This window comes from Perna viridis, chromosome 2 (genome assembly GCF_037379345.1).
Source record: "Perna viridis isolate PV_CMFRI_1.1 ecotype Kerala chromosome 2, ASM3737934v1, whole genome shotgun sequence".
NCBI classification, from domain to species: domain Eukaryota; kingdom Metazoa; phylum Mollusca; class Bivalvia; order Mytilida; family Mytilidae; genus Perna; species Perna viridis.
In genome coordinates this window covers 59,471,669-59,592,760 of record NC_142446.1, presented here as the reverse complement: position 1 = coordinate 59,592,760, position 121,092 = coordinate 59,471,669, and the positions used below count along the sequence as shown (strand labels likewise).

General features: G+C 32.5%; 1 protein-coding gene and 1 long non-coding RNA gene across 4 annotated transcripts; one reads left to right on the top strand and one right to left on the bottom strand.

Moving 5' to 3' along the window:
- Positions 1–481: 481 nt before the first annotated feature.
- LOC148626283 (dynein axonemal heavy chain 2-like) lies at positions 482–118,259 on the top strand. 3 transcript variants are annotated; one of them, XM_088570163.1, is made up of 79 exons: positions 482–564; positions 4,672–4,876; positions 8,666–8,763; positions 9,912–10,260; positions 11,671–11,835; positions 12,385–12,623; positions 12,816–13,007; positions 14,295–14,432; positions 18,333–18,440; positions 21,003–21,208; positions 22,820–22,949; positions 24,077–24,259; positions 25,066–25,200; positions 26,802–26,881; positions 27,751–27,897; positions 31,259–31,550; positions 31,815–31,919; positions 32,919–33,089; positions 34,555–34,683; positions 36,054–36,265; positions 38,480–38,680; positions 41,116–41,272; positions 44,081–44,419; positions 47,514–47,675; positions 49,504–49,626; positions 49,937–50,074; positions 50,762–50,844; positions 51,780–51,960; positions 52,590–52,728; positions 54,373–54,593; positions 56,178–56,270; positions 57,474–57,704; positions 59,002–59,190; positions 60,330–60,626; positions 61,342–61,522; positions 63,433–63,713; positions 64,304–64,429; positions 64,929–65,147; positions 66,194–66,311; positions 66,621–66,901; positions 67,431–67,840; positions 68,847–69,045; positions 69,510–69,734; positions 70,233–70,337; positions 77,844–78,032; positions 78,365–78,450; positions 79,035–79,165; positions 79,802–79,951; positions 82,519–82,686; positions 82,869–83,029; positions 84,683–84,822; positions 86,489–86,621; positions 87,784–87,929; positions 88,317–88,527; positions 89,921–90,037; positions 90,345–90,486; positions 91,946–92,235; positions 92,447–92,611; positions 93,049–93,174; positions 93,427–93,642; positions 95,177–95,327; positions 96,016–96,165; positions 96,346–96,478; positions 97,529–97,673; positions 99,062–99,261; positions 100,409–100,535; positions 100,894–101,080; positions 104,237–104,442; positions 105,084–105,209; positions 105,474–105,671; positions 106,711–106,902; positions 108,158–108,342; positions 108,637–108,862; positions 110,257–110,373; positions 111,461–111,610; positions 112,823–112,999; positions 113,655–113,729; positions 114,842–114,992; positions 116,738–118,259. In XM_088570163.1, exons 2-79 carry the CDS (start codon positions 4,690–4,692, stop codon positions 116,890–116,892), a joined length of 13,587 nt encoding a protein of 4,528 aa, XP_088426289.1. In that variant the 5' UTR covers positions 482–564; positions 4,672–4,689; the 3' UTR covers positions 116,893–118,259. The 3 variants fall into 3 exon arrangements, with proteins under 3 accessions (XP_088426289.1, XP_088426292.1, XP_088426291.1); XM_088570165.1 differs by having other exon boundaries at positions 558–626; XM_088570166.1 differs by lacking the exons at positions 111,461–111,610; positions 112,823–112,999; positions 113,655–113,729; positions 114,842–114,992; positions 116,738–118,259 and adding an exon at positions 110,881–111,436.
- On the bottom strand, positions 109,609–112,164 carry LOC148626284 (uncharacterized). The gene is made up of 3 exons (XR_015920017.1): positions 112,135–112,164; positions 110,871–110,965; positions 109,609–109,777 (listed from the first exon to the last, which is right to left on the bottom strand). It is a non-coding gene; the product is annotated as an uncharacterized LOC148626284 (long non-coding RNA).
- Positions 118,260–121,092: the final 2,833 nt, after the last annotated feature.

Sequence of the window (121,092 nt, the reverse complement as noted above, 5' to 3'; positions counted from 1 at the left end):
TCCCAAATTATAATGTAATTATTTACAACCACTTTTTTTCTGTGATGTCTATTTGCACTTCATTTGTCACCTCTCGCATATTCTTACTATGCTTTTTTTTGCGCAGTTGACTCACCACAGCGCAAGTTCCTACGTTAATCAAACTTTATATCTGACTTTCTTTTTTTGTTGTTGTCAGAAATTACATACTTTGTTTCTATTATTTGTGTTATGACCATTTAATGTAAATGTGTTAGAACAAATAAAAATATTGGATTGAATATTTTGAATATTGTATTATATTATGTATATATCTTTGGTTATTGTGTACGTATATTATCCACACCACTACGTACGTTATACCAGTATTATGACGTGTAAAAAATCTTCACTTCAGACTTATTTCAAACTGTAAAAATATTTTCCTTTATTTGTCTTAATCACGGATTAACGGTTAAATTGTCATGAAAGCTTTATGAACAAAGCCATGCAGCGAAAAGAAAGCACTTGAAGTAATTCAATATGTCACTAGGTTTGTCTAGTTTTAGTTATAGCCAGGTTAAACACCACATTGTTCACGGGAAAGTAAGTTATCTACTTCATATTATTTTTCCACATTCTCCGAACCGCGTGTTTGTACCATACAGGTAATAATTTTCTGAATATAAAAATAAGTATATACATGTAGTTATCTCTTAGATATAGAACAGTTTAGTTATAGGTGTCTTTGGACATTATTTCTGCTTTTAGATCTTCGCTTTAATTATATTTGGTCAATTTGTACATTTGATAAAATTTAATATCAATTAATGAAATGTTCCTTTTCAGTTTTCTCTGATCTGATTTTGCCGAAGCCATGTGAGCTATTGTCATCATTTGGCGTCCGTCGTCGTCGTCATTAACAATTTTTCATAACTCTTCTCTTCTGAAACTACTTAACCAATTAGAACGAAATTTGGTTTGAATGTTCCTTAGGGTATTCAGCATAGAAATGAATTGGGGATTTTTTATCTGTCGAATAACATGGCCGCTGTTACTAAACATAGAACACAGGGATCAGACAGAAGTTTTTCCCATATATCTCCATGTACATTTGTTAAGTCATGTTGAAGTTATTGCACTATTTCGATGTTTGTTTTTTTTGCTACTTTTAACGTTATTATTGTAAAAAATCTTTTCCTCTGAAATTACTTAACCAATTTAAACCAAACGTGGTACAAATGTTCCTTATGGTATTCTGCATAGAACTGATGTGGGGATTTTTAATCTGTCGAAAAACATGACCGCTGTTACAAAAAATAGAACATAGGGGTAAGGCAGAAGTATTTCTCATATATCTTCAAAACTGTTAGGTTTACACAAATTATTTCAATTGCGAAAGCGATCCTTATTATAAGGCCTACAAAAGTATGCATTGGATCGAAGTTGTCGGACGACTCTCTTTAGAGTATTGCCCTTGAAAAGTGGAAAATGACGATTTTTTTTAGTTTTCAACCATTACCTTGAATCTATTATAGATAGCAACTTTAAATTGATGAAATTATTCTTATGATAAGTCCTACCAAAGCCTTTTTGAGTCAAATTTTGGACAACTCCTTGTTTGAGGAATTGCCCATGAACGGCAAAAATTTAACCAGATGAGCAATTCAGGCTCGTGTGAGCCTCTTGTTTATTTTCGGTGTTATTTTTATTTTTTATTGTATTTCATATGAAAATCCCAGCCTAAATGCAAGAGCTTAAAAATGTTCAACTGGCTGCGGTCGATTTATGTTGCGCTCGGCCAATCTTTTTATCACATTTAATTCATAGTTCTAGACCCCTTTGTTGTATAGGGAAAGTAGAGTGATACATTGTATATATTAAATTGTTTGTTTTAACCAGTCTTGCTATTCTAAAATTACGTCTTTTGTGTCAGAAACTGTCCAGGGGTATGGCAATTTAGAACACAACTTTATCACGACCCAGGACAATTGCTGTAAGAATCGTTCAGGAAATAGGGCAAAGTGTGTCCAGTCCTAGGACAGTTTCTGTCAGACTCGTCAGGATCTATCAGGATTTCTGTTCTATCTGCTGTCCTAGCATAGTTTCCCTGACAGACTCTGACAGAATTTAAGAGAAGTCAGAAATCATCGCAACTGTATTATCAAGGGAGATTGAAGAGTCTGTTTAGATTGGGAGTAAAGACAATCATAAATCTTTCAGTTTACAATGCTTAACACTGTTAAAATTGGATTGTCCTTGTTAGCTGGGTCTGCCTTTGTTGACATATTTTGAGCAAAAACCAAGGTCATGCAATATTAATATTATAACTAAATTATACGGCTGAAAATTAAGCATTTACAAAATATGAACATTTTGGAAAAAGCCAGACAAATTGATAATCAATCCAGGTATACACGTATTCAGCAATTTGAAGATAAACTTATTCAACATTTTTTCTCAAATCATTGAATTTCACTTAATCGTATGTAGCAGCTTTAATATATTAAGCTTTTACTGTAAAACTTTGAAATATACATGTAACGAAGAACTTGGTCATTTTCAAAGCATTTATTGTCTTTTGCATGAGCATGTTGTCATTTCTTGGAGATGATTAATTCCGAAACAACAAGTAAAATTAATAGTAAAAAAATCAAAAATAAAATAATGTAACTAAATACGTATGGAGAAAAAAATGTAAATACAGATGGCACAGAATGAGAACTACATGAACTTTCACTGGTCGAGAATTTAATAAAAGCAAAAAAGTAATTGTTTCGTCGTATTTGAGATTAAGCCTAATAATTATTTGTTTGTTGTATTATTAACAAAATATAATGTACGTTACGATGCGTATGAAATCTTGGTATTCTTCAATTCAGACAGTGCGTTAACGGTTGGATTGTTATGGAAGCTATACGAACAAAGACATGCAGTCAAACTGGAATTTAATACATCGCTTTGTTTTAGCTATAGCTAGGGTAAACATGGCATTGTTGTTCCCGTCCTATATTCCGTGTTCACGTTGATTGTGCCATACAAGCGTTAAATGACTTAAAATGAGTGCGGCGAAACATCGAGTTAACTTTCGTGCAAGAGTTCGAGTTAAACTTTGTGTCGAGTTCGAGTTAGAGTAAGGGTTCTAGTAAAGAGTTCATTGGAGTTCTGGTTGTTTTTACGAGTTGCACTTCGAGTTAATTGATCTTCCACTTCGAGTAAGAGTTAGAGTTAAATTTTGAGTTGAACTTCGAGTTTAATTTTAACTTCGAAATCTTATTATTTATTTAGCCATTTAGGTTGAATTAGCTATCACTTGGCTATAGGGAACGATATCGACTGATCCTGTATTCACTGCGTTTGCATTCTATTTGAACGCAATTGCTATCGGGATCTAGCAATTTTATTAGAGTTTTGCTATTTTGTTGGTATTATTTCAGACTTTCTATCTTATTCTAAAAGTTTTTGAAAAAGCTCGTGAAAAAGAAAAGATTTATAGTTATTGCTGTATGGCCACACAAACACTTGGATATATGGTTAACGTTTGTGATTGGGTGTACGAATGATGAAATTATTGATTCGAAATATTTTACCAAAGAAATATGTTATACCACCCCAAAAATCGTCCATTGACATTTCACACTCGGACAATTACTTGAGTATATATGTATAATATTTTTTTTATGAAGTTACACTACAAGGTGCCATAGAACAATTCATCTCCTTAACGAAGCAATGTTTTCCTATTTCATACCCGTTACTCAATATTTGACTTAATATATCCAATCAATTGAAAAATGGCATCAAGGAGAAACTTGTCACAGCGCACAATGTTTCGTTAAAAAAAGATAGCTGACGCAGTAAAATTGTGTACCTCTTACTTCTAAGTTTCTACATTTCCTTCAAGAAAATAACACATGGCACGACATGTCAAATTTTCTGTACAGTTTTATTTCGAACGCCGTTATTAGTTATCAGTATTTGGCCAATAGGGAAACACAGAATTGCAGTCAGGTGACTTGCGTTTCCACAGAAGAGTGTCCTTAAAAGCGAAACTATACCGACTGCGTCGGAAAAAAAGTAAATCTGAACTAAAAATACTGTGAGCAAAGCCCACTATACAGAAACTATCATAAATGATCAAAATATGAAGAAAAAAAAAACATACAAGAAGTTAACTGTACATCCTAATCAATTAAAAAAAGCTAATTCGAACTCGACAGATGACTCGATGCATGTTTCGGCCCAGTTAAATAGATCAGTATGATACGGATTCATTTTGAATGATATGGCAGTTAACTTAGTCTTTTAGGATAGGTACCATACGTACTAACTAGTATACAAGTAAATCATTGGAAGTTTACCAGACTGTGTAACCTGATGAAATACCCTGGGTCCAATATGATGTCATATTCATTATGATATCATTCGTATTTTAAAGCGTTCAGAATAAATTTTTAATCTATGCCAAACTTACCAGAATGTACGAAATATACATGTTGTAGATAAATTTGTATCTACACAACAAGATTGCACACTTTCGTCCCTACAGTGTGATACTGCGGTAAAATATTTTTGAGGTATTTAAAAATTTGTGTTTTCCTGTGCATAACCCCCACGTTTGTTTGTTTGTTTGTTTTTCGTTGTTTTGTCTTTGCCGTTTGTTCGTTTTGGTTATTTGTTTCATTTTATTGTCTATCTGTTATCATATTTTAGGAGCTGTGATGTTTTGAAATGGACACAGAGGTAAAAGACACCAAAGAAGTAGAGAAGGGAGACAAAGGAATTTCCAGCAAGGCATCTTCAAGAGCGGGCTCCCGACGAGGATCTAAGAAAGGAAGTTCAAAATCAAAGAAGAGAATTACTTCGCCGAATATAAAATCACCAAAAAGTGCAGGAAATGATATTCAAAATGGGTCAAGTTAGTTATCTATTTAAAATAATGATATAGTAATTGTCAGAAATATTATGACGGGGAGGGGGGTGCTGGTTGGTAGAGTGTTTTATTTTGTTTCCGTGAGAGTGTAGAGGAAAGCTCACGCCGTCACAATATGGACTCAACCTGTCTGGTACCTCTTAATTATAAGCAACTGTTAATCCTAGGCGACTAAAATAACAATACGTCAGTGTAGTTGGTACCAGACTTTATTTTTAAATTCATAAATACGTGTGAAATTCAATAGTAAATATTTGAAAAAAGAATTCATATTTAAACATAACAATTATTAAACTAAAAATATCATAATTTATAGACATAAGACATAAATTCAATAATATAGTATCATAGAATAAATCAAGTACTTTTTAAAAAATAAATAGAATTAAATTATCCAGTTTTCTCAAAATAGAATACCTTAATACAAAATTGATAACAAAAATAATACTTTACCTAAAATAACGACACGTCAGCGTAGTTGGTGCCAGACGCCCGATACGGCCAACGTAGCCCATTACATAGGGGCTTGATGTTGAACCTGCCGTTCCGAATTGTCCAGTAAGACCAACCCACTGTTCATACACAATGAGCAGCACAAAAGAAAGAGGCCCACATAAATAATAAGAGTTCAATAAAAGAATTTTTTTTTAATTTTTATTTTTTTTAATTTCACATATATATAGTCTTCGTTCGAAACACAAATATTTGCCCAAAGCATGTGATCCACTTAATTAATTTTGAATTCCGAAACAAGTAATTTTAAATCATCTTTATTAATAGATTTCCTTATGTAACCCTTAGTTCTTAAGTACAAACATATTAATAAAACTATGGCAAAGTAATGCCTTAATTCAGTCGTTGACCTATCTAGGTCATGGTGGTCGTTTCATTTAATTAATATTGTATCATGTAACTTAGAATGATGGCATTAATTATATATATTTCAACTTAGTTATGGAAATTTATTATAACAGAGTATTATAATGTTTGTAATAAAAAACATTTTTCTCTCGACGCTAAAAATAGGTGGTACTAATTCAGCTTGAGATGTATTTAATGCCATCATATAAATTATTAAACCAATCCTCATCTTGATTTATTTCAAAAGAATGACTAATATGATAAAACAAGTAATGAAAGTGCTCGACCTTGTTTTTCTGACCTACTTAAATATGGTATTTTTGTAAAGTACAGAAAAGCTAAATTTTGTATCACAGTAGAAATGCTTGAGCTGAAGTGTATGGCAAGCCGTTGAGGAAAAAAGTTTAAATCACGGAGTGTGTATAAATGGCTATTGTCCTTCCATTGACCAGTATCAGTGGCCGTTCATGTCAAAATAGGGATATTTCTATCGGCTTACATATTTCAATCGGCTTACTTTCAACAAGTACCGGCTTACTTTTCAAAAGTATCGGCTTACTTGTCAAAAGTATCGGCATACTTATCAAAAGTATCGGCATACTTTTCAAAAGTAAGCCGATACAAAAACTTTATGCATAGTGAAAAAAGTAACGGCATACTTTTCAAAAGTAAGCCGTTACTTTTGAAAAGTATGCCGATACTTTTAACAAGTAAGCCGATACTTTTGAAAAGTAAGCCGGTACTTGTTAAAAGTAAGCCGATAGAAATATCCCTATTTTGACATGAACGGCCACCGATAGACCAGCATGTCAGCGTGTCTGAATAGAGTTTACCTTTAATAAATAGGGAACATCTCAAAACATTATTCCGACTTAGTTCATTTTCATTTCAGTTTATAGTAATTTGACCTGTGTATATGTATACCGTTTGACCAGTGTATTTGTGTATCTTTTGAGCAGTGTATGTGTGTGTCCTTTGACCACTATATATGTGTGTCCTTTGATCAGTGTATACATGTAGTACTTTGATCAGTATATACATATAGTACTTTGACCACTGTATATTTGTCCTTTAACCAGTGTATATATGTGTCCTTTAACCAGTGTATACATATAGTACTTTGACCGGTGTATACATATAGTACTTTGACCACTGTATAGTTGTGTCATTTAACCAGTGTATATGTGTATATCATATGTGTATCTTCTAACAGTGTAGCCCCGTGCAGGTCCGTGTGTTAAAAGAATAGGCCTGCAGCAGCGCTAAGCTTGTTGTAAAAGGTGACTAAATAGTGCTCAGAACCCTAGTCGGGGGCTAGGGCGCTCTGCCCACAGAGCAACTGGGATGTGTGCCCCAGGTGGTGGAATGGGGTACCCTTGGCGTGTTACATGCTGGGGTTGTCAGGCTATAATACGGAAAACCTGACCGCAAACCTTAGTGGTGCACCGTGTTGGGAAAGATGCCACGTTCCTTGCACGTTAAAAAACACTACTGTGGTATTCTCCGGGAGTAGGAACCATAGGGCTCCACCACAGGAGGCTAAATTGCCCGACCCTACCCACCTCTCCCTATTTCCAGTGGTAATCAAAATTTGTCAACCCCATTGTCCTTGTGTCCCTTCCCTTTTTTCATTTCATCATCATTTCATGTTCATTTTATCATCCATTTCATATTCATTGTCTGAATATAGCTGAAATATTGCTGCTTGGACGTTAAACCCCAACAAACAAACAAACAATCTAACAGTGTATATGTGTGTACTTTGACCAGTGTATATGTGTGTCCTTTAACCAGTGTATACATACAGTACTTTGACCAGTGTATATGTGTCCTGTGACCAGTGTATATGTGTGTCCTTTGACCAAAGTATATGTGTGCCATTTGACCAGTGTATATGTGTGTCCTTTGACCAGAGTATATGTGTGCCATTTGACCAGTGTATATGTGTGTCCTTTAACCAGTGTATACATACAGTACTTTGACCAGTGTATATGTGTCCTGTGACCAGTGTATATGTGTGTCGTTTGACCAGTGTATATGTGTCCTTTGACCAGAGTATATGTGTGCCATTTGACCAGTGTATATGTGTGTCCTTTGACCAGTGTATATGTAAGACATAATACTATCTGGATGAAATCTTATCCTGTGGAAATAATTTCACATTATTTTTTTTCTGGAGGATACCAGTATATTATTTCCGTATGAAAAACTTTCCACACCTATAAAATTGTTTCCACTACTTGAATAATAATCGATATTTACAATAATTTATTATGAAAAAGCTAGAGGTATCCCTAATTGTACACAGGATGTTATTTCATTTACAGTATTAAATAATATCCTGAAAATTGTTCACATAGAGTGAACAGAATTCATAATTGTACACATTATATTATTTCATTCTACAGTACTAAATGATATCCTTAATATAGTTCACATATAGTGAACAGAATTCATACTTTTGATAAAATGGATAATATATATCAGTTTAAAAATATCCTGGATGAAAAACTATGTGTAAAAACATCCCATAAAATAACATCCAGGATATACACTTATTAATATGTGAAAACATTTCACATCAAAAACTATCCAAATTGTGAACTCCTAACGCTGTAAACTCTATTTACCCCACAAAAAAAAAAAAAACAAGCCCCACTGTTTTATAATGTCCCTAAAGAAAACTCTTTCAGATACTTGTATTAATCATGATAAGGTTGAGAATGGAAACAATTTAATAGGCATGGAAAACATTTAACTATTGTAAAATATCCCCGGATTAAATTTGATATTAATTTTTTCCAGTGGAAAGTATTTCACACAGGATACTATTGGATATTGCATATATATGTGTGTCCTTTGACCAGTGTATATGTTTGCCCTTTAACCACTTACAGTAATATTTTTTTTCAGATTGTACATACAGTCCAGAGGAAACTGATGATGTACTCTCAGAACCCAAAGAACATGTTGAAACACTGACACCAGAAAAGCCTCACAAACCTCGGGTAGTAAGTATTTCATAGTAACCAGAATTGCTTTATGTACATATAGACTTATCACTGTTGTAAATTTATTTAATGAAGCAAAGGAGTTTTGGTGAGTGACCAAATTTTACAAACTTCTATGTGATGTTTAAGATAGCAAACGTATATTTGTAAAGGAAAACTATTGACCAAACTTTACGACAAACATGAAGATTTTTCATTCAGAAATGTCAACTTTCCTTTCATTTGTAGCAACATCCCTTCGGCACCTGCGTATGGAGTATTCATATTACAACTCATACGTTATTGCAGAGCTTGCCAAAACTACACAGACTTTTTGTATCATGCTAGAACTCTAACAAATAGGCATCTGGAACAGGGTAATGTTGCTACAAGATTAAAGTCATCACTACAGAAGTTTTATGGTCGTCATTATGAACTCGTGGATCGTTATGGTTTATCCATCTGCACTATGAAAACTGATTTATTGAACGGGTCATAGTATTCCTGTCCTCGTTTGTCTACCCCGGACTTGACTTTTTATGAACAACTCCGTGGGTGTTTCTAGAAAAGCAGAGGACGCTTACCCTACCATTGCACCTGGTCCATGCTCCCAGTTTTTAGTGGAGCCTGAGTTGCTCATTTGCTTTTGTTGCATTTTTGTATGATTTTAGTTACTTTATGTTCTTTGTTGTGTATGTCTGTTTTCCATGTCTGGTCTTTGCCCCTGGATTACATTCTTTTGATTACCGCTATAACCATGGTTCCCTTGATTACTCTTTAAATGTTTGCTGTAATTAACTAAATTGAAGATTCTTTATTAGAATTCATACAGAAGCACTATGCTCATTATTCTGTGTCAAATAGATTATGCATGGACATAGTGACAATGCTTGTCCACATTACCAGTATGCAGTGTTGGACATTTGCAATTGTGCTATACAGGGTGCTGTAAGTCTGTTTCTAATATTGTATAAATATTAGAGGAGGTAGTCAATGTAGTACTTGATGGAAAAGAGCTTGGCTTATTTTTATTGCTGGCTCCTCTGTGAATATTTAAAATTTATATTAAACTAGTCTCAATGGTATGGTATGTGTTACTGGTAAAACTAATGGCAGTTAAATCAATATTCTGAAGTGACTATAGATGATAACCTTTTATATATATATAGCTGAAGATGCTGAAAGACAGAATCATAGTTTCAAACTTTAAACCATCTATGTGGAAAGAAGAACATGATTATGCTATCATGAAGTTTATAGAAGATCCATCGTTAAGGCTGATGATAGCATTTTTAGACCAGTATAAAGGATTTGTCATTGAGTTTGCATTGCCTGCTTATCCAGTTGGTCAGATGTGTTATTTCGTCAAGAGTGACTTTGTGCGAAATCTTACTCCAGAAAACATTCATAGAAGTATTCAGTATGGTTCTATCAATGGACCTCACATAAACAGCTTACTTATACTTGTTGGTGAAATATTTGCTCCTGCATTTTTTGAGAACCACACATGGCCTGATAGTATCCTTTTAACTTAGAGCAAATGAATTCTATTAATAGTCATTGATTACATTAACCTTCATATGGCCAGGCAGAATTAATATCTTTGTATGAGAGGAAAAGATGAAAAAAGTCACAAATTAAAAGAATTCCTGAATTTTAGTTAACTACATGCAATTATCTTGTACTTTTTCAGTAAAATTTCAAATCTGAATTGTTCAAGCAAAAATGACACAGGAACACACAGGGCCTACAAAATAATAGTCAAGATATTTAATATTTATTCAGAATAAAAAGATATGGACCATGTGCATTGGAAGGGTTTGCACCCTCTACTTTCAAATAGAAGTAAGCATATCGTTGTATTAATAACCGGTATACGAAACTTTTCTTTCATGTTTAAAAAACCATGCGTATACCCTTCTTAACATTATAAGAATACCTCCTGCAATAAAAGAAAAACAGTACCTGACAAATATTCAATGTTAAGAGCATAAATGAAAAAAAAAAAAAAAAACAGATAAAGGGGACTGATATTGATATAATAATTGAAAAAGGAAAAGAAAATAGGCCATATTGCACTAAAAGGGAAAGAAAAAAGCTGCACACAAACAAAAATTGTAATACATGAGCTGAGATACCCACCCATACACCCCCACTCATCAACCAAAATATTAGTTTCATGTACCCTTATACCTATGCATTTTCGAATTTGGAAAAAAAACTAACTGAAGCATTTTAGTATTTTTTGACAACTCTATACCTCTTTGAGGCAAAAATCAAATTTTTGAAGCTTTTTTTATTTTTTCAACCTATACTTTCTACAAAATATCTCAGCTTTCTAATGGTACCAAGAAAGTTGCAGTAACTCTTATGGTTTGTGAGTTAAATGCAAAATGTAACCCCTACACCACTGAAAACTTGCTTTTCAATGTCTAAACCCTAGAGTATTTATGCTTCAGTAAAAAATGGCTTATTTTGGTATTTTCTGTTTGGTACTATTACAATTAATACCTTTCTAATGATAGTCAAATTTGACCAAAAATTGCAAAACAATTGGATTTTCAATTTTCCCATAAAAAGTTGCATAAATTCCACTGTACAAATTATTGCTAATTTGTAGAGTGGAATTTGGTATCATTCGATAGATAATTTAATATTCTACATAATAATGGTACATAAAACTAATTTTCATGAAAGAATTTTACAAAAAAAATTTAAAATATTACCCTTATCCCTAGATATTTGTGTCTTAGTATCAAACAAAATTATCGTACTCGGTTTACAGTAAAACAAAAGTAGAATGCACCATTATAAATACTATCCTGCCAAAAAGGCATGGCAAAAAGGCATAGTCATTCATATTACATAGTAATATTCTAACACATGTCAGATATTTTATACATTACTTTGTTCCCTAACAAGATGTAGGTATCCAGAATGACTTTGCAGGACACATGCATAAATTTCTTGGTAAGTTAACAGACACCAGATGGAAACTTGCTGATAAGACTGTACTGTATATACCTAGAGAAGGTCTGAAACAGCAGTCACAAGAAGCAGCCAGAAATACTGAATATGTACAGAGATTGGAAAGTAAGTGAAAAGAATATTCAATTATCATGCCACCACATTAAAGTGGCATTAGTTTTCTCAGCAGTCTGTATGTGTGAAAGTTTAATATCCTGTTTGAGCTTATTTGTTTGGTATGCAGATTTAACTTAGTAGCTTGTACTGCATAGTGTGTCAACTTTTCAGCTCTGTACAAACTTTCTGTTTTCCCTACATTTTCGGAGATTGTACAGAGTGTGACTCAGATCTATTCAACTTGGTCATGCATCAATTTCTTGTTTGCAGAAATATTTTTCTTTATATTTCTATGGGTTTGTAATTTTTTGTAACAAGAAGACTCAGTGCCAGTCACCCTTAAGCTTCTTGGTGCACAGCTTCAGCTTGGTGGGTTAATGGTATGTGTAACAACATAAAACTCCACCAGAATCTTTCTCCTCATTAAGATTGATGAAACTATGTCTACTTTAACTTAAGAAGTTACTGGTGAAATTAAAAACTATCGAGCTTTGGTCACACTAGTAAAAAAAAAAAAAAAGAAAGTTATTAAAAAATCTTTTCTCTCCTTTATTACAGCTGCTTTGATTCACTGGATTAGGCAGATTAAGGATGTTTTAGCAACCCAGGATGTTTATGAGATAGGAGAAAACACCAGTCCTCTACAAGAAATAGAGTTTTGGAATAAACGCTGCAACAACTTGATGAGCATCAGTAATCAACTTGACAAGCCTGGAATAATAAAGATAACTGAAATCCTCTCATTTGCCAAATCTTCCTACATAGATGCTTTTCAGAGAGTTTCACAGCAAATAAAGGTTCCTTATTCCATAAAATGAAACTTTAAAATAGTGCATTATCTGTTTTAAGGTCTTTTCAAATTACATGTTTAACCATTTTGAAACTTATTGGAGTAATCATGAGATTTTATCTTACTGGCATATTTTGCTTGTGAATTTATTTAATTCAAGAAGAACTGTTTTTATATCTTCACCTTTTTATTTCTTAAGGATGAATCAAAACAGGCTGAGAGTAATTTGAAGTTTTTGTTGATGCTGAAAGATCCATGCTATGAGTTGTCGCAGGCCTCACCAGTAGAGATACCCAAAATGTTACCTAGAATAATAAACTATATCCGGATTATCTGGGTGAATTCACCATATTACAAATCTAGAGAGAGGCTGACATCCTTGTTTAAAAAGGTATCTTGAACTTATAGAAACTTTGAATTTCTACACCACAACAAACTGGCCGATATATAATGGATATATTTATTGTCATGACTCTTTATCGAAGTAGTTTACTACAACTTTAACTGTTTATACTGTACACACATAGACACCTTATTTATATATAAAATATAGGTTACACTTACACTCATTCAAAAACTAGTAGTGAAAAATCTTTTTTAAATGTATGGATCTATTATGAAATTAAAGCACTATGTACCATACTACAAAGAGAGGATAGGGATGGTTTTGTGGTTGTGAGATTGTGACTTGAACTTAAAAGTAAAACAACCATAATTAGAACAGGGAGGACATGATCAATGGGCAATGATTAAACTATGACCTAGAAAACCATCAAAACAAGCACTAAAACACACAAAAATTGCCAAAAATAATATGCACAAAAACTTAAGAAATTAATTAGCAGCATAGACTCTGGAAACTTGGGAAAATGGACAGGGTACACCTGCAAGGGTAAAAACCCTCTACACACAACATCTGCTGAGTTGCTCATATGTTGTATAACACATTCTCATTGTGGAGATGGCCACACCACATCAATTAACAAGTTCATGATGTCAACTGTAAAACTATTAAAGTGATGGCTTTATTCTTGAGGTAACATAATCTTGGTGCTTTGTAAGAAGCTATCCATGGTAGCTTCAGCAGGCTCTGGCATGAAGTATAGAATTGGGGTCCAAGATTTTTTTCTGGTGCACTGGTAGGATAAACATTGCCTGCTTTAAAAAATTCTAGAAACATTGCTGAATTTGCTCATATGATTTAAATGGAGGAGTGAGACTACTCAATTGTAAATGTACATACTAACTAGAATAAATGATTGGTAACATGTGCCTGAGGAGAACAATATAATATTCCTCTAAGGAATTTAAAAAAAAAAACACAATGCACATAAATCCTCATCACATATACTTTTCAAATCCCAAGGTCCAAGTTATCTGCATTCTGCTGAATATAATGTATCACACTTTTACATCAGTCCAAAATTAAATTTATGAGTTCAAGGAAAATGATTACTTTTTCCAGATTGACTTAGGCACATACAGTGGGCACAAGGTGATCCTCCCACCAAAATGTTGTGAGATATATCTAATGAAATTCTAATATTAAGTCATGCAAGCCTATGTTCACATTTTTGCATAATGTTACTTATACAAGTATAAAACTTGCATTGAAAATATACCAGCATCCTATTCATAACTGCATATCACATGGAATTTTATATGGATTGCTTTGTAGGTCAGTAATGAGATAATCAAACGGTGTAGAACTGCTATTAACCTTGAGAAGATATTTGATGGATATGTACAGTCAGGACTTACCACAGTACAGCAGTGTATTGACTGTTGTGAATTCTGGAAGGATCTCTATGATAGGGTAAGTAGTACTCATATTGTTTACAATTTGAAAGTAAAGCTGCATTAAAAAGGTTGTCAAAAGTAAGAAAATGCATGTTTTTTCTGGACAAAATGTTGGATGTATCAATGCGTATTTTAAGTTCATGTTATTGTCGTATGAATTTTAACATATTCCACTCGTGATCTTACACTGATATTGTGGGACAACCGATTGTACAGGTCATCCTATTTGTTGATCATATTGTAATGAGTTTCCATGTTTCTTTGTTAAATGATTCATAATTGTATGCCCATTTGTATTGAATGATTCAATTTTAACTATTCATACTAATACTATTTTTCACTATTCAAACTACATGTATAATATTTTTCGTAGCAGAATTAATCAAGACTGTAAAATTAGGCAAACAAATCTTAAAGATATGAAATTAACAAAGAAAAATGGAATTGATGAAACTGTGACAGATTCTTTACTGTGATGCCATTGTGCACCTCTTATTTTGTATTACCATCTGAATGACTTTTGTGGTTTCCTGGTGCAAAACATGGATTTTTCATGAGTCGACCAAGTGACTCTAATCCGTAACTCCTTTGAAACCGCTAATTGAAATTTGATTGAACTTTCTCAAATTCGATATTACATGATGCCATTGTGCACCTTATTTTTTGTTGTATCATTTGAATGACTTTAGATACAAAACATGGACTTTGTCATTTGGGCATCCAAGAAGGAACCTTTTGGGCAACCGATGAATGAAATTCAAAACATGGACTTTGTCTGGTGGACCATCTTCTAATCTGCAACTCCTCTGAAACCACTGAATGGAATTTGTTGAAACTTTCACTGATTCTTTATAACATAATGCCATTGAGCACCTTCTACTTTGTTTTTCCATCTGAATGACTTGGGTTTCCTGATGCAGAACATGGACTTTTTTATTGGTAGACCAGGGGGTGAAGTCTTCTAATCTGCAACTTGATCCTCTTAAATTTGATGAAACTTGATACATGTTCTAACCTCTCACAAAATTGTCATATGATAGATTTAGAACAGTTCTAGGACAGTTTTGGAGAACAATTTTCATGTCACAAATTCTTTATCACATGATGCCATTGTGTGCATTTTTTTTGTTTTTTCATCTTATGGGGTTTCTTATATGTTTTCTTTGGAGGGGGTGGGGTATCACCAAGTGAGCTTTGCTCACAGTTTTTCTAGTTTTGTCTATGTATCAGTTTGTTTGTTAGCATACTTTTGACATGAACAAACATTAATTAGTGCTAAAAACTGGAAATATCTTAAATTGTTCCTGGTACAACATGTGAAAGAGTGTAAAATTACCCACCAGTTGTTAAAAAAAATGTCCGACAAAGAGAAATATAGCTGCTTGATTAGCAATTCTTAGTGTCTCTTGATGACTGTCAACACTTTATTTTTCCTTGGAAAGCTCTACTTTAGGTGAAAGCTATAAAGTGAATGCAGTTAGACCTAGTTTGTTACTTTTTGTTATTTTTTGCTGCAATAACTCTACAATTGTTTGAAAACCTCAAACATGGAAATGAAAAGTAAATATTCACTGTTTTTTTTGTATGTATGAGTTTGTCAGCATATTTTTGACATATAAAACTATAATAAGTGCTAAAAACTGTGAAACTTCTTAAATTTTTTAAAGTATATGTGAAAATTAAAAAAAAAATCAAAGTATAAATGCACTTAATTAAAATTTAAATAATTATCAAAGAAATTGATGCAGTGCTGGTTCACAAACATTACAGATTATTGAGAGTATCCTTATTCCTCCCTCCCCAAATTTTAGAAATAAACTGTTACAGCTCTTAAATTAATAAGAATAAAGTAATTTAAAGCATCTAGTATAGCTAGCTCTAGAGAATACACTGTAGTATCATTTGAGCCAGCTCTACAAGAACTGTCAGAAGAACTGGCTCTACAAGAACTGTTAATGCCAGCTTTATGAGAACTGTCAGGGCTCTATGAGAACTGTTCTACTAGAACAGTTTTTAAACAAGCTCTATGAGCTGGCTTTGTTGGAACTGTCAGAACAGCTGGTGCTAAACTGTCCTATAACTGTTCTAAATCTATCATAAAACTTTTCTTCTGACAGTTCTATGATACTGTTTTGTGAGAAGTTAGAACAGATCTCATCAGTAATTGCCCCATTGGACTTCGATATTATGATAGTTTTGCCAGGAAGACCTGCTGGTATAACCAGTGTTGCTTAGGACTTTTGTATGACACATTGTATAGAGCTACAAAATCTATGTTTAAATCTATTGACATAAACATTGTTGCTTAGGACTTTTTGCAATTATGAGCTTTTCCATAGTTTTATTCACTAATGTTTGTTCAATCATAAAATAATGAAAGTTAGTTCATTGGATAAAAATGTTTATCAATATTATATATGTTTTGTAGGTCGTAGCTATGATGCATGTACATTCTTTTGAACTATAATGATATATTTTGGTCTTAGTTATTACAACTTGATAAAAAAATGATTCAGTCTTAATTTGTGAGCCTTTTTTCTACATCATAATATCTTCAGTTATCAGACAAGTAATGATAAGTTCTCCATAAAGCTCACTTTTTCTTAATTTATAAATAGTATTTTACTCACAACAGCCCAAGTTTTTTGTTTGATTAATCACTTTTGAGACAAAAATTGTACAGATTATGTATGAAATTAATTGACACTGTACAAGAGTTATAGTTCTTGATTTGGTTGATTTAAGGGGGAGATAGATGTATGATTTAAAAAAAAACCAGATTTGTATAAAAAAAAGTATATATACAATGTCCCATAAAAGTATCATTTGTTCAGTGTGTTTTTCATTGCCTTATATATCCTCTACTATTGGCAGTGTCTGAATTTTATATAGAATTATAGAGTGATACTTAGAGCTGCTTTAGCTGCCATTTTCATAAATTTTTGTTTCTGTTGTAATATGCCTTAATTTTGTATTATTTCTACTAAATTGTACTTTTCCTGTATAATTTCATTTTATATCCACAAATAAAATGCATTAAATACATGAAATAGGTGTCGATACACATATTGTCGACAGAAAGTCGACCTAGGTAAAATTTGTATGCATGTAACTTGTGGTGACCTTAATCCAAGCATGTGCTGTAGGGTTCGATTCTTTAAAAAAAAAATCTGATTTCAAAGTGAAAGTGGTTAATCAATGGCAAGGACGATCCGTTTCTTTGACAGAGAAAAGTTTGAATAATAACTTAAGGATCCTTTTGAAATTTACCAATATTGATATAACATGTCACAAATGTGGTCAGTAATTCTCATTATTTATTGGAAAACTAATCAAGAAATAGATTAAATGAAATGAATTGAAAACAAGACACATGCTTACCTGTGTATCTGTTATTGTTATTTTTAACCAAGGTGTAAGTATTTTTAACCCAGGTGAAAGTATTTTTAACCCAGGTGAATGTCCTGTTGGCAATCTTTGGAAGTAATGGTGAAAAATAATTAGATTAGAGCTATCAATCTCCAGCTTTAATTAAAAAAATGTTGTTTTCACAATATTTTGTAGGTATTATCGACATTTGTTGGTTATTATTACAAACATTTTATTGAATCAGCAAAACAGTGGGGGATCCAGGGCCTCCCCTTTAGAAAATTACAATTTGAAAAAAATTGTTGAAAAGTTGTTCAAGATACCCTCAGAATGCAGGATTTGAGGTATAATATTTTTAAATTTGTGATCCTCACCGGTGATCTTGTGAAGAATTTTGATTGCCCCCCCCCCTCCCCCTCTTACCTAAAACTCTTGATCCGCCACTGCAAAATAAGAAGAATCAAAACTGAACAAATTTGGCAGCTACTTTAAGCAGCTTGAAGATTGTTAAGATTTTGTTTAAAAGTGAAGATTATAATATTTTTAGGTATCCAAACTTCATCATCAGATGTCTTCTGTTCCTTGGGTTCTTGACAAAAGTAATATATTTGCACAGATTGATGCTTTTGTTCAGAGATGTAAAGACCTAAAGGAGGTAAGTGACTGGATATAGAAACATAATAGTATGTGCGAACTCTACCATCTGTATAGACAACTCAACCTTCTAACTTGCTAGTACATTACTGTGTAGGCATATAGCATGCACGGCTAGGATCAACAATAGAATATTGATGAGAGGCGGAATATACATATATCAAATTAATTCTAAACTTTATCCAAACTCTGAAATTTTGCGAGATTGCAAATTTATGATGCAAATTAGGTAGCTCAAACCCTCAGGAGGATTTGAACCCCTTATCTGCACTGACATCTATGACAACATCGCATATATATATATATATATATGCTTTGACATCTATGGCAACACCACCTGCATTAAGTCAAGTGCCCTGTACTGCTCAGCCAGCTAGGCTTTTAAAAATGTAGCTTTGGCTAGACTAGTTATTCCTCCTTGTAGGTTTAATCTAGGGTTGTAACTTGGTACAATCCAGTATGGTAATTCAGGGCAGCTTATGTGGATGTTATCATGTAGGATAGAGGATCAAATTGATGATACATGTCACTTAAAAAAAATGTCAAATACAGTTATCAAAATGTGACAACTCTATTCCCTACATGTAGCCAATTCAAAGTTCTAACATTTTCTAACAATTTTGGAAATTTTCAAACTTTTATAGAACTGTCAAATTTGACAATGTCATTGGTGAAAATAAATTATCTAAAAAAAAAACTGTCTGCATCTTTAAACATACAGCTAATCATGAGAATATGAAGAAAAGGAATTTAGTTCATCTAATTTAAATGTAAGGTTCAATTATTCATATTGTTTGGTTATGTTTAAAATTGTCATACATATCATTTTCTGGTATTTTATCATTTGAGTATATAAAACTGCTTGGCTTTTCTTGTATTTCAAAATTTCATCATACTGTAAAGGCTCTCCTTATGTCTATTGTCTGTCCGTCCATCTGTCCACATTCCTTGTAAGTGCAAATACTCCCAAACTGCTCTGGGGATATTGAACAAAAGTTGGGTGTCATATTTTGATGTGCATGAAGGAATATTATTACTGCTGGAGGAGTCCAAAGGGAGATAATCTATATTAAAGTTTTTGCATGGGATTAATCCTCGTAAGTGCAACTCCTCCTAAACTGTCAAAGGATTTTGATGAAATTTGATAGGAAGATTGGGTATCATATGTAGATGTGCATGAAGGAATATAATTAATGTTAGAGGAGTCCAAAGGGAGATTATCCATTTACATGTTAAAACCTTGTAGGTGCATTTCCTCCTAAACTGCTCAAGGAATTGTGATATTATTTAAAAGAAGGTTAGGTATCATATGTAGATGTGCATGACGGAGTATTATTACTGTTGGATGACTCCAAAGGGAGATAATTCAAATTAAAGGTTTTATATTTAAGTCCATTTGAAGTGGGAAGTATTATCTTTGTGAGCATGCTCACAGTATTTCTTGTTACTATCTACTTTCCCATTTAAATAACTTCTCCACGGTTTCAGCTAAAAAAAAGACCAACAACATTTATTTTTACATAGATTACCCATAATTTTTTTTTAAACGAGAATGCTTTGAATACTATGGAAATGTGAGAAGTGGACATATTATATCAGTGATGAAAAGTGCAAAATGTTCATTGTTATTGGTCAAAACAAAGAGAAAGTGAATCTTTGATTAATCTAAACAATTTGATAGATTGAAACTAGTTATGTGTCTATTTTTAAAAATACCTTTATTTTGGTTCGTCATGCTTTGTAAGAATTATGAACTGTCTGTTTTTTAACGAATATCCACATGAGCAAACCTTGTGGATGCATCTTCATTGAAACTGGTTGGTGATTTGCTTCTATATTTTGTATAATGCATTGTTTAAAGTGTAGATGTGCATCATTTTGTAGGAGTTATTAGACAACGGCAAATATAAAACTCATCATTAAAGTGTAGATGTACATCATTTTGTAGGAGTATTAGACAATGGCAAATGTAAAACTCATCAGTGTCAAGGCACAATTATGATAACAAGACATTTCCATTTATGAAAACAATGCAGGTGGAAATTTCATGTTTCCTAGATTAATTTTAATTGTTATATTTTGTGAAGTATTTTATCAACTGCCATAATTCTGTTGCTATGTGTTGTGTTACTGTAACATGAAAATAAGGATGTATCATTGACTATAGGTGATGAATTGTTTTAATTTGTTCTCAGTGATTTCTTGTTTTTGGTTGATAATGTTATTTTATTTCTCCTTATAGATTTGTGATGCTCATTGATATTTAAAAACAAGTATACTATCTTTAAAAAAAGATAACCGACACAGTATAATTTTGTTCCTTTTACTTCAAAGTTTCTACATGTCTGTCAAGACAGTAACACATATGGCACTTCATTTCAAATTTTCTATATAGTTTTTTCGAACGCCACTAAGTTATCAGTATTTGGCCAATTGGGAAACAGAACTGTGATCAGGTGACTTGTGTTTCCATAGTAGAGCGTCCTTAATGTCAAAGGGTAAAAAGTGAAACTATACCGACCGTGTCGGAAAAATTATGATAGTCAGATATTTCTTTATCAAGGTATGTAGTGCTCAGGTTCACTTTGCCAGGATGGAAGATGGTAATAAAAGTCCAATGCCACAGTTTGCTGGACAAAAAGGACCAGAGATTGCCAAGGGATTACTAGAGGTTGAAAAAACTTTTGACAGGACTTTGAAGAATTTAAGAGCAGTCAGGGAAAAGATTCTAGATGTAAAAATTACCAGTTGGCATGAAGACTTTAACAAGTATACCAACTTCTATATCAGAAAATGAATTATTGTTATTGTACATTTTTTACAGTGATTTTTTTTTCACAGATTCCAATAGATATCTCCATAGAAATTGAAATAAATCAGACACTGAACTTTCATGTTTGGTAACTTTTTGTTAAATCGTTTTGATATGACAAATAAATATGGAGGTGATGTCCATGGAGTTTCAAAAGTGGTTTGATTGAAGATAAAGTTGCTTGAAATCATTGATGACCATGCTACATCATTAGTTCTCAATTTTTCAAATACATTTGTGTAATTGCATGAATGCATATGTCTGCCAAATTATGAGACTGAATTTGATTAATTCCTAGATTGCTAGCTAATTTTCTCATTCAGCCATACCAATATGAACCCCTGCAAAAAATGGAATACTCTGTCAAAAAGAAATTTTTCTAAAGCAAAATTGAAACTAGTGACATTTTAAGATGGATTCATTTTTAGGGCATGTGTTCAATGTTTCAAAATGGAGGTGCACTTTAATATATGGTAGTGGGGTGTAAATTCCAGTTTTTACTTGTTCACATTGAATACTGATCACCATGAAAACACAAAAAAATTCTAATAACTTTATTTAGTGTTTACCTTGTGAGCATACATTCAAGATAATTGTAAATAAACACAGAAGGGTTTTATAATATATATAATATGAATACATATATTTATATGTACTGGTATACCGTTAAGTGAAAAGATAATTTGTAAGTCATGTTTCCTTTAAAATTGTGTTTCCATGGTATTCAAATTAGTTAACAGACACTTTGTGTTGGTAAATGAAAGTAATGATAGTTACATGATCTTTGTCATGGATTAATAATTAAGTACCATTCTGTGTAAGAATCAGGCAATGGGTGGCACATCATAATTTTCAATTTGGTCTTTCTTTGCCTTAAATATATTCAATACATCTATAAAATAACTGAAAAGCTATTTGAATTTATCCTGAACCATTGGTGACATTGATATTTTTTTACTGCTTATATAAGGAAAAACTGCTGGAAAATTTTATCGCCATATTTCCTTAGTGCATTTTAACTAAATTTTACCTAACAATATCTTAAAAAGGCAAATTTTTCAAACACTTTGATGGTTATTTCTGGAGGTTGTCAGGTATAAATACTTGGTTAATGCAATAAAATCTCTGTGTTTTTCCTTCTTGTGCCACACCTTATATACATTTTGCCTATTCTTAGACGGAGAAGAACTTAAATACTAAAAACAATTTAATGATTTGATAATGCAATAACAAAGTATGGTTCAGAGTTTCAAAATTGTTAAGTTTAAAGTAATCACTGTCACTTTCATTTAAATCCTTTCCCATATAGAGTAACCTCTAACAGGCTACCTTTGTAGTAACTTACTCTCGAAGACTAATTGGGTAAAGTGACTGATCAGCCTTCATATCTTAAGAAATTTTAAAGGCTGTTTTGAAGTTTCTTTATCCTGTACATAACTGAGTCTATAGATGAGAGCTTGTGTCCTAGAGCTAGTGATCATTAGTTAATAAAGCCAGTTTAATTGTACAACTATATTTCTCAAGCAGTCAAAATTGAACGAAAATTTCACAAATTACTTTTTTAACAGGTTTCGAGATAGCCTGAAGGATCTTGAAGTGATGATGCAAAATATGATAACATCAGCTTTTGATACAGTGAAAACAGTAGAAGGAGGAGTTGAATTATTGGACATATTTAGTCACCTTTCACCGAGGGAGGTTAGTCAGGATAAATTCACAATCAATAACTGAAATGTCATAAAAAATGTTCAACTTACTCTGCTTCCATGTGTCATAATTGCACAACTTTTTGATGTTGATTGAAATGCCCTACGAAATAATTTATTGGTTTAGATTTCAGCCAACTAGATTAGAGTTGAAAGTTCTTGAAAAGTATGAAAAATCTTTACATATTGCAGGTCCTACAACTCAGTTTTTTTTAATTTAAATCCTACATTTACATTTGTCACTTAATTTGTTAACTGTTTTTAACTTTTCTGAAAAGAACAAAGGAGAAAAAAAATAAGTAAACCAGTTCATAGTTTCTTTCTTTGATTTAATTTGCCATTCTAGCTAAACGGGTACCCATATTTTTTTGAGTAAAGTGATTTTCCTAATGAATAAAGTTATGGGACATTGTGCTTAAAATGCATGTTTTCATTTATTATTATACCCCTGGGAATTTCATGAAATGTCATATGAAGGTTTACCTGACATATAAAGTTATATAAGTAGGATTAATTTTTACCTGACATATGATCATGACTTTATTTTTACCTGACATATGATGTTATATTAGTGGGATTGATATTTACCTGACATGATTTTATATTAGTGGGATTTATGTTTCCCTGACATATGATGTTATATTAGTGGGATTGATATTTACCTGACATATGATGTTATATTAGTGGGATTGATATTTACCTGACTATGATGTTATATTAGTGGGATTGATATTTACCTGACATATGATGTTATATTAGTGGGATTGATATTTACCTGACATGATTTTATATTATTGGGATTTATGTTTCCCTGACATATGATGTTATATTAGTGGGATTGATATTTACCTGACATATGATGTTATATTAGTGGGATTGATATTTACCTGACATATGATGTTATATTAGTTGGATTGATATTTACCTGACATATGATGTTATATTAATGGGATTGATATTTACCTGACATGATTTTATATTATTGGGATTTATGTTTCCCTGACATATGATGTTATATTAGTGGGATTGATATTTACCTGACATATGATGTTATATTAGTGGGATTGATATTTACCTGACATATGATGTTATATTAGTGGGATCTATTTCTTATTGTAGGCAATGAAAAGAACCATTGATAAGAAAACAAAGGATGTCTTTTTGATGTTTAATGCTGAGCTGAATTCTGTCAAACAAGAGCTATCTCAGAAACCAGCATTGCAAATGTATTCCCATCCAAAATATGCAGGGATGGCTTTGTGGGCTAGACATTTGAAAAATAGGATTGTTAGAAATATGACAGTTAGTTCTGTTTGCATTGATACCTACCTCTACAAACACCTAGTTTGAGTTAAAGACTTGGAGAGAATTTTTTGCAAGACTAAAATGTTACACACTTTCGTACTGTGTGAAGACATGGCATGAAGGCATGACATACAAAATGTATTTAAAAACTTCAATAACTTTAGATACACACATGCAAATTTATTTATATATTTGTTTTATCGAAGGTTGAATAGTTAAAATCAGGATATAAAGTTTGAGGATACATAGGAATGATCCAGTCTGTAGTTTATCTGTCCAAAACAATTCCTCCTAATAAGGTTGAAGATTATCATGGAATTTTAGATAATTTATAGTCACTGTGTAGATATTCATAAAAGGACGATATTACTATCAGATGCCTAATAATAGAGAAAAACTTTATTGTTTCACATGTTACAATCTTGTAATATAACTCCTACCTATCCCCCCTAAATGGATTTCCATGAAATTTTATAGGTTGCTTTACATCATTTAAGATGTTTATAAATGAAGAAGATTACTGTCAGATGCATGCAAGGGGAAATAATCAGATATAAGAATTTTACTTGTTTAAATATCATTATTACATCTCCTGAATTGCTCAATTGTTCCACGGATTTTTATGAAGTTAATAAGAAGTTTAGGCATCATTTGTAGATGTTTTTGTAGGGATAATTCTACAATGGAAAATGTTTTACACCTAACAATTTAGTTTGAGTCCATCCAAAGTAGAGGTATTCTTTTTTTGAGCTTGTTCACAGTCTTTATAGTTTCATGTGTGTTGATATTATTTTTGATTTTAGATCCTAACCAAGGCCCATTTCCTACCTTTCACTGGTACTGGAGAGGAAGTAAGAGCAGCCTTCATACAACTCAATCAAGCTCTAGACGATTACATCAGAAAAGCATCACATGAGTGGATGCTCAGTCTGGAAAAGGTATATTCATGTATACTTTTGAATAAGTATGTCTTTTATTATACTCCTGCAAACAATATTCGTGAGTATATTGGAATTGCCCTGTATGTCTGTCCATTTTCCTATCCACATTTCTTGTAAACACAACTCCTCCTTAACAACTCAATGGAAAATTCATGGGAAAATAAGGCAATATGTCTAGATGTGCATGAAGAAATATAACTATTGTTGGAGAACTACAAAGGGAGATAATCAAACTTAAGTGTTTCACATGTTAAAACTTCTCCTAAACTGCTCAAGAGATTTTCATGAGATTGAATAGAAAAGTTAGGCATTATATCTAGATGAACAATTAGGAACATAATTATTTTTATGGCCTGTAAAAGGAGATAATTCAATTTAAAGGTTTTACACTTAACATTGATCTCCATTTGAAGTTCTTTGTGAGCTTTCTTACAGTATTTCTAATACTTTGGTAAAACTTAGATGTATGGTGTTAACTCAGGTGGTTGAAATATTAATCAAAACAACAATTGATGGACATGTTATGTTTCTATACATGTAGCCTGGATATTCTTTGATTAAATATTGAAAAAAATCATTAGGATTGTAAATGCTGACCTACTTAAGGAATTGATGAATGACAAAGGTCATCGGCCACCATTTTTGTTTTTCTTTAACCTGGTTCCACTGTAAAGGTGAAATTCCTGGTCATGTGTACATTTAATGATCCTCTAATGTTAGTGAGGAATGTCTCCTATGTACATAGCTGACCATTTATCAGTTTTGTTAATTAGTTGTAGGTTGAAAATCAGTATTGAAATATAAATCAAATTTTGAATGCATACACAGATTTTTAGGGTGAGCAATAAATCATGATGGCTAACTTATAGAAAGAATAATTTACCACATATAGAAAGTTCAGCTGATTTGAACATGTTAGTAAACATTTCTTGACTTGACCTTGATCACCTATGATCCACACACACAGACCCCTGTTCTATGTTACAAAACATCCAAATTTGTGATTGCATCGGATAAAGGTTACTCTGGAAACAGTTCATTAATTACAAGTTGAAGAAATGCATTTTATATTGTGGTGATGGTGATTACTGATAATCATAGAGTAAGTAGTACTCCAGCTAAGAATCATCCAAAATGTGATTTATGGTTGGATAGCCTACATATTTTTATTTTTGATATTTTGTTTAAAATGTTAAATGAAACAGAATTTAACATTTGGTTTTTCATAAAAACCCTGTTCATAAGAAATATGAATTATATGGAATGTATTTTTGAATTCAACTTAAAGGGAGATAACTCTGTAAATGACACCAAAATACTGTAGAAACCATTGGACTTTCGATGTGCATTATCTTCCAAGAGCAGACAGATTGGAATAAATGATTATACATTTCATCATATAGACCTATAAAGCAATTTAATAACAAAAATAAAAATATGTAGCTTTTTTTGGGGTGTATCACATATTACAGAATTTGCATGATTTTTACAAAGACTGCTACTTACATACACATTGAATTGGTAAAATGAGGAAAATGGTTGGAAATTTTCCTAATTTACAGTAGTATCCTTGTTATATGATGTTTTGTAATTTAAAGGAGCCAATGAAGTTACTAGACATACCACTTATGTGTAGAAGCACTCAGAGACCTCCAATGCTGGATATTAACTTTGACAGGTAAATTATAATTCTATTTTATTATATATATTGAGACTCAAATTTGATAATACACATAAATGTAGCAGTAGCAAGAAAAAGTGACGCACTATTAAAGTTATTGAATTTTTATTAAATATTCAAGTTTTTCTTTTTAAGTCTGTACTTCAAGCTGAAGTCTTCTAATTTTGAAGAACATATGTTCCACCAAACAGGCTGTAATGTTAGACTTAAATTATGTTATCAAAATTGTAAGCTAACTGAAAAACATTTATTACTAATGACTGTTTGATTGCTGGTCACTTGAATTAATTACTTAAGTATATCCATTCAGATCCTGAATGGAAGATTTTTTTATTATACCCCCTAAAAGGTATATAGTGATCATGGTGTCCATTTGTTGTTCCATTTGCAACTTTTCCATAAATGTTTCTCTGCAGCTACTTAATATCACAGCAACTATATATAATTATGCCATATGGTGGAATTCGACTACAGACTTATGCAAAATCAACCTCCTGTTTGACAGGCATTATTTTAATATTTCAACCACATGGTTTTGGGGCTGGGGGATGGGTAGCTTTTATTTCTTGTTATTATTATACTCTCATTCATATTGTAATCACCATGTCCATCTTTCTTCATTTTATCCGTCTATTCCTCATTCATCTGCTTCCTGTTAACTGATCACCTCAGTAATATTTTAGAATGTGTATAATGGAAATTTTCGTTACAGATTTCTCAGCTTCTATTACAGGGAATACTCAGATATTTGGTATATTGCTTTTGCATGATGACTTGAATCGTTGAGGGGGGGGGTATTAGCACGGCTGTGCAACATCTTGTTTTTAATTGCTGGAATATCTATTACTTTTCTAATCTTACTGTAGGAGATTGGACAAAATATTTCAAGAGGTACATTACTGGGAGAGAATAGGATTTGATATTCCACATTACATCAGGATGGCGGCTAGCAGATCTGAAGACCTTAGAAATCTAAAGGAACATGTACTCTTAGTAGTCAGGGACTACAATAGGTAAGCATTTCTAGAAGTATGCAAATGCAAATGTATTGGGAACAAATTGTTTATGACATCATATGCTTAGTCTTGGGTATACCAAAAACAAAAGCCTTAAGAATAAGTTTAAAAAGTAAGGCAGACAATGTTGTCAAAAATAGAAGAAAGGGAGAACTTTCCTATGACAACGTCAATTAACAATCTTTATAGATATATCTCTTAAATAGTTAGCTTTTATTTTACTATACTTGAAAATTTGATAAGATTTTTTTAAATCATTAGTTATCAACAAAACATATTACATTTTCAAAAAAGTAGGGATAATGTAATACTTTTGTCTATTCTTTGTTTACCCTTAACAACTTTGTCAACATTCCCAGGTCAGAAATGACAGGTGGTTGAGGTCATTCGTCAAGTTTGTCAGTATTCAGATACAAGTACAGTAGGTAGTCATCTTTGTCCTAGTATTATGCAAATACTACTGGTTATCTTGCCTGTCCCAATTATCATAAACTAGGTAGTCATTTCTGTTCAGTTAATCAGTATTAAAAGTAGATAGTCATTTCTGTTCAATTAATCAGTATCAACAGTAGGTAGTCATTTCTGTTCAATTAATCAGTATCAACAGTAGATAGTCATTTCTGTTCAATTAATCAGTATCAACAGTAGGTAGTCATTTCTGTTCAATTAATCAGTATCAACAGTAGGTAGTCATTTCTGTTCAATTAATCAGTATCAACAGTAGGTTGTGATTTCTGTTCAATTAGTCGGTGTTATCAGAAGGTAGTCATGTTTATCGATAAGTCAGTTATAACTGTAGGTAATTATTATGTAAAAGTACTTTTCATTCAGCGATGTTTTCTTAATCTGGTTAACCAAAGTATACTAGAGAAAACAAGATGTAAGTAGAGTTTTGTAATAGACTATAAACTTTTTACATTTCTTGCACTGGTACTTTGTTTAAATGATTTTGAAGGTAATCTTATGAGTAACTTTTCAGAAAATAGGCAGTGTTAGGTCTTTGGTTGATATCTACTCATAAGAACTTGTTGATCTATCTGAATGCCTTAAATGACTTATGGGGTCTCCTTTCTGGAGAGTGGAATGTTGGGTATCAACAATTGTTCACAGTTTTTCTAGTTTTAATTTTTGATAGAAAGGGGATTATTTAAAGTAAAATCATTCAAATTGATAGAACATGATTTGATATAAACACCTCATTAGATTGCAATAGAACAGACAGTAATTTACTAAATATGTTTTTTTATGGTGTTTATCTTAAATCTACTGTAAAAAATGTAGTAATCAAATGATAAAGAGTTGAAAGAATATCTAAAAAAATCTAAAGTTATTGCATAACAACACTATATTTTGTATTGACAGCATGTGCATTTGTCATACATAAAGGGACAAGTAATGAGCCTCTTAATCTTCCAAGGGTGAAGAAATAAATTCAAATTTTATAGATGTCCTCTCAATATCAACAAACAAGATAGATTTAAATATTTGTTCTTAGAACTGAAGTTTTTATTTATATAAATGAAATAAGGCTCTCTAAGTAATTAGTTTATTGTTTTATTTTTCTACTATAACTGAAATAAAGTATGTATTTGTCCTTAAAACCATACTGTAATCATATATTGAACCCATTGATTGCTATGGTTCTTGATTAAAAATAAAGATCAACTATGTGTTTAAATAGGTCAAGAATTATGGCTACCATGAATTATTATACATGTACAAAGTTTTGGTGTTTATAAAGGAATCACCCGGTCTATCTATCTATCTGTCCATTTGTCTGTCCACATCTCTTGTAAGTAACTCCTCCTAACCTGCTGAAGTAGTTTTAATGAAATTTTATAGGAAGGGTGGGCATGATTATAGATGTGCATGAAGAAATATAGTTACTGTCAGAGGAGTCAGAAGAAAGATAATCTATCAGACATTTTATAACATCATAAGTGCAACTCCTCCTAAAGTGCTAAAAGTATTTTGGTGAAATTTCATAGGAAGGCTGTGCATTGTATGCTCATGTGTATGAAGGAATATACTTATCGTCCATAGGGAGATAATCAAACTTAAGTATTTGACATTTTAAAACCTTGTAACCCTAAATCCTCTTACACCACTCAAGGGATTTTGATGAAATATAATAGGAAGATTGGACATTGTAAGTACATGCATTTAAAGGAATATAAGTAATGTTGGAAGATTCCGAATGGAGATAATTCAAGTTAATGGTTTTACATTTAACATTTAATTAACCCTCTTTAAAAAGAAGGGGTATTCTTCTCTTTGTGAGCTTACTCACAGTATTTCTAGTTTTTGTCAACTTAAGTTCATTCATTAAAACATATTTTTTTTAATTATGTTGTCCTGTTTCAAAACCAATACATAAAATTATGTGGTCCATTAACATCATTGTGATATAAGGTTTATGCTTTACTATGCTGTTAAACAACTGAAATGTTATAGGGCTGTTAATGTTATTTTTTTCGTTGTTACTTTTTGTCTGGAGACATTTGGTGTCTGCACAATAACTTGTTTTTGGGGTTAGCATTGAGTATTAGTTGAATTCACCAGATAAGTGGAGGATAAACATGTATCCCAAGTTGTTGGGTGTCAGCAGAGATTGAAGTTGAGGGTTTTCAAACACAAGATCTAATTAAATGCTTTGTAGATAAACATTTTTTCTAGAAATATTTTTACATAAGTTGAACTAGACTGAAGTAGAGGCTGACAACTTGATGAAAAACATATTGACTTCAAGTTGATATGAAGCATTGTTCTCCGCAGACCCTTTACAGAGCTATCGAGTTTGAGCACTGTGCTATTGCAGTACTGTGCTGTCTTGCTTAGAGCCTTCCTTTTATGGAATGGAAACTTGAGTAACTGTTCTTTAAGGAATTGGATCAGTTTGGTATAGGCAACTGAAACTCAAATTGATGGGTTTAAATATGACAGTAGGAAGGTTAGCTTATCATAAGGAGGTGATTGAAATATTGCAGCTGGAGTATTTCAGCATGAAAGAGTTTAAAATATCACACAAGGGGGTTGACTTATAATAAGAGGGAAATCAAATATGGCAACATGGGTTTAGGAAGAGTTAAAACATCATAACAGGAGGTAATCTGTCAAATGGGGCATTAAAACATTGCAGCTAGGGGGTTAGGTTATCATAAAGGGGGTTTAAATATAGCAACATTGCGTTAAATTATCATAATGGAAAGTTAAAATATGAGAGCCTGGGTTTAAATAATCATAAGGGGGAGGTTAAAATGTCACAGCAAATTCCATGCTAATTCTTTCAGTCTTGACAAGGCTTCTAAATTACAAAATGTTTTGTACATTACAGTACCTGTATGCCATATATTTTCAGAATCATTGCTGCTCTATCATTAGAGGAGAGGGGACTATTTAGAGAGAGAATCAGATTCCTAGATAAGAAAATCCACCCAGGTTTGTCCAAACTTACTTGGATGTCACGTGGTATATCAGAATACTTTGTAGCAGATTGTAGAAATAATGCCAGCAAAATTCAGCTGACTGTTGATGATTACAAAGGAGCAAATACTGATATAGCAGCTAAATGTGTTAGGATCAGTCAACTACTACTGCTGAAAATTGAACCTAAGAGAGTTTATGAGAAAATGGACTTTGATTCCTCTCAAGTTAGTAATTTATGTATAGTGAAACCTGTCTTAAACCAAAGCCTGATTGAACCAGAACCCTGTTTAAATCTCCTGATTTCTCTCTGTCAACTTCAATGTATTTACACAACACATTGCATATTTTTGAATTCTTGCGAGGGAAGAAAATCCTACTAGGATGCTATACCTTCAAATTCCAAGTTCTAAAACTATTCTTTTTGTTGGCTAAGTCACAGAAAAAAATTATTTTACTAAACATTTATCATTTATGATTCTTTGTTTTAGAGTAGACACAGAGAGAATGTGACAAGAAGACTTACAGACATACATGCAGACATTGTCCGAACCATGAGGAGAACTTATGATATATTTAAACTAGATGGAAGTGAGGTAATATTATACAATTATGGCAGCTCAGTGCAAGCAATATCATGTTTTATGGAGCACTTAAAAATAATGACCTTGGCCATATTGTAAGCCTTGGCTCTGAAAAGGTCAAATATTAATACAGTGAAACCTGTCTAAGAGAGACCTCTTTAGGACTCAGTTTCAATTATGGCAGCTCAGTGCATGCAATATCATGTTTTATGGAGCACTTAAAAATAATGACCTTGGCCATATTGTAAGCCTCGGCTCTGAAAAGGTCAAATACTAATACAGTGAAACCTGTCTAAGACAGACCTCTTTAGGACTCAGTTTCAAACTGATATGAAAGAAGTTCAAAAGAAGTCTGGTAAAGACAAATTTCCAGTTGTTTGGCCAATGTAGGAAGCATCAGAGAAGCTGTTTGTCCATCCATCCATAAAGTCTTGTGGATGCAACTCCTCTGAAACTGCTGGTCAGATTTCTTCCATATTTGCTAGCTTTTTATTGTTACCAAGTGTAGATGTGCATTTTAAACCACCAAATTTAAGACTATTTTTTACATTTCTTGATCTTAGAAGACCCTGTAAAAGCAACTTCTCTGAAATGACTGATTGTTGGATTTTGTTCTATTGCCATATTAATTTCACAATTTTTGTATGGGTTATGGGACTTAAAAACTGTTTTTTACATTTCTAAACCACAGAAGACCTGGTGAACGCAGACCTTGTGCATGCAACTTTTCTGAAACCTCTGGATCATTTTTTTTCTATATTTGGTAGGTTTTGTTGTTAGGATTTGCAGATGTGTCCACTACACCACCAATTTAAAAGAAACAAATTTTGTAGGAATATTGGAACATAAGCAAGTTCAAATCCTATCAATAGCAGCATGGGCATATGGCTACATATGACAATCTTGTTCGGGTTTCCCTGTATAATGCTGTCATTTATAGACTTCAATGGACATAGAAAGTTGGTTTGAATAAATGATAACTAGAACAATAATTGTGGATTATTTGAATAGGTTCAAGCCCATTGGCATCACTACACAGAAAAGATGGATCATATGGTAGAGGAAGCCTTCAGGCTGAATGTAAAATGGTCTCTCCAGGAACTCTGCAATGCTATTAAAGGAGATGGGAAAGCTGCACCAAATCCTCTCTTCAAGGTCAAAGTTGTTCTCAACAATGCCAAGGTCAGTCACATACAAAAAGTCAAAGCTACATATGGTCTTGCTGAAACTTTTATTTCACCTTCATTTACAATGTTATGTTCTTGTGCAGATGTTTTTTTTGGTCAAGCTTGAGTGTGCATATATCATTTAAAAAAGGAGTCTTTTGTTGGCATCTGTCAAATATAACAAAGGTCCAATAGTCTGAACTTCCAATATTCTGCAAGGTCAGTAGTGTACAGCTTTATAATCAGACACTCAAAAGTCTGAAGGTCCAATAGTCTGAAGGTCTAATATTCTGGAAACTCAATAGTTTGAATGATCAATAATCTGAAGGTCTGATAGTCTGAAGGTCTGATAGTCTGAAAGTCCAATAGTCTGAAGGCTCAATAGTCTGAAAGACCCAATACTCTGAAGTGAAGGTCTTATAGTTTGAAGGTCTGATATTCTGAAGGCTCAGTAGTCTGAAAGTTCCAATAGTATAAAGGTTGAATAGTCTAAAGGCTCAATGGCCTAGACATCCAATAGTCTGAAGGCTCAATAGTCTGAACTTCCAATATTCTGAGAGGTCAATAGTCTAAGGCTTTATAGTCTGACACTCAAAAGTCTGAAGGTGCAATAGTCTGAAGGTCTGATATTCTGGAAACTCAATAGTCTGAAGGCTCAATAGTCTGAATGATCAATAATCTGAAGGTCTGATAGTCTGAAGGCTCAATAGTCTGAAAGACCCAATGGTCTGAAGTGAAAGTCCTATAGTTTGAAGGTCTGATATTCTGAAGGCTCAGTAGTCTGAAAGATCCAATAGTCTAAAAGCTCAATGGTCTAAAGGTCCAATAATCTGAAGGCTCAATAGTCTGAACTTCCAATATTCTGAAGGGTCAACAGTCTAAAAAATCAATAGTCTGAAAGGCTCAATACTCTGAAGGTCTGAGAGTCTGAAGGTCTGATATTCTAAGTCCAATTGTTTGAGGATAAAAAATCTGAAGGTCTGATAGTCTGAAGGTTCATTATTCTAAAAGTCCAATAGTTTGAAGTCTCAGTAGTCTGAAAGATCCAATACTCTGAAGGTCTTATAGTTTGAAGGTCTGATATTTTGAAGGCTTAATAGTCTGAAAAGTCCAATAGTATAAAGGATGAATAGTCTAAAGGCTCAATGGTCTAAAGATCCAATAGTCTGAACTTCCAATATTCTGAAGGGTCAACAGTGTGAAAACTCAATAGTCTGACAGGCTCAATACTCTGAAGGTCCAACAGTCTGAAGGTTGGATATTCTTGAGGCTCAATGTAATTCAAGTTCTAGATACCAATAGAATCTTGAATTTTTTTCTCATTTGACCATGAAGAATAAATTCTGGTCAACAGATCAACAAAAACTTACTATTTTAATAAAAAAAACAAATCAGACTTCCTTTACTTACTTAAATCCCTTCCTCTTTGAACTATCAAAATCAGTATTATACTTCTTATTTTATGAATATTTATCTCATAGGTGGAATTTGAACCTTCCCTGAAACAGCTAGCAGAAGTAATCAGTAATCAGTTTGGGCATATCAGCAATGCATTATCATCAATTCAGAGGCTACCAGTGCTTCTGACTCCTAACAAAGCTCATATGGAGGTCAGTATTGTGAAATATTTTGTAGATGTATAGGGTATACAGTTTAAGATGAATGCAATCAATGATAGAAAAGAAATAGGATAAAGGCTGCATGCTACTCACATCCTCAAAATTTTTATTTACAAGCTATTGATTTAAATACTTCTTTTAAAAATGACATCCTGCAAAGGCTTTGAGATCACTGCTGTGGTATAAGGTGATAGGCATATAAATGAATTATGGGGTAATGACCCTTATATTTATGAAATTAGGGGCTAAATAGGGGCTAACTTCGAGCAATTTCAACATGTATAAATTTTAATTATTTTTTAGCAATATCAATGGTCTTCAATCTATATATGTATTTAGATTTTTATTTTGGGCATTTTTATTGAATTGGTCCATAAGGAGTTCCAAAGGATCTGACATGAACTTTGATTTTATGAAAAAAAAATTACTTGGGGTTCTTAGAAATGCAGCATCTTACCTTGTGTTTAGGTATTTTTTTTTTATTCATGCCCCCCCCACCCTTTTAAAGTTATTCCATGTGTTTTTTATTTGCTGAGTCTAATAGTGCATATATGATATTTGGCCATAGTAGGAGGTAAATATTACTTTCAAATTTTAAAGTTCTTTCCTCACTTTCATTCTATGTCTGAAAACCTACACTAATCGCATCCTCAATTCAGAGCTGTATCAAGATTGAATGCTGTACTGCTACTTGCCCAAAATGATTCAGGGTGCTTTTATAAAGCTGCACCCCTCAGAGCATTTATTCATTATTGAAATAATGAACATAGACTTCAAGCAACTGTTCAAAAGAGTTGTACTAATTTCCCAAATTTATCTGTGGATAATTCAACAGTAATGAAATCAATCTCATGATATCTAGCAATTGTCAGATTCTTGCATGGGAGATAAGCACAACTCCTTCTGAACCCTTTATAAAGAAAGGTAAGGCATCATATGTAGATTTGCATGAATGAAAATGATTATTGCTGAATCCCTGTGAGGGTAGATAACCCAGCTAAAGACCTACCAGTATATGTTTTCTTATCTCTAATGTACAACTCCTCCTTAACAGTATGTTGGGTTTTGGTGAAATTTATATGAAGGTTAGTTATCATATATTTATGTGAGTTATGTGCATGTATCCATAGTATCAGTAGACAATAATTGTTGGATCCCAGCAAGTGGAGATAATCATACTTAAAAGTTAAACATGTCTCAAATCCAAGTGACACAGGGATATTCTTCCTTACAATATTTAGTACTTGTAGTTTTGATTAAATATGTAGAATATACATAAGATATATTAATGATTCAGTTGCCTCACTGTACATCTGTTTTCTGCTTAATTTCTGTGTTCTTGTTTAATGATCTGATTTTAGCCAATTTATGAAGTCATTGCAAGGAACGAAGAAACAAGGAAGATTCATGGACAAATAAACAAAGAGATGCAGTCTAACGCTTCTTTAATGGAGAATTATTTGAAGACATGGGACGGATATACAGAAATATGGGAAATCAACAAAGATCTTTTTATACAGAGATACCAGAAACTTAAACCAGAAGTCTCAGCTTTTGATGCTGACATAGCTAGGTAATGAGGTCTTAAGATTTTTCAGAGTCTGACTTAAAAGGGAGATAAGTTCCTTAAAAATACAAGGATATGAGGTTGGCCACTGTTAAAGTGAAATAAAAAAATCTAAGGGACAAAGACAAAGAAAAAATGAACTGAAACAATAAACAAAAACTAAATGAAAACACATTGAAAGCTAACATTAAAATAGCAACTTGACCTAGTGCATTGGAAGGGTAAGCTTTCTCTGTTTTTCTATTAAAATTTGCTGAGTTGCTTATGTCATATTGAGTATAAATGGAAGAGCTAGGGAAGCTCTGACAAATGTGAAAATATCTATCACCAGTGTGGAGATGAAACTTAAGAAGTAATGAGTTTAAGCTTGAGGTAATGTAACTTTGTTTTAAAACTTATCCAACAAGTTTATAGAGGTACACAAAATCCTTGTTATTTTTGCAAACTCTACAATAATTTATTGCAATTATTGACACATATGAAAACTGTATAATATGTACATTTTCTTTACAGTGTTGTCATAAATTTTCCTCAAGTAGAAACAATAGGAATAATAGCTGAAAAAAAGATTGTTCAGTAAAAAAAATGAGATAAAATAATTTCATCAAATGTCAGTCTATTTTATAAACTAAATCTGCTGTAAGAGTGAAGAAATAGTTTGGGAATTTGTAGAGTACAGTTTGTTTTAATTTGAAATTTGATAAATTGTTGAAAAATATGCCCTCCACAGGTTTGTACATTTTTAATTGAAAGTATAAATAAACATAAGGGGTTGTGTTGTTTTAACAATATAAGTTTGTTTCTGATTTTATCTGTATTTTACCTGTTAAGTCTAATAACGAATTCTATGATTAACTATCAAATGAAGGGTATATGCATTTTTAAAAAGAGATTTTTTCTCCTCATCACCATCATTTCTTTATTTCCTCTAGAAACAGACTCACTGTAAGAATAGTACGAAAAGTACATACTGTGTACTAAAGAATTATAAATAATAATGATAGAAAAAAAAATTAAATAAATAAATGATAATAACAAATATGCATTAGATACGCAATATTTTACAGCAGTACTAGGCGGTAAGAAAAAAATATATAGCATCATGTCTTGCTGACAACTTCAATGCAAGCAGTTTATATAGTCTAAACATGTAGACTTGTAGTTCAAAATCATTAAGATCAAAGGTCTTTTCCCAGGAAGAATAAAGTATAGCAACTATGAGTCAAAATACCTAGTTCAACATGCAAATTATCTAGGAAAATGTTCCTTTGCCCAATTGTGAGACGGCACTCACATGACAAAAGCATCATTATCCTAGAAACCAAGTATGAAGTTTGAAGACAGTGGAAGGTCATTTCCATATATCATCAACAGTTATGCTAATGCAGGAAAGAAGTCACCATAAAAATACCAAAAAAATTGGGGTGGGAAATTTCAAAATCAGGGTTTTGTCAGTTTCTGGTATTGAGTTACTTTAACACAAAAATCTTTCATTTCTCAATGAATAAAATTATGTTTCTTCTCTGAAACTGTTGTAGCTATGGATTTAGAATATATCTATACTTAAGTAGCTAAAATTAGGCTAGCAAATATTTTAAAGAGTGATTAAATAAAAAAGAACTTTTTATGAAAATGAAATGTAAAAAGAATTAGTTAGCATGGAAGTCATTTAGTTAATTAAAATACTTATGTGTATTTAGAAAGGGGGCCACACCTACCAGAATATTTTGGAAGACAGGTAAAGAGACGAAATAAGAAAATTTTGTTTGGTAGCATTCTGTACAATTTTCCCAGTAAATACTGTATTAAGATATGCACTTCTTTTTTTCTACAATTTTATACATTACAAATTCAACACAGTGAAAGCAAGTATTGCTTACAAATATACACAGGAACATACATGTATGACACTTATATATTTGGAACAGTGTTTGTTTTTACTACTGATTGATAAATGGGGTTATTAGAAATCAAGCATTTGATATCTTCTTTGTAGTAATTTTCAGAGCAATTTTATAATTTTTTATTTTTTCCAAGAAATGGAAAACAACTACATTATGGTTGTGGTATTTTGCTCAGTATGTTACCTATTAAAATCCAGAGTTTGTTGCTCTGTTTTAGGCTTAAATACTTTTAGGACAATGTTGATATAAGGAGCATTATTATTGACACAATTTATCCGTTAACAAATATTTTATTAGGTATTTACTTTCTTTATAGATATGATGAAGTGGCTAACAATATTGAAGCTCATGAGACAATTGGTATTATACAGTTTATGATGTTGGATTGTGGTCCATTGAAATTTTCAATTCTGAGTCATTGCCAGGAATGGCAGCACAAATTCACTCAGCTGTTAAAGAAAATGGCAATAACAGGCTTATCTGATCTTCATTCATACCTTATTGAAAATGGGGACAGGTAAGTTCATATTTATATACCTTGCTATAAAAACTTTTTTAACACAGGTACAATGAGGTTGACCTAACAGTTAACTCGATTGAAACTACTCATCTTTACTGGTTGCACAGAAGAAAAATGTGCACTATGTGTAAGAATTTATCTGCATATTTTACATTCAACCAATTCTACTTATAGCTCATCTGGACGTAGGCCATGTGAGCTATTGCCATCATTTGGCATCTGTCGTCGTCGTTAACAGTTTCTTTAATCATCTTCTTCTCTGAAACTAATGTATGGATTTGGAGGAAACTTATAATGATAGTTCCTTAGTGTATCCTGCACAAAATGACCGTTTGGATTTATGATCTGTTAAAAACATGGCCAGCGTTACTAAAAATAGAAAATAGGGGTCCAACAGCAGTTTTTTTTTGCATTTATCTCCAAAACTGTTAGGTTAAACCAAACTCTGACATGGGTAAAAGTATTCAGCATGATGAGATGTATCTGTGATGTAATTTTGGTGAAAATCTGTTGACCCATGTTGGAGTTACTGTCTTTTTGGACGTTTTTTGCTGTATTTGATGTTATTACTTTCAAAAATCTTCTCCTCAGACACTACTATACAGAATTCAATGAAAGTTGGTATTACTGTTTTTAGGTTATCCTGAACAAAATGACCATATGGATTTTTGATTGGTGAAAAAACATGGCTGCTGTCACTAAGAATAGAACATAAGGGTCAGATAGCAGTTTTTTGTTTATATCTCCAAAACTGTTAGATTAAACCAAATTCTGACACAGGTAAAAATGTTCACTTTGATGAGATGTATCTGTGATGTAATTATGGTGAAAATCTGTTGACCCATTTTGGAGTTATTGCCCTATTTGGACGTTTTTTGCTGTTTTTGATGTTATTACTTTAAAAAATCTTCTCCTCAGAAACTACTATACAGAATTCATTGAAAGTTGGTATTACTGTTTTTTAAGGTATGATGAACAAAGTGACCATTTGGATTTCTGAATGGTGAAAAAAACATAGTGGCCGTCACTGAAAATAGAACCAATTGCAACAATATTTAATAAAAGTTGGCATAATTTTTTAGGGTTTCCTCCACAAAGTCACTCAGATCATTAAAAATTTTTCATCAGTCAAAAAACATGGCCGTCATTACTAAAAATAGAACCTAGGGTCAAAATACCTTGTTTGCTATTTTTTCCTCAACTATAGAAGAATAATGAAAATGAAAGCTACCCGTAAGATAAAAATGATATTCTGAGTTGACTGGCAGTATTGAAATTATTTTTTAGGCGGTCATTTTCAAAATAACTGCCATTATACGACCATTTTCACCAGATGCTCAGATTCCATCTCTATGAAACTAGGTGTTATAAGATGAATGGTGATGACAAAAGATCATTCTGGGCGACTATTTTCCCATTAATTTTTATACTTGCTTTGATTTCCACAAGAATTTATTTATGTAGTAAACATGGTCTCTTGACATGAATAGTGAAGACGAAAATTTTGAATAGCCACGGTTTAACATCATTTTATGTTCTTTTTCACCAAATGCATACTGGGCTAATGCCGTCTCAGACCAGGTGGAATAACAAATTTTTTCCAGAGATTCAACATTTTACAGTGCCTTAGATACTCATTTGAATATACAGCATTCATCAATATATAGTCTTTTACAGCAATTTTTTGTCAACATGGTAACAAAGTATGGTATTTGGAATCCCTTTTCAGAAAGGACTTAGTTAAAAAAAAGTATTGATTCATGCTTGACAGTTGAATAGCCCTCCATTTTCTTTACATACATCCTTCAAACTTGAATGGTCAATAACAATAAAAGCTTAGATTGGATTGATTTTCACAGGGGCCAATTAGATGGGTAAAGGGAATGAACTTTCCTGAATGTCTAAATCTGGGCACATGGGGTATTATCAATGACTTCACTAAGGTTCTTTAATTTTTTCATTTGAAATGGCCAAGTAGTTCTTGTTGCAGTGAAATTTCTTTGATGGTAAGAATGCTTCATTATCAACAAGTTATCCTTTTATTTATTATACAGCTTCCATAAGATGCCCATTATATACTGCTAAGCACTACTAAACTTTTGTACATATATAAATTCATTGATAGTTTCAAACATTTAACTTCTGATTGTACATTTTGAAAAAGTAAGGTATTTATATAAGTCTTAAAGGTTGGCAATGCTGCCTTGTTTAATTTTACATTGATATATTTAAAAGGTCAAGCATCTAAGCATCTAAGCTACAGAGAAATGTTTTTTTTAGGTAAGCAGATCTATAAGCCTATTAAACAACGGGACAGACATATGGATCAGAAATGTGATGTGGTTTTTTTGGCAGATACAAATGAAACTAATTAATGTTGGTTAACATTGATCAACAACTCTACAATTCAAACCAAAATTCTTTATTTCTAGGATAAGCCAACCACCACAGACCCTTGCTGAGCTGGGAACAAGTCTGAATCTGTGGGACAAGCTACACTCAGAACTTGAACAGACTGAGGCCATGTTTGGTCCATTGAATGAAGAATTTCAGATACTAGAGAAGTATCAAGTTTCTGTAGATGATGAGGTGTGTATTTGTTGCAGTGTTTATGTTATCCTTAATTATAAAAGCTGCTAGAAGTTCTGCTTATATGGCCATTTTGTGTAAAATAGAAAATAGTAGAAATGAAATTTTTAATCCTTACAATATTAGGGTGTTTGTGAAAAATACAGCCAGTACATGTATGAGGCTTAGGGTTGGGGTTAAAATGTGAGGCACGCTTCTGGAACAGGGTTATGTTGCCACAAGATTGAAGTCATCATTACAGTTTTTTTATGGTCGTCATCATGAACTTGTGGATCGTTATGGTGTAGCCATCTGCACCATGAAAACTGATTTATTCAATGGGTCATAGTTTTCCTTTCCTCATTTGTCTACCCCGGACATGACTTTTTATGAGCAACTCAACGGGTGTTTCTAGAATAACAGAGGATGCTTACCCTACCGGTGCACCTGGTCCATGCTTCCAGTTTTAAGTGGAGTCTGAGTTTGCTTTTGTTACTTTCTATGTATGATTTTAGTTGCTTTGTGTTCTTTGTTGTGTATGTCTGTTTTCCATGTCTGGTCTTTGTTCCTGGATTACATTCTTTTGATTACCGCTATAACCTTGGTTCCCTTGATTACTCTTTTACAGAGTATGTCCTACACCAAATACACATACAGGCTGTATGTATTTTTCAACAATACACTTGTAAGTTTTGTCTCAAACAATGAAAAATTAATAAAATTGTTTTGTAAATATAGCTAAATGGCTGCCTCCCTGTGATTTGACTGCCCAAGTGCCCAACAGTATTTCTATCTAAGAATTAGAAGAATAGGATAATTTATCACCTGTTTGATACAATTTATTTGATTTGAAGTATTGTAGCCAAGACGAATTCAATAAACTCTTTAAATTTCAAGCAATGATTGTTTTACTAGAAATTCTGCATAATTCAAGACAATATCATTGTTAAGTACTTCTCCATCTAAGAATCAGGCAAAATGTGTATAAAGTGTTGCACATGAAATAAAAATACACAGAGATTTTAATGCATTACCCAAGTGTTTATACCTTATAACCTCAAGAAATAACTGTCAAAGTGTTTGTAAAATTTGCCTTTTTAAGATATTGACAGTTCAAATTTAGTCAAAATGCACTATGGAAAAATGGTGGGAAAATTTTTCCAAACCTTTTCCTTTTATAAGCAGTCAAAAAATATCTACATCACCAATGCTTCAGGATGAATTTAAGTAGCTTTTCAGTTGTTTTCTACATGTATTTTAATATATTTGAGGCAAAAAGGACCAAATTGAGAAAAGTGATGTGCCACTCATTGCCTTATTCTTACACAGAATAGTATTTAAATGTAATATGGAGTACAAAGGGATACATGTATAGCCACAAATCAGAAAAGCTGTCCTGTTAAACAGCTGATCTTTTAAACCATTCTTTAATGTTGAATTTTTTGTCATTCTCACATATTTCTATATTCCATCCATATTGTCATTCACCCATTTTCACTGTATATTTTGGTGCATTTTTTAAACGTATTTGTTAAACCACTGATATCAATTTCTTGTGTTGGGTATTTTGTCATTTTTCACTGGATGGACTAACAGAGAAAATGTTTTCACAAAAAATCACAGCTCCCAGTGAATGAGTTGGTTTAAAAATTGGTATGTGGCTTTATATGGAAAGGACATATGTAAAGTAAGTGGTTTTGGATGCTGAGAGAAAATTTTATTAGAAAAAACTCTTGTTCCATTGGATGGATTGATTTCAAATTTGATGTGTGACTTCCTTTTGATACATTGTTAATGATTTTAATTGTTCTATAATATCTATACAAGTGGGGTTATGTTTAGCACAACAATGTGTTTTACTTCATGTTGACACAATTTTCAGTCGAAAACATGGCGGCCATTACTAAACATAGAACATATGGGTCTGACACCAATAGAAAGCTCTCCAGTTCAATGAGGTCTAATTTTTCCCTGAAAATTTCAAGTTAAACTATTGACCCATATTAGAATTATTGCCCTTTAATGCCATTTTTACAATTTTTCTAGCTTTTGGGTATTAACATGAAAGTTATAGAAGTTGCCTTATCGTCCAAAGGACAAGACCTTTCATCAGTCAAAATTTCAGAGAAAAATCTGTAGCCTTTTATTGAGTTATGGTCCTTGAATGTCCCTCAGGATATCTTACCCAGAACTCATGTTTGGATTTTTTATCTGTCTACAAACATGAATCCTGTTACTGAAATAGTAGGGGTCAAACAGACAAATTTTGATGAAATTTTTGGGCATACCTCTTTTGACAGAAAAAATTTCAGTACTTTTTGTTAGTAAAACTGAATTAAAGTGAATATAGTTGCAAATCTATAAAATCCAATATTCACTTACTCTCATTTTTGAAAACATAGTCTTTTAGACATTTTCACCCTTAGAAAATTATGGTTAAAAATGTCAGTACCCATTTCTTCAAATAAATGTAAGAGAAATATCATAAAAAATAGAATGTTTTGTATGAATGAAGTATCTAAAAAGTACATATTATGTTTTTTAAAATTGTCAACAAAACTTCCAATTATGAAAAAAATAAAACAGTAATGTAATTACTTACACACTTAATCATTTGTCTAAATGTTTCCTGCTTTAACAGATACAAAATTTTGTAAGATTTTTTGTGACATATTGCATATATTTGCTGCCAATTAGGAAAAGTAAAGAGGGTGTCTTTAAGTGAGTATAGATATCTGCTGTTAAAGGTTTTTACATTCAATTACATTTATGTGCTCCTATGACCTTTTTTTAGCCTTAGGTGTGAAGTCCTATATTATATTATTGTAGCAATTGAATAAACTAAGCAAGTTGAGTGAAGAATGGACAATATTTCAAGAAAGTCTGAAAGAAGCTGAGGGAATGCTTAAGAAACACAAAGATATTTTCAAAACAGGTTTATTAGTCCAATCAGAAGACTTTAAAAGACAGGTTCACCTGATGTTAGAGAACTTTCAGAAGAATGGTCCTTTTACAAGTACAACTGGTTCTGGTGAGGCTTTAGAGGCTGTTAAACAGTATGAGGAGCAACTGATTGCCTTTAAACAGACTCAGCAACAGATACGAAATGGTCTCAATATATTTAAAATTGACCAGCCTCCTAGTAAGGAAATAGCATTCCTTGAAAAGGTAAGTGTCTTATTTGAGTCCAAACAACATTTATTTAATACATTGATAAAGAATGACATGAATTTTCTTTGTAGATGCATATTTGTCCATTCTTAGGGAAATATAATATTTTGATTCCTGTTAACCACCAACAGACTAAATACCATCATCATGGATTTTTAATCATAATTCTGTAAAAAATATCATATCATTTTCAGGTCTAAATTGGCTGCTACTCATATTTAGTTAAGCATTTTAGCTCACCTGTACCAAAGATCCATAAGAGCTTACTTTGTATCAGTATCAGCATTATTAGGGTGTTTTCCTAAAAAAAATGGTGTCAGTTATGCAGATCAGGCAACAAACATGGCTGGATGACTATTCAATGGATATCTCAACAACTATGAAAGAAAGAGTTGCCCTCTTTAACTCTCAAGGTGGAGTTGTAGTCACCCCCAAAATAGCTATAGGCTTTCTAAAAGAATCACAGTTATATAGTGCTATTGCTTTGTGTGTGGTCAGAAACCAGCATTTTTTATATTCAGACAATAAATTGAATTGAAATGTATATCTCATTGATATATACCAAAAAAGGTAGGATGGAATTAATTTGTTTTGAAGGTTCTGATTTGACCAATTTAGAATTCCCTGATGTCCAGTTAATAGGTAATAAATGAAGGCTGGGATTGATTTTGGACTTAGTGATTGGTATTGTTTTGGAATTAACGGCTAACAACAGACCACTTTGATTCTTGTCAATACCATTTATTCTATCAAACATTTAATCGCAACGCAAAGTCAGAACTACTGGTATTCAGGGTTTGACTTCTGCTGTTATAACAAGCTGTATCCTTTCATTTTTTTTTCACCATTTGAAATTGTTTCTATTTGAATGTAATTATATAGCTAAAATAGAGAAAAAGTATAGAAACTGTTGTGTTTTAAGCACTAAAATCCAAGAAACAAATTTAAAATAAGCTTAAATTTACTTTTTGAAGTATTTAGTAGTTCTGGTCACAGATAGATAATGTGCATTTGACATGTAACAAATTGGATATAGTAAATATGTCAAAGAATAACATATTAGGGTCATATGGCAATAAATAGTCCAGTTGGTAAGAAAAATATTGAAACTGAAGCATGGCTGAGGTTTTCTGAATTTTTTAGGGACAACAAACTGGTCCATATTTTGCCATTTGATCCTCAGCAGATATGCTGTATACATGTTTCATGAAGTAACCTCTCATCAGCAGAATTAGAATCAAATATATAGGAAAACCTTAATCCAAAAAAAAATTTGTATACTAGAGGTACTCAAAACTAAAACCAAATTGAAATAGTATGCCAAATTAGACATCACAGAGAGGTTCTACCATGTGCAATACAAGGAACAAAGCCTCAGTGTTTTAGGTATTTTGAAATTTGTAATACTGAAATTTGGATAAATATTGTAAGTAAAATCTTTGGGGCAAATGTAATTTACTCTGGAATATTATTTTGGAAGAGGTACTTTTTTAATTCATGATGCCAATGTGAGGCAATCCAAATAACATTATATAATTGACCGACAAGTCAAAGAAAGTAAGCAAATAATTTCTCTAGTTTGAAACATAAATAAGTACATAAGAGCAATTATATATTCACAACTCTGAAAACATTGTGTTGCATTTCATGTTTTTAAAAACTTCTCCCCCCCAAAGAACCACTTCTTCTTACTTTGTTGAATTGAAATAAATATGTATTGAGTTCTCCCTATCATTTTGTAATTTGCTAAGCCCTTCTTGCTTGTTGTTTCCCCCTCCCCCCATGAAACGATGGAGGGACATGGTAATGGCATACTTGTTAACAGTTCCATAGACACTATCTCATGTGGGAGATATTTACATAATAGCGAATTTCACAGAAAATACAGTAATTTTATCCAAAAAGCTTCCAACAAATCTTATATTTTTAAATTTGAGTTTCTAAACCGTATTGTTGAAGTCTCCCCCTTATGTGGGAAGGTTAACAGTTTTTTTGTAATGGTAGGCCTCTGTCTGTTCATAAGTTTTGTGAACACAACTCCTCTAAAATTGCGTGGTAGATTCTGTTGATATATGGTTTGGTGTATTGTTAGGCAGTGTAGATGTACATACTACACCACCAATTTGATTTTGCAAATCTAGTTGGAAATATGTGACTTAGACTATGTTTCAACAAAAAGAAAACTTAGTGGACACAGCTCCTCTGAAACCTCTTGATGGAATTTTTTGTTATTTAATATGATGTACCCTTATTGTTATAAAGTTCAGATGTACACACCATACCCCTATTTTGATTCTGTGCATTTTGTTTAAGTTAAATATGGGACTTAGACTACTAATTATTTTCAGCATGTTTCAACAGTAGAAAACTTTGTGGATGCATCACCCCTGAAACTTGTACTATAATGTCTGAATCTTAACCATACATCATTTATCCATTACTTCTGAATTTTAGTATTTTAATCTTTCAACTTCAACAACATGCATCTTCTCTTGTTAATATATTTCATAAACTTAATTTGCCAGAGTGGGGGATATATGACTTCTCGTAGCTATCTTGTTAATCTAAATTCACAGAAAATGTTGCTAGCTTTAATTATTGTGATTTTCTTAAATTAAACCAAAAGCAGTTGTACCTTTTTGAAATAAAAATGTCATTTTTGTGGTACAGTACCTGAACCAATCCATGCAACAAAAATTGTGATCGGTCATCGGTCGCCGATCAGTTTCCGGTCAGTCATCTATCCATCAAAACGATCCAATAAACTGGTGATGGCATCACGTGACCACAGACCGGTCACTGTATTTTACGGTTTTATTGTTTTCTTTGTCAATTTGACACATATTTACATAATGTAATAGATTTAAACATCAATTTATACTTTTACTTTACATTTCTTTTATTTCAAACAAATCTTACATCATTTTACATAACAAAACTGTGATCAGATTTGTCACTGGTCATTGGTCATCGATCTGTAAGCGATCAATTAGTCAACGGTCATCGATCCATCAAATTGTTGCGCGGATGGGTTCAAGGACTGTAACTAACTAAAGGATCAGTTTGTTGCATCATCTAATTTTTTTCCCAGGATTTACAGTACATTGAGGATATTTGGTTGATTAACAAAGAATGGGAATCTCTGTGGAAGGATTGGAAACTCAATAAATTTGTTGACCTTCATACAGAAGATATGGAAGAAAAGGCACTAGATCTACATAAGAAATTATTGAAGTACAGCAAAATGCTTTCAGTGAGTTTCTAATATAGCATGGTTTATTGTCTTATATCCCTTTACTTTTTAGCTCACCTGGCCAAAGACCATGTGAGCTTTTGCCATCACTTGGCATCCGTGGTCGTCGGTTGTCGTTAACAATTTTTCAAAACTCTTCTTCTCTGAAACTACTTGACCAATTAGATGTGGGGATTTATGATCCATCGAAAAACATGGCAGCCATTACTAAAAATAGAACATAAGGGTCAGTCAGTAGTTTTTCGCATGTATCTCCAAAACGGTTAGGTTTAGCCAAATTTTGACAGGGGGTGTAAAAGTGTTCAGCATGATCTGCGGTCAAATTTTCATTTTGATCTACTAAGCCATGTTGGAGTTATTGCCCTTTTTCAATGTTTTTTGCTATTTTTTTTTGTTATTCTTTCAAAAATCTTCTCCTCTGACACTATTTTACCAATTGAAACAAAACTCGGTATAAGTGTTCCTTGGGGTATCCTGCATAGAATTGATCCATTGAAAAACATGGCCACTGTTACTAAAAATAGAACAAAGGGGTCAGACAGTAGTTTTTTGCATATATCTCCAAAACCGTCAGGTTTAGCCAAATTCTTTCATAGTTGAAATGATCCTTATTTTTAGGACTACAAAAGTCTTCAGGCATAAAATTTGTCAGACGCTTTCTTATAAGAGTTATTGCCCTTGACAGGGGAAAATGACAGGTTTTTTTTTTACAGTTTTCAGTCAATGTCTTGAAAACTGTGATAGATTTAGACTTTCATTTACTTATAAGTCCTATCAAAGTTTTCTTGAGTCAAAACTGTTGGACAACTTCTTGTTTAATTTATTGCCCTTGAAAGGCAAAATTCAACCAGGTGAGCGATTCATGCTCCTGGGAGCCTCTTGTTCAGATTTAGCGCCTAAGTAGTGTTTTTTTCTTATTTACTTTTATTATTAAAATATTCTTGTTACACAGCTGATCTGCATTATATAGGAGGAGGAACAGATTTAGCTTGGGTCTGAGTAGGAATAATGTCCATATTTACGTTGGCTATGAGAAGAAATATTGTCGCATTCTAGCTTGGATATGAGTAGGAATAATGTCCAGATTTACCTTGGTTATGAGGAGAAATTATGGCCAGATCTATCTTTGATATGAGTAGGAATAATGTCCAATTCTTGCTTGGCTATGAGGAATAATGTTCAGATCTATCTTGGATATGAAAATAAAAAAATAATGTAAAGATCTAGCTTGGATATGAGAAGTAAGAATGTCCGGGTCTACTTTGGATGTGAGGAGGAATACTTGCCAGATATAGCTAGGATATGAGGAAGAACAATGTCAAGGGGATTAAATTGTTGATCTTTATTAACATTATGATAATTGATATTAAATAGTGGTGTTATGGAAACTTTTGTAACAGATTTCTCAGCTTCTGCTGAAAAGATTGCTTATATATCGGATACATTGCTTTAGCATGATTCTTGTTACACCTTTCCAGGTTCCTTGCTTATCTACTTCTTGTTTACCATAATACGACTTGTAAGCATGAAGTTTTTAAATGCCAAAATTTGACAGAGATGGTTAAGTGGGTGTATTCTTAGCATGACTTAGCATATAACATTATTTTCTCTTTTTGCAATCATTCTGAAATAACAGTTGTTAGTCTTGTAAATTCATAATATATTTTAATGTTAACAAATTTAAATTAAATAATATATTGATACAATTTTCTGGTCTAGAGTTTCACTGGCCAATAAGTTATGGAAAATGTTTCAAAAAGTTCAGTTTTTTTTGCCCTGATGAGCAAAACTACCTTATCCATTGTCTGAATGAAAGATTCATTTTTAGGACAGGAACTGGGAAGTTGTAGAGACCAGTAAGAATAGAGTGGATCAGTTTAAACGTACCATGCCACTTGTCAATAATCTGAAAAATGGGGCATTAAGGAAAAGGCACTGGGATAAAATACAAGTATGTTCTTTTTACCATAATTTTTTTTCAACCATTGAATTTTTTTCTACTTTAATGTAAGTAAATAAATTTGAATTGTGAAAAGATACAAAATCTGGGAAGCGTTTTAAAAGCACAAAAACCCAAGAAACATCTTTATATTAAGCTTAAATTAACATTTTTTTGTAATTCTGGAAACAAACAGATACATTTATTGTGTGTTTAACATACCTGAATGCAATACACATATAATCACAGATATCCCATTTTAAGTTAGTGTCAATATATTTACAGAACCTTCATGCAATTGTTTATTTTTGATTATTTATAGAATGAGATGGTAAAGGACTTTGATCATAAGTCAGATGAGTTTACTTTAGAGAAGATTATAGAGTTTGGCTTTGATCAGTATTCTGAAATGATTCATGACATCTCTGATGCTGCCACTAAAGAGCTTGTAATAGAACAGGTAACCATTATTTTTTTTTATGTAGTAGTCTTTGTAAAAATGTAAAGTCTGTAATATGTGATACACGCCAAAAAGGCTTTACATTTTAAATTTTGTTATGAAGTTGCTATTGTATTTTAGTGTCATTTACAGAGTTATCTCCCTTAATTTTGAATTCTACAGTACATTCTATATAATTTTTATCTCCTAAGAACAAGGCTTTTATGAACAGCCAAATGTTGATTCTGTTTTCTGTAGCATTTAAAAAGATATCAAAAATAAAAATATGTAGGCTTTCCAACAATGAATCACATTTTGCATGATTCTTATCTGAAATACTACTTATGTACATGCTTATAAAGTGGTAAATCTGATGCTGTTACCACTGTTACTTATTAATCCAATTATCAAATATACAGCCTAACTAATATACACAATTTTATGATGGAATTTGTGCATAATGGTTATGGTACAAAATAACTGGTTATCTTTTGGAGATATTGGCTGCTCTGCATCAGAATTTGGATGAGCAGTTATTACTTATTACTGTGACAAAATTATATCAGGGATTCTTCAAGAACATCATAACACTTTTATTTTGATTTCATCAAAAGGCAGCCATATTATTTTATTACAGTTCATAATTTTCAACATCACAAAGTCAAAGTGTTAGAAACAAAGTATAATGATTGATGTGTTTATGAATAGGGTTTAGCAGTGATAGAAGCAGTTTGGAACTCCACTGATCTTGATATTGTACCCTACAAAGAAAAAGGACACTACAAACTAGTGTAAGTCATCATTCTTGTTTTCTTCCACAAATACATGGTGTACTTTATTTTGTGTATTATATATTTTGTCTGTGATTTTAAATCCAAGCCCACAATATTGGGATTCTGTGTCCTTGCATTCTCAAAACAATAGGAATCGCACTGTCTGTCTGTATGGCCATGTTAACTCCTCTGAAACTGTGTGAAGGATGTTAATGAAATTGGAAGGGCATAAAAGGCTTCAAAACCAATTGTGTCATTGTGCTGTTGTCATCTTTGTTGTCATCCTTATCTTTATCCATTACATTTTGTCAGAGTATAAGTATATGAATCCATAGGAAATTGTGTTACACAAGGTTTCATACCATGGAGAAAGGTTAGGATTAATTTCTGAGTTATAACTATAACCATGTAGTACTTAGAGGCCTCAAAGAAGCAGTAAAATATACCATTTTCCCCCCTACAAGTTTAGTGATCTCACTGATATTATACTAAAAGGTTGCTTACACCTTAAGTCAGGCTGCAATTAGTTATTTGTATAATGTCCTGAATCATTTAGGAATTCATATTATATCACCTTTTTCCTTTTTCATGATTTTTGTCTCATCAAAAATCTTTTTTAACTCCAAGTATCTCCATCTTAAATATTTTATTGGATGAAGTCATTCAATAGTACATAGATGTGTAAGACACATTTAGAAACTTCATAGTGTTTTAAAATAAGTGAGGTTTTCAACAGGACTTCTGATATCAATATCCTGATTCAATGGATTACAGAACAAGTGAGGTATATTTAGCTGGTATATATTACAATGTGTGCAACTTTATGTTTCAACTTCTATTCTGAGCAACTATCTTTTTGTATTGTCTTGATTTTACTGAGAATTTTAGATTTAGAAAGTGTTGTACCCACTATTCTCTATTTTTGTTTTTTTTTACTGTGATTTGCCTTCCAGGAGTGTAGAGAACATCTTTCAGTGTTTAGATGAGAACCAGATACAGTTATCATCAATGAAAGTCTCCAGGTACATGAAAGCATTTGAAGTAGAGATAGATTATTGGGAAAAAATCTTGTCCAACATTCTAGAAGTAGTGGAGATTCTGTTACTTGTACAGAAACAATGGATTTATCTTGAAGTAAGAAACTGTTTTTTTAGAAGACACTTTAGTTAAGAAATAATAAATACTGCCACATAGTCATCCATTTAAGGCAATACAAGAAATGAAGAATCTAATTGGTAAATGTGTCCTTTATCAGTTAATGAAAATGTAAGATTTTAAGCTATGTACTATAAGTATTACTAAATAACTAACATGAAGAAATGAATGTAAAACAAGGTATTGTTTGAATTCAGAATTATTTTGGAATTAATGTAAGAAAATGACAAAAAAATAAATTTGTAAAACTAACCCTTACTAAGGGGATTAGTCATGCTGGCATGGCTAAGGGGTAGGGTTAATAGGATAACAAAAGTCAAGGAAACTTCTAAAGTAATAATACCTTCCTGTAAGTATGTTTGATGCATGCAACACCACAGTTACTTATTTACAGAATAGGGAAAAATAAAAAAAACTAAAAGTACAAAGAAAGTATTTCGGTTCATAATATGACTTAGTTTAAAAATTTATTGTTGTTTTAAATGAGTTTTTGATTTTGAAATGTTATTACTATCATTTTGATAGGGTTATATGACACACATTATCTTATAAATGCACATGGAAAGTTTTAATCAGCTAGCCAGCTGGAATTTTGTTTTTAATTACAGAATATATTTCTTGGTGAAGATATCCGTAAGCAACTTCCGAGAGAATCTTCAAACTTTGATGAAGTGAATGTAAAATGGAAAGTTATAATGAATAGAATGCATAGGGACAAAAATGCACTCAGGTGTACTCATCATGAAGGTAAATAAAATTGTTTTACTGGACAACTGTATAAACTTACAGATTCTGATTTAACTATTACAGAGTGAGAGTTAGAGATAGAATGTTTGTTCAATAGCTTATGTAGGTTCTAACTATGATCTTCACAAGCTATTGATATGATCAACTGCAAAAATTATGCAGCTGTATAATGGTATGGGGCTATCATTGTCATCATCCGTATTTTCATCTATAGATTTTTGGTTTTAGTGTGATTACATGAACATTAGATAATTGTTTTAACAAGGTTTAAAACCACAAAAGGAAGCTTGGTATTGATTTTTGGGGTTATGCTCCAACCCCTTTTGATTTAGGGGCCAAAAAGGCATCAAAACAAGTATTTCAAAGAATTAAACTATTTAACTCCAGAAACAGATATGGATATCTGTGATATAGTTCCACAATATTCTATACCACAAAGATCATACTAGGATTAATTTTGGGGCTTGAGACTTGAAAATCTGTTGGAATGAGGGGCCAAAAAGGGCCTGGAAACAAGCATTTTCCTGATGTCCAGACAATAAGTATGCAAAAATGAATGAATTTCTTTTAAATTGTACAACAAAGTGCAACACCTCAAAAGAGAGTGGGATTGAATTTTCAAGTTGTAGATTGAGTGAATTAAGAAATAGGGGTCACAAATTCTTTCCTGTTTTTACAATTTTACTTTAAAATCATGAGTCTGTGTAGAAATACAAAAATGTGGTTCTAATATAAATTATTCTGTTACAATCCATAAAGTTCAAAATTTAATGAATAGTAGCCTCCATGAACAAAAAAATTGCATATAATAACTTAGATCTACAAGCCAAGTTTCTTTAAAATCTGTTATTTGACAGTAGCCATATTGGAAAATTGAAACCATATTCTCTTTAGTGTTCAAGTATGGAAACATGAATATTGTGAAAATTACATGACTGAATTTCTCTACTTTAGTTATATAAAGTCAGTTTCTATCATATATAGATGGTAAAGGTGACTGAAATATTTACACATATACAATTGATTGCCTTGAATGAGTTTGCAAAATGGTTGACACAAAAACAATTTACTGAATGAAATTATAACTGGTGGCTTAAATTTAAACTTTAAAACACAATATGTCCTTGGGAATGTAACATAGTTTGATTCTTTTTGGCAATTTTTAACATTGGAAGTTGAGACCATTCCTGGAGTAAAGTACCACTCACTCTGAATCTTTAGCTTTATGGGTTTCTTTTGTTCTTCTGTGATCCTGTGTTTTAAAACTTTCTAGACATTTTCAAAGAGATGTACATTGTCCACATGACAAGTCCACTACCATTTTGAGAAGTATTTAGCTACTATTATTTTTTTTAATAGAGTCATATTTCTCATTATTCATTTTTCCACCCACAGCTTTGTGCATTGCTATACTGTAGTAACAAATACAAAGCATTCTTGATGCACTGTCACCTCTGACACCAAGGCACTCGGGTCATAATCATTCAATGAATTTCCCCAAATAATGACATTGTTTTTTCCCCAACACAATTTTTGTCTTATCACAAAAAAAAAATTGGATTTCTAGTGTTTTGTCATATAAAGGAATTCTGTGTATTTTAACTTGTTTATTTTAATTTCATATGTATTTTTTTTATTGCATAGGGCTATTGGAAGAGTTACTAGAAATGAATAAGAAGCTAGAAAATATACAGAAATCTTTGGAATCTTATCTAGAAACTAAAAGAGGAGTATTTCCTAGATTTTACTTTATATCTAATGATGATCTACTGGAAATACTTGGTCAGTCAAAGACACCTAATGCTGTACAGCCCCATCTAAAGAAATTGTTTGATAATATAAGAACCTTGGAAATAAAAAAAGAGGTCAGTATGTATTTTAGGATGCACTGAATATAGAATAAAAACAAATTTCTGTGGTGAGATTGGTGGACAAGCATGCAGGGCTTGACAAATGTTATGATGCCTGTATATGAAGGTCTATGTTTATTATTCCTTGTATCAGAAATTTCAGTCTTTAACAAAATTATTTATGTTGTGCTTTCTACAGACTTTCGATGTTATATCAGTGCAAGTGTTTCTTACCTTTGTCTAGTGTTAAAGCCTGTTGATGTATACATCAAAGGGACCAAGTTGATATAACTGATGATGGTTATATAATCTGATGTTTTGGTTTCTAATCATTTTGAAAATAGACAAAGCATCACATCGCTAGATGTTTTATGTTAGTCAGTCCATTTGTAAGCAATTTCAAATCTCCAGTTTTTAGGGTATATTTGTTGTTTCAAAGCTTTACACCTCTTTCACACATAGTACTAAACCTTCATTTACATGTAAATGTTGATAAGTACAGTACAACAGAAACAACTTCGCAAATTTGCAAATGAGTAGCGATCATGCCTTGTGCATTTTTTTTTACATCCTGTATAATGGAGAGCCTATAATGTGATGAATTAGGAAGCAGTTATAATTTTGTGGAGGAGATTGAGCACACTCATGCCTACATTTTACAATGGGTTTTGATAAAATTTTTACCAAAGATTACTACCATGAATTGCTCATTTTTGACACGTTGCAAAACAATGACTGCTTAATATTTTTAGAGTTATCTCTCTTTGAAATTTAAATGTCTTTAAAATTTGTTATGGGTGCGCATATGGAACAATGTTTTTTTTTATCTACATGATATTTTCATATTATCTTTTATCTTCAGTTTTGAAGTAGAAAATCGAGTTCATTATATCAATAATGATTGCAGGTGTTGGATGTTTAGTACACCTTTATGACCCCATGCAGGTCCGGGTGTTAAAAGAATAGGCCTGCAGCAGCACTAAGCTTGTCGTATAAGGCGACTAAATAGTGCTCAGAAACCTAGCCGGGGGCTAGGCGCTCTGCCCATAGAGCAACTGGGATGTGTGCCCCAGGTGGTGGAATGGGGTACCCCTGGCGTGTTACATGCTGGGGTTGTCAGGCTATAATACGGAAAACCTGACCGCAAACCATAGTGGTGCACCGTGTTGGGAAAGATGCCACGTTCCTCGCACGTTAAAGAACCCTGCTGTAGTATTCGATAGGAGTAGGAACCTTTGCGCTCCGCCACAGGAGGCTAAATTGCCCTACCTTACCCATCCCCCCCTTTTTCCAGTGGCAATCAAAATTTGTCGACCCTATTATCCTTGTGACCCATCCTTTCTTCTTTTCATTTCATGTTCATTTTATCATCCATTTCATGTTCATTTTATCATCCATTTCATGTTCATTGTCTGAACATAGCTGAAATATTGCTGCTCGGACATTAAACCCCAACAAACAAACAAACAAACAAAGTACACCTTTATGGATTGTCACTCTGCATTTACTTAATTGATGTCTTCCTGATTAAGTTATGATGAAAAATACTGCTAAACTATTCAACTGAAACCTTATATATTTGTTTATTCAAAATTTCAGGGCAAGCATGTAAAGGCTTTATCAATGAATTCAGAAGATGGAGAGAGAGTGGAGTTTAGTAATCAAGGTGTCTTCCTTGATGGACAAGTAGAGGTAGAATACTGTAAATTTATACTATAGTATTGTAGAATAAACAACAACAACATAGTTTAGTGATTCAGTAATTGATGACTTGTGACGGATCTAATTGTAGATTTGTTATGGTAAATGACGATAAATGTATGAGAGATTATCTAAATTTCAAATTTTTCAATGGAACAAATCAAAAATGATATAATTATAACTTTATTTTAAATTTGCATTTAACAGAGGAAGTCAAATATGTAAGATAATTTCATGCTGAAAAGGGAGATTATTTAAGTTTTTGTATTTTACATATAAAAACCTAGTAAGCACAACTCCTACTGAACTGCTTCATGGATTTGATGAAATTTAATTGGAATGGTAATTAAGATTCAAATATAAATATTCAGCAATGAACATAGATATTATCAAATGCCTTAAAAGGGGTTCTTTGATATGCTGAATCTAAACATATACTAATATTCTTGATTTTGACCATGTTTTAAAGATGGTCCAATGTCTAAAGGGTTAAAAATAAATAAAAATTTGTTTGTTTTCAATAAAAGTTAAATTCTTTTGGTGACTCTAAACTTGTTTTAAAATTTTGATTTGTGCCCCTTCTTTAAGTTAATCCAAATAAGTGTTGAAAAGTTCCAATTTTTAATTTGTTAAGTAATACCTGAAAAAAAAAAGAATTATTTGTGTTTTTTTCATATGCTTAGTCTAACTGTGTTCTTAGAATTAATTTTTTTTGACCCAATTTTAAGTTAAAAGAAGTCAAGGTAAGGTCCAAAATTAAACTTTGGTTAATTTATTTTAAGGAAAATTGAATTCTCCAGATTTTTTCCATATACTGAATGTAAATATTATGTGTATTTAGATTTTAAAATTTTGGGTACTGTTTTCAAATTGGTCTGAAATTTAACTTTTGTTCTACAAGAAATGAATACTTTGCATTCCTAGATATGCTGAATCTAATTGATGTGGCTTATTTTTAGATTTTGGACTGTTATAGGTTAATGTCCAATTTCAAAGCTTTAAGTTCTTTGTCAATATTTGTTTTGTGCCAACATTTGACCATAATCCATATTTAGAGGTATATCAGATTTGAATGTAGTATATGTATGTATCTTCCCTACCTGTTTTGTGTTTGACTTCTGCTGTCATATCAAGATGCTCTGCAGAGCATTTTATTTGTTAATGATAGATGTTGCTCCTTTTGGTTATTGATAGAACTGGTTAGGTGATATTGAAGCAGGAATGGTTGATACTTTGATGGAGAGGTTAGTAACCACAAAACTAGCACTGAAAAAAGCCAAGAAAGACAAATGGTTAAAGGAATACCCAGGTCAATTATGTATTGTGGCCAGTCAGATCCAATGGACTTCAGATACAGAGAAAGCTTTGAAGCATGTCAGATTAAGGGGGGATAAGAAAGCTCTGAGGACAATGAAGAAAAAACAGGTATAACTGCTTCAATGTTTGATTAAAATCCTTTAAAACACATTGAACAATATTTAAAAAACACTTTATTATAAAATACATATTGGTGGAAGTTTGTAAAAACTAGTGATTGAGAAAGTCTGAATTATTAGCAAAATATATTATCATTATAAGTAGGGTATCTTTCTTCAATTTCTGATTTTAACAGTTAAGTATCATTACATCGTTTTAATACACTAGTCTGAAGATATCACTGATGACATGATATATTTGAATTGATATCCCTAAGGAACAGATATTTATACTGTAATTTCCCTATTTGCACAAGTAAAACATATTGACTGTTTTTTCATAATGCTTAAATATGCCAATGTCATATTATCACTTCAAGCCATGCCCACTGTTTGAATGTTTACATGTCAGACTACCATTGATTATGATTGAATACACAATGTGACACACTTAATAAAACCAGCCAAGTGTTGAAGCGAGGACACAATGGGACAATGTTTTGAGTCTAAATCAAAATAATGTTGTTACTAGTTATTATTTGTTAACCACAATACATATCTTTGCTGCAAAATGTGTCAGTAATTTGTAAAAAAGTAGCACAATCTGTCTCACTCCAATCAATTGGGAATAGATTAACAAACTTACACCTATCTAGATCATCTATATTATTCCGCCCAGATGGGAGGTGCCACACAGGAAACGCATTATAGAATTCGTATTGGGAATAAAATTACCTGTTCATGAAAATATTTTTTTTTATTGCAGTATAAAAACAATAATAATGTCTGGACTTCACATAAAACAAATAAAAGGATTCGGCATGAAACGAGGTAACTGCTCAGCCAATTCTCACAGTTACCCCATTTCTTTGCTGCATCCTTTTATTCCTTTAATTTGAAGTCAAGACACTATTATTGTCTATTTATTAGCCAATTTTAAGTCCATAACCAATATTCTGAGTCAATAACCATATGGGCCATTTGTAAATGAGTACAACATCATACCTTACATGAATTATTTCTATACTAATATGAAATAATAAAATATAATAAAAAAAGAATCTGAATTGCTCATTGGTTATTGGGTAATGTTTTGTTTGGAGTTTGTAGGACGTTATATTAGAATTATTTTTTTAAAATAAAATGCTTTCATAGTACCGATAATTACATAAAAAATTACTCTTTTATGGAAGATCAAAGTATTTTATTGATAAAGTTCAGTACTATTTGTGTACATTTCTGAAAGCTCAATTAAATGCTATAAAATTTTATTAAATTTTCTAATGCTAATTCTTGTGGTTTTTTAGGTGACATCATTGAACAAGTATTCTGAGATAATTCGTTCTAACCTAACAAAGGTCCAAAGACTAAAAGTAACTGCCCTGGTTACTATAGAAGTACATGCCAGAGATGTGATAGAGAAACTAATCAAGACTGGTTGTAATGATGAGAATGCCTTTGAATGGCTCTGTCAACTCCGATACTATATGGAGAGGGTAATTGTTGCACTATAGTATATCTATACTTGTGAATTCAATTTCATCAGAAAGTATTTAATACTAGGTTATTTTCATACAAGCATTAAGGAGGTAGACCTTAGATTAGGGGCACAACTCTTACAAATCATTGGAATGTTTGTATTCATGCTCATTATATCAATCTCATGTAAGCATCAAAGTAATGTGGATTGATTTCATTCTGTTTCAAATGAAAGCTTGAAAGGCTTTGGTGAAATTGAATATGATACAAACATATCACAGATTTCAAGAATTATGTCCCTTACCCTAGGTCTACCTCCTGAAATAAGAACTCATATTTTTTTTCATGTACAAAGATTCATACTTTTAAAACCCAGGAAGTAAATACAGCTTTAGATGTGGTATTAGGAAGCTCTTCTTTTTTACATTCACGAAGTCGATATTAAGGTGGCCTATGTTTTCACGCAATGTCATGTTATCTGTAAAATGAAAGTAAAACAAGGCTCAATTCAAAGAAAATTTGTTCAAATGCTAAGGAAAAATCAACCAATGATGATGCTTTCCTTTAACTTATGAATAAAAAATTTTTGATAAAATTGATTGTGAACATGCTCAAATTACATTGATCTTCAATTAAACAATTGAAATCATGCCTTAATTCAGGCCTACATACAACTTATTGGAGCATGAATGGAATCACCTGACATCTATCTTCGCTGTTTCTTAGATTTATAGAACTAAACACATGAAAACATCATACCTCAACTTAAATTTGGTGTTTTAAATATATTATAATCCTTTAACTGTAACATATATTATAATTAACGTGAAAGTCTTAACTGGTCATCCAGCTCTGTACATATATGTGACATTAGCAGAATGATGTTAGTACATTCTTGGGATGCTTCAGGAGTGACATTAGCAGAATGATGTTAGTACATCCTAAGTATACTTTAGGTGTGGCATTAGCAGGATGATATTAATTATCTCAACTATATTTAAGGTATGAGATAAGCAGAATGATGTTAGTGCATTCAAAGTATGTTTGAGGTGTGACATAAGAAGGATAGTACATCCAAACTATGCTTTAGGTCTGATATACACAGAAGATTTTTATTCATCTGGACAATTCTTTAGTTATTTGAATGATGTTACAGGATGGTGCAAGTGATGTTTGCGTGATTAGACAGACCAACACTGACTTTAGGTATGGCTGTGAATACCTCAACTCACGACGTCTTGTTATTACACCATTGACTGACAGGTGTTATATTACCCTGACAACAGCTCTTCATCTCCACAGAGGAGGTAGTCCTAAAGGTCCAGCAGGTACAGGAAAAACTGAGACAGTTAAAGATCTTGGAAAGGCTCTTGGCATGTATGTTATTGTGGTCAACTGCTCAGAAGGATTGGATTTCAGGTCAATGGGAAAAATGTTTTCTGGCTTGGCACAGGTAACTTATACATATAACTACATTTAGTTGATTGAAGTAGAAAAGAAATACTCCATGGATTTGAATGATAAAATGTTAATCGATTTTTTTTTTAAATCTTGTGTGTCAATTAATTGCTGCACCATCCCAAAAGTGTTTTTCCCAAAGAATCTTAATACAAAATTACTTTTTCCAAAAAACAATTGTGATGCCATTTCACAAGTAATTTAAAAGTTAATATAGAATTTTCCACCTTATGAAAGAGAAATAGCTGGAGAATTAACCATTATCAAAATTTTTAGTTTTTATTGCTATGTTCCAAAATACCATTAATTAAATTAAACGAAAAATTATGGAGTCACAATTTACCTATGAATGCAAGTAAATTTTTGATGTCTTTTCTTTTCTATTGAGTTTAATTTATTATTATTTTATAATCATCCTGTTAATATATGATACCCTAATATACTTCTGTTTTTAATCTTTCTGTTGATGATATTTTCTTTAAGATTTGTAATAGGACAGCTTCACAATATTATTTTGTAATTTTGTTTGATTTATTGGGGACTCACTTTTGACATAGTTTCCAAATCTACATAGTTATAGTAAATGTTATTGTTTTTGTCATGGATTCCAGTCATACACCATTGTTGTCTTCCTATTTGTATTTTTATGTCGATGATCTGAAATTTTAATTTTATCAGTGTGCTGACATTATGATTAATTCTCATTTTAGACTGGTGCTTGGGGTTGTTTTGATGAGTTCAATCGTATCAATGTAGAAGTACTGTCAGTTGTGGCACAACAGATTTTATCAATACTAAGTGCACTATCCTCCAGGACAACAAGGTTTACATTTGAAAGAAGAGAGATAAGCTTGATTGCCACTTGTGGAATCTTTATTACAATGAATCCAAGTATGTTCTACTTTCATTATTGAAGTTGTATATATCTCTGTAAGCTCTTGTGATATTTTTTTAATGTAAAGCTAAGTTACATGTCTGTGGAATTTTTCACACACCATTAGATAAATTTTGAATTTTAAGACTTGAATACATAACCACTGGGAAAACATAAGGATTTTGAAAATCTTGCATCATAAGCACAAAAGAATTGCTTGAAGTCTTCCAAACTAATTTTGAACTTCTGTGGTCATTTTGTGGTAATATTTCTGGCTAAGAAATTGTGTACACAACAACAAAACAACTTCACATTTGATAAATGCATTTATCATCATATAGTGTATCATATGTGAAAATATAAATTTGTTTCTTGGGTGTGGACAGGTTTTCTGGATTCAAATGTATCTGAAAAACAACAAAACCTACCATTCTCAGTAATTTGTTTTGTTAATGAGCATATAATTGTGAACCATTGTGATGACATTACAATAAACTAAAGCTTCTAAAGATTCCTTTTCCTTACACTTATGTATATTATTATGTTTTGAACATTTTTTTGTTATTACAACAAAGTTGAAATTTGGGGGTCATAGCCATGACCAAATGCCCCTGCACTATTTGTTTAATAAAAGAGGCAAAGTCTGTAATTGACAGTTGGACAATCATGCCATTGAGTAGCAGTAATTTAGCTTTTGTACCAGTGTAACTTTGGAAGCTGTGAATTTTGAACATACTACTTGAGATTCTGTAACTTTTGGACATACTACCTGAGTGAGATGCTGTGACTTTTGAACATACTACTTGAGATATTGTGACTTTTGAACATACCACCTGAGATGCTTTGAACTTTTGACTTTACTTTGACTTTTGACATTACTACCTGAGATTCTGTTACTTTTGGATCTTAACTACCTGAGGTTCTGTGATTTTTGGACATACTACCTGACTCTGTGACTTTTGGAAATACTACTTGAGATATTGTGACTTTTGAACATACCACCTGCGATGCTTTGAACTTTTGACTTTACTTTGACTTTTGACATTACTACCTGAGATTCTGTTACTTTTGGATCTTAACTACCTGAGGTTCTGTGATTTTTGGGCATACTACCTGAGTCAGTCACTTTTGGACATCCTACCTGCATCTGTGTGACTTTTGCACATACTACCTGAGTGAGATGTGTGACTTTCGAACATACTACATGAGTGAGATGCTGTGACTTTTTGACATTACTACCTGAGTCTGTTTGACTTTTGGACATACTACCTGAGATTCTGTGATTTTTGGACATACTACCGGAGTCAGTGATTTTTGGACATCTTACCTGAGATGTAATGCACTAATGAACTACATATCATACTACCTAACAACTTACTTCCCCTTTTGATTGGAATTTATTTTGTACTGTTGATCATACATTTTACAGTCTTCTAATTGTTCCTATCTTAAAAAAAGATTCTCATGTAAGTTCGAAATGTGACATTGTCTGAGTGATGATACTGATTTTCAAGCCAATGGTTGTCAGTTTAAGCTCATTTAAGCTATTAGCATTTATCGGTGTCTTTATGAAGGCCAAACAAGAAATTCAGGCTCTAGAGCCTCTAATTGGATTTAGACAGTACATTTTTCTCCAGCAATACTTGGTTTGAAGCCTTTTCTGTTATTGCAATCACCAAATTGGTTAAAAGCTAGCAAGATGTAAAACTGGATAAGATAAGTGCTCATGGGCTCTTATCATATTTCTCTCATATTGAAAAAAAAACATGCATTTGCATATGAATACAAATTATATTAGTACTTCTGAACTAATTACATGCACTACCATGATTTCAGGCTATTCGGGGAGAGCAGACCTACCAGATAATTTGAAAACAATTTTTCGTTAGTACTTCTTAACTAATTACATGCACTACCATGATTTCAGGCTATTCAGGGAGAGCAGACCTACCAGACAATTTGAAAGCAATGTTTCGTCCTATTGCCATGGTATCACCTGATTCCATTCTGATTGCTGAAATCATTTTATTTGGTGAGGGTTTCAACAACTGTAAAGTTCTAGCCAGAAAAACATATACACTGTACTCATTAGCTGATCAACAATTGTCAAAACAGGACCATTATGACTTTGGACTGAGAGCATTGGTTTCTGTACTTAGGTATGCTGGACCCAAAAGAAGGACAACACCTAATATGAATGATGAGGAGGTATGGCTGATAGATATAGAAGATTTTTTTTAAACCTCCACCACACATTGTATTATGTCATACCCCCTGCTTTAATTGATAGGTATGTGTCCATTGTTTAGACTGTCAGGCTGGTTTTCTCTTCACCCCCCCCCCCTCCCCCAAGTTTACAAATGATAAGTTCAACAAAGTAACTTGAGCACAATGTAATTTATAGTTTGGGAGTTTTATGGTTTTGGAGTTATGTTATTTGGAGTTTTTTAACATTTGCCATAACTCCTTTTTGTAGCTAAAAAGTATACTAGTCATAAAACTAAATCATGCCCAGTCCAGTACCCAGATGTGCCTGCCCATATCCCCTTTATTATTGTTTTAACTTACAATGTGCATATTTCATTGTCTTACAATGGGGCAATATAGGTACAATTTAATGACGTGTAAGTTACATAATTTTTTTCTCCTTGTGTAGAGTATGATGAGCTTTAAAATAAGTTAGAAAAAGAGTAAGAAAAGTACCGTATGTTCTCTGTGATGTTTATCACATCCATTTCAAGAAAAATAATACAAGTGCTTTTACCATTTCATTTAATCATACATTTTTACCATTTCAGATATTGCTGCTGTCAATGAGGGACATGAACTTAGCTAAGTTGTCCACTGCAGATTTGCCTCTATTTAATGGTATTGTGTCCGACTTATTCCATGGAGTAGAGATGCCTGTAGTAGAACACTCTCTGGTTTGTTGATTTAAAAACTTAATTATTATGATAGATTTAAAGCCCCTCTCATTAGTCCATGATAAAGACTTGAAACATTCTACAGCAGATCGAAAGTAAATATGCTTAAGTTTCTATTTTATGTAAAACCTACTCCATTTAAATGTTGATTCACCTTTGTCTTTTTATTGAAAAAGTAAAGAATATGTAGTCTCTGTATTTAAATTTTATGACAAACATTTGCATGGAGTATTGTGCTTGGATGTCTTAAAACAACTGAGACCTTTTTATCCCTAATTCTGTGATTTGAAACTTTGCTATCATTGAAGAAATGTTGTTCATTGTTTTTCTTGTTCACCAAAAGCAAGTATTTATTTTCTTAAAGTAATTGCATGCTGTTTAAAAAAACTGATATAATCAAGCATCACAAAGATATCTCACTCTTCAGATCAATTTTGACTGTTGTAACACTATGTGAAAACTAATAAATGATAATTTTCATTGTGTCTATTATCTGTAGATGAAGAATGCTATAACTGCTGAGCTGAAAACACAAGGACTGCAGGCCAATCTCCACACGATTAAGAAGACTATGCAGTTGTTTGAAACAAAATTTTCCCGCCATTCTGTCATGATGGTTGGAGGAACACAGTCGGGGAAAACTGTAGCTTGGAAAACATTACAGGGATCACTTATTGCTTTGTTTAAGAGGGGAGAAGAAGGATATCAGAATGTGAAGGTAAACAATGTGTTCCTTTGGCAATGCCTAAACTTTTACACTTGTCAATCCTTGTACATGTCTCATCAGTTTTGGTCACCTAGAACTTTAGAATCCTTCATGGAAATAATTTGACAATTAAGTCTTGCATAATCAAATTGTTTTCACAAAAAAATATTACATTTACTGTGCATATCATTAATTATGTTAACTTTATTGGATAATTGACTTTATACAAGATGTTTTATGAGTCAATGAAACACATCTTATAAAAATAAAATATGAGAAACATATAAAATTTAATTATAAAAGTTGAATGTTTTATGTTTGAAATGAAACAGTCAGCTCTTCAATGAAACTTACTGATAATGGTGGGATTTAAAGAGAAAAACACACAGTACAAAAATACTGAGTTAATACGCACAGTGTAGAACAATGTTTAATGATTATGTAATATGTAGTTGGCATTGCCTACATAAGTAAGCACCTTGAGCTTCAACATTTTTACCCTTAAGTGCTACTCAAGCTATGTCCTTTCAGTTTTAGTGGATCTGATTCGTAATTTGTACAAATTCTTATGATATCACGGTGAGTAAATTATGGGAATATTTTCACATAATGATCTGTTAAGTAAACAAATTCATATCATACTGATGCAACTGACAGCTTGGCATAAAGTCCAGTAATGATTGCCTTTCCTTTCTTAGAAAAGCTATGCTTTGCTTTTAAAAATACAATCCAAGATATTTTGTCCTAGGTTGGTTAGATTCTTGAACAGCCAGCGGAACAGCTGAGAAAGATGCATTAAAGAACACCCCATTTTTCCTGAACTTTTTAAAACACAACTATTCCATAAATTGTATGACAAAGCAGGAAAAAAATATGAAAAGGAATGCACCGAAGATGAGTGTGTATTTTCAGTGATACAAATTTTTGTTTTTTGCTGTCAGGTGTCAATTTCTGATCTTCTTTCTGCAGAACTTCCCCATTCTTCTAATTACAGCATCCAGTTTGGCTGATAACTATCTCTGTGGGCAGTCTTGAGCCTGTTATTTTTATCTTTTTAGGTGTTTCCGTTAAATCCGAAAGCCCTGTCTTTAGGAGAGTTGTATGGAGAATTTGACTTCAGTACCAATGAATGGCATGATGGTGTACTCTCTAGTATTGTAAGGAATGCTTGTAATGGTAGGTCATAGCCCATTAGATTATGAAAAAGACAGTTTCTTTTTAATTTCAGTGTTTGAAATAATGTACTTGATGTCATTCCAAGGGATAAGACAATATTATGAAAAGACAAGTAGAAGACAATTTGCACTTTATTATTTTAGACAAAAACTAAATCATATTTTTGAAAGATTTACACGTTTTTATAACAAAACATTCAGATTTTGTATTTTTGAAATAAAAATTGTTTGATGATTTTTTTGTAAAACCCTGTAGCAGACATTGTACATAACATATCTGTTTTATAATACCATTTTTTTAACCTGTAAGATGACAAACCAGATGAAAGGTGGATATTATTTGATGGCCCAGTTGACACCCTGTGGATTGAAAGTATGAACTCTGTTATGGATGATAACAAAATTCTAACACTGATAAACGGAGAGAGAATATCACTTCCTGATCCTGTGTCCTTGTTGTTTGAAGTAGGAGATTTGTCTGTTGCCTCCCCTGCCACTGTATCTAGATGTGGTATGGTGTATTTTGATTATGAAGATTTGAAGTGGTTGCCCTTTGTTGAGAGCTGGCTATTGCAGAAAAAAGACAATGAGGTACAGGAAACATTGTATTGAATTGTTTTAAGAAGTATATCATGTAATGTATCTTATTATAAAAGATGAAGCAAAAAGTAAATCAAAGACTGAAGTTTTCAAAATCGCTTATCATCAAATATTCACTGTCACTGATTTTGGCTTACCTTCAACATCCGAAATGGTATCGATGGGATATGCTCTAAAATTGGGTGACTTCTGCTGAAATCTTGGTTCCCATGATATTATTGCGTACTCTTTTGTAACAGTTATAACCTGAATGTTTTCAACCATCTGTTCTCATACAAGCAAGAAACACTCATGTATGTTACTTAAGAGGTACATTTTTATCTTGTATGAAGCTAGAACTATGATGCTATGGTGGTAAACATGGTGAGGATCTGCAGCATTACGTGGGGTATAACTACATATTTATCCAAATCATATGAGAATACTAAGTTCTGACATTACGAGTGCAAGAAGTCGCTAACAATATTAGTGACCTAAAAAGTTTTATTAAATCTTACAGTGTATTCTTTTCTCTTCATAGATGCTGGTTGAAGAATTGAAGAAAATGTTTGACAAGTACCTTGTGAAAATCCTCACTTTCAAGAAATATTACTGTCATGATATCATTCAGATTGCTCCAATGAATGGGGTTAGGTCATTATGCAAACTGTTTGATGCTTTGGCTACCCCAGGAAATGGAGTGGACATGTCAGATCAGTCAGAGGAAAGTTTTGCAAGGGTAGTAGAGTTATGGTTCTTGTTCTGTATGATATGGTCTATAGGAGCATCGGTTGATGAAGAAAGTAGAAAACGATTAGATAACTTCATACGAGAAATGGAAGGAACTTTTCCTAACAGAGATACAATATATGAGTATTATGTTGATCCTAAAGGAAAAGCTTGGATTCACTGGGATGAGAAGCTTAAGGATGGTTGGAAATACAACCCTAGGTGAGAACTATGATTTTTGTAGTTTAAAAAATGGACAATACTTTCATAAAATCTAGGTAAGCTAGGGTATATAGTCCAAATAAAAATAGATTTTCATTATTGTTCATGCATACTCAAAATTTTATGTACTCTGACTTAAATCTTAATTTTCATTTGAAATTCTTGACTATGCAAAAATAGGGGGATAAATTTAAATGCTTAAACAGCCATCTTTCAGGATTTTAGAATGCATAAATCAGTTTTTGGCTGAGTGCTTTGCTGTCCTGGGCCTGCTGGGGAACTTACACTGTCCCCAAACCCCTTGCCGTTACATGACCACAAATAATTTGTTATGCCCTTGTAAACATATTTTTTTAAGATTCAGACACTGCCAAAGGTAGGGATGATTCATGGTGTAAAAATACATTTCATTTTTTGTTTACATATGGTATATTTTTTTTTACAACAGTCCTATCTGTATTCAGATCTGTATTTCTGAGAAAACTAGACATTTGTCTCCCATTAAAATCTTACAAATAAAACCAAATCAAGACTGATGACTCTTGCATACTGCCGATTTCATAAACAGTCTGTATATTTTTTTTTTTTTACTGAATTACAAACTAAGTCTGGTTTGGGCTTATGACATTGTTGAGTCACCCTTGTCTGATTTATTTAAAACTGCTAATTTAGAAGACAATTTCTTACATATGCATGCTCAATAGGTGGGCTATATAGTTTTACCCCTGTTAGTCCATCTGTCTGTCCAGCTCATGTTTTTGTGAAACTTTTCTCTGCAACTATTTTTTACAATCACTTGGTATTTTGACATGACTCTATAGATGTGGCATTTTTTGGGACTTGATTTTTGACTTGTTCCACACCAATTTATTGTTTGTTGACTCCACTTTCATTTTACAATACACTTAAATTGGGATGCAGGAATACCACTTATGGCTCACATAGTTTGTTTTTGCTGTTGACAACATTTAATTTGGAATTTTAAAGAAACCTTTGTTTATTCCAGTGTTCCTTTCTACAAGATTATAGTTCCTACTGTTGATACAGTAAGGTACCAGTTTTTGGTGTCTACTCTCATAGACTCCTTCAATCCAGTGTTACTTGTAGGACCAGTGGGTACAGGAAAGACATCAGTAGCTAACCAGACATTGAACCGAAGTGATCCTAAATCATACTTGCTCTTGTTTATCAACATGTCTTCTGAGGTATTTTCTTACTTTAGTTGTTACTAAAGTGGTTTCCACTAGTAACACCAGTTATTTATATTTTCCTGTTAATTGCATAAACACACAAAACAATCAATTTCTTATCAAATCATGTATGGAATTGTTCTAATTTATTTTAGACCAACCTAATTAAGCACTGAAAACTTCAAATAATTTCTCTTGGAAGGAATATTTCTGTAAACGGTATATATTCTCTGACAGACGAACTATGCAACTACTGTATCAGGAATCTACTGTATTTAATATTCTTTTTACAGACTTGTATTTAAGCATAGTGTGGACAAATGTTACAATTCTTCATACCAATATTCATATTCAGACCTCAAAAATATTTGTATTTTACATTGAAAATATTAAAATTTATGTTAATATTAAAGGTATATATCATAAAAAGAATTGTAAATTTTATAGTTGGACTTAAAATTATCTGATGAACGTTTTAGACAACATCAAACCAAGTTCAAGAAGTAATAGAAAGTAGAGTGGAAAAGAGAACTAAAGGTGTTTATGTACCTGTTGGAGGAAGGAAACTTTTGACCTTTATGGATGATTTTAACATGCCAGCTAAAGATGAGTTTGGTTCTCAACCCCCTTTAGAACTGATGCGAATGTGGTTAGATTATAAGTTTTGGTATGATAGGGAGAAACAGGTCCACAAGGAAATCAGGGTAATATTCTTTACAAAGTAGATGTATTTTAAGTTCAAGTTCTTGAAGTAGAATGAGGGGAAGTGAATTACCTTACTTTTGTGGAAGAATTTTTACTGTCGACTGATGAATAACCTTTATCAACCACTTAAATTTGGAAGACTGTACCTTAAAAGACAAAACAATTGGAATGAATGCATATGCATTTTTACACTTAATTAGTGCAATAAAAGCATTTTTTTAAACATTAAATTTCAAGAATAGAAAATACTATAAATCATGTTAAGTTAATTCTCTCACCGCCTTATCTACACCAGATATGCAATAAAAATAGAACTACAAATTCTTACCACATCAAAATGTCTTTCAAAATACTGGCAAAATGGTTTGTTATAGAATTAGAAGTTGCTTCTTCACCCATATATACTGATGACCTATCATATAAAAAATAACTTTGAATTTACAAAGCATAGAAATTCTGTTGATTATTAGGTTATGTATTTGTAATTTATATTCTAGGACATGTTCCTGATAGCAGCTATGAGTCCCCCAGGTGGTGGGCGTAGAGTGATTTGCCCTCGTTTAAAAAGCAGATTCAACCTTATTAACATGCCTATCCCTCAGGTAAGACTTAACAGAAAACAAGATATAACGAGGAATCAATTTATAACAAAAGTCACATTTTGGTACTCTCTTGAAAATATCACTTGCTGCTTTTCTTAGTTTCATTAGTTACCAAATCCTAATAACTTCAAAAATGACTTTTCAGTATTATTCCTGAAGCACACTTCTATGGTATAATTTACACTTCACAACTGGTCTGTTTTTGTAACAAAGTATCAGATTTTAATGAACATGTCATATTCTCCCATGGTAAAGCTTTTGCACTAGAAGTACCAATACAATGTATTACAAACTTTCAAAAACATTTACTAAGGTTTTCACTGTTACAAAACTTTGATACAAAAATGAAATAGTTATTACAGGCTATTTATGGAAATATACTCTATAAAGCATATTTTTTTCAAACTAAATCCAACTGGTTTATCAGCTGCCTTGAATAGATTTGTTTGTAAAGGATGCAATTTTCAAATTATGCCCATTCTTTGAAATTTGTTTTTTCAGATATTTTCAACCCATAATTGCATCCCAACATGAAAACTAAGTAATTTTATAGTATTGCACTACATCAAATCTTGCCTATTTAACACTTGGTGTTACTTGACCAAATCCATCCCTTTGACAGTGTAGTGACTGATTATTTCTAATGCTCATAGTGTTTTTGGTATTGTCATTGGTTAACATGTTCTAAGCTGGCTTTCAGAAACTGCATGCATTTTTTAAGAGGATATCTCATTTTGTTTCTGTGTTGTATGTTGAGGTGCTTCATGGAGAGAATTTTCAAAATTTGTAATCAAGTTACAATTTTATGAGATATAAATACTTACTTGTCACTAATACAATATGGATTATTCCCCTTGAGTCAGTCCATAACTTGCAAACACACATATGATCAAAACTAAACACCTTGAGGACCTAAATCATCTGCTTGCACACATTCTTCAGTTTATCGGCAGGTAACTAAACTCCCAACCAATTTCACTGAAAGCATGGGGTGGTGGTGGGAAAGATGACAAGTAAGTATTAATATCTCATAAAATTTTAACTTGATTACAAATTTTGAAATTTTATTTCAATTATTAATACTTACTTGTCATTAATACAACATGGATGATTCCAAAGCAATCTATCCCTCTGTCAGGTGGTGTATGCTTTAAACCAATAACTTTCCAAGCCTTGCTCGAAATATCATGAACATAAATTGAATAACAGTACATTCAAATAAACTGTGTCATGTTGACTCTTCATCACAAAACACTTGATTAAAATACTTCCACCATGAATTGTTAAAATACTTTCATCAAAACCAAACTGGTGGGCAACTCGCCAAAATAAATGAACTTATCTACATATTTTGCAAAACATCAACTGACAAGTCTCTTAAATAGAATTTCCCAAAAGTGGATTCTGAACACCAATCTGCAGCTTCTAATATGTTCTGTAGAGATGCTCCTTTATATACTGTGAAAATACTATTGTTTGTGGGGTACCAATTTTTGTGGTTTTCGTGGGTAGGCTAAACCACGAAATTTGGTTCCCAACAAAAAGGAGATTTCCATTGATGTGTATACTAAACACCTCAAAACCACGAATTCAAGAATCCACAAACATGTGTTTCTTCCGTAATCCACGAAAATTGGTATCCATGAATTAAAGTACTTACACAGTAATGCCCATGAGGGTCCAATTGCCCTAGTTGAATGAGCCTTTACATTCTCTGATACTGTATTCGGAAAAGCCAATTGAATTGTTTCTACAATCCATCTGGAAACAGTTACTGGTTTGTGAGGTTCACAAATTGAAGGAGAAAGTTTACCCAAAGTACCTCTAAAACTTTGTCACCTTCAAGCACTGTAATAAACATTTCCTAGGATCTAACTTCCCATTGTTTTAAATAGATGGAACAAACAGTTTTGATCCCATGTGATTTTGACAGTCTTGCTTTGATAACCCTGAGCTTATAAATGTGATACCATTCTGTTGAAACCTCATTTGGGTGTCGTTCACTCTAAGAGACTGCAAGTTGCTACATCTTCTGAAAGTAGTTATAGACACTAAAAAGACAGTTTTATATGTTGAAAATTCAAAATCAATAGCATTCAAAGGTTCAAAAGGCTGTTTTTGTAACATATCAAGAACAGTCTGTAAATCCCACTCGGGCAATAATTTCATGCCAGGAGACCTGGAATGAAAAACCCCTTTAATGAGACGTAAAATATGAGGATGCTGACCTACTAGTACATTGTCTATATGAGGAAGAACATTTGAAAGCATCGACCTGTAACCCTCCGTTGTTCTATATTGTAAACCTTCATCAAATAGTAATACAAGAAAATCTGCAATTTGGCTCAAAGTTGGGAAGTGGAATTGATTTCCCTTGTATCACACCAGCTATAATACTTTTTGACCTTGGAACTATAGTCCCTCTGTGTACCTTGTCTCCAAGAGGCGGAGAGAAGTTTCCTAGTTTTTTTCGAAAAGACCTCTGTTTGATAGGATCTGTCGATAGAAGCCATGCAGTCAGACTGAAAATGTCTGGATCTGGGTGATAAATTTGTGTCTCTTGTTGACACAACAGATTCTGAATCTCTGGCAGTCTGACTGGGAACTCTATCAACAGCTCCAGTAGTTCTGGGTACCATTGTCTCCGTGGCCATAGTGGAGCAATGAGAAGAATTTGACAGTTGAACTGCCTCATATATTCTAGCACTCTGTGTATCAGGCAAATTGGGGAATATGCATAAGCGTACATCTTCTCCCACAATATTGTCAATACATCCAGTGCATATGCTCGTGGATGAGGAGTCCAAGGACAAAGCACCTCTGTCTGATGGTTCTACACTGATGCAAACAAATCCATCAGAGGGTAACCCCAAATCTTAAAAAGTTTCATAACAATCTGACTGTTCAGTGTCCATTCTGTGGGGCAAATTTTCTTTCTGCTCAATTGATCAGCTAGAATATTTTTCTTTCCTACTATATGAGCAGCTTTTAAAGTCATTTTGTTTGAAATTGCCAAATTCCAAAGATCCCAAGCCAGAAAACATATCTGAGGAGGTTTGGTCCCTCCCTGTTTGTTTATATATTGGACAACAGTTGTGTTGTCGGATCTGATCAGTATTGACTGGCCTATCAAATGTTTCTGAAAATGTTTGACAGTTTTTATTACTGCCTCCATTTCTAACCAATTGATATGCTTTTTGATTTCTGAAGCCTACCACTCTCCCTGGACAATTTTGTTGTTCAAAACGCCCCCATAATCTATTTTTGAAGCATCTGTTGCTTTGGTTATTGGCATTGACTGAGATTGTAAAGATCGGCCTCTCAGCGTGTTCACTGAATTTCTCCACCAAGTCAGATGTGATAATAGATGTGGAGTAACAGGAATTTTCATTTTCAAATTTTGAGACATAGGTTTCCAAAATGCCAAAAGATGTAATTGAATTGGTCTCATAAAAAGACGAGCATTGGGATTAATTCTATGCATGAAGCCATTATCCTTAACAAATGAAGAAATTCCAATGCTGTTGCAGTCTTTCCTTTTGACAAGGTTTGCACTGCTAAATTCAATTTTGCTATCCTTTCTTGTGTTGGATGAAGTAAACCCTTCTTTAGATTGAAAAATCCTCCCAAGTATATCAACCCCTGACTTGGTGACAGATTGGACTTTTCTTTGTTGACAATGAACCCTAGTTCGGTCAGGAGATTGAGACATTGGTTTCGATCTAATATCAGATGTGATTCCTTTTTTTTTAATAATAACCAATCATCTAAGTCTACTACTAGGCGTATGTTTCTTGCTCTCAGATAAGCTGCATACTGATACAACTTTTGTGAAAACTCTGGGAGCTGACGTTGGGCCAAAACACAGAGCTTTGAATTGATAAGCTCTGCCTTGAATTGAAAACCTAAAAAATTTCTAATGTTTTGGAAATGATGGAATATGATGATATGCATTGCTGAGATCTAGACTTACTGCCCAATCTCCTGGCTTTACTATGTTCAACACTTTGCTCATAGTATCCATTTTGAAGTGTTTTTTTATGAGATACCTGTTGAGGGGTCTCAGATTTATCACTGTTCTCATTTTGCCATTTTTCTTTGGTACCAGAAAAAATGTATTGTAAAAACCTGAAAGTATTTGATCTTCTGGAACAAGCTTTATTGTGTTTGTTTCTGTCAAAGAATTTACTTCTTGAATTAAAGTATTTAATTTTTTTGGAGAAACAGAAGTTTGTTTTATTTCTTACCAATTGGGTTTCTGTATGAATTCTAGTTTGTAACCCTGTTGTACAATTGATAAAACCCATTGGTCTATTGTTGTTTTTGCCAATTTTGGAGGAAAAAATCTGAGATTTCCCCTACAGGTATCTCTGCCTGCCTCTGATATAAAATTACCTGTTTCAAGTCAACTACATTTCTTTTTGGGAATTCGAAAAGAATTTCCCCAAGATCCTGTACTGCTAAAGCCACCACTTTTGCCATCTTTTGGAAAAGCTGAAGACTTTGAAAAGTTCTTTCCTGACTTTGTATTTCGACGTGAAATACTGGAATGAGAACCACCTCCTTGATTCCCTGAATATGTAGGATTTTTATTTAACCAACCTTCACGGCTGTCATATTCTAACTTATGTTTGTTAGAATTGTCAGAAACCACTTAAGTAGAAGAAAATTCCGGAAGCCAATCTTGTAATTGATTATTTTGTTCCTTACGTTTTTCTAAAGTCTCTTCTAAAGCTTTACCAAACACACCCTCTCCTGTGAGAGGTAAATAGAAAACTTTAAGCTGAATATCTTTAAGGTTTTTATTAACACCTGCATCAGCTGCAGCACATTTCCTTCTCACCGTGTGATGAAATGCTCCTGCACGACCCATTTCATCAATTGCCTTCATTGAAATTGAAAATAAGTCTTTAACTACCTGACAACATTCTTCACCACCATTGTCAGATTCTAATTTATTAAACAGTGTCCCGAAAGCCCAAAGAATTGTAATAAGACCCATTCTGCTAGCTACTTGATCAGAAAAAGAGAGTTTCTCAATTTGTTTCAAAGGATCAGAAAACAACTGCTTTCCATTACACCAGCTTTTCATTCCTTTTGGATGTAAATATCTTATCATAGGTTCTAATATATCATCAAGTCCTGGAACTTGTAACTCTGATAAAGACTTATCATGTACAGGAAAATTTTGTCTATATTCCTCTCTGAAAGAAGTTAAATATCTAGGATTATCAATCCTCCATGATCTAGCTAACATCTTAATTTGTGAATCTTCAAGAATTAAGCCAACAGATCAATCACCATCATCAGTGGGAATTTCATCCTTGAAAATCTTTGATAGTCTATCATTGCCTCCTTTAACAACCTCAACATTATTGTCATTAGGTAATAATTGGTGAAACTATCAGACTTGCTACTAGAATTAACAAATTGCTTAGGACTATCTGTACTCATGAAATCATTTGTACCACTGTCATTGTCTGACATCAAACCCAGTACATTGGCTCTCTCCCGATTATCAGGGTGCAAAGACAGAATAGAGTGTTCATCAGTATCTCTAACTCTAGGGCTGCCCAACTTGAAACATTTTCCCTGACTTCATTCTTCTGCGTGGCTAAACCACCAGTTTGAGAAATAGAAGTTTCTGTATGACGAGAAGCTTTACCTGCCTTCAACAGGTCAAAAAGTTGGTCAAAACGATTGTCAAACCTTATTTCTAATGTATTTATACATGTCTCTAATTCTGCTGTCTTCGAAGAGCGTTTCCTCTTCGTCTTTTGACTATCAAACATCAACGAAGTTATTGACATTGTAGCCTCTGGTCTGTGGCTAGAATCAGTATCGTGAAAAAGTTTCCGTCTCCGAAAGACCTTCAGACAGTTCAGCCATACTTAATGGCAGTGAAAAAAAGATGCAAGTATCGGGACTCGTACCGAGAAAATCACAAAGTCCCACATGAAAAACATGGATCGTTTTGTTTCCAACCGAAGAATAAACTGAAGCATGTGTTTAGTTTAGATCATCTGTGTGTTTGGGAGTTATGGACTAACTCAAGGGGAATAATCCATATTGTATTAGTGACAAGTAAGTATTAATAATTGAAATAAAATTGATGTATTATTGAGTAAACTTTATGGTGGGTTTGTTGTTTCAATTCATTTTTGACCTGATATTAATGGGGAATAGATAAGAATTTATAAAACTAGTTTAAAAATTCACTGCAGATTCCTTGAGACGTGTTCATTAATTTGTCTTAGTATCATTTATTACTTTTTAGTTAGATTTTGAGTTGCTCTGTTACCACATAATTTATTATTCTAGTTTATGGGGCCTTTCAAATCTTAATTAAAGGTGTGTATACATTTGTTGAAATCCGTTTGGTGATCCCTGATCAAAATTTAATGCACAGATTTTCAACTTAATCAAAACTAAAGCAAATCAAGAGATTTATTTCTTAATTATAGCTGCCATAGATAAATATGTAGTCTGAAAAAGTTAATCAAGAGTAGTAATTGGCTATTGTTTTAAGAGAATCAGTTCAATTTATCCCCAATTACTACTCCTGATTTGCTTTAGTTTTGTGTAAGTTGAAAATCTGTGCTTTGAATTTTGTAAAAGCATAGAAGTATTACTGCTGGTGCTGAACTTTTTCAGACTATATATTTATCTATGGCAGCTATCGCTCGGGGTAAAATAATGCGGTATAAATGGTCAGCCCCTGGTAAAACAATGATAAAATGGAGTTTCCATGATTTATTTCAATTCTAATAGGACAATTATGGTACTTTTTTACATTTTTATTACCTATTACGGTAACCTTAGACACGCCATATATGTCCATATTTGGTTGTACTCTTTACTCTATCTATGTCAGTTGAAATGGTCATTAGTGAAACTTTGCTTTGTATTTTTTATAATGAAGGCAAGGGCGAATTAAGTAGAACGATGTTAGATATGGCAATAGCTGTTTGCATTATAAGGTCACAGTGTTCACACATGGACAGGTACAATGTTTCATTCATTGACAATTGTTATTGTTTGTTTTCATACATGATGGCGCACGTGGCAAGTGTTACAGTGTACTTGTATAAGTGATTTTTACGGAGTATAATACAACTTTTCTGAAACATGACGTTTAGTATTTTTACTAAATGTGAATTTGATGTTCATTCACGCTATTGAAATGAATGAAAACATCTGATACACATGGGAATGTTACATGTGTTTGTCTACATGATTAAGGTGGGCAGTAATTTACACACTCACAAGCCACACCTAATAAGTCACATGCTGCTCATTTAGCAATCAGAAATCAACCACAGTTCAGGTTTCAAAGCCTGTTAAGGACATCATATTAGAATATAATATATCTATCTGCTGTTATAGGCCATATCCATGCACTGTAAATGAGTTAGTGCTGATAAAGTACTGTACTGACATCATATTAGAATCTTGTTTAAGCTTTCTTTAGATATGGTTATTTAAAATAGTTTTATTTTTATTTAGGAGAGTCAAATAAGAATGATATTTGGCAGTATGTTCAACCAGAAACTTCATGAATTTGAAGAAGATATTAAATCATTGGGGGAGACTGTTACCAAGGCAACGATTGAGGTGTATCAGGCAGTTCGACAGAAGTTTAAACCAACTCCTACCAAGATGCATTATATGTTCAATCTGAGAGATATTTCTAAGGTGATTTAATCAAAAGTCAGTGTTTGATTTACATGAGTAAGATGGCAGTAAAATTAAAAACTACATTTTTAATCAACTATGAGTAAAGTTAATAAGATAATTTATATGATGGGAATTCCATATTATGTAACACTTCCACCAAGCACTAGGCAACATTGTTGAAAAAAGAGTAGTTTGACACATTTATTCCTATTTAAGAAACATTAAAACATAAAATTTTACTTCTGAACGCTGTTTTTCATGTGCTTCTCATCATAAGAGTATTTGTGTACAGTCCAGTTCCCAGGTAAGCAAGTTAGATAGTTAATAACTCTGACTGAAATCTTCTTCAGGTGTTCCAAGGAATGTTGAGAGCACACAAAGATGTACATGACACCAAGGGTGTAATAATACGGCTCTGGATTCATGAATGTTTCAGGTAATTCTGGCAGTGATGGGTTAAAATTCCTTTGGTAAACTGGTGTCAGTGTATTATGAAATTAAAAAAAAAACAAACTTTGATGTGATTATGTTATGTATTATTTTTACTTTAGTTTTGCAAGGGTAAAATATTGGCATGGGTGAAACATTGTTCTTTGTTCCTAATTATTTACCACTTATTCCTTCTTTTAAATAAAAAATCCAGAATGCCAAGTCTTTGTAAAATTTTAGATATCAATTGTCCATAAATTTGAAGTACACATGTACTAATTAATAGTTCACTTAAGCAGTTTTTTAAACATGTTTTACTAATATTTTCCTTTCTAAGATATGATATAATATAAATGCTGTACTTTTAGAGTATTTTTTAGAATAAGATAAACAACTGATAGATTAAGAGTAGTCTAAATAAACCTTGCAGTTAGTAATGTTGAAGTGACCTAATATACATTGTCTGCTCACCCCATCTTGTCTACCTTTAGCCTCTTATTAATTGAGTATTTGATATGTAATCTAATGTCTAAAATAGCTTTTGCTGTCATATATGAAAAAAATAAATAATTTCTGCATTTTCCATTCCAGAGTTTTCTCAGATAGACTGGTAGATGAATGTGACTATGACAGTTTTGTGACAATCCTGACAGACAAGTTAGCTTCATTGTTTGATCAGACCTTCCACAACATTTGTCCAAACAAACAGTCTCCTGTATTTGGTATGTGATCTTCTCCTTAATATGATAATTGATAAAATTTATCTCAACATAGCGTTCTGCCTCTCAAGTTAGTCCTTTTGCTGCTTGCTTCTCCAAGTTATGTTTGTAACCATATGTGTTACTTATCAGATATTTTCAGGGTAGGTCAGTGTCTGTAAAATTTTGTTTGCTGCTGTTCAGGTAATATTCAAAGAAAGTCAATGTTAACAGTTCATTTGAAAGTAGTAGAGTCATTAAGACAATTATACATAAGTTTGTATATTTGTATCATAAAGATGTTACAAAATTTAAGTATTTTAAAAAAAAATTTCCTCAACTGCCGTTGTAAATACCGTACGTGTAATTGGTATATTCTATTCAATTTAGCTGTCGGACAGTTTTTTCCTGTAAAATGTCTGAAAAACATGACAGTTACAAAAAGACGTTTTACCAAAAAGTTGCTTATTACAGTTTGTTCTGCAGAGTAAAATTTGTACTTTATAATTTGAATATGGAAATTGTTGAAACAATTGTTGTAAAAGCTACTATTTATTCTCTACTTCAAAGGGACTATAAAAGTAGATTGGCATCATAAAAAATACAAATAGGCTCTGTTATTATTGAAAAAAACTTTACATTTTGTGTTTTCTATTAAAGGTGACTTTCTGAACAAAGAAGGTAGATATGAAGACATAATAGATGGTGAGAAGTTAAGGAAACATTTATATGAATCTTTAGAGAAGTATAACAACACTCCAGGGACTGTTAGAATGGATCTGGTCCTGTTTAGAGATGCTATAGAGCATAGTAAGTTGGAGACAGCTCTTTACTTTTATACAGTGCTTCATGGATTGATATCACAAATACACTCAAAGTCAACCATGGGAAGCACAACATTCTAAAATTCTTTCAAGAAGCTGCTTTGGTTTAGGTTGTTTTTGTGTTGTCTTGAAAAAATCGTTTTGTGTTTGTCAAATGAAGACTGAGTATATGATGTGTCAAATGAAGACTGAGTATATGATGTGTTTGTCTAATGAAGACTGAGTATATGATGTGTCTAATGAAGACTGAGTATATGATGTGTTTGTCTAATGAAGACAGAGTAAATGATGCATTTGAAATAAATTAACAGTTAAAACCTGAAAAAATATACTGGATATTTTTTTGTATTCAGCTTATTTTGTAAAAGCTTATTTGCTATGGTAATTTAAAAAAAAAAAACCAACAAGGCCTTCTATAACTTTAGTTCATAATACATACAGTAAAACTGAATTATAAAGAGTTTCAGAGAATTCTAGAACAAATTTGTTACAAGTATTTAAATTGAACACAAACAAAAATTGACATTTGAAATAAACTTTTTTCTTCTGTTCTAGAACATAGCAGACCATATCGAACTCAACTAAACCTTTACTTAAACTTTGGGGCATTTTACACTTCAGAATAAAATTGTCATTGTATAATTTGTACTGGTAATTTTTGCAGAAAGAAATTGTTGTGGTTTGTTGTCCAAAATGGGAATTTCATTTTCACTGAAGCTAAGTTTCATAAACTGTAGTGAAACTTTGGAAACTATACTTGACATCTGTTCAAACCCATTTTCAATTTAATCATAATTTTCTTTAGCCGTTCTTTTATCGAGGCAGATTAGTCTTTCTTTTCATTTGTTATGTGTTTCTCAGTTTATGAAAACCAAACATTGGTACTTATGATTGATATGCTCAATCAAAATGAATTTTATAATTCCTTATGAAAATTCTGTTGTAAATCCGCCATTTTGTTGCTAAATTGTATTTTTTTAATTTCTATTTTGACAAAAATGTAATTTCTCACGAATTTGAAAATAAACAATTACTTAGTAGGAAAGATAACCCTCAGAAGAAACTACCAACAACCAAAAATCGTCTTGGTAACAAAATCATGACCGATTTGACAATGTAAACATTGTGATCTGGATTTAAAATCTCATCAGATTTGCATAATTTACATTTTACAAAGAAGCTGTTTTGTGATATGAATGAGCAAGCTATTTAGCACATTTTGAATATTGGTACGTGTCAATAAAACTGTACACCAATTTTTATTTCAAATTTGAATGATATGTTATGTATGAGATGCTGAGTATCATCAATTTGAACAACAAATACAGTCCTCGACGTTAGCCACTAGCCCAAAGCCCAGCGCTAGGAAAATCAGCCTCGGGCTAGTACAGTTTAAATGTCCGTAGCCCGACCGGGCTAGTCAGATTCGAGTTGTGAAGGTGTAAGATTAAAGTGTTTCAATGACCTACAGTACGTTGTGTTTACATTCTGTCCGAAATATAATTACGAAGTTACGACAATGTCACTATTGTTTATTTTTGTCATTATTTACTTTCGCGACCTTTTGTCCTTTCGTGTCAAATCATTCCAAAGTAAACCTGACGATATCTGAAAACCGGGCGTTTATTAAAAACAGCAATATGCCGCAACGTTTATTTTATGTTAGAGTTACTATAAAAAACGATGATTGCTGAGCCTGATGATCCTGTTGTTATTGATGAACCACCACCACAGCCAATTGAGGCAATGCCACAAGAACCTCAGTCACAAGTACCTATCATTAGAATGATCTTTTTATTGTAAACAGCTCAGTTAATAAGTAAAAATATTACTATACTATAAAAAAGCAGATTTTCAACTTTATTTGCACGGTCCTTTGTATGCATACAGTATAATATTGCTCAAAGCTGTTTTAAATGTTTCAGGGTCATAGTGTTTAGCATATTTTATTTATTATTTATGGGTTGAAAGAAAACTTAATTGCCAGCTGTTAATTTTCATTTTATTTAACAGTAACTCTCAATTTATTTCTTACAGGTGATGGTAACTACAACAGTACCCCTAGACTCTGACTGGAGTGATGATGAAGATGATGATGATGAGGCAGATGATGAGCCAGAGATCGCAGAGGATGCACTCTTTAGTAAACTTTCGTCATTCTTGAAAGAATATGAAGAATAGTCTTTCAAGAATGATAGAAGTTTGCTAAAGAGACTTCACTGACTGTTTATTGAATCAATAAAATATATATTTCATTGATAAATTCTTTATTTTTTTCTGAATTTTTCGGGCTATTAGTTTTGAGTTCGGGCTACCAAAAATTCAAACTTGCTAGCCCAAAGGGCTACTGGACAAAAAATTTGAAGGCAAGGACTGCAAATGTACTAAAGGTGAAGATAAATTTCAATTTTAGTGGCTTGTTGTTAACAGCTGAAATTTTCCAGTTATACATTATTTGACTGGAATATAACATAGATTGACACCACTTGATTAAAAATTTAGATTTCCAGTTAGCATGTTCAATATACTAAAATTTAACTATATATTTTTAAGTTTCCAAGATAATCCGAGTGATCAGGCAGCCATGTGGAAATATGTTATTGGTTGGAATTGGAGGCAGTGGACACAAAAGTTTAAGTCGCCTGTCTGCTTTTATCTGTGAAATGGCTACAATGGAAATAGAGATTAGTAAAGTCTACAAAAGAAAAGAATTTAGAGATGGTATGGATTTTATCTTTATTTATAAGTATGAGATATCTCGAGTAAAGTTTTTTTCTTTTGGTACAGAAGAACATACCATAAGAAATTTATTTTAGACAAGAAATTTAATTTGCTTACTATCATTATATAAAATCTAATGATAAAAATAGTTCATAAACTAATAATCTATCAGTTGTTTACAGATCTTAAGAGACTATACTGGCAAGCAGGAGTGCTAGACAAGGCAACAGTGTTTCTATTTAGTGATAACCAGGTTGTAGATGAAGGTTTCCTTGAAGACATTAATAACATTCTTAGTAGTGGAGAGATACCTGGCCTTTATACTGAAGAGGAATTTGAGGAGGTATGTATTTAATACATTCAGAGAAGGCTAGAAATTGCTTATTTCTCCCCAATTTTGATTTCATGTAATCAGAAGTTTTTCCTTAGTGCCAGTTTCAGCAAAAAGAACTTTTTTCTTGATTTTCTTAATAAAGATATTAAAAGTCTATCACCTGTGCAAGACAGGGATATATCCACAGAGTTAGAGACCTATTATATCATATCCAAGGGTGTCTGAGATTTCCTAATATTGTATTAGTAAAGCTGGTGTTTGATTCTTTTTCTCAAATTGAGTTTATTTTTTGATTAATTGTTTTGAATTAAATTTACCCTACATTTCACAGCTGATTATGACATATCAATGTGGCCAGTGATACATCACGACCAGATATAAAATATAGGTCACTTCAAAAGAGTCAATGAATAAATAAACTGCATGAAGTAATCAATCAGCAGTTATTCTCCTTAACATTAATAATTTTCATGAATTTTCAAACACATATTGGTAAGACATGATCGTTTACAAACTCTTTACATACATTTGTGCCATTTTTATGGCAAAGCAAAGTGTTCTGTCTTAGCCCATGGGTGAGAAAAGGAAATCTTGCACAGCTAAAATAGGAATTTTCTTGTCTCTTGTGAACTAAACTGTTGAAACTGAACCCTGAATAAACCAAAAATCTCTGTAAACTGAACCCAGAATAAACTGAAAACCTGTCTACACCAGACAAACTTTTAAGTTCCTTTAGATAAGATGTATTTTGAACCTGGATAGGCTGGAAACCAATCTGAACTGTACATATTCTGCAGTCTTTTATGTATTTTGCAATGGATTTGAAAAAGGCTAGTCATTAATTTTTAGAAACTTTTTTTCAACAATTCTAAATCTTCAATATGTTCTATCAAATCTTCACATTGTGCTAAATAATTATACCCCATATCTCGTTAGTTCAACTCATCCTTAACCATCCAAAGGATTTTGATTAAATTAGATAGGAAGGTTGGGCATTATATACAGATGTGCATTAAGGAGTTTTATACATTTGTTATTGTCTAATGTCTGCAAAGGGAGATAATTTAAATTAAGAGTATTTACATTTTAAATTCTTGTAAGCACAACTCCTCCTCAGCTGTTCAAGGGATTTTGATGGTTATTCAGATGTGCATGAAAGAATATAAGTATGGTTGGAGTAGTCCAAATTCGGTATTTATTTTAAATGTTAAAAGCTCATATCAAGTGCAACTCCTTCTAAACTGCTCAAGGGATTTTTATAAAATTGTATAGGTAGGCTGGGCATATGTAGATCTACATGAAGGTAGAATGTTAAGGTGTTTACATGTACATCAGAAAAAAAAAATTAGCCAAGGCAATGAATGCAGTGAAAATGACAGAATTTTTGACAGAAGTCTATGTTTTCTTTCAAAACTCATATCAAAACCGACAGCAAACGAGAAGAGACAGTGTGCAGGTGCTTAAGGTGGGGTTGTACCGACATATACTGATTGACGATACGAAGACGTCATATTAAAATAACATATTAACTACATTTCAAATCTAAGTTGAAACCAGAACTGTAGAGCATTGTAGAATAGCATAGGTTATAGTCTAAGCATTGATGATTTCAAAGCATATACACACCCAAGCTATGTTTTATCTTCTTTTGGCAATTGATAGGTCAAACAAGCTTTAGAAGAGGTAGTACTAGATGAGGGATGTGAGGATACACAACAGAGTGTTTTCTCTTTTTTCATTGAACGTGTTCGTTCAAATCTGCATATCATAATGTGCATGAGTCCTGTTGGAGATCTTTTTAGGCAAGAGCCTCTGAGTGCAGTGTGGATATGGTTGCACTTTGATATGAATGTATTTAGTTGTTGAGCTGATCTAACTGGTCTGTTTTGTTTTCATGAGGGTTTATCTGTATGGGCATTTAAGAAGAAAACATCCTCCTTTCAGGTAATCATTATCACCACTACCTCCTGCTAACACATTGTATAGGAACCTCCTTGTCTGTCTGTCCATGTGTCCATCCACCTGGTAATCTAACCATATATCTTGCAGGCATTATTTTTTTCCAATCTACCCAAGGAATTTTGAAGAAATTTTATAGGAAGGTTGGGCATCATAATGTACATGTGCACAAAGGTATATTTATTATTATTGGAGGACTTGAAAGGGTGATAATCCAACTTGTTAAAACCTTGTTCATAGCACAACTCCTCTTAAATGCCCAAGGAGTTTTACTGAAATTTACTGGGAAAATGCATAATTCAATTTTAATCATTTAACAGTCAATTCCATTTGTATCTCTTTGTGAGCTTGCTCTCAGAGATGTCAATTTAAGTTCAAGAAGAGATCAACATCAAGTTTTATAAACTCAGAAGATAATTTTTCTCAGTATACCAGAAGTTTAGATAAGAAAAAGTTTGCACAGACATTGATATTGGTTGAGGGTTGGTTTATGACATAGGTGTAATAATGTTATATATATATCATATTAAAATATATCCAAATAGTATCATACTGAGAGTGGAATAAGATAAATGGTTAAGATATTGGTATTGAAGGATTACTGCATATTGTCCAAACTAGTTATTATAACACCTGAACACTCTGCAAGGGATCATACTCATCAGTGTAAATTGATGCCGTATAACCATGTTGTTTAATCAGTATATAAATTTTAATGTTTTAGACATCCTTGTATGTGTACAATGTATCCTTTGATAAATTTATTTATTATTATTTAAATATCAATCAAAATTTCATTTATACATCTCACTTCTGAGTTATTTTTTTTTTCTATCTGCCATTTTAATCTGAAATTACTATTTATAGGTATTGATGTAATCTTTTTGATATCTGGCTGATTCAACAACCAAAAAAATGTATTTTTGCATGGTCAGTGCACAGTCCTTTTGTACTTACACTTGACAACAATATGCAACAATGTTGGAGTCAATATTGGAACACTTAGGATCTTTTATTAAATATTATAACTTCTGTGCAAATACAAGAATCTACTGTATGGTCATTTTCATCCAGTTGTCTATTGAAATGAACAAGCACATTTTTATTATTACATAATGAATGTTGATACATTAGCCATGTTCACAAAAGATGTAGGATATAATTGTTATCACTTTACAGGACCTTTGGTTACATAAATTACAATTTCATTTTCCCTCACCAACTTTTACTCAAGTCTTGGTAGTCATATTAAATTCAAAGGTTTGTGATTTAATTTTAAAAAAAATATATAAACACTGGTAATAAACTCTTTTTTTGTGACCTTTTTTGTGACCTTTTAATGAAATTATTCTTTTCATTTTTAAAATAAGAAAGACAAATAGTTCTAGGTCAAAATTGTAATTAAGGGTTGAAGATATTGATATTGTTTTATCAGTTGTGTAAGTTTGCTTCCAACATTTATGAATTCTGTTACTATAGACTGGTTTATATTGGTATTTGTTATTATAGGAATCGTGTGCGTATGTTCCCAGCCTTTGTAAATTGTACTACTATAGACTGGTTCAGTGAATGGCCTGCTGTTGCACTGGTAGAGGTTGCTGACAAATATCTCCAAGATGTGTCACTAGGATTTGAAAAAGAGGTATACTGGTAGTTAACTGCAGGTGCTTGAAGATGTTTGTGGTAAAAAATGGCATTATCTAATGATAATTTTTGAGCTTTCTGATTGGTTGATTCTTTTCAAGCAAAGCAGCTGTTTGAAACTTTTTATGTGTAAATTAAAAACTCATTAAAGGGAAATACATCTGGTAACAAAATTTCAAATAAAGGTCTACAAATAGAAAGTTAAAATCAAAGAAACTTTTAAGATTTTTAGCCCACCTTGCCGAAGGCCATTTGAGTTATTGCCATCACTTTGCTTCCGTCGACGTCATCATCATTATCATTAACAATGTTTCAAAACTCTTTTTCCCTGATACTACTTGACCAATTGGAATTAAACTTGGTATGAATGTTCCTTGGGGTATTCTGCATAGAACTGATGTGAAGATTAATGATCTTACTAAAAATAGAACATAGGGGTCAGACAGTAGTTTTTCGCATATATCTCCAAAACTGTTAGTGTTCAGCAGGATGAGATTTATCTGTGGTCAAATTTTCATTTTAATTTGATAAGCCATGTTGGAGTTTTTTAGTTAATGCCCTTTTTTGACGTTTTTTTGCTATTTTTAACATTCTTTCTTTAAAAAATCTTCTCCTGTGACACAACTTGACCAATTGGAACCAAACATAGTATGAATGTTCCTTGGGTTATTCTGCATAGAACTCATGTAGAGACTTTTGATCCATTGAAAAACATGGCTGTCGTTACTAAAAATAGAACATAGGGGTCAGACAGTAGTTTTTCACATATTATATCTCAAAAACAGTTAGGTTTAGCCAAATTCTCTCAATTGCTGAAATGATCAATATTATAAGGCCTACAAAGTCTTTAGGGATCAAAGTTGTCAGATGACTCCTTGTAAGAGCTATTGCCCTTGAAAGATAAAAAATGTTGTTTTTTTTTTTACAGTTTTCAGCCAATATCTTGAAAACTTTAATAGATAGAAAGAAACTTTCAATTGCTGAAATGATCCTTATTATAAGTCCTACTTAAGTCTTTTGAGTCAAAATTGTTGGACAACTTCTTGTTAAATTTATTGCCCTTGAATGGCAAAATTAACCAGATGAGCAATTCAGGCTCCTTGGAGCCTCTTGTTAGACTGTTAAATGTTATTACAGTTGAAAGTTTTTTTATCTTTCAGGAAAAGATAAAGCCACACATGGTGAAGATGTTCTCTATCATGCACAAGTCTGTGTCAGAGTTCTCTAAGAAGATGTTACTGGAGATGAAGAGACAAAACTATGTCACGCCTACAAACTATCTAGAGCTTGTCAGTGGTTATAAAAAGTAAGAAATCTGCCACCACAGGTCATTTCACCAAAATTGTTCAACTACAGAACCATATGAAAAATATACCATATATTTTGATATAATTTAATTTGATTTGTAAACAGTTTTCTGATTGGGTGGATCTCTGAGCAAACCAGATCATTTTGTATAACATTGTTGGGTACTGTGACATCATTACCATTGATTGGTTTGCACAATCCTTAAATAATCCTGAACAGAATAATGTTTTGCAGAAGAACCAGTTTTTAATATTTTGAATGGAATCTATCAGGTATTAAACCATAAAGAATGCTTCTAATTTTTTACCAGGTCTTATGAAATACCCATGCTTTTTATAAAATGTGAATTAATAGATATTAGAAATAACATAGTGCTATATTTCAGATTGTTCTTTGCCAAACAAAATGAGTTGGGTGACCAAGCCAGCAAACTTAAGAATGGTCTGAGTAAGATTGATGAAACAAGGTCAAAGGTTAATAACATGACTGAAGAGCTAGAGGAGGCTCGGGTGAAAGTTATACAGTATCAGAAGACATGTGATGAGTATCTTGTCAATATTGTACAACAGAAGAGAGATGCTGATGAGCAGCAAAAGGTCATTAGATTAATCAATACCATACAATCTTGGAAAGGGGCCATTATCCATATGATATGTATCTTTTAAGTGTTTCATAAAAATTGCCTTGAGCAGCCATAAATGTTTTACTACATTTCTCTGTAGAAATTTTAAGATATTTCCACTTAATTTTACTAAATAATAGTGAATAAAAAAACCAAGTGTGCAATATTACAGGAGTATCAGAAATACATTGATTAAATGGAAACTATGAAATACAAAATTTATTGATAATTATGGCTTGATTAATGCTCTTTTCTTAATAAAGCTTATTTCTGAAGTATTTCCACGGTACTGTGGCGATAGGAAGGTCTGTTAGTTCTTGCAGCTATAATTGGATTTTGTTTCATTTCTATATTATTGCAAAAAATTGTTATACTATGAAGGTAATCATGGGTAACAATTTCCGTGGTTTAGAGGAAAAGCACAAGTTCATGGATTCTTGAATTAGCGGTTTTGATGATCCTGTCATACAATTTGAAATAAATAATCCTTTTTGTTGGGAACAAAATTTCATGGTTTACCTTACCCACGAAATACACAAAAATTGGTACCCCACGAACAATAGTACGTTCACAGTAGTACATATAAAATGTTATGAGATGACATTGGCTTAATCTACAGATATCTGGTTTCCAAACAATAAATGTGAGAATATTGATTATTATGAAATTGGTCAAAAAAGGTAGGATCGAATTAAATTTGGAGGTTATGGCCCGAACTGATCATGTGTCTATCTGGTTACCAGACAGTCTCCATATCTTTGGTGTGTGTTATTCTGATCAAGTCTACATTGAAGATTTTATGTGGCAAGAATTTTCTTATCCTGAGAAGGCAGTTGTTAAGGAAGACAGAGCTTCTGTTATTCTCTAGCACACAGAGCCCTACAGATAATACACAACTATCATAGAGTTTAAGTTTTGATGTCTTTGAAAAAGCTGTTGTTTTCTAAATGTTGCCTTATAAGGTGAATACTGCCCTTACCTTGCCAACTCTGACCTTTATGGCATTATCTGTTGTAACTTAACTACTTAAGTGAATCTAATATAATAAGTTGTTTTCCCTCTGTCTTTACATAGTATTCTTTGCATAGACCTTAAGTCCAATCATTTCAGCATTCTTTTCTAACTTTTCTCTTGCAATATGATATCTTCTGTATGTGATAGCAGTACTAGATTGTCAGCATAGTCGATATCGGCCAGTATAGTACATATTGTCCATTTCAGTCTGATGTTATTTTTTGAATTGTTGTTACTCGATTGATGGCAGTTATAAATAGTACAGATGACATTCTTTTCTTATTCCTAATTTTACTTATTGGACTTATAAGAGCAAAACTCAGATTATGAATTGTATGTCCTGTTTACTGTAGGCTGTGACTCAGAAGAGTGAGAGAATTGCAGAAGAAGAAACCAAGTGTAAACATATGGCAGAAATAGCCCAACATGATCTAGATGAAGCAATGCCTGCACTTAAAGAGGCTATTGAGGTATATGTATATATATATTTATCAGTTTGAACATAAATTCCAACAAGTCTAAAAGGGAAAAATTATGAAGTCCTTCAAAATTTACATTGTTCATAAGTGACAATACATTTGACATAAAATTGTCATTTATAATTGCTAATAATTTTTTTCCAAAGGATAAAAATATCAAAATTTATAATGAGAACTAAGAAAACAATGAAGAAATTATTCAAAAACCTCAATTATGTATTACTTTCCTAACTATTGTTTTTATTCTAGTCCACATGAAGAAAAAAATACCATTTACTTTTCTTCTGTCTCCTTTCAGGCTTTAGACTCTTTAAATAAGAATGACATTACTGAAATCAGGTCTTATGGCCGACCCCCTGCTCAGGTAGAGAAAGTCATGGAAGCAGTTATGATTCTTAGGGGCAGTGAGCCGACATGGTCAGAGGCTAAAAAACAGTTAGGTAAGTTAGGTTTCTAAGATATAGTGAGCCAACATGGTCAGACACCAAAAAAATAGTTTAATAGGTTAGTCATGTTTTGTAAATGTAGTGAGCCAACATGGTCAGAGGCCAAAAAACAGTCAGGTAATTCATGTTTCTAAGATATGGATAGCCAACATGGTCAGAGACAAAAAAACAGTCAGGTAAGTCATGTTTCTAAGATATAGTGAGCCAACGTGGTCAGAGGCCAAAAAACAGTCAGGTAAGTCATGTTTCTAAGATATAGTGAGCCAACGTGGTCAGAGGCCAAAAAACAGTCAGGTAAGTCATGTTTCTAAGATATAGTGAGCCAACGTGGTCAGAGGCCAAAAAACAGTTAGGTTAGTCATGTTTTAAGATGTAGATAGCCAACATTGTTAGAGGTAAAAAAACAGTTAGGTAAGTTTTGTTTCTAAGATATAGTGAGCCGACATGGTCAGAGGCCAAAAAAACAGTTATTCCCTTTCTTTTTGTATAGGGCATTGAGCCAACATGGTCAGAGGCAAGCAAAGTAACCGGTAAGTCATGTTTCTCATGTCCGTCCTTTCGTGCGTTAGTCTTTTGTGCCGTTTGTCCGTCCGTCCTGATTATGCATGATCCTGACTTGTCCAGCTATCTCCTCGTACAGTTTTTGAACTGCATCTAAAATATTTTACAGGATATTTCTACACATGATGAAGGTGTGCAGGGCCAAAGGATTTTGATTTTCGTGAAATATTGTGGAAATCGGTGATAGTTATACTTAGTAATTTTCATCAGAAATAGGGCTGTATGGCTTGTCCAGCTATTTCCTCATACAGTTTTTGAACTACATCTATAATATTTTACAGGATATTTCTGCACATGATGAAGGTGTGCAGGGCCAAAGGATTTTGATTTTCGTGAAATATTATGGAAATTGGTGATAGTTACACTTAGTCATATTACTCAGAAATATATGGGTTGAAATATTCTGTAAATATGAAATATATCCTTGTAATGAACCAATTAGATTGTAGTATTCTTTCACATGGAAGAATGTTTAAAGAAATTTACATAAAGTAGGTTTTAAGCTAATGTAAAAAATTGATTTGAAAAAATTTAGAAGTAGTTCTGCATGTTTTTTTGATTGAGACCAATGTAAAAAGAAAGTTTTTTTTGGCTGTATTTGAACAAGAGCTAAAATACACCAAAATCAAGTGAAATGTTACAGAAATCTGAGCCTTATAGGTGGGAATGCTTAGATATTTGGTATATCACTTTTTTATGATGACTTGTACCATATCTCCCCTCTCAAGTTTCCTTATTCATCTACTTTTTCATTACTGCACACCTTATTAATTTTTTAGGTGATGCACAGTGTCTTCTTTTTCCAGATTTGACAGAAATGATCGAGTGGAAGTATTCTAAGCATGAGGTAGCATACAACATCTTGTTATATAATTTTTCTTTTTTTCTAAAGGTGATCCAAATTTCATCAACAAACTTGTTGCCTATGACAAAGACAATATCTCTGACAAAATGTTGAAGAGAATCAGCAGTCATTATGTCAATCAAAGTGACTTTAGACCAGAGATAGTTGGCCGTGTTTCTTTAGCTGCAAAGTCATTGTGCCTTTGGGTGCGAGCAATGGAGCTGTATGGACGAGTTTATAGAGTTGTTCAGCCAAAACAACAAAGACTAAACATAGCTATGAAGCAACTTAACGAGAAACAAGCAGCCCTTGCTGAGGCACAGGAGAAACTAGAAGAGGTATGGTATTCAAAGATACTATTTCTTTCTTGCTCTGTTTTGTAATCTAATTCATGGTGAATCAACAAACATATTGAGTATATATTTTGCTGTGATTAATGGGGTTTGAGAGACTTGTTAAGTATCAAATGTAAGAAGAAAACAACTTCACTTAAACCTTAATGACATGATTTTCTTTCAGCATCATACATGTTGTATTTGGTTTATTTAGGTGAAAGCTAAAATGGAGCAACTTAAAAAGGTATATGATGAAAAACTAGAACAAAAAGAAGATTTAAAGAGGAAAGCTGATTATACTGAAATGATGTTGGAGAGAGCTGCTAAACTTGTGGAAGGACTGGCAGAAGAAAGGGTTAGATGGGAGGAAACTGTTCAGGTTAGAAGATTAAAGAGAGGTTTGTGGGTCAAAGTTGAAGGCCATGGGTGAGTGGTCACAGACTGGAGATACTTGTACAAGAGAGATAGGAGAAAAGTTTTCATAATGAGAGATTAAAGTGAAGTTTGTAGGTGAAAAATTGAGAGCCACAGACTGAAAGAACTTGTGTAAGACAGGGTAAGATATGAGGAAAATGTTCATAATGAGAGATTTAAGAGAGTGTTTTTGATCAAAGTTGATGAATCAAGGATAAAAGGTCACAACCTGGAGGGACTGCAAGAAAATTAAAGGGATATTTATGAGTTTACCGGAGTGGGTTGAGTAACTGGTACAAGAGAATCAGCTGAGAGAAATATGTTCAGGTTTGGAGATTTAAGAGAGGCTTGTGGTCTTTAGATCACAGACTGGTGGGCTTTACAAAGTAAATTGTCTTGCAGATTCTTGGTGAGAAGATCAGTTACCTTCCTGGGGATTGTATGGTAGCAGCTGCATTCCTGTCTTATATGGGACCATTCTTGTCAAACTACAGGGAAAGCATTGTTAGAAAAACTTGGATTCCCCAGGTTGGTATAAATACACATGGTGCTAATACATGACGTCTTTGTGTAGTAATGACATAATGTAACTTACTAATTAAAGTTTAAGTCAACCTATGACATTAGTTTTTGATGACAAAAAATATTAAATTCATGTTATAATTAAGTTATATAAGCAGACAGAAGAGATCACAAAATCTTTCTGAATGAAATCAATACATTTCACACTGAACATAATTATGAGTACATGTATTAACTGACTTTATATTCTATAAACAGATAATAAAGTTAGGAATTCCTTGTACCCCTACATTTGAGTTCTGTGAGTTTATGTCCAAACCAACCCAAGTCAGAGAATGGAATTTACAAGGCCTACCCAGTGACAACTTCTCCACGGAAAATGGTGTGATTGTTACAACATTCAGAAGGTGGCCCTTGATGATAGATCCACAGGGACAGGCAGTCAAATGGATAAAAAATATGGAAATTGACAAGGTTAGTTCGCTACATAATTTGTCTAAATTTCTGCACCCCTCCAACCGCAACACAGCAGTATAGACTTTGCTATAATACAGTAGAGGTGTCTCTATCTGCTAGTCACTTGACAAACTAAAGAATGCAATTAAAATTTCTGGCATTCTTTGTTTCAGTCCCTGAACCGATCCATGCAACTGTTTGACTTTTTGATGACTGCTGATGCATTGATAATCGATGATGGTTGACCAATCTGATCACAATTTTATTATTGTAAATTGACAGATGATTGGTTCATGTAAATTTGAGAATTTCCATTTGAACAAATTTAATATAATACCATATTAAATCTGTCATGAATTTAAGATATTAAATCCAAATAATGTATTGTATTTTGTTAAAAATAAAACGAATGTAAATTAAAAGTAATTAATTGTTGTTTAAATCTGTTGTATTAAGTAAATATGTGTAAATATTGACAAACGAAACAACAGAATCTGTAAAAAATATTTACAATGCAGTGGTCACATCATGCAATCACTGATTTAACAGATCAGTTAGATGGATCAATAATTGTTTGCAAACTGATTGATGATCCTTGACCAAAGGCAATTATAGTTGCACAGATTAGTTCAGGTACTGTACTTGATAGTATTTTCAATATAAGATTTTGATCTAAACTAAAGTTGACATTTTCTGTAGCAATTTGTTGACTCATTTTTAAGCAATGAGGGAGAATCATTAAATGAGCTTTGCTCACAAAAGAAAGATAAGAGTATTTTTTACACTATCATGAACATTGGATTTGATTTATACTAGTGTTCTTTTAATGATTATTTTTTTTATTTAAATTTCATTCCTTGCCTTTGTAGACATATAGCCTCTATGGTCATTGAGATAATTCTCATTTTAGTTGTAAATAAATGAATAAATAAATATATATATATATATGCTTTGTGAGTGTTATACCTCCACAGTATATAGGGATTTCAATGATGTGTGTATTGTATTTATATTGTTTTTTTTTTAACTTCACTGTGGTTAGGGACATAAGGCTGTGTGTATGGACATTGGGCTGTGGTTAGGGACAAAGGCCTATGTATAGGGACATAGGGATGTGGTTAGGGACATAGGGCTGTGTGTAGGCACAAAGGGCTGTTGTTAGGGACATAAGGCTGTGTGTAGGGACAAAGGACTGTGGTTAGGGTCATAAGGCTGTGTGTAGGGACATAGGGCTATAGTTAGAGACAAAGGGCTGTGGTTAGGGGCATACGGCTGTGGTTAGGGACACAGGGCTGTGGTTAGTGACATAGGGCTGTGTATAGGGACAAAGGGCTGTGTGTAGAGTCATAGGGTTGTGGTTAGGGGCAAAGGGCTGTGGTTAGGGACATACATGTAGGGTTGTGTGTAGAGTCATAGAGTTGTGGTTAGGGACAAAGGGCTGTGGTTAGGGACATATGGATGTGGTAAGGGACATAGGGCTGTGTGTAGCTATCTTGGTTTAATGTTATATAGTTTATTTTAAAATGACATATTCTCTACTGATTTGCTGTAGGGTCTTAAGTTAATAGATTTCCAACAAACAGATTATATGAAGACCTTAGAGACTGGTATACAGTCTGGTTCATCTGTATTATTACAAAATGTCCAGGAGAAACTGGAACCTTCATTGGATCCCATATTGAATAAATCTCTAGTGAAAAAATGTGAGTTTTAATATTGTATATAAATATACAGCAGTCATATTCAAAGTATGGTGTATTATGTATGCATTTACCAGTAATTGAGAACTTTAATTGTTACTCACAATTTGTTGTATTTAAGATATTAAGAATATAACACCTATATTACCTATATGAGTGCAATATAGAGATATCTCAGACACCCAAGGGTAAGATTTAATCATTCTCTAATGACGATACCTGAAAAGTTCTCTGGTCAGAACTTTGGTCCTATGATTTTATGATGCCATTACCCAATTATTTTTGCAGATGAACAAAGAGGGAAAGTTCAGAGCATTAAGACATACGTTTTGGGATCACAAAGTTACAAATAGAAAGGGACTAAGTAAATGTAAAGTAAACTGTGGTAAAATAAAACACTTGGGTACAATAGAAATAAGTGTTTTAATTGTGTTTAATTATAAAATTTTGTCTGATATGGACATAAAGTAACTCTGCTGCATTATAGCATTTGCAAAGGTATGCAAAGTAGCAGAAGTAATTCAGCACGCTATGTATATGCATGTTTTTCTTGTGTGATCAATGTCACATGCCTATCGAAGACACATGTAAAGATCAAAAGTTAAAAGGCTGTTTTTTGTCAGATATTACAAGTTTGAGCTTCAGAGTTTATCTTTTATTTGCTCAATGATAATTGAATTACCTGTTCTAGCTGGTAAAACTTACATGAAAGTAGGAGACAAAGAAATAGAATATAATGCTGACTTTAGATTCTACATTACTACACGGCTTAGTAATCCCCACTTTACCCCAGAAATATCAACAAAGACCACCATTGTCAACTTTGCTGTCAAAGAACAAGGTAAGAAATTATATACATGGTGCTTGATCTTGAGAATTCTAATAGATTTAATGCATTTTCAATTGGGAATAACTCATTTTCTTTGTATGATAATCTTATAGTGAATATTCTATACCAAGACACATTGACAAAATGTTTCCAAAAAATCAGGTTTTTGCTAGTTTTATGTTTCTGATGTAGGTTTGGAGGGTCAATTCCTTGGTATTGTTGTAAAGAAAGAGAAAGCAGAGCTGGAAGAAACAAAAGATCAGTTGGTGAAGAGTATTGCTAGTGGTAGGAAGAAACTTGAGGAGTGTGAAGATGAAATTCTCAGGTGCAGAAGTGTTGCTTTATCTTTACAAACTAATTATCAAAGTCAATGTAAGAAAGAATATCTGTTTTATGTTGATCAAAAGTTGATGTAGGTTTATGTCATCACTTGCTGTCCATACCTATTTACCTACTTTAAAAATACAGGTTTAGTAGAAGTATTAGTAAGGTGCTCTTGAGACCAAGATTAAAAAAAGTTTTATGAAGAAAGGGGAGGTTTTATATACTTCTTCTATCAAATGAAATGTCTGTATTAAATTTTTTGATACTGCTATATCCCCACTCAACAAGTGCTTTGTATATTGGAATCACCTTGTCCATCATTCTGCCTGTGTGGATTTCATCACAATTATCTTTACTTCAAATTGATAGATTGATTTCAAGTTTTGTATGTAGGTTAATAAAGATTGGGCAAAGGTTGTAATTTTGATTTTTGTCTAATGACATCAACTTTCTGTTTTGTTGGACTTAACCATTTTTCGATAGAATGACAGAGAAAATAATTTCTTTCTTTGCTGTCAATGGACTGATTGATTTCAAATGTGGTTTTTGGCTTTAGATAGGTGAGTCTTATGTTGAGAGGGATTCAGGTTGTGTCCATTATCAACTTTCCTAGACATTCTAATTTTTCACAACATGGAAGGAGTGGAGGTTTACAAAAATGTATATAATGAAAATTTAATTTCATGTTTGTGTTGTATTGTGTTTTGTTTGTTTTGCATTCAGATGTTTAACATCTTATAAAGAAGAAAAATTGATTGTTTAGCCCAAAATGTGCTCATTGAACAAATATGTAATAACAGGCAAATTAAAATTTTACGAATAATATATGTGGTACAAATAGTATAGTTAGAAAATTTAAGTGAGGGCAAATGTTTTCTTCATTTAATAACATTTTAAGTGCAGTATAGTTGCTGGTGTTAATCACCCATTACATGATCTGATCTGGGTTTCACAAAAAAATCTTAAGTTGGGAATTTCCTCAAGTCCTGTGTTTTTCCTCAAATCTGATTTAGCAAGAGAATTTTATTTACATGTAGTTTGATGATTTCAGGTTATTGAATGAGACAGAGGGTTCTTTATTAGATGATGAACAACTTGTCAACACTCTACAGACTTCTAAAATGACATCACAAGAAGTGTCAGAAAAACTGCAGATTTCTGAACAAACAGAGCATAAAATAGATGCAGCAAGAGAGGTCAGAATGATTTTGCTTTTTGTTTTTTTGTAATATAAAGTTAAACATGTAGTTACACTTAGCTAATGTTACTTGTTTCTTTGGGCTTCTTAAAATGTTAGTTTTTAGAAAATCAATATATTACAAAAGTATTAATTGAAAGTAGGCCATAATTAAAGACAAAAAAAATTGTATTTATGACTACTTTTTGATATTGCATATGTTTTCCTACGCTGCACTGTTTAGAACTGTTAGATGTTTTACAATTTGATGAATATCTTTGGAAATCTATTCTTTACCAGAAAACAAGACAATGATCTGCTTAAGTGGTTGATTTAAAAAATGATAAGTGTAAAATTGGTGGTAATTTATGAGTTCATAATAGAAAATAGTATTGTAACATCTTATGTTATGACTAATTACACATCCCTCTGTGGTAGGTGTATGGTGATGCTTCTTTTCTGTTCTTCCTTCCTCAGTCCTAATCTGTAACTTTTCAGAAAATGATGAATGAAATTTTATAAAACTTTCTTAAACTTTTTATTACATTATACCATTATGCTCCTGTTTTTTTTTTTCAATCTAAAAGATATTGACATTTCCTGATGCAAAAAATAGACTTTGGCATTACTTGGGCAGAAGATTACCACCTGTTAGTTGGTAATTCCTCTAAATTTGATGAAATGTTCACAAATTTATGATGTCATTGTGCACCTTCTATTTTGTTTTTCCATCTGAATGACTTGTGGTTCCTATATTATCTTGGGTGGGGGGGGGGAGTGTTGGATACCAGCAAGTGAGTTTTGCTCACAGTTTTTTTTTCTAGTATTAATTATATTTTCTTGTAAGATATGAAAAGAGCATTCTCCATTTATTATTTTTGTCCAAATTGAAGAATATTGCAAGTTGGGATTATTGAAGTTCCCCCTCTAAAACTTTTTTATAGTTCATGGTCCCAAGGCAGACCACCCATGCCATGATCTTCCCTTTCAAGTTTGCTCCATAAATGTTTTTTTCATCAAATTATAACTCAGAATAAGTTGATGTTGGATGAGAAGTATAAAGATGAAAATGGTTGAAATACTATTTTTTATACCCCAACCAATAAAGTGGCAATATAATGTAACACCCTCCAAAAAGTTATGTGTTCGTCTGTCTGTTTGTTCTTCACCCAAGAGTTTCCATATGATAACTTGAGAATAGATTTTTTTTTTTATTTATGCATTTGCCTGTGCCATGAAATTTCAAATTTCACAGATTTTTTTAACCATGAGGTTATTTCTAACATTTTCCCATCCCCCTTTTTTCACCATTACATGATGGGGAATATCTTAATGTTTATGCTTTACTTTATGTTAGTTACATATTGTCTAAAGAATATTTGATTCTTATATATATCTTGTTTACAGGGTTACCGACCATGTGCCCAGAGAGCCTCCATTCTGTTTTTTGTACTGAATGACATGGGCCTGATTGATCCTATGTACCAGTTCTCTTTGGACTCCTACATAGAACTTTTTCTTCAGTCAATTGATAGAAGTCAGAAGAGCATGAAATTAGATGAGAGAATTTCAAACCTAAATGAGTACCACACTTATGCAGTTTATAAGTAAGATATTTTACAGAAATTACAAAGATATTTTACAGAAATTACAATCTTATTGAATGGTAGTTGATATAGCAAAATTTTTACCCTAAATTTAAACAAATTGTGATAGAAGCTTTTCAATTTCTAATCTGTTGCATTATGAATGAAATTAACACAGACAAAAGTCTAACAAAATTTAATGTTTGGAAACCTCAAATTAACATTGTATATGGGAGATAACTCCATAAAAATGGCTGAAATAACAATAAATTTTGATACAAAATCATAACTATGCCTTTAATATCTGATAAGTTAAATGTAGAGATTGTAGGCATTAATCAGGGGATCATCTACAACCTAAAAAGAACTTTGTTAATAGATTTACCGGCCAAATAGTTAACCATGTGTCCATTTTTCGAGATTATAAAGTTAAAGAATATTCATATAAATGATGAAGTAAATCTTTTACTTTTTGCGGTTAAAAGATCCTTTTAACAAAGTTAAAACTGTTGATAAATAGCTTAGATATATGAACAATACCAATTAAAATAAAATCAAAAGTACCAGAAATTAAGCTTTTTTCTGTATTTAAAAATTACTAAAAAATTTAAATTCAGATGTGTTAAATAACATGGGCAGCATAATATGTGAGATAGTTGATAAGGAACAAAAACGTTAATCGAAGTATCATGCTTTACATGGACAAAAACTGGAAAAGAAAACTTTTATTGAATTATCTTGCCTTTCCAATTTAAATTAAAATGCTTATTTTGAGTTTTCTTCAACTTGGAATTTTTAAGACTTTTTGCTGTGTATATATGGGGAATAGGCTATATATTTAAATCAAAACATTTTCTGTTACAATTTGTTTAAGTTTGTAATTTATTTTGACTGGACTACCGTAATATGCAAGGTGGTTTAGATTAATGATACCTAGTTACCTACTAGTACTAGTTTCAATTGATCTTAAAAAATGTCTTGCAAAGCTTAAACATTCTGATTCAAATACTCGGTCTGATATTACTGTTCCTTTTCAATATAAATGATAAAATACAGTAATATCAGAACTTATAATATACAAAAATACAAATTTGTATAATTCTTCATGTCTTTTATATTCATTGACTTACATTTTAAACATTGTTTTATATTAATTTGTATCTTTAAGGTATGGATGTAGGGGTTTGTTTGAGAAGCATAAACTGTTAATGTCCTTCCAAATGTGTGTCAAGATCTTAGAAGCAGCCAATAAAATAAACTTGGATGAATATAACTTCTTCCTTCATGGTGGAATTGTAAGTTTGTTTTTCTTACAAAAAGAAGAGCAAAAACTGAAAAACAGTTCCAATTAACATACATATTTGGACTCCATCTATTTAGTCCATGATTGCAGATGTTGTTGAAGATTGTATGCAGTAGACATGAATCAAATATCCATATAGAATAAGTTAAATTAGTTTCTCTGTTTGAAGATTATAAATCATGGATCATATTGTAATTTTTTTTAATTTTTACTTTTCTCCTTTGACTTTATTGAACATTGAAATATTAGCTTTAATTAGGGCATGTTACTTTTTTTATGGATGAGAGAATTAGTTTTGAATACACATTGATCCTGAACTGTGAATTTTTACTTTTTGACTTATTTCCCAGGTTATAGACAAAGACAGTCAGATAGACAATCCATGCTCCAACTGGTTATCAGATTCAGCTTGGGACAACATAACAGAACTAGACAAACTGACCAACTTTCATGGAATTATTACATCATTTGAACAGTATCCGAAGGATTGGCATAAATGGTACTCTTCTGCTGAACCAGAGACATCTCCGCTGCCAGGTAATATACTCTTCTACCGAACCAGAGACATCTCCACTGCCAGGTAATATACTCTTCTGCTGAACCAGAGACATCTCCTCTGCCAGGTAATATACTCTTCTACCGAACCAGAGACATCTCCACTGCCAGGTAATATACTCTTCTGCTGAACCAGAGACATCTCCTCTGCCAGGTAATATACTCTTCTGCTGAACTAGAGACATCTCTGCTGCCAGGTAATATGCTCTTCTGTGTAACACTAGAGAAATCTCCATTGCCTGGTGTTGTACTCTTCTGTTGAACCAGAGACATCTCCACTGCAAGGTAATATACTCTTCTTCTAAACTAGAGACCTCTCCATTGTCAGGTTAGGTACTCTTCTGCTGAACCAGAGACATTGCTGTTGCCAGGTAATGTACTTTTCTTCTGAACCAGAGACTTCTCCTCTACCAGGAAATGTACTCTTCTGCTGAACCATAAACATCTTAACTGCCAGCTTAGGTACTCTTCTGTTGAACCAGAGACATCTCCACTGCCAGGTAATGTACTCTTCTGTTAAACCATCTCTATGGCCAGGTATAGTCAGTATAAATAACCTTACCAATTGTGGTGTATATAATAATAGGGATGTCTGTCCTTTCTCCCATTATGCAAATAGAGACTGATCTCTTATCTGTTACTCCTCCTACATGACTGAATGAGATTTAATAAACCTTTACAGAATCTTAATTTGATAATCCCATTGTGCACCTCTTTTTTTAAATTTTAATCCATTTAAATTTTGGGGTTTCATATAGTGTAACATAGACTTAATTATTTATGAATATAGGGACATGTGGGACCCATTCCTTCTATGCTGCTAAGTGAAATTTAATAAAACTTTCACAGAATCTTTATTACATATTAGCACCCTGCAACCTCTTTTTAAAAAAAAAACTTGATCCAAATTAATTGGAGGTTAAAAGCCTATGTTATCAAATTGGGGATTCGGGATATCAATTAATTGAGCATTGCTCACAGTTTTTTTATGGCCACAAAATATTGTAGCTATAAGTAGTATCATGCCGTTCTTGTTGTCTGTGTTGTTGTCAATGATTTTAGGAGTTGTGACTGGAACCGACAGGGAATTAAGGAACATGTTAATAAATTTTCATGTTATCTGGACAATTACTTGATTATAAGTAAGTGGATCTCAATGAAATTGTTCCACATTGTTTGATACTACAAAAAGAAGGTTAACAAGGGACCAGAAACAAGCATGTTCATGAAATCTAGAAAATAACTTAAATGGATCTTCGTGAAATTGTATCACCAGGTGCCATACTACAAAAGGAAGGCTTTGATTGATTTTTTCATATTATTTGCTTAGGGATTAAGGACCAAAAAAGGGCCAGAAATAAGCATTTTTTTATTATATCTGAACAAGAACTTGACTGTAAATGAATGAATCTGTATGAAGTTGCACCACAAAGTACAATGGCAGAAAAAGGAAGACTTACATTGATTTTTGGTGACTAAAAAGATTTGGAAATTAGGGGTACAAAATGGACTAGGCACAAGTGTTTTCATGATATCCGGACAATAACTTGACTGATAGGTAATGGATCTCTTTGAAATTGTACCATGAAGTGACATATTTCTAAAGAAAAGCTGGGATTGACTTCTATGGGTTGTAACTGGAACCAATATTGTAAGCAAAGCATTTTATTCTAGTTCAGATTAGTTACAATTAACTTTTGTTTTGTAAAGTTACCATTAAGGATGTTATTGATTATAGTTTTTTTTTACAAAGCAATGATTTCCTTGTACTAATGATTTGCTCTTGAATAGTATAGATAGTATAGTATGGTGCACCCAACAATATTTAAAACACTGCTATTAAGAAATCTGATGAGAATCCAGTGGCAGTGTAAACCAATCCTCTTCCAACTGAGATAAATTAGTACTCCACTAACACTGCTGATGTAGCATATAATTTTTATACGCCCATCAAATTCGGGACATATTATGGTATACCGTTGTCCGTCCGTCGTCCACAACGCTTTACTAACTTTAATGAAACTTTAGTGAATTGTTCATATCTATTGACGTAAGCTCCCTTTCGATTGTTATAAATTTCAGATTTTTCGTTTCCGTGTTATTAATTTTTTTCCTTAAAAAAGGGGTGATTTTCAAGTTTTGGGACAATTAATAACTCAAAAACCATTTCACCAACTTTTATGAAACTTTGGTGAACTGTTCATATCTATCTTCCGATTTGTATAAATGTCAAATTTTACGTTTCTGTGTTATGAAGTTTTACTCTTTAAAAAAGGCCGGAAATGGCCAAGGAAATTTTATTTGTTGAAAGACCATTTGTTATGATGATTGACATATAAATATAAAAGGTGCTTGGTAACCTTGTCAGAAGAGTGTGTTTTAAACAAGATAGAAATGTATGGGTGAAAAATCAAGATAACAAACTTAGTTAAAATTGAGGTAGCCTTGATATTGCCAAATTTTTTGTGCATTTTTTATTAATTTTTTTTTGGAGGGGGGGGAGGGTATTCACAATATTTCTAGTCGATCATATAAATTCATTAAAAGCATAAGAACAAGTTAAAAGGGCAATTGGAGTATCATGCCCTTAAAGTGCAGCTGTTTATTAATCTACCAAAAGAAAGTCACTAATATAGAGGGTGTGATTGCTTTATCATAAAAAAAAGACATTGGAATGGAAAGGAGTAACACATTCTATTTTTTAAACCTTTTCTTTGTAGATCACTGACAAATTTTTCATTGGTTTTGAACAAGTCTTTGCAGATTAAATGTTCAATTCAAATTTGGAAGAAACCCTTTCAGACAGCAGTGAAAACCAGAAAAAACAAATGTTAACAAACAAAACATGAATTTGCACACATTGATCATACTAGGCATACCCCCACTCATACATGAAGTTGATCTTGGAGAGCAGTCAAAATTGCTTACAACATATACCCCATCTATATGAAGCAACAAACCAAATTTAAAATCAATCTGTCCATTGTGAGTCAAGATTTTATGAGAAAAAATTTTAGCACCCATAATTATAAAAAGCCGACAAAACTGCAATGAAATTTGAACAAACGGACAAGGTGATTCATATAATCTACCCTCTCCTTGAGGTATTTTATTCCTTTATATATTTATTGTTTACAGGAGACTGGGAGAATGGCTGTAACGAGTTACAGAAGATGTTGTTTGTGCGTTCTCTACGTCCAGATCGTGTTTCTTTCTGTTGTACATCTTTCATTATAAACCACCTTGGGTCCAAGTTCACAGATCCTCCAACATTAGATATGATACAGGTTATAGATGACTCATCCTGTAAAACTCCGCTGATATTTGTCCTGTCACCTGGTGCTGTAAGTATATAATCTGGACTCATGTCAAGAATCACATCGATCATGTTTTCAATACTAATGAAAAAAAAAAAATTGAAGGTTTATTTTTTTATATGCAAGTTGGGGTGTATAGTGAAACTTCCTTCCTACCTTTTTTCAATTACAATTGGCAGATCCACCTCTTATCTGTTACTCCTCCTACTACAATGAATAGAATTGATACAATGTTTATTACATGTTTCAATTTTGCCCCTCCTATTTAAGATTTTGATCCAAATCAATATAGAGGTCAAAAGATGCATGGTATCAAATGGGGGAGTGGGGAATATCAAGCATTGTTCACAGTTTTTCTATTACAGGTACAGGTATTGGATAATTATATTAACATTTACCCACATCTAGATAACCTTTCATCAAAATCATGGTTTATGGGTAGTTGTGCTTACAAGGTTTTGTCACATAAATGTTTAAGTTAGATTACATCCCTGTCAAAGATATACAGGTGTTCCTTCATGTACGTAAGTTAGATTACATCCCTGTCAAAGATATACAGGTGTTCCTTCATGTAAATATTTGATGTCTATTTGATTTTGCTTACAAGATATGTGGACAGATAAATGTTATTTTGATATTCATTGCCCTGTACACTCTTCATTCTATAGGATCCTACAAATCAGCTGTTACAGTTAGCTGAGAGTAAAGGTCTAGCAAACAACTTTAATGCTTTATCACTGGGTCAAGGTCAGGCGCCAATAGCTACCAGGCTGATAAAAGAAGGAGTCAGAGAAGTAAGTTACATTTGTTATTATTTATTTTTATTTTGCATAGAATTTCATCGAGTACAGTTGTTTCCTGTCTCTCCAATTTTTATTCAGTGTTGTCATATATCTCTGTTAAGCAATTTCATTCCATAAAATTTAGTAGGGGACATGTAACAGTGCTTTATTACCTTGTGAGGAATACAAACTTAAATTTGAATCAACTGAAATTGTGTAAGAAATTTTAATTCTGAGTTTTGCTTCCATTTTAAATGGCTGCCTCTCATGTTTTAGGGTAACTGGGTTTTCTTGGCAAATTGTCATTTGTCATTGAGCTGGATGCCACAACTTCACAAGATAATAGAAGAGTTTCAGACAATGGCGAAAGAACCACATCCAGAGTTCAGACTATGGCTCAGCAGTAGTCCACATCCTAACTTCCCAATAACCATACTACAGGCAGGGGTCAAAATGACAACAGAACCACCCAAGGTAAAACTCTTCATACCAAGTTTGTTCTTATGCATTCAGATCATTGAATTACTGTTGTTAAAGTATTAATTTTTGTTGTGTACTAATTTTTCAATTTTTGTGATGAACTTTAAAGTATTGAAAAGCAACCTGCAAAATTGATTTTTAACACTATACCATATTGCAGATAATTTTCGGGAGTGTCAAATTTCACAATTTGCACTGTGTATAGGATTATTAAGTTTTCATCCTTCATATTTCAAAGAATGAAAAATATACTGTGAAAGTATTATTGTTCATGGGTACCAATTTTCGTGGTTTTCGTGGGTAGGCCAAACCATGAAATTTGGTTCCTAATGAAAAGGAGATTTCCACTGAAGTTTATTCTGAAAACCTAAAAACCATGAATTCAAGAATCCACGAATTTGTGTTTCTTCCCTAATCCACAAAAATTGGTATCCACGAATTTTAATGTACTTTCACAGTATGTTAAATATCTGGACTAGAATTTGGCAAGCTTTTATTTTTGTGATCCCCAAACCTCAATCCTCACAAATATAGAAAAATTTAAAACTCTGCAGATGTTTCTACACTATAACACTTATCCCTTTTTTAAACAGCAAAAATTGAAAGCAGATGTGACCATGTATACTCAAAAGAATCTTTGATTCAGTTTCAAAAATCTTATTTGTTTGTTTGTTTTTTTTTTTTGACTTGATTATGAATCAGATTAGCATTTGGTAATTTTGTTTTTACCCTTATTTGACTGATACATTAAAGTGTATGAATAATAATTAGTATACTTTTATGTATGTTGTGAAAATTTTCTTGATTGTATTATCAAGTTGCTGCAAAAAATGTTGCATACAGTAATTAAGAGATCAAATTAATTACGACAAAATTTTAGATTCAAAGGTAAAATCAATAATCTGATTGAAGAATCCTAAGCTAGGATGTAATTTTTGAGCCATTGAATTTTCATTTTAAAACTTGTAAAGACTCTGAAATGACAAGCTATTCTATAACTTTATTTTCGTTTTTTTTTTTTTTTTTTTTTTAGGGTTTGAAAGCCAACCTAAAGAGACTTTATACCCACATCACAGATGCACAATTTCAAAGATGTTCTAAACAAGACAAGTACAAGAAGATATTGTTTGCCCTGTGTTTTTTCCACTCTCTCCTGTTAGAAAGGAAGAAGTTTCTCATGCTTGGCTGGAATATCACTTATGAATTTAATGATTCTGACTTTGAGGTTTGCCCCTTTTACAACTAACTTTAGGAGGTAGACCTGGGGTAAGTGACACAACTCTTACAAATCTTTGGAATGTTTGTATTCATCACATTACATCAATCTCATGTAAGCATCAAAGTAATTTGGACTGATTTCATTCTGATCCAAAGGAAAGCTTGAGAGGCTTTGGTGAAATTAACTATGATACAAACATATCACTGATTTCAAGAGTTATGTCCCTTTCTCCAGGTCTACCCACCTTAAGTGATTTATTTTGCCACATGTATACTTGTAACTGGTTCTGAAAGATTTATAAGCTTTTTTACCTTTTGTCATTTGGTACATCAGAATTTTATATTTTTTTTCTTTTCTTAAAAACAAGTTTCAGATGTGTAGACCATGTTTGGAATTAAAAAGAAAGTTTATGTTAATGTTTTTTTTTTATCATGGCATCAATTTCATATTTTTGGTGGAACATGAGGAAAAAAAATTATATTAAAATTTAATATCATTATAATACAGTGATTTTATTAGGCTTTGAGATTTTCAATACTTTGGTTCAATCTGGAATTCAGTTTAGTATCAGTTTTTATGAAATTTCTACCCTTGTTCACTATTATACACAAAAAATAGAAGTGCAACTTACTCAACATGAATTGGAATTGTTCTATAAAATAATACTACTGCTTTAGTCTAAAAATTTACATTTACATGAAATTTTACAAGTTTTTTTCAGCCAATTTGTCCCATTTTCTCACTATTAATAATGTTCAGATCAGTCACACCTTATCATTAATTTTTTTGGAGATAAATATCTTAAGGGTTTGAATCTAAAAAAATTATGTATGCCTGTGTTATAAATCAAAACAAATACTGGTATGGAACTAAGCTCGGTTTTCATTTTAGAGTAAATGCTTTCATTTCAATTTTTGCATGTCCATTTTTCAGGGTTTTGCACTTTAAAAGCAAGTAATGAGTTAAATCTATTATGTAGTGATAACCTAAATCAAACTCTCTGAAGCCTCAGTTTTCTGTTACATGATATGTTTTATATCAAACTCAAAATAGCTTCAAAAGACCATTTCATGCTAATTTTCTGATCAGCTTTAGTTAGTATTTCTGTGAGGTAAGTTAAACTATTTCCTGTTGAAAATATGATGACAAGTTTTTACAGGTATTGGTAGCATTAACCTCAAGGAAGTACCAACTGAGCATGCTCAGAAATTACCACAAAAGGGTCTATTGTTAAAAATAATCACATGCATTATATTGACAGGTATCTGAAAATCTGGTGTGTATGTATGTAGACCATTATGATGAGACACCATGGGATGCTATGAAATACTTAGTAGCAGGTATTGTGTATGGAGGTCATGTGACTGATGACTGGGACAGACGACTCCTTACAACATACATCTCTGAATTCTTCCAGGATGCTGTCCTTAATACCACATTCTTCCCGTATGTTTCCCTACATGTAAAGAGGATATTCTGCTATCATTGAATCTAGAATTATTATCACCGAGAGATTTCTGTGGGTTGTTACAAACAAGACACAAAGTGCATAATGATTTCTTTGCATAACTGCATATCATTTAAACAGCATAAAAAAATGAAAAAGATACTTAGAATTGTTTGTTATTGCAAGTAAGATCATTTTAAAGATTACACATTTTAATTTGTTATGTGTCTCCTCACTTAGTGAAACTTGATATATATATTATGTATATAAATTTCTGCTATTTTTTATGACAGGCTTTCTTCCCTTCCAACATACTACATTCCTAAAGATGGAACACTAGCAGTGTACAGAGAGTATATCAGTATGTTGCCGACAGTAGATCATCCTGAAGCTTTTGGACAACATTCTAATGCTGATATTCAGTCACAAATACAAGCAACCAAAATGATGTTTGATACATTACTTAGTTTACAGCCAAATACTTCACTTTCAGGAAGTGGAGAAAGCCGGGAAGACAAGGTACTGTATAGTAATGAACTTAGACATTTTAACACTCATTAAATGAAGACAGTAGCTCATTCTTCCCTGATATGATACAATGAAATTTAATTGTATCATGTGTTGTCTTTAAATATTTGGTGTCTGGACAATGCAGTTGAACCTCTCTCGCTCGAACTCATATTGCTAGAATACCCAGGATTTCTTGAACACAATTCGAAGTACCAAACTTTTCTCCTCCATAATCAGTATAAATAACCTTGGTTTTTTTTAACACTGGAACTGACTAGTTGGTCTCTTTGGTAATAAATCTTAGAGAATAAACCTCATTAACTTGAACTGGTCAGCCATTTTGTTAGCTTGGGTAATAAAAGATGTGAAACATTGAAACCCTATTATTAATCAAAGTGTCATTTTATTTGATTACCGGTAATAAAAGCCATCACTAATTAGGTACTTTAAATCTAACATACTATACAGTACTGACTGAGGTTCAAGAATGTTCCGAAGTTGGCACAATGACAGCATCAAAGAAAATAAGATGACATAAATTATTGACCAAGGAACTCAAACTGAATTTTTTTTTAAAGCAAACACAGCATTTTTATTTGTCTACAAAGTAACATAGCTTTCAAAAAATGAATGAAAAATATCCAAGAACTAACAAAACTTCATAGTAAGTAAGCAATTTCTAATGATAAAGTCAAACTTGTACCGGCAACAAAAAATGGCTGGAAATCCACAAACTTCAATTTCTTGAACTCCTGATAACTGGAACACATTTCAGTAGTCCCTTGGAGCTTGAGCTACTGAGGTTTGACTGTAACTTGAATTATAAGTGTATAGATCTCTTTATACACCCACCCAAGAGTTCATCTTGCTGTAAGACCATGATATAGAGGAATATCCAGTGAGGTATTTATAAATTTACTGTACCTGAAAGAGGATGCCATTAATTGGTATAGTTGCAGTAAAGTGCCATTTAATGTCACCATTACATTAAAAAAGCCCCCACAAATGGTATATTAATCATGTAGAGTAAGTGTGACTGGAAGGCCTACTTGAGTTGTGGAAGTGGGTTATAAAAGTCCTGGACTGTCACCCAAAGCAGCCCAAGGCCTAGGGTTTGATCCTTAGTGGCTGGAAGTATATAATGTAACATGCCCTATGGATACTAAATAAAACCATGGAGTTTGAATAATTATTTAGTTGTTTTTTTTTTTAAGAGTCATCCATAATGTAAAGACTTGTGAAAAGGAGTAATGTTGCAACATGCTGGTTGGTTATTAATTGGTAGTGCATGAAAATAAACATTTAATCTACTTGACCACAATCTAATTCTTTGATTGGTTTATAAAAAGTAAATAAATTTACTTTAGTAATTTTAAACCATTAACAATTTGTTTGGGTTGTAGGTGTTGGAACTGTCAGCTAACATATTCAAACAGATACCAGATGACTTAGATTATGAAGGAACAGTAAAGATACTAGAGACAGACCACAGACCCATAAATACTGTTTTGCTACAAGAGGTAAGATATGCCATAACTCTTAGATTCAATTTCAGTAATTATTGTTTGATTTCTGTCTTTCCTGTTGATTTTAAATCACATGGTCAAGTTATCACATTTTATGATCAGATTTTGAGACGAGTTTGTCATATCTCAACTGAAGAAGCAAGCTACTAATTTGTATTTTATTTTTTTCTTTTGTCACTGAACTGGGAATGTAGAGAATTCATTAACTTGGTTATTCATGGTATGCACTGGTTCAAAGTCTGACGAATTTGTTTAGTGGATATGTGTCCTTTGTAACAATTTTTTTTTCTTTTAAATGTTTGTTTTGTGCAATTTGTTATTCTTTTTTATGAGGATCAATGAAAGCTTGCCATGTAGTAAGTTATTTTGAAGTGTGCACCATCATAATACTAGATGATACACATAAAATAAGAATTTCACTCAACTAGAAGATGTTAAAAAATTAAAATATTTATCTGTCAATAATTATCTTGTGCATTTATTTGTTTGACCTTTTAATAGTTCTTGAACTGATCCACACAACAATTTGATGGATCGATGACTGCTGACTGATCCATTACCAATGACTAGTAATCCCAGATTTGCTCTGTAAAATAAAAGATGATCTGTGCGTATAAATCTAAGAATTTCAATCGGAATGAATCCAATATAAAACCATACTAAATTTATCTTAATTTTAGGATTTTAAATCTACATTTTATACTTTATTAAAAATCAAACAAATGTATAACAAAAGTAATTAGTTAATGTTTAAATCTAATGCATTTAGTAAATATGTGGAAAAATTGACGGAATCTGTAACATATACTTATGACTCAGTGGTCATGTGATGTGATTACCAGTTTAACAGATTGGTTTGACAGATTGATGACCAACCACAATGATAGTTGCACAGAAAAAATGTAGCACTCAATTGTTATAATTCAATTTTAGTATCAAATTCAACAGAGATCATCAGAAACGATTGATGATGTTCACAGTCTCATAACAAGGTTGTCAATGAGGTAATCAGTGATGGACACAAAAGTGTGTTGCTTTAGAAGTTAAATTATTTGTTTTTGTTTTAAATTTGTCCTTTTAGATTGAGAGGTATAACATCTTGATGGGACAGATAAGAACAGCTCTGAAGAACCTAGAGAAGGGGATAAAGGGTTTGATTGTCATGACAATAGAGTTAGAAAATACATTTCAATGTATATATGATGGAAGAGTGCCTCCAATGTGGCTTAAGGTAAAAATACTTGACACACATAATTAAGAAATTTTCAACATCCAGGTCATTTATATATACAATAATACCTGTCTAACCCTTGTGGACTTTAGAATTGGTTGTGTTTAGACATTTGTCTGATTTTCAAAGGTTAAAAATACATATAAATGATAAAAAGGGGATTTTAAAAAGGGTCTGATTTAGTCAGGTTTTGGAATTATTCTGAGTTTGGTTTAGACAGGTTTTTGAATTATTCTGGGTTTGGTTTAGACAGGTTTTCAGACTATTCTGAGTCGGTTTAGACAGGTTTTCAGATTATTCTGAAACTGGTTTAGACAGGTTTTCCGATTATTCTGGGTTCGGTTTTTATAAGGTTTCACCTATAAAGGCAATCAGGAAGAATTATAAAGATATAAATACAATAGGACAATGTTGCTGAATAACATAACTAAATATGATGCACTAAAAATACATGTATGTAACTTTGGACTTGACTACAGAAGAAAACAGAAATAAGGATTGTTTCTAAGAAACAACAATCTTACCAAACAGTGAAAAAAAGAAGCCAAAGGCAGTCTTTGAGTCAATGAGTGGTGAGAAATTTTTTCTCTCCTGGAGTGTGCCTTCAACTGACCCCTGAAACAGCAGATATACCAGTTGAGCGAAATGGGCATCTCATTACCGTATATCCTTAACATTTAAAACAAAAAGAACAAAATTTAAAATCACACAAGATTAACAAAGACTAGAGGATTGTGACTTGGGAGGAGTGAAAAAGATAAGATGTGTCGAATATTTTGATGAGGCCCCAACTCCCTCCTACTTATATTTAATGCAGACGATAGAATACACAGTAAATCATGATGAAGCTGAATTCAAAAGAGGTCTGAGAATGAGTCACATGTAAAAATAGGGAACATAAAATAAATCAGACAACATATTTTGTACAATTAAATACAAACACAGGACTATTATCAATACTAACACACTAGCTTCCTACCAAAACTGAACTGTTTGAAAAATAAAATAAAAATAAAAATAAAAAAAAATAAATAAAAAAAATACTGTCTAATGTATGATTAAGTATATGTTTCTGTCATTCTTTTTACCATGTGCTGTTGCTTGGGGTTAACATAAAACAGAAAGGTTTAAAGTAATGGTGATTATATTAACTTAAATGTTTGTACATATTGACAAGGATGTTTAAAGTTCCAAGTCATGTTTTTATTTCAGGCCTATCCTTCCCTAAAGCCCCTTGCCTCATGGACCAGGGACTTGGTAGCAAGAGTTGAACAGCTATCTAAATGGTCAAAGAAAGCCCAACCACCACTGATTTACTGGATATCAGGTTTTACTTTCCCTACTGGCTTCCTCACTGCAGTATTACAAACATCAGCTAGACAAAATAATGTAAGACTTTATGTAATCTAAGTATTATGTCTATAATTATTTTGATTGAGTATTTTATGTATATTGTGCCTTTATGAATGTTTATATGATAAATATATGTTTGTAACTTGAATACCTGTGCATCTGTCTTAGTACTGTCTAATATCTGTCTAATTAAATGAAAATATATCATTATAATTTTAGTTAATTGAAGTTCCTCTGTGGGGTCTTATGCAAACTAGATTAAACCCAGCCCCTCATTTCAGAATCGAACATCAGTTGCTTCTCCATGCAGTAAAGGTTGATTTTCTTGAAAAAATTTTAAGTATCATATAATTCACTTAGGTATGTCATTAGTAAACACTGATTATGCAGTATTTTAATCATCGTATGAAGAGTGATAATCATAATTCAGGGTTACATGTAAATGCAACTCTTCCTATAGTCCATTCAATTTATTTTGATGAAATTTCACTTGAAGTGAGGCATCATATTTAAATGTACACAAAGAGATTTTTAAACAGATTATGTTTAAGACCATCCTATTTGTAGTCTTCCAAGTTTATGCTGTTTTTAACTTTTTGATTTGTTTTAGGCATGGTATATTGTACCTCAACAGAGAGCGTACCATTTCATATCCCATTAAATGTCCTATATTTTTTTATTTATTTTATAGGTATCAATAGATACATTGTCGTGGGAGTTCAGCATTTTGACTGTTAGTGATGAAAACATAGTAGGACCACCAAAGGTAAGTTCTATGTTAGTAATGGAAATATACTAGGTACACTAAAGATCATTATGTTTTAGTGATGAAAGCATACCAGGATGATTGAAGGCAGATTATCAAAGGTAACTTGCTCTTTTTGTAATTTTGATACTTTTCATGGATATTGTATGATTAGATATATTGTGTTGAATAAAGAAGTTATGATTTACAGAAGCAAAAGCAAATTCATAATACATATCTTGATTGACACAACACATGACAATATATGATATAATTATATCAGTGCTGGCATATATGATAGAGATTTCCAGATTTTATTATACATGGTGCTGCTGAAAAAAAAAACAACTTTCTACTGTAAATGGGACCTAGATTGCTAATGATAATCATGAGAATTCTCATTGGTTAACTTCTGCCTATAATTCATCTTCATTATAAGAGTAACATACAGGTATTTTTTTCATGGGCACAGGGTGTGTCAGGGGCGTAGCTAGGCCTGTTTTAGTTGTACGCAAAATTACGGCGAGGGGTCTTGGGGGGGGGGGGATCGCTCAAGGCAAAGTACAAAATTTCCGGAATTGATGGTTTTGATATCGTGAATTACTTTATGGTGTATATTGGAGTATCATTATGTATTAAAAAGGATTTGTCATTGCATAAAACCTTTATTTCATCTTTAAAATGTGTGTTTTTATTTTTGTTACTTTTTCCAAAAGTACGCAAATCCCCTGTGTGTTTTTGGGAAACTACAGACAGCAATTAATCATATTAACTTAGATCAAATTGGAGCAAATTAGAAATCCTGTATATAAAGGGTGGATGAGTCTGGTGCAGCAATAAACTGTCTGTCTGTCCATAACACTGTTGTAAGCTCAACACCTTGGAAACTACTGTACTATATTTCATGAAACTTTTGTGAGTAGTTAGGACATGATATGTTTTGTGCATTTCACCATAAAATAATGATTTGAACTTTGCAACTGGGGTGAGAAAAGACAAAGAATTTCACTAATTAATTTGAAATCTTATTTCAAGATAGTCCTGTGTCTCTTTTCCTCTACACTCTAATGTATTTGTTAAAGGTCACATCAACCTTATTGGATTCATAACTGTTGAAGTGTTTTTATTTACAGGATGGTGTATATGTTAAAGGTCTTTTCTTACAAGGAGCCGGATGGGATATGAAGAACTCTTGTCTTATTGAGGCTAAACCTATGGAGTTGGTTTGTCCCATTCCAACTATTCACTTCAAACCAGTGGAGAGCAAGAAAAAGGCTGCTAAAGGTAGTATCCTTTCTGAGCACTTAACTTTATATAAATACATGGAACCTGACTGAAAGGATTGTGGTAGATGAGTGTTTAATGAGGCCTCATTTTTGAGAAATAGTAATCTGATAACATTGGAAATACATGTAGTATGCATGTTACATTTAGGAAAGTGTATTTAATCCTTATTCTGATTGGGGAGAATTATAGTGTTACAGAACAATGCTATCATTGCTTAATACTCTACTAAATCTTGTTAATACCACTCAAGCTACAAATGGTTGTAGTGCATAGTTTACTTTTGTTTCTCATTCCAATTTTAGCTCACATTGCCAAAGGCCATGTGAGCTGTTGCCATCCAAAACCATTAGGTTTAGCCAAATTCTGACATGGATTAATGTGTTTGGCATGATTGAGATCCATCTGTTGCCAAATTTTTGTTAAAATCTGTAAGGCCATGTTGGAGTTATTACCCTTTTCAACATTTTTTTGCTAGTTTTAATGTTATTTCTTTCCAAAATCTTCTGCTCTGACACTACTTGACCTATTGGAACCAAACCTGGTCCTTGGTATATCATGCATAGAACCCAGGCATGGGGGTTTTTGATCCATCAAAAAATATGGCAGTTGTTACTAAAGTAGAACATACATTTGTAGGTGTCAGACAGTAGTTTCTTGCATATATGTCCAAAACCATTAGGTTTAGTCAAATTCTTTCATTTCCTGAAATGATCCTTATTATAAGTCCTACGAATGTCTCCAAGGATCAAAGTTGTCAGATGACTCCTTTTAAATGTTATTGCCCTTGACAGGTGAAAAATGACTTCTTTTTTTTTTTTTTTTTACAGTTTTAAGTCCATATCTTGAAAACTGTGATAGATAGAATGATCCTCATGATTAGGCCTACAAAAGTTTGTGGGGATCAAAGTTGTCAGACTACTTGTTGTTTTTAGCAGTTTTCAGTCAATATATTGGAAACTGTAACAGTTAGAATGAAACTTTCACTTGATGAAATGATCCTTTTGATAAGTCTTCTTGAGTAAAATTGTCAGACAACTCTTTGTTAAAGTTATTGCCCTTGAAAGACAAAAATTTAAACAGGTGAGTGATTCAGGCTCCTGGAAGCCTCTTGTTTCACAAGAACAGTTTCTGGACTTAACCCTTGTAGATACTGAACTTACCCTTGTGTGTAAATTATTTTAATGCTTAATAATCACTGGGTTGATGCCACTGCTGGTGGATCAAAGGACACCAAGGGTATATTCACCAACCCAGTAGTCAGACCCTGATTTGTATCATAAATTATTAATCAAAATTTGAAAAAAAAACACTGAGGCTTCATTCCTTGTACTGAATATGGGATGGATTTGACCTTTTAATATGATAGCTTCGGTTGTGAGTACTTCTTTTATATAATTAGTTTTTGGATTTAGATCTTCCTACAAATTTTATTCTAAAGCAACTAATAAGAGGTTACTCCTTGAAACAGGTGTACAGAATATTGAAATTTTCAATATTTCTATGCTTGTTTTTTTTTTTTTTGATTTGTTAATTATTTCAATGTATCAATGTCAGGATTTGATACCCAAACATATTGATGTGATACCCAAAAATAATGATGTGATACCCCAAAATATTGATTGTTACCCTAACATATTGTTGCGATACCATAACATATTGATGCGTTACCCAAACATATTGATGTGATACCCCCAAAAAATTTATATTTCAAATTTTACTTTGATTGTATTATATCTTTTCAGGAATTTATACATGTCCTTGTTATTACTACCCTAATAGAGCTGGTACAGGTGAAAGGTCATCATTTGTTGTCAGTGTAGATATGAAGGCTGGGGACAAGTCACCTGATCATTGGGTCAAGAGAGGCACTGCCCTTCTTATGAGTCTTGACTACTGATTTATCTGTGTTGATATGAAGGCTGAGGACAAGTCACCTGATCATTAGGTCAAGAGAGGCACTGCCTTCTGATTTATCTGTGTATAAGTTTTAAAATGCCTTCTAGAAAAACATGTACTGGTACATCCTTCTTGAATTTGTCAGTACCAAAGAAATAAAGACTGGTTTACATTTAGTAATGATAACTGAAGTCCATGTGTTTTTTAGCAGACCTTTAATTATGTGTTTTATATTTGTTTAGTCTTTAGTTTGGTTTAAAACTTTCACAAATTATGAATTGTAACTGTATTTACATAACGTGATGAATCATCCTGGATTACATCCATGTTGTGTTTTTTTTTTAACACTCAACTTAGATGTTTTGGGCTGAAATCTACATTTAACCAAAGTAACAAATCTTTACTTCATAAGACTGATGTTGTAATAAACTTGTAGCCTCATTAACTTAAATTTCTTAGCTGCTATGTTTTGTATTCTTTGGAATCTTCTCAGAGTTAAGAGATTATCACCAACTTTAGCAGGAATTATGATGAATGAAGTACTAAATGACCTACAACAGTTAACTATAGTTATTTGATGAATGAAATCAGCCTGTAAGCTTTTGTAATAACTCTCTCCAGTTAGCATATCTTTGGCAGTGAAGCTTTCTGGAATGAAAAAAGGAGCATATTGCAATAAGAATTGAACAACAGAAAGGTGTCACTTAAACTATTGTTAATACATTTTTTTTTTACATTATTGTAGTTTTGTATGTCAATAAAATGCACTGACTTTCAAACTTTAACAGATTATCGTTGAATTCTGATATGATGAGATTATAATTCCTCATTTTCAGAAGGTTTTGCTTGCAAATTCATGACGATGCAGGTGTTATTTGTTCAGTAAGGATGATGTACAATAATCAGTTAGCATTTTTGTTGCTTGGTTTTTTAATCATGAGACCATATATTTTTTAATTTGTTGTATTTAGATAACTGACCCCTAAAATCACATTAAGACTGATGAAAGTAAATAAAATAAATCGGATGGTATCAGAAAGTATGAAAACATTTAAAACCAGCTGCTTGGCAGGCTGTAACCTGTACTTGTTTTGGAACTCTCCTATGGAACTTATTCATGGTGCAAAAACAGTTTAGTTGGTTGACTAACAAGACTTAACTATGGACTGTTAAAATATAAAGAAAGTAGAACAAAAAATTGGGTGGATAATGCCTTTATTTATCCTTTAAACTTGTAAGATATTTATGTTTACTTTCCATTTATAATGAAAAATAGTTCTGAGAAGTGGCTGTTTAAAAAAATACTTGTATTGAAAATACCGCCCTTATTTAAGCTGTTTTTATACTTCCAATAAAATTGTATGGTTATTGTTTTTTTTTCTTTTTAACCCATATTTTTTGTCACCACCACTTTTTTTGTTTCATTTCTACATAGAAACTATCCAGATAGCAAAATAGAAAAAAAATCGTTTTCAAAAAGTCAATTAAATAGTGACAGGTATACTATAACGACAAATAAAAACAAAGGTTGGCTTTACATGTATTATAAAATAGAATTTTTAACATTATAGTGAGATATTGCAGCTCTACATACAGGTTAAGGTTGACAGCATATATTATTTATATAAGTTTAGGTATTAATTTAATTCTAAATATTTTGATATTCTTTTTAGTGGAGTCTCTGTTGCTCAATTATTTTTGCATCTTTGTACATATTGGTTATTGTTCTTCGTTGCATATGTCTGTCTTTATCCTTTGATTGTATTCTTTTAATTACTGCTGAATCTTGGATGATGATGGGGGTTTTTACGGTCTTGAATATCCTTACAGATCTTGCACGACGGCCCCTTACAGAGATCCTGTTAGTAGATGTCAGTTAAGTAGTAGAAGGTAGTGGAGCCCAGCCTTTGGGATACCTGACCAAAGAACTCAGTCAGAGTATGTCCTACTAGTGGCTGGGCTGCTGTGTTGACGCTAAGGCCTACTCCCAGACCCACGTGGGTCTGAGAGCATTTCCCCACTCTATTTGGGAGTACGTCAACTTGTAAAGTGTGCTGAACCTTGGTTGCCTTTATTACTCTTTATAGTACATGTATCTTTGACGAACAAGTTTCCTAGTGGCAAGCCTAATATACTACATTTGTAAAAAAAAATTTTTTACCTGGTTTATAATCATTGTATACTTTGTGCTTAGAAAGGGGTATATTCATTTTGACCAGTGTCCAGCCTTGTCATGATATAGAAAGGGACTTTAAAAATTTTCATAAGGATGTAAAACAGAAAGTCTGAAAACAAAACTCGTTACTTTTGATCATAGTAAGACACCATATTACTATTATAACTTGATATAACATAGGGCACAATCTAAAACGATCCAAACCTGAACAATTAGGGCAATTGTGAACACAGCGTTCAAGCTCATTACAGCTAAGAACTTGGATAATATAGTTAAATAACATAATAGCATATCATATGTTTCTGATGCAGAAATTATGATTGTTGTCAAGGAACTTGGACATTTACCTATCATGGTAAAACATTCAAATTATTAATAGCTAAACATTGTATGCAGATCATTTTAGAACAGGTTAAAGAATTCAACACTAACAAAGTCAACTAATTAAAAATTTGTTAAGGAATCAACAATAAACTTTGAACAGTTTAGGTAAGTATATTCACACAGCATTCAAGCTTGATACTGTTCTTAATTTTAATTGTGATTCAATTTTTGACATAAAATAAGAATTTGACCAGAATAAGAGTGGGACCTGCTTGGTCCCAAATTCCTGAAATTTTCAGTCACAACCCCTTAAATCCTAGCTTAGCTTAACAGTCCCAAGGGTGAATCGCTAAAGGTTCCAGATGTCAGTTATTCCATCCATCAGTCCAGCAAACCAGTTTTCCCCCTTTTTGGTCATGCTTGCAGATATTCATTTGATATTTGAATTTTTCTCACAGTCTAATAGAAATCTGCTTTTGTACATGTTTTTATATTGGTGAAGTTTTATTGGGTTTGAAGCGATGTTTTTCTCCTTCGAAACCGCTATAAACGGATATGTCCTTCATATTTTGTAGGATGTAAAGTCACCTTATATAGACGATCATATTGCGCTTCCATTTTTACAGAAGTTATGCGACTTTCATACACATTCCAATTTTGGAACATTTTACTATTGGCGCTATATAAAAGTTGTATATGATAATAATAACAATAATAGTAATATGTCAGTAGTAACCTTTTAGTGGTTATGAGAAGAGACTGTATAATACTAGTATAATATAGTCTCTGCGGAGGAGCTTGTTCCCACTATCCAATATACAGCCCCACTGCTGTATAACTACGAAAAGGGTGACCAACACAATGATTTAAACATTCTAACTCCACATTTCTTTTATTGGGGGTAACTTAACGGGTATATGGGTACTGGTGTGCGGCCCCGAAAATTTTTACCCAACCCATTTTTATATTCTGTCAAAGAAAAAGTGACATCCATTTATACATATGCAATACATTTATATAACCCATTAATTTCAGTCAAGTGTTAATCTTCACCTACTTTGATGATTTTAAGGATGATTTAATTGATGTCTAATCAATAACCATGTGTAAATACACAGGCTATTTGTAAATGTTACCCCCAATCACATATACTACTGCAACTAAAATGCCTACCCTTTTCATATATCACTAATCATAAAAAGTACAGCGATATGTACCGCACATCTGCACCTACCCTTTGAACTTTGAACAATTTGTGCCCCACTACTTGCTGACCAATTCTTTCACTCTTACGAGTCTAACTTCATAGCTGATCTGATCCAAAAGAAGGATCCTAATTTCCGGGGTTTGATACATCGCATCTACCCAAAAGAACTTTAGGTAAAGGATACTAGACACTGTGAAGTCAGCATCATATCTTGATCTATCTCTAGATCGATGGTAAAGGAAAACTACCGACCAAACTATACGACAAACGCGATGACTTTTCATTCCGTATTGTCAACTTTCCTTTCATCTGTGGAAACATCCCTTTAACACCTGTGTATGGAGTTTTCATATACGTTATGCCAGAGCTTGCCGTAACTACGCCGACTTTTTGTATCGCGCTAGAATTTTTACAATTAGGCTTCTGGAACAGGATTATATTGCTACAAGTCACCACTACAGGAGTTTTAAGGTCGTCGTCATAGACTCGTGGAT

What these genes read in the sequence shown, in the direction of transcription:
- LOC148626283 (XM_088570163.1), top strand. Translation starts at nt 4,690, where the DNA reads ATGGACACAGAGGTAAAAGACACCAAAGAAGTAGAGAAGGGAGACAAA. An exon ending in AGAGGCTAAAAAACAGTTAG is followed by an intron (nt 90,487 to 91,945) that starts GTAAGTTAGGTT and finishes TTTTTTCTAAAG; the next exon opens with GTGATCCAAATTTCATCAAC. An exon ending in ATACTGTTTTGCTACAAGAG is followed by an intron (nt 110,374 to 111,460) that starts GTAAGATATGCC and finishes TTGTCCTTTTAG; the next exon opens with ATTGAGAGGTATAACATCTT.